Source organism: Cupressus sempervirens, chromosome 11, assembly GCF_028749045.1.
Source record: "Cupressus sempervirens isolate cs-2001-9-10 chromosome 11, ASM2874904v1, whole genome shotgun sequence".
NCBI classification, from domain to species: Eukaryota; Viridiplantae; Streptophyta; class Pinopsida; order Cupressales; family Cupressaceae; genus Cupressus; species Cupressus sempervirens.
The window spans coordinates 83195399-83339577 of NC_143128.1; the positions used below are offsets into that span (position 1 = coordinate 83195399).

Below are 144179 nucleotides of genomic sequence, written 5' to 3' on the forward strand. Positions count from 1 at the left end.
TGACTTCTTCAAGCAAGAGCTTGCGTAATTAGGCTTTGTGGTGTCTAAGGGTACCCTAAAGATGCATCAAGAGAAGGTTGTTGCAGTCCTAAATTGGTCACCACCCACTACATCAACTGAGGTAAGGATTTTTCATGGTCTTGCTCAATTCTATAGGAAGTTTATTAGAAATTTTAGTGGCATATGTGCACCTTTGCTAGATACCATAAAGGGTGGAGTCAAGTCGAAATTTAGATGAACCTTAGAAGCTCAAAAATCATTTGAGATGCTCAAGAAGCAAGTAGCTACCCAACCTATTTTGCAACTACCTAGCTTTTGAAAACTCTTCACCCTAGAATGTGATGCAAGTGGCCTAGCAGTAGGGGGAGTATTGAGTCAAGAAGGTAGACTAGTAGCCTTCTTTAGGGAAAAGCTTAATGAAGAAAAAAAAAATCTTCCTATGATCTTGAACTTTATGCCTCGGTTTAGCCCCTTAGGAAGTGGAGGCACTATCTATTGCCCAAAGATTTTTTTGTATTTACTGATAATCAAGCCCTAAGCTACATCAACACTTAAGAAAAGTTAAGTAATAGGCACTTGAAGTGGATGGAGTACTTGTAGGCATTCACTTTTACAATCAAGCACACGGAGGGGCAAATGAACAAGGTAGCAAATGCCTTGAGTAAGTAGCTATTAGCTACCCAACCTATTTTGCAACTACCTAGCTTTTAAAAACTCTTCACCCTGGAATGTGATGCAAGTGGCCTAGTAGTAGGGGGAGTATTGAGTCAAGAAGGTAGACTAGTAGCCTTCTTCAGTGAAAAGCTTAATGAAGGAAAAAAAAAATCTTCCTATGACCTTGAACTTTATGCCTTAGTTCAGCCCCTTAGGAAGTGGAGGCACTATCTATTGCCCAAGGATTTTTTTGTATTTACTCATAATTAGGCCCTAAGCTACATCAACACTTAAGAAAAGTTGAGTAATAGGCACTTAAAGTGGATGGAGTACTTGCATGCATTCACTTTTACAATCAAGCACACGAAGGGGCAAATGAACAAGGTAGCAAATGCCTTGAGCACAAGGTTATTAATTTTCCAAGAAGTTTAGCTACAAAGCCTTGAGATAGGGAGATTTAAGAGTCTCTATAAGGAGGATGAAGACCTTGGGGAGGCATAAAAGGTATATTCTAATTTTGAGAACCACTTTCATAGCAAGTATTCTGAATTTACCTTACAAAATTGGTTGCTCTTTAAGGGTAATCAGTTGTGTGTACCAAGAGAATCCATAAGAGAGAACCTAATACATGAGAAACACAATGGGAGTCTAAGTGGACACTTTGGTGTAAGCAAGACTCTAGACTTGGTCCAAAGATTTTACTATTGGCCTGAATTAGTCAGAGATGTAACCAAGTATGTGGAGCAATGCATGGTGTGTATGAAAGCTAAGGACAAGATGAGTAGTGCAGGTCTTTATCAGCCCTTACTAGTCCTAAACTAGCCATGGGAATGTGCGAGCATGGATTTCATAGTAGGATTACCTAAGACAAAATAGGTTATGAGAGTGTCTATGTAGTTGCTGACAAGTTTAGCAAGATGGGACACTTTATTCCACGCAAAACTACTAATGATGTAAGCCACATTGCATGTTTATTCTTCAAAGAGGTTGTGAGGATTCATGGCCTTCCATCAAGCATAGTTTCAGACAAGGATGTAAAATTCAAGAATCACTTTTAGAAGACCTTGTGGAGAAGACTTGGCGCAAACTTTTCATTTGGATTGGCCTACCATCCCCAAAAAAATGGTCAGATTGAAGTGGTTAACAAAGTGTTGAGTAACCTCTTAAGGTGCTTGACTAAGGAGTATGGGCAAGCATGGGATATGGTTATCTCCCAAGCAAAGTATGCATATAATGATAGCAAGAATAAGACCACATGAAGAAGTCCCTTTGAAATTGTCTATGGAATGCATCCAAGGGGTGTATGTGAGTTGAGGGATCTTGGAAGCATGGAATATAAGAGTGGGCATGTTGATGATTTTGCCCAAACAATGAAGGAAATATAAGAGCAACCGAGGAAGACCATCCAAGACAATACACACACAAAGGTTGAAAGCCAAAGTAGATGAAAGGAGAAAGGACATCCAGTTCTCCAATGGAGATTATGTCATTGTGCACTTAATGGATTGTTGTAGAAGACTTCAACAAGTTGGGCATTAACACGTACCTCTTGTCCACAAGAGTGACATAGCATTTTCTCTGTAGGTGAGTATGGTGCAGGGGCACCTAGGTGGGCTAAGTAAGACCTAGGGCTCCCTTTGGGATATTGGTGTGTAGTGGTGATAGTCACACCACTAGGTGAATAAAGGGATTCATGTAGTCCTAAGAATGTATGTAACACCTGCCAGGGAACCCAAAAGAAATTAACCTAAAGTTTCATTGAGTTTGCCAAATTTTTTTTTTTTTGAAAGATAATAATTTAACAACAACAATTATAGAATAGTGGAAGCCATTAACAGACACTCATACATCCACAACACATAAACAAAGTACATCTCTTAGGGTTTCGTGATGTTAAATCACATTTAAGGCTTATTAATAGTAAAACCAAAACCAACATATAACACATCCATATTAAAGAATAACTACAAGTACAAATTCTATTTAAACAATATACAATTACAAAATGTCACTCGGCAATAAACAAAATGCACAATTATCCACTGTACAAGTCACAAGGTATGAGAGGCTAAAATAATACACATCATAAAATAGATTACAACATCTATTACAATCCATGAATTAAAATACAATACAATAGGTATAACCATCCATCACAAAAATATGAGATCAAATAGAAAAGAGCATCTGCACAAACACATCCAGTAATGACATCCAACAGTCAAATCTCAATGGTATAAGAAAAAACACTACCACTCGACCTTGTGGAACCCAAAAAGTTCCACTCCCACTGTGTTGAGGAGATAAACTCAAGTCCCAAATAGGATAAAAAAATCAAAAGTCAAAACCAACATCTAGGTTTAAGGAATCACTTGAAAGCAAACTATCTCAAAGGGTACCAAGACACAAGTATCAACTAATCCCAGAGGCAACACAGACACATAGGAAATTTACTATACAAGTGGGCAAGTGTTATCGCATGAGCCAACTCTAAGGTTACCCAACTATCTTTTAATACTCTAGCCCCCTAGTGTCTCGATGTAGCATTAGTATCCTTATGTATAGACAAGGCATACTAAGAAGTCAACTCAAAGGTTACCATGCTAGTCTTTTAATACTCTGAACCCCCTAGTCACTCTCTATTGTAACAATATCTTATTAATTCTTTTTAAACCCATTTAATGAAATGTTATCACTTATTGAGGTAACCTACAATGGGTTACCCAGGCAGCCTCTCTAGGGCTTCGGCCTCCATTGCAAGCCACTTCCCAACATGTCATACAGATAACCTACCCTAAGCTCAACAAAAGAAAAATATCTCAAATACCTATAAACCACACATCAGTTCTTAAACAAGCAACTGGAAAGCACTCAAATATTACTGATCATAATCACATATTCCATAAATATGATCATCCTAATAGGACTAATAAAAAATCAAGTACACATAAATCAATACACATCATGACATGACATCACCAAGAACAAATCATACAAACACCTCAGTCCTATACAAATGACTAAAAATCAATCTAAATACAACTGATCAAAGACTCAAAGGTTATATCAGATAGGTCACACTATTCACCTCGATTTCACAGAAGAACATTGGAAGATAATAACAATCAATAGATCAAAACTCATAGTAGAGCATATATGACACATTACCATGGTTGAGTATAAAAGATCATGATCAAAACATCAAATCATCATAGACCAACAAGACTAAATACAAAAATCCATCATAAAGCACACAATACCAAAACAAACACTAGGGTAAAAATCACGAATTCCCATCACTTGACAAATTCAAAAAGGTGAAACTAATTCATGTATTTGTCCTATTTTCTAGGACAATTGGCTTAGGTTAGGTTTTGGACTCAAGCGTTATCTCCCCACTTACACCATTGAAATACTATGATAGGGTACTCTCACCCTAGTAATTCAGGGAAGTCGATACCTGATACCCGCAATTTGCATAAAATCCATGCATGTACAAATGCATATATTCTAAACTAAATAGGAAATGGCGAGAAGTGGTACATTGTGTAGATCTCGACTAGTAGGTGACTACGAATCGCTTCCTCAACCACATCAGAAACATCAAATATAAAGAAAACGTGCACATACACCATACACATGCAAGTATGAGCTAAGTAACCATAGACACTGCATATAATAAATTGATCTATCTAACCATCATGAGATAACTAAAATCACTACATAAACATACCTATATCATTATTGAAAGGGTAAACATAAACACATGAAATTATTAGTGTAAGTAAATATTATTTACACTTTACTTAAGTTTACTTAGGATAAATGCATTATTTTATTATTTCTTAGGTTAGACACTTAGGAGTTTGCATAATCAACTGAGTTATCATGTTGACAACACAATTGTTCACACTCTCAATTTAGCTCACGATGTCTACAACATAATTGGACATGTTACACCTTTGTAGGTTCATCCTCTTATCATTGCACTAACTCCCATGCTTAATGGGGATAATCCACTTTCTAGATGCATCATAGAGGCCTTTATATACAGGTACCTCTAGTTTACTATACAATTGAATTGAATATCATATTGTTATTCTGATCATTCTTTGTTGGTCTATTGTGCTTCTTGGTCTTGGGTGAATTTTTCCCTAAGGCAAATTCTTACATGGTATCAAAGCCATAGAGGCATCATTTCATAGCCATTAGAGACCATTCTTGCTTCACCTCTCTAAGGACACCTCAATTCAGATATGGAGAATCTGTAGCTATTGGGAGTGTCTAGAGCCAAAGCGAACCTCACCATTGCGTTGGGAGTGTCAATTCGATGAAAATTGACTATGAATTTGCCTATATTGGGCCATGGTCAAATTTGAGACAATTTTTTTTTGCAAACCGGCACCCAAAGGCCCGATTTGCAAATTTGCAAATTTGGTATGATCATTTTAGATCTCTGAATTTAATTTTTAGATCTGCATATTTTATAATTTCAGTCTCTACAATTTCTCTACATTATTTTTTGGATTTGAATTATTTTCTAGAAAATTTTGGCTATCAGGCCTGTAGAGGAGAGATCTTTTGTAGGACAAAATTGGAGCTTGCTGGTGCAAATCAGATATTAGCATCATATTCAGAAGGTCAAAAAACCCCTAAATTGACTTTTGTTTCACCAAAATCAGACATTTGAGGTGAAAATTAGAGTTATTTAATTTTTGGAGGCGTAATGACAACGATTCAGGAAAAATAATTGTAGAGGTGATTTTCAAACAATGATATCTCCCTCATATGAAATCCTTTTTTCGAGCAACTTTTTTTTTTGTTTTGGGGTAGAATGTTGTGATCTACACATTGGTGTAGGATGTTTGAGATCTTTGTTCCTAAATTTTTCTACAAATCACAAATCCCAATTTTTGCAACCTCAAAGGCTTGGTACGAGCTCATCTGGACTCCAAATCAGGTTCTTTTTTTGTTTTGTTTTTTGAAAGTGCATATTTTTTCGTCTACTTTCCAGACCTGCAATTAGATTATCGGCTTGTGTGGACAAAAATATCACTTTCAGAATTAGGTCCTTTCTTTGCATTGTATTGCTTCAAAATTGTTGTATATTGCTTAGTTCCAAATTTGAACTATAAGGGGAAGTTGTAAACTGAAATATCAGAAGTTCACTAAGTCCATTTTGACAAAGTGGCTATTGTAAACACACTAAGTATAAAGTGCCAAATCATGCATTAGGAGGGGTTGATTGATTATTTTTGCATTTTGGGGGGGTGCATACATTCATTGATTGATCTCATGGAGTCTTGTTACATATGTCAGTCTGGTATAATATCGAAGTTGACAATGAGGAACTATCACAAATGGAGTGCCTTAATCATTCATCATTTAAGAGAACATAAGGAAGTGTTTCCTTATCTATGTTCGAAGATATTTCCACCTAATCCTACTTGGAAATATCTTTCTAAACTTTTTCACTTAACATATAAAAGTACGAGTAAGGAATCTTTTGCTCCTATTAGTATGGCTAGTTTTCCTCATGACGTTTGGATGGCTCTTTGGGCAGCATATGGAGATCCACGAGTCCCTCCATTTGTAGAGGACATTTTATCTTTAGTTGCTTCAATAATGGTTCTTTCAACTCCAGATGAGATCATACATTCTGATACTCTTATTGCTACTACTGATCCAGTTCCAGCCACAAATGCTCCTGATTTAGTGCAGTAAGATTTATCATGTCTTCCTACTTTAGCTTCATGGGATGACTTCCTTCTAGACCTAGGGCTATTTGTGGAGTCTCACATTGAAGACATGGGAGACATCATCAATGACGTCAATCTTCTCTTTGTTGAGGAGACTTCTTCACTCGTTGTGAGGGCACACTCTGACCCTCAACCACTTGATTGCTCTAACATGATTGTGGATTCTTTACAGCATATGGAAAAGGACTCTTTCACTTATAAGGAGTCATATCAGTCTTTGGAGATTGTCTTATAGTTTCCTCAAACATCATATTTTCTGAGGATTCTTCCTCTCAATTAGGGAGCGTTCTCTACTACACTGTGACACCATTTCTTCCTATAGGGTAGAACTTCATTCAACTTTCATGGTGTAGCTTCTTTAGTCATCAAGGAGCTTCTTCACAGGTGTGCCTACATTATTGAGGGGAGGCAACATTGCTTCTCTTCCTCCATCTTCCTATAAGGATGTTTCATCATCTTTGGAGTTTGATTCAACTTCATACATAGACATGTTACTTTGTTTGCCACCGTATTTTGGGCATCCACCTTATTGGTTTGTGGCATCTTCATTCATCAAGGACTTGTCGACATTTGAGCAGACTTCAAAGGCAACATCCACCGCATATTACATTTGGATCCCTCTTCCATCTTCCTATCCATAGTGGGAAGTATATTTACACCTATACTTGGTGTATCTTCTTCCTAAAGGGAGAAATGTTGTTTGTCAGCATTGGATTTTCTTTTTTCTTCAGACACTTATGAGATCCTTCACTAAGGGGGGGATTTCATCATGGGATTCACTATTGTATATGCATGATGTATGTCATAATGGGGGGGTCTTGATTAATCCATTCATTTATGCATCTTTCTTTATTATACTTTTCTCTCTTTTTGGGGGAGGGTTTTTCCCATGAGGTTTTCCCTCTTTCCCTGTTTATAGAGAGATTGCATTGCATTTCATTTTATTGCATTGCATTTTTACATGGGTACCTAACATGGCTCGTAGCCAAGACCCATTATGCATTTGATCATTGCTTTTGTGAGCTTAAGTGCATTCCCCTAAGTTGCACTTAAGGGGTGGTGTTAGTGTAAAAATTTATTATTTACACTTTACTTAAGTTTACTTAGGATAAATGCATTATTTTATTATTTCTTAGGTTAGACACGTAGGAATTTGCATACTCATATGAGTTTTCATATTGACAACACTAGAGTAAGAAACTCTAATTAAGCACATGGTGTCTACAACACTGGAGTTTGCATAATCAACTGAGTTGTCATGTTGAAAACATAGTTGTTCGCACTCTCAATTTAGCACACGGTGTCTACAACATAATTGTACGTGCTACACCTTTGTAGGCTTATCCTCTCATCATCACACTAACTCCTGTGCTTAATGGAGGATAATCCACTCCTGGTGGACATGTGCTTGGTTGTAAGACTTATCATGTTGCTAACTCCTAGGCATTCTAGATGCATCATAGAGTCCTTTATATAGAGGCACCTCTAGTGTACTATATAATTGAATTGAATATCATATTGTTATTCTGATCATACTCTGTTGGTCTATTGTGCTAGTTATTGTGCTTCTTGGTCTTGGGTGAATTTTTCCCTAAGGCAAATTCTTACATGGTATCAGAGCTATACCAAATTCTTACAGAAATAACCAAATTAACTTAGTAAATCAACACACATCAACTGAATATGAAATACATTTAATCTAATACGTTAACCAAGTACCAATAATCATAAAACACAATAAAAAAATTGGCATAAGAGAATTTAACAATACAATTAGAAAAGTCAAGTAGAGTAGGCATTACAATGTGGGTGTTAGGTTTGACAGGCCCAAAATAGGTCAAAGTTGCTTCTAGTTGCTCATTAGACCAAACTAGGTGTTTTGGGGCCTAGAAGGGTAGAATGGTCAAATAGAGATTTTGAGGCCACATTTAGGTGTTTTAAGTCATATTTGGACATTATGCAAGGTTTCATGGCCTTTGGAGCAAATTTGAGGGTCTAACTCAATAAGATGTAAAAGTTGCTCAATTGTTGTCAGTGACAACATTGACAACTTTTCTTGCATTTTGTGCAACTTTGCCAAGAAGAGGAGATAAATGTCTCATGGTAAGCCTATATGAGGCCATTCTCAACCTGTTCAAGGGGTTGGAGAAGTTAGTTTTTAGATTATACAGATTGAGTAACAAGTTCTTAGTAACAGTTTAATGTTCTTGAGTGTTCCTGGCTTGTATATGGATTAGATTTGGATTTTTCTAAATTCAAAGTGTTAAAGTAGGTTATTTTGAGATTCTGTATGAACTTAGTTTGTTATTTGCATAGAGTTTTGATCCCTGAGTAAGTTATTTTGGTTTCTACTAGTTTGTTGTTTTGAATCAGGCTGTTTGCAAAATGGGGTCATAGGGCCACTTCCCACCGTAGGTTATGTACGAAATTTTGGGATTTGGAACATCACTCCATGTACATTTTGTACAGTAAAGATGGGGCCCTAGAATGCTAAGGAACTATTTTTGAAGTGATGCCCAAGGCAAGTTTGAGCAGCTTGGTTAGGGATCACAGTGTAGAGCAAGTGGATTTAGAGTGGTTGAACGTTTGTAATACTTCAACCAAAGCTTGGAATATATTAGAAGGTGTTGTGGAGTAACCCCAATCCTAGTGGCAAGTATTGGGAGAAGTCCCAAGGAAGGCAAAACTTTTTTTGTATCTGACTGTCTGCCAAACCCTTAAAACCCTTGTTTTAAGGCTATAATTGTGCTCGTATTGTACAAACCGATTGAGAAACCTAGACCCCCATAATCCTTAATATCTTTGAAAAGGGTGTTTGAATTGGTGGTTTGTTTTACCCCTTGTTAAGGATTCTTTCAAAATATTTGGGTTTTTCCTTAGTTGGATGGCTAATTACTTGTAGCCATGTTACAAGCATTTGGAGGCATTCTTGCTTGTTTGGTGGAACTCGATTAGGGTTTCCATCCTGATTTTGATTGAGGACCTTGAAGGAAGTTCAAGTACCTTCCTAGATGACCAATCATCCATTGGGGAAGTCAAATGCACATTTGGGATTGCTTGTGATGTCGGTGAGTTAGCGAGCATGTTTGCTCTACCGAATTGATGGACACTAGTTGAGTGGTTTGGGACCTCTTGAATAGAGTCCTAAGGAGTATAAGGTAAGTAGAAGCCATATTTGGTCAAGTGAATGACCTGAGGAAACCCTAAGAGAGCTTGGGGTAGAAGCAAGATTGGTTGTCACATCATTATGTTGATTGGTTGTCACATCATTATGTTTTCCTTGTCAACTAATATGATTGCTTTTAGTTTTCATATTTTTAAAACAACTATCATACTTTTTTTTCTTCAACTACTACTAGCACTACAAGAGCTAGCTCCTTATTATTAATATTAAAAAAAGACTAACATTTTAGCTATTCAAAATGAAAAAAGAAGAAGAAAGTAACAATGTCTAATTATTTTTTAAAGTGATTATTTCTTCCCCACATTACATAGAAAAGTTTATATTCTATTTCTTATTTGTTTCCTAATTTTAAGAACTAGACTCAACTTTTGTAGTTTCTAGAGGTGCATGTTTTTTTACCTCGTCTTTGTGTTATAGGTTCATTGTAGGTGTTCCCCTTAAATATTGGTCTTAATTTTTTTTAAATTCATAATTTTCATATTTTTGTAACAACTAATTATTTAAATTTATTATTAAAAATAATACTCAAACAATCAACATTATTGTGATATTCCTATCAGGATTTAATTGTGTAGTTTTTGAGTCCAATTCATTGACCCATTTTTCATTAGTAGTGATTCACATGGATCCATCTCTCATGAAAATAAATGGAACACTTAGCACTCATTGGATCTGGGTAATGGTCATAGAGGTGAAGCACCCGGACTTCTTAGGAGGTCACCCATCCTAACTTGAGCACGCTTAACTACACAACTTCCTCCATAGTTAAACCCACTCTACTTGTAATCCCATTTGCAAAACCTTTATGAAATGTTGTGCCTTATGAACAATTCATTAGAAATCCCCTTAAACTCATTAATTGATAAGTAGGAGATATTTTCCACAAGAAGTCAAATTGTGATATTGCTATCATGATTTAACTGTGTAGTTTTTGAGTCAAAACTCATTGACCCATTTTTTCACAAGTACTGACTTACACAAATCCATCTATCATGAGAATAAATGGAACACTTAGCACTCATTGGATCTAGGTGATGCTCACAGAGGTGAAGCACCGAGACTTCTCAGGAGGTGACCCATCCTAGTACTATTCTAACACAAGGGTGCTTAACTACGGAGTTTCCTCTATGGTTAAACCCACTCTGCTTGTTGCAACCCTATTTACAAAACCTTCATCAAGTGCTGCCTTATGAACCATTCATTAGAAAGTCCCAATAGCTCATCAATTGATAAGTAGGAGATATTTTTCACATTAAGTCAAATTGTGATATTGCTATTAAGATTTAACTATGTTGTTTTTGAGTCAAACTCATTAACTCATGTTTCATAAGTAGTGATTCACACAAATCCATATCTCACAAGAATAAATGAAACACTTATAAATGATGAGCTTAAGACGCTTTCTAATGAATAATTCCTAAGACAAAGACTAAATCAATTTCCGAATAAAACTAATGAATAATTCATAAGACAAAGACAAAATCAATTTCCCCGTAAAACTAATTTAAAGTCTCCGAATAGAATAATAAAAATAATTTAAAGACTACGAATAGAATAATCAGAAGAAACTTTTTTCCTAATTCTTCGTCATTGATTTTCTACGGCTTCCATTTTTCCCCACGAAACCCTCGAGGCTTCTCTGAGTCTCTGCAATGTCTCCATTATAACGTGTAATTTTCTGCGAGATCGCTGAGTCGATTCTCAGCACACAATTTGATCCCAAATTTCTTCTTTCCCACCGCGATATCGCAGGTTCGATTCTCGAAACGATGTGGCACGAAGCCAGGAGATCAGAAAGAAAAGTCCATGACATGATGGACGCCGCCCGCAGGCGCGCGCAGCGCCGCGCCGTTTTTCTTGCGAAGCGGCGAGGAGACCCGCAGCAAAGCCTCCAAATCACAGGCAGTCGCTGCCGTCTTCACCACGACGCGGCTCTCTATCAGGCCGCTCAAGATCAGCAGGGCCTGTAAGATTTCTTTATGTTAATGGATTCAATTAGTAATTTTAAAGACTTTTTTCAGCGGTGTTTCTACTCACTTCAATTGCTTTATTTATTTTTCGCTATATAGTAGTTTTCGAAGTAAGATTCTGAATATCAATTTTCTTCTATATTTTTATTTTATGATTAATCTTAATTGGGGTCTGTAATATTTTTGCACTTCAATTCTTTTAACTTTTCCTTGTTAGATTATATTTTTGGGTGTACACTTGATTTTTGAAGTTTTTACTCAACGAGTAGTTTTTTTCGTACTGTTCTTCCCGAATCTTATGCGTAGGCTTTTTAGGATCAAACGTGCTTGTTATTTAGGTTTGCAATGTTGATCTCTACTATCTTTTATTCACTTTTTTGCGTTCTAATTGCTTAGCAGTGTAGTAGACGTTAATTTTGTAATTTAAGTGTGTCAATATCCCCCAGAGTGGAAGGATATTTATGTTTTAGATTTGTAGCGTTGATTTGTGTTACAAATGGTGGGTGTCTGTGTGATTTTAACGCCCTGAGTATTTCAATCGCTCAGTGCACCTTTGTCTCTGTCTATGCCAGGATTACCCGTCTCTTTGCTCTGTTTAATCACGTTTGTTGAGAACAAGTTTGTAAGAGGGTGATGTGCAAGGAAAGTCTTCATGAGATACAGGACTAAGTTAACCAATTTCACTAACCTAACTGATCCATTTTTGGATCAGTAAATGAATTTTATGTTACTGTAACCTCTTGTAAATTGGATGACATGAAAAGACTAATTTTCCCTATTTTCTCATCAAGGAATTTATTGGCAAAAGTTATGTTTAAACAGCATATAAAAAGCTGTGACTGTTGGTTAAGATAAGGCTTCTTTGCATAATCATTTCAATATAAACTACTTTGAAAAATGTATTCAACCGAAATTAAACTTCTTATATTAAAGTCAGTAGAATTTTTCTTAAATCATCTTCCAATTTTAGTTAATACAGCATGTGAAAATTTGACATTGGGTTTAAGACTAGATCATTTCAGTTAAACAATCAGATATATTTGTCTCTATTGTTAAATTTTGAAGTTTGCACAATCTTCATTTTCTGCCTCAGACATTAATATAATGCTAGTAGATTAGGCCATGTGTCAAAACATGGCATTTTTCAAAGACAAGCATTGTTATAGATTTTTTTCTAGCACTTGATGCTAATAGGTTGACACATTGTATGTTTTGGTAGGTATTTTTTTGTGCCTTTGTTTGGCCGATGTGTACAAGGCTTATTATTATATGTCGACTGATGATTATATCTTCTTCTTGGTGGTGATTGTGACTTCTAGGATAGCTAGTTGCTTCTCTTTATTTCAATATCAATTAATAAATCTGTGTTCTTGCAGGATTCCATGGAATGGAAAACAAAACATTCTAATTGATAGGTATCTGTTGGATGAAGTTGGTTACTAAGTCTCATATATCATTTTATATCACATTATGAGAAGATGCTTTTGCTAACGTGTTAAATGCTGTATTGTAGATTTGATGGTCGAGCACTCTTAGATTTTATCCGTGAGCATGACCCCAAACTGTATCGATCTCGAGAGAAAACTGAGGAAGAAGAAGAGCTTGAGGAGTTTGTGAATTTTGAGCGTTATCGGGATTTAATTAAGCATCGACATAGAGGATGTCGGTAGTTTTTGATTCATCCACTATTTTTGTCATCATTGCCTTTTGCGCTGAACTTCTCGGTCAATGTTGTCATGTCCACACTACATTATGCATTTTTCAGTGTAAAACTATGGGTAGTAATTGGTTCATGCTGTAGCTTTTGTCAGCATGAATTTTCATCAGTGGCTTTTCTCATGCTCATGCCTCATAGTATTTCTTCCAGTCAATGATGAAGAGGGATTGGAGAGTGTTGATCAGGAGCTAGAGGCAAAAGCTGTTGCACCTCTTGCCTTAGATAGGTCAGTGCTTATTTTTTTGTTATCATCTATTGAAATAGTTTATTCAGAGAAAAAATAGAAGAATAAGACACATGTCATGTTTTTTTTCTGTTTCATCAGAATGGATCTTTAAATTTTATTTGTTGTTTTATTCAATGATTAATAAATTAAGTTTTGCATGGAAAGCAGGATAGATACAATGTATGTTAATTCCACTTGATGTTGTAAACAAATAAACTAAACAAAAATAACTTGTATCAGGACTTTGTTGAACACGTCTTTAGAAGAATGGCATAATGAAGTGTTTTCATAGGTGTTGTCCATGCCAGATTTGATGTGGAGTTCAAATCTATTTTTTATTTTGGTTGTGTTGGAATTGTGTGAAGTTGTTCCCACTTCGCTTTAAAAAAAAATACTAAATGATATCTTGCTGATTTCTCTTAGAGAAACAACCTTAATATTAAAATTGCTTCTGGATTCATTGTGTATATGTTTACATTTTGAAGGAGAAGGAAATACATGCACAGTGAATGCAAAAGCATTCTTAGTCTCATGCCAGAAACTACTTTTTTTTGTAATGCCTGTTTTATATGCAATTAATTTTCTTCGTGCATGAATCTATGGCCAATAGTAACTATGAAAAACCACAATATCAATAATTTTTCCGTTGATGTACAGATAATATTTTACAACAAGTGATTTAATTTAATTTTTTCCCATAACACATTGATGTTAAATTTTTCTGTTTAGTTGTGTACTGACAAACACAATTTTCAATTTTATTGTCAAAATTGTCATTTTCTAAATTTTCTTGTAAATCGATGTTGTACTAAACAAAGGAGATGAAAGCTCCCTCTATAGATTTATAAAAATGTTTTGAAACAAAACAATCATGAACTAAAGACAAAAATAGAAACTGCGTAATAAATTGAAGGCAAACTAAGATGACCATCAAGGAAACATTATGACATTCTTAGACCCTCCCTCAGTGGTCATCGTCTACCTACCTTGTAGAAGACTGCACATGTCTTGTGGTCCTAAATTCTTCAGAACATTTTGCTGCGGCTGAGACTCTCCTTGGATCTGCAGAATGCCAATGACCAAGAGTAACCAAGAAAACAAAGAAGGCTGCCCCTTCTTCAGAATGGTTTACAACAAGGGACAAGAGCATGTCACTGACTCTGCCTCTTAGATGAGGCTGCTACTAACTCTCCTAGAATCTGCAAAACCCTTGACTAGAAATCAGTCACAAAGTCTTTAACCTGATGTTGGATAACATAGTTCCTTCCTTGTAGATTGAGAATAACTGCCATGATTTTGAGGAAAAATCAACAAACGCTCCAAACTATAGCAAATGAGAAGGATGCCCAAAATGGACTGCAAGGTACCATGATTTGAAGTTAACGTCGGTTTTTAGGAAAACAGTAACACCCTTAAACTAGAATCCTTGACAGAAAATCCCATACGAACTTTGCGAATTATAGAAACCAAAAATGATTTTTTAGGAGAAAAATAAAACAATTTTGAGGTGAAAAATCTATCAAAACGAGAAAATAGAATCTAAGACATGGCTTAGAGAAGACAAATCTTTATTTTTTGAGGAATAATAGGAAAGCCCAATAGATAATAATTTTTTGAGGAAAAAATTAATAATTCAATAGATAATTTGTTTGAATTGTTTTTAAACCCAATAGATAATTTTTGAGGAAAAAATAATGAAAATCTATAGGAATTTTTTTAAGGGATTTTTTTTTTTTTTTAATGAAAATCTATAGGAATTTTTGTAAGGGAAAAAATTAATAAAACCCTAATTTGTTGAAGGAAATTTTTATGAAAACCCATGAAAGAACCTTCATGTGGCAAAACATGACATTTTGTGGTAAACAATGTATTTGAGCAATACGCAACTCACAAAAAACACATACAAGTAACATGTAACTTACAAAATGGACATGTAAGCAACATTCAACCCTTGATAATCAAAGATTTGTGCGCAAACTGGTAAATTGTGTGATAAGAAACGCTTGACTAGGCCTTTGAATTTCAACACTAATCTTTGAAGATGAACCAAAAACTTTTGTAAAATGCCTCAATTTTTTGTTTGGAAAAATCAGAAAACGTCTAGCAAGGTTCGACGGGATGCATCCCTTGATTGGAAACAAGTGTCCTTGTCCTCAATAATGTTTTTGAGACGGTGGGATTGCAAGAAATATCCCTTGGCTATACCGAAGTTTTCCAGAAATCCTAGAATGTCACTGAGATGTTGCAATGGTATCTAAAGTTTGTTTTGATCTACTAGTCTCTTGGATGTGTTGGAAGGAGGAAGTGATCAATGGGGTTCTAGAATCCCAAGAGATCTTATGTAAGAATTTTTGTGGAAGGCTAATGTTCTACCAAAGATAGAGGGCCGAACACCTTTGGTTTGGATAATTTAAGTTACAAGCTTTTGGATTGTTGGTCACCATGCTTGGCTTGTGGTTTGTGCTTGTTTAACCACATGACATAACAATCCTCCCTTTCCAAAATTGCTTGTCCCCAAGAAATTTCGCTGTTGGATGCACCAATATTTGTTTATTTTCCTAAGTTGCATCTCCACGAGTAAGTCCTTCTATTTCACAAGGTACTTCTTGATCACACACTTCCTGAGAGTCCTTCTCCTTGTATTAATGATAGCCTCAGGTACTAAGATCAGTTTCCTTTCCTCGTCTAGCGGTGGGGGGGGGGGGGGTAACATTGTTGATGGGATAACATTATGTCCCAGTGCTTTCTTTAGTTGTGAAACATGGAAGACATTCTGCACCTTGTTGTTTGAAGGTAGTTCCAACTCATAGGCTACCTATCCAATTCGCCTAACAACTCGATAAGTTACATAGTATCTTGGCTTAAGTTTTTTTGACCCACTACGTTTAATTGAAGATTGCTCATAGGGCTGCATTCTCATGTAAGCTAGATCGTCAACTTCAATTTGCCTTTCCAGCCTGTGCTGGTCTGCATATCACTTTTGCTGATTCTGAGCTTTTTGGATATTCTTCTTCAGTGATTTCATAATTTGACTTTGTTGCAACAAATCTGTGGCTTTGAGCACTCTACTATCAGTCAAGAGTAGGTCCAAAGTACTTGTATCCAAAGAGCCATGAAAGGAGACATTTTATGAACATATAGGATGTTGAGTTATAGCAATACTCACTCAAATGCATCCATTTCACCCACGCTTTCTGCTGTCCTGAAACATGGTTCCTCAAACAGCCTTCTAACCATTTGTTAACAATATTAATCTGACCATCTGTTTGTGGATGGTAGCTCGTGCTAGGAGTGTGTTCAGCTCCACACATCTTGGACAATTCTTGCCAAAACAAACTCATAATTTTAATGTCCTTCTCACTTACTATGTTCTATGACAGCCCATAAATTTATTTCAAGAACAAATTTGCTATTTGTACTGCTGTGTATGTAGCTGAATTTGGAAAAAAATGTGCAAATTTAGTTAATCTATTAACCACAACATAGATGCAATTCCTTCCATGGACAATGAGTAGACTTGTAATGAAATCCATAAATACTTCCCCATTTTTGATAGCGTATAGACAAGGACTGTTACAAACCAGTAGGGTATGTGTTTTCATATTTATTTTGCTGGCATATTGGACAGTCTTGTACAAATTTCTGATCGAACATTTTTAGTCCTTTCCAAGTGAACCTCTCTCTAATCGGCTTATAAGTTTTGAAAAAAAAGGGTGGCCAGCACTAGGAAAACTATACCCTTACAGAGTATGAGTTTGTTTTGCACCATATATCTGTCATCACGTGTGGTTCCTTCTAAAAGACTTGAAGCCCAAACATTTTTTGAATATTCAGCTATTATGTCCTGCCAACCAGCTGTTATTTCTACAATGGAACACAAATGTGGTCTTCTAGACAAGGCATCTGCCACTACATTCCTTTTCCCCTTGACATCAACTTTGTAAAAATCATAGGCATGCAGTTTACTTACCCATTTTTGTTGCCTTTCTCTTAAGTCTTGCTGATTCATGAAATATTTAAGACTATTATAATCAATCTTAACTGTGACCTTACCTCCCACAAGATATTGTCTAAACTTGGCTATAGCATGCATTATTGGTAGCATTTTTTTGTCGTAAACTGAATAGCTCCTTTCAACTCCTCTTAACTATCTAGTTTCATATGCGATAGGATGTTTGTTTCGTGTTAGAACTTAGGACAACACTTATCCCTTCTCTTGACACATTACATTCCAACTCAAAAGATTTAGTGATATCAGGTGTGGCCAATACAAGACTTGAGGTTACTAAGGTTTTGAACTGATCAAATCATTCTTTTTTTGCTTTTTCAAACCATGCAAAAGCTCCCTTTTTAGTTAGTTAAATCAGTCAATGGTGCAGCATCATGTAAAAACCCTTTAACAAATCTTCTACAGAACCCAAATAATCCAAAAAACCCCTTCATCTGTGATAAATTTGTTGGAGGAGGCCAATCCATGATTGCCTTAATTTTTCAAGGATCAATGCTAACTCCTTTAGAACTACTAATATGGCCAAAATACAACACCTCTGTTAAGCCAAAATCACATTTAGACTCCTTTGCAATACAAAGACTAATTCTCAAGAAAACTAAGCACTTCTTCTAAGTGTCTCAAATGCTCCTTCCATGCTTTACTATAAATCAAAATATCTTTGAAAAATATTAAAACAAACTTATGTAGCTGCTTGTTGAAAATCTGGTTCGTAGAAGATTAGAAAGTGGCTGTTGCATTAGTCAGTCCAAAGGGCATGACTAAAAACTTGTAATGCCCAAAGTGACATCTAAAGGCCGTTCTTTCCACATCCTCTTGTAACTCTAGTTTGATGGTATCCTGATCTTAAGTCTATCTATGAAAAGAAGCAAGCACCATACAACTCATCAATGCAATGAATTGGACACTTGTTCTTTATTGCTCTTTTGTTCAATGCTCTGTAATCAATATACATTCGCATTGTTCCCTCTTTTTTCTTAACCAACACTACTGAAGAAGCAAAGGTTCTCTTCTAGGCCTAATATGTCGCATTTTCTATTACGAAGTAATTGGTAAAATACTTGTTATTAACAGAGACCAAGAGGTCATTATATACAAAAGAATGGAATGATGTTTCTTTAGGAAACAATTGCAAAGAATAGAAACATTCTATTCTATCTGAAAGAAAGCTAAAAAAGCGACAGTTAACTAAATATTTACAATGGTTTACCATTAACTAATAATAGACGATTATCTATTATCGTAATACCCTCCCTTAATGGTTAATCTATCTACAACACCAATCTGTCTTCTGAATTTGACAAACTTATCAGGACCAAGAGGCTTGGTGAAAATGTCTGCAGTCTAATCTAAATCTGTGGTAGGTACATACTACAAAGCTATTGTCCTTTCTTCAACCAACTGTTGTATGGAGTAATAGTGAACATCCACATGCTTGGCTCGTTCATGGAAGAGTGGATTTCGGGCTAACTTGATAACGCCGTCGTTATCAACAAACAGAGTAGTCCATACTGTTGGTGACATTTGCATATCTCCAAGCATCCGACGAAGCCAAATAGTTTCACATCCTGTCTTAATAGTCCCTATGTATTCGGCCTTTGTAAAGGAGAGAGAAATTGCTTGATGCTTCTTATTGGTCGATGTGACTGCGCTGGATCTCAAACTAAACACATATCTAGAAGTTGACATTTTATTGTCAACACAGCCTGCCCAATCTGAATCTGTGAACCCATTGAGTCTAGGAGTAGAACTTTGAGTGTACAAAAGTCCATAATCTGAAGTGCCCTTCACATAACGAAGCACACGCTTTGCTGTCATCCAATGATCAACCTTAGGAATTGTCATAAAGCGGGAGATGTAGAGGACTGCGATGTTGATGTCAGGCCTAGTAACACAGAGGTAGATGAGGCTGCCTACTAGTTGTGTAATGTCCCATTTTTTTGGAGGAATTAATTATAAAGTTATCTATTAAAAAAAAATATATTACAAGGTAACTTTATAAATTAATTAAAAAAAAGCTTCTAGAGGTTGTTGGAAGAAGTGGAGAAAAATTAAAAAGGGAGGCCGACCTATCAAGGAAAAAAGAATAAATAGGCATTGAGGGCTCATTACCTATCATCGAGATTTATTATTGAATTTTGTTTATGTGCGTTGTGGAGCCTAGGGTTTTTGCAAATAGTCACAATTGGCCATTGAGAACGAAAACTCTCAATTGGTACACAATTTTGAGGGTGTGAGAGATCACCTGAATTATTGCAGCTGTGGGAAGGATATTTCAGTCCTTTCATTTGTGCTTAATTGCTGATTTGGAGTTTCAGTTGGAGTTGCACTTTCACCATATCATCTTCAGTAGTCAGTCTCCAGTATTTGATCAATCCAGGTTCTTCATTTCAATTTGTAGTTGCAACAAGTTCTCAATTGTATATAGCCAATTAGGGTTTCTCTGTAATGTGCTATGTCATAATGTTTTGGTGCTGAAATTTGCCATATCATTTGTAAAAACATTTGGTTTTCATTGAATGAATACATTGGCACTATTATTTCTTTTATTTCAGCAATATATTTTAGCAGTGCATTAAATTTAGGGTTTTGTTTAGTGGCCTATTGGAAAGGGTCACTACAGTGGTATCAGAGCAGTTTCCTGCAAGCCTGATAGGGTTACCCAGCCACCATTTAATTTAGTTTACAAAGGAACCAACATAACTAAGAATATGGCTGAGAGACATTCTCAAAGTCCATCCAGAAGTGTGCGAAATGATGAGACTTTACAGCAACAGGAGAGGCTTCTACAGTCAATAGAGGCAAGTACACAGGCAATGATGGTTATGATGCAACATTTGATTGGGGAAAATAGGAGGAACAATCATAATAATGACCAAGATGACAGGAGCATAGCAGGATCACAACATATGACACGATCTGGAACAGCTGACAGACCCACACGTCCTACATTCAGAGAAGAAACTCCAGCACGCACACTTGATGCTATGGTAACAGATATTGTAGATGAACTCCGACAAGCGAGGAATGAGTGGGATTCATTACCAGAATATGTACAGGATGGATGGACATTTGACAGGTACCTGAACTATAGAGCTGCTAGGTAGAAGCAAGTAGATAAACACAGTGAGTTGCAACAGGTCACCAACAAGTTGGTATTACCCACATTTGATGGCAGTGGAAAAATGATTGCTCGTGCTTGGATTCATAAGGTGGATTCTTTCCTACCTCTGAAAACTATGACAGAAATTGAAGCACTCAAGTATGCCACTTTACACTTAGATGGGGCAGTACATGATTGGTGGACACATGGCATGATCACATTGCAACACAATCAGGTAACCACTTATCAAGAGTTTGTGGATAGATTGATAGAAAAGTTTGATAAAAAAAATCCTAAAGTTTATTTCCGGGAGTTAGCCCAGTTGAGACAGTCAAGAGGCTTAGAACAATTTATCAATGACTTCCAGAAGCTTGCAGTGATGGTGCCTGACATTTCAGAAAGGAGGCTAGTCATTTTATTCACAGAGGGATTAATTGAACCACTCAAGGGGTGGGTAAAGGCCTTCGATCCTCCTACATTATAGGAAGCCACGAGGAAAGCCCGCAGTATGGAATTTGCAGCTCCATTTAATTCGGTTTTCTTCAAAGAGTTCTTCATCATTTAGAGATAACAATGGGGAATTCAGCAAGGGTAAAGAGAAGGTTAGTGACTCAAAAGACAAGCTAGCTGCACTTTGGGATAAGGAAACACTTAATGACTTGCGTAGGAAGAAGCTATGCTTCTTTTGCAAAGGTCCCTATGAGTTCGGTCATGATTGCCCTATGAAGCCTAAGGGGAAGGCTAACCGGGTGATGTGGGCTTATTATGAAGGTTCAGATTCAGACATCTCAGAGCACCATGATGAGGATCCTGATGAGGTAGAGGGTGAACAAGAGGTAGATAGTGCTGAGAAAAAAGAGGCTCCAGAGATACATTTACAGGAGGCACGTCTGTTTAGTATTCAAAGAGAGGGATCTTTCAGATTTCGGGGAGTCTTGGCAGGACAAAAGATTATTACTCTGTTGGATACAGGTGCCACGCATAATTTCATTGATGCACGATTTGTGGAGAGGCGTGGACTCATTACTAATGAGTTCGAGGGATTGAGAGTTAAGGTAGCTGATGGATATACTCTTCGTTGTGATAGGATGGTGCGAGATCCTACTTTGTGCTTGAACAACAATGAGTTTAAGGCAGACTATCATGTGGTCAACATGGGTGACATGGACATAGTACTTGGGATGCAATGGCTACATTCTTTGAAGGAGGTTACCCTGAGATTGGAGGATATGGAGATACGATTCGTGGTGGATGGTAGGACTCATGTGCTGAAGGCTATCCGTAATGGTGATGTTAGGACTATCTCATTTAGGCGGTTGGAGAGATTAGCCAGGCATAATAATATAGAGTGGGCAGCAATATGTGCCTTGATGCCTACCCAGGGGGAGCAACATAAGACTGAATATCATCCAGATATTCAAAAATTGAGAATCAAGAATGGGAAGGTATTCAGTGAGATTCCACCAGGCAGGCCACCAGACAGAGGTATTGAGCATATTATCGAGTTGGAGGAAGGTGCTAAGCCTGTCATGATCACACCATACCGGCACCCAAAACGACTCAAAGATGAGATCGAGAGGACCATCAACGAGTTGCTAGCAATGGGACACATCAGACCAAGTAAGTCACCTTTTGCATCTTCTGTTGTTTTGGTAAAAAAGAAGGATGGAACTCTATGAATGTGTATTGATTATAGGGTGTTGAATAAGAGAACTATAAAGAACAAGTATCCCATCCCACGCATCGATGAGTTGATAGACGAATTGCATGGGGCTTGTTATTTCACAAAAATTGATTTGAGATCAGGCTATCACCAGATCAGAGTTTGAGACCAAGATATTGAAAAAATTGCTTTCAGATGTCATTATGGGTATTTTGAGTTTGTAGTCATGCCTTTTGGTTTGACTAATGTACTTGCCACTTTTCAGTCCACTATGAACAAGGTCTTCCACCATCAGTTGAGGAAATTTGTGCTAGTGTTCTTTGATGATATTTTGATCTATAGTAGGACATGGCAGGAACATTTAGAGCACTTGGAGATAGTATTAAGCATTTTACAGAGTGAGTCCTTGTATGCCAAGGAGTCCAAATGTGATTTGGGGATGATAGAATTGTTGTATCTTGGACACATCATTAGTGCAGAAGGAGTGCGAATGGATCCTGAAAAGATCCGTGCTATTGTTGATTGGCCACCACTAGAGAACCTTACACAGTTAAGAGGGTTCTTTAGTCTATGTGGATTCTATCGCAGGTTTGTTAGTGGCTACTCACGACATGCAGCACCAATGACAGATTTGCTGAAGAAAGGGGCATTTGTGTGGACTCAGGAGGCGCAGGAGTGTTTTATGCGGTTCAAGGAAATAATGACTACATGCCCAGTATTAGCATTGCTTGATTTCACGAAGCCATTTGAGCTTCAATGTGATGCTTCTGGAGAGGGAGTTGGTGCTGTACTCATGCAGAACAAGAATCCTATAGCTTATGAGAGTAGGAAACTCAGAGAGGTTGAGAGATCATTCAGTATATATGATAAGGAGATGCTGGCCATCATGCATGCCTTGGCCAAATTCAAACAGTATCTTGTGGGCAGCAAATTTTGTATTAAAACTGATCATAATAGTTTGAAGCACTTTTTGGGACAGTGGGACTTGAATGATCGTCAACAGAAGTGGGTGAGTAAGTTATAGGCATATGATTTTGATATCACATATGTTAAGGGGACACTGAATATTGTTGCAGATGCTTTATCCCGTAGGCCACACCTCACTTCTATGATTCAGATATCAGAGGATTGGCGACGCTTGATTGTAGCAGAATATGCCAAAGACACGTGGGCCTCTTCTATAGTGGAGGGGACAACAATCGACACCAGATACACTCTCATAGATGATTTGATCATTTACAAGAACAGGATTTACTTAGTCCCAGGATCGAAAGTGAAGCAATTGATTTTTAGAGCATTCCATAATTCACCTATAGTAGGCCATCCTGGGTATTTTAAGACTTATAGGTTAGTACGGGAACAATTCACTTGGAAGGGACTTAAGGTTGATGTTTTGCAGTATGTGCTTGAGTGTCATGTTTGCCAGCAGAACAAACAAGAGCACGCTTATCCAGCAGGGCTCCTACAACCACTTCCTATTCCTGACAGGAAGTGGGAGTGCATCTCTATGGATTTAATTACGGGCTTGCCTAGGGCCCAGGGGCGTGATTGTATCTATGTGGTGGTGGATAGGCTGACCAAATATGCTCACTTCTTCCCTATCGCTACTACATACTCAGCAACTCAAGTGGCAGAGGTCTTCTTCAGGGAGATTTTTAGATTACACGGTTTGCCTCAGAGCATTGTGAGTGACAGGGACAGCCGCTTCATGAGTCACTTTTGGTAGGAGATATTTCGGTTGTGTGGCACTGAGTTTACACCTAGTACCAGTTATCATCCACAGACTGATGGTCAAATAGAGATGTAAACAAATGGGTGGAAGGGTATTTGAGGAATTATGTGGCAGATCAACAGCGAGCTTGGGTCAGATGGATATATCTCTGTGAGTATTGTTACAATACTACATATCATATGACTATACAAATGACACCCTTCATGACACTTTACGGTTATGAGGCACCTAGTTTCTTAGATTTGTTGTTGGGAGATAGTCGAGTACCCCGTGCAGGTGAACTATTACAGGAAAGTAAGGATATAGTTGCTACTTTCAGAGACAACATTGCTAGAGCTCAGAACCAGCAAAAAGAGTATGCAGACAAGAAGAGGATTGAGCGTAGTTTTCAGGTAAATGATATGGTTTACCTCATGTTGCAGCCATATAAGCAGTCCACTCTCAAGAAGAGTGGTACAAAGAAACTCAAGCCACGCTATTATGGACCATTCAAGATCATCAAACGAGTTGGTGAGGTGGCTTATGAGTTGGAGCTTCCCACAGATAGTCGAGTGCACAATGTGTTTCATGTATCACGCCTCAAAAAGGCGTTGGGTCAGAATGTGATGCCTTTTGCAGTATTACCTCCCTTGGATGATGAGGGGAAATTGATCTTAGTGCCAGAATTCATTCTGGATAGTAGAGAGAAGCAGCTTCGTAGGAGAGTAATCAAAGAGTATCTAGTTAAGTGGAAAGATTTACCTATTGAAGATGCTACTTGGGAGGGAGAAGTGATTTTGCATCATCCAGCATTAAGATTGCTTGAGGCCAAGCAATTTTAGGAGGGGCGGACCTGTACTGTCCCATTTTTTTGGAGGAATTAATTATAAAGTTATCTATTAAAAAATATATATATTACAAGGTAACTTTATAAATTAATTAAAAAAAAAGCTTCTAGAGGTTGTTGGAAGAAGTGGAGAAAAATTAAAAAGGGAGGCCGACCTATCAAAGAAAAAAGAATAAATAGGCATTGAGGGCTCATTGCCTATCATCGAGATTTATTATTGAATTTTGTTTATGTGCGTTGTGGAGCCTAGGTTGTTTGCAAATAGTCACACTTGGCCATTGAGAACGAAAACTTTCAATTGGTACGCAATTTTGAGGGTGTGAGAGATCACCTGAATTATTGCAGCTGTGGGAAGGATATTTCAGTCCTTTCATTTGTGCTTAATTGCTGATTTGGAGTTTCAGTTGGAGTTGCACTTTCACCATATCATCTTCAGCAGTCAGTCTCCAATATTTGATCAATCTAGGTTCTTCATTTCAATCTGTAGTTGCAACAAGTTCTCAATTGTATACAACCAATTAGGGTTTCTCTGTAATGTGCTATGTCATAATGTTTTGGTGCTGAAATTTGCCATATCATTTTTAGAAACATTTGGTTTTCATTGAATGAATACATTGACACTATTATTTCTTTTATTTCAGCAATATATTTTAGCAGTGCATTAAATTTAGGGTTTTGTTAAGTGGCCTATTGGAAAGGGTCACTACAAGTTACCTGTATGTAGTATCATCAACGGAAGGAGAATCCGATTTGGTAGGTAACTTGTGACCTTTCTCCATAGGTGTAGATGTAGGCTTGCAATTGTGCATACAGAATTTGTCTAACAACGCCTTGACATATTTGCACTGAGAGATGAATATACTAGAAGACTGTTGCCAAACCTCAACACCTAGGCAATAATGCATGAGCTCAAGGTCAGTCATATTAAAAGACTGGCATAAATTCTGTTTGATTCCTTGAATCAAAGATGCCGAATTGCCAGTGATGATCAAATCATCCACATAAATAACTAAAAGGATGATGTCACTGTCAGTAGTCTTGATGTACAAATTTGAGTCTGAAGAACTCCTCTGGAAGCCTTGATCACTGAGGTACTTATCAATTTTTATGTACCACGCCCGAGGGGCTTGCTTCAAGCCATAGAGAGCTTTTACCAATCTGAGAACTTGATGGTCTTTACCAACAATCTTGAAACTAGGAGGCTGCGTCATGTAGACCTCTTCATGGAGATCACCATTGAGGAAAGCACTCTTGACGTCCCTCTGATGGACCTTCCAGCGAAACTGTGCTGTCATGGCTAAGACTAATCTGATGGTGCTCATCTTTGCAGTAGGAGCAAAGGTCTCCTCATAATCAATGCCCTAACGTTGAGAAAAGTCCTTTGCAACTAAACGAGCTTTGTACTTATCCAAAGTACCATCCAATTTGTATGTGATTTTGTAAACCCATTTGCAGCCAATGGGTTTCTTCCCTGGTGGAAGATCAGAAAGGACCTAGGTGTTATTCTTCAGTAGGTTTTGGCATTCAGATATCATGGCATGTTCCAACTCTAGAATTCCTTTAGCCTCGGAATATGTTTGAGGTACAAACACACTGTGAATGTCGGCCATGAGAGCAAAGTTAATAGACTCTGTAGGTTTTCTCTTTTTTCGAGCAATTCTCCCATCAATGAGCTCATCATCACGAAGATCAACAAATGTCTTAGCCCACCACTTAGGTCGGAGAGGAGAATGACCAACATTAGTATCAGGAGATGCTTGGTGATTAGGTTCCTCATTAGAAGAATTTGGATCAAACTCAGGGGAAACATCTACAAATCTAGGTGATCCTATAGGAGAAGCTGGAGGTGTTTGTTCAGGGATCACTAGTTTACCTGGAGCTGCAGGAGCTACTGGAGCCCTACCATTAGGTGGACCTAATGAAAGCCTAACTTCCAAATCATGAGCCTTCATAGGCTGGTCTGCTGGATCGGGAACAAGAGAAATAGGCATGAATGGTCCTCACTTCTCATCAAAGACTACATCATGACTGTAGATGAGACGAGATATCTCAACATTGATCAGGTGGTAGGCTTTGTGAAGACTACTGTATCCAACAAGTATGAGCTTTTGACTCTTTTCATCCAACTTGGTGTGTGACGCATGAGGGATCCAAACAAAAGCAAGGGAACCAAAAACTTTCATGTGATTGATTTTGGGCTTGCGACTCGACTAGGCCTCTTGCAGGGGTTTACCTTTGACTGCTACTATGGATGACTGGTTCAAAAGATAAATTGCAGTGTTGACTGCTTCTGCCCAAAACTTCTTTAGGACATGTCTGTGTTTGAGCCATTTGAAAATACCTGGACCCAAGAACAAAAGGAGTTGCCATATGGCCGCATATATCGACATGAACAAGTTGAACTACCTGAGAAGCTTGCCATGAATCGCCACTGGTGAAAGGTGTGTTATGTTGCTTTCTAGCTTGGCATGCATCACAAACTCCAAGCTGTTGATCTCATACTGATTTGATTGCACAGATCATTTGCATGGTAAACCTATATATATAAATTGTTCTATTCTAGGCATGATCGGGGTCTCCCTTGGATTATGGTACTTAAGTTCTAACTTGACTAAGTCTTAGTTAGTTTGAATAACAAATAAAACTATTACTCCTTGAACACCGATTATTAGAATAACATGTAGGGCTGCTCTAGATAGGGTCAAGGGACATGCCCTTGGTTTCCTTATTTATATGGGGTATGGTTGTAGTTAAAGGACACACAAAGAACATAAAGTCTGCTCCTTTAAGCAAGTCTGCCCTATTCGAACACTTGCGGATGTAAAAGATTTCAGAATTATAAATATATTATTGACAACTCCTCTCTCAAGTCTGTAACAAGGAAGATCATCTTTAGCATGCATAGGAGAAGGTTTTATCTTAGATTAATCACATAGAATTTGCAGAAACTTTACATTGGTAATCCAAGAACAAGCTCATCCCGAGCAAGTTGCGAGAGATAATGCACATTTAAGTGCCCATATCGCTAATGCCAAAGTGTGCTAACAGAAGACCGCTGAGTAGCCATAGCTAAGTCCCGAGAATTACCAGAATCAGTAAGTTAGAAAAGAACATCATCCTTAAGGTCAGCTGCAACAATAGATTGAGTTGCCCTATCACTAATGATACACTGATGTGAACTCAAGGTGACATCCAACTATGGAAAATGTCGTAGCAATTGACTGACTGAGAGTAGATTTAGTTCCATACTTGGAATGTAGTACACATCGAGGAAAATGAGATTCCTTCCAGCAGACTGAATTTGAATGTTGCCTTTGCCGATAACTGTGTACTCTTCTCCACCACCAAAAATAACAGAGTTAGAATAAGGCCGGTAGACAGTAAACTAGTTTTTGCGGTGGGTGAAGTGACGAGAGGCACCTGAATCAATGTACCGGGCAGAGGACTTGACATGATTTGCAAGCCTTTGAGCCATGAAGGCGTAAAAAGGCAGATTCCGTTTGCTTAGTGTGCTCTGCACTGTTCGCTCTGGGTTGCGAACCTGATTGCTTAGATTTGTGTAGCTAAGCGTTTCTAGTATTCAACTTTCATGTGCCCAAACTTGTGGCAGTAGTTGCATTGAATGTTCTTCTTTCAGGACCCATCTGATGTTGGAGCAGAAGACTTCTGTTGAGACGATTGTTGAAACTTGCCTTTATCCTTCTGAAAGGATTTAGCAACAAAGGCTTGCAATGTGGAGGTGGAGCTGGAACTGCCACTGAATTGTTGTTTTCACAGATCTTGCTGAAGCAAAAGTGTGTAGAGATGTGAACGTCAAATCAACACTAGAAGACGTGATGTTGAGAGTCTTGATAAAATGCTTATAGGACTTTGGTAAACTTTGAAGAGTGATAACCAATTGATCACGTATTTCTTGAATCCTATTCAAGTGCGCTTGGTGCGAGGTTTGCTCATCCATGACAATAGAAAACAGAGTGTTCTTCAAAAAGAAGGCTCTGCTTTTGTCAGAAATCTCATGAAGACCTTTTAGATGTGTCCAGATCTTGACAACAGTCTTGTCGGATGGAATTAGAGAGAGCTGATCATCGGCCACGAATAACTTGAGAAGCATCACTGCCTCCCGTTTATTCAGACCCCATGTATCCTGATCAGGACCAAGAGCAGTCGGACACTTTGTAACACCTAGAACAAGTTGATTTGTATTCTGATATTCAAAAATTGCGATGATCTGCTACTTCCAAGTGCCATAATTTCGACCATTGAATTTGGAGTTGTGCTCGAGCAGAATGTTTGTCAGAGATGCCATGGCACATTTTTCAATGGAAAACATGAAAATAAGAGAAGGCACGTTTGTTGACGCAAAAAGTTAGAAGACCCAAAAAATTTAGAGAGTGACCTAGAAGAGAGCTCGAAAAACCCAGAAAGAAAATGTCATTTTCTGGATCGAGTCAAAAATTGCGATGATTTGCTGCTTCCAAGTGCCACATAATTTCGACCATTGAATTTGGAGTTGTGCTCGAGCAGAATGTTTGTCAGAGATGCCATGGCACATTTTTCAATGGAAAACATGAAAATAAGAGAAGGCACGTCCGTTGAGGCAAAAAGTCAGAAGACCCAGAAAATTTGGAGAGTGACCTAGAAGAGAGCTCAAAAAACCTAGAAGGAAAATGTCATTTTCGGGATCCGTTGGCTCGAAAATCGAGGCAACATAAAAATTTGACGACAACCCAATTGAGCTCTCGAAAAACCCACAAAGAACCTGGAATCAAAAAAATCGATGGAGCTCAAAAATTAGGGTTTTGAAGAAAACCCTAGTCGGCACCCGTTGAAGGTCAAATTTGCAGAGAATAATGGAGTTTGCAGGTCAAAACAGGTCATTTTTTAGCAGATCTTCTATGATGCAAAAATGACTCCAAATATGAAGCAAACAGCAGCCAAAAACCGTGACAAAATGCTCTGCTGAAATTCGAGCTAAGTTTCAGACCTTTAAAAAGGGACCAAACAGAATGATGCCGCTATTTCAGACGCAATTTTCAAAGAAACTTGGATGTGCAGAGAAAAACACCCAAGAAAAAAAATCTAAACTGGTATGTTGACTGTAAAACGTCCAGAAAATCATGATAGCAGAGGCGTCCAAGCTGGTCGTGATTTACTAGTTCGCGATTCGATGCCACAATTTTGCAGTCACTGAGCCAAAAAACCTAGCTGCAACCAACGTTTTAACAGAGGATTTTTTCTCAATTACGGAAACCCTATACAGGTTTTTTGAAAAAAATCCATAGAAATTATTTTGAAAAATCTGAGCAAATAATTTCGAAAGAAATTATAAATTTCTCAAAAAATTTGAAGTATTGACTTTGATACCATATTATAAAGTAATTGGTAAAATACTTACTTATTATTAATAGAGACCTAGAGGTCATTATATACAAAAGAATGGAACGATATTTCCTTAGGAAACGATCATAAAGAATAGAAACATTCTATTCTATCTGAAAGAAAACTAAAAAAGCGACAGCTAACTAAATCTAACTAAATATTTACAATAGATTACCATTAACTAATAATAGACGATTATCTATTATTGTAATATTTTCAATAGCTTTTTGATAGCCTCTTCTAGCTCATTTTTATGTTTTTTTCAATGCCTATAAGGAGTTGTTATGACTGGTATGGCCCCTTCTTGTTGTTCTATTATATGTTCAATACCTCAATCTAGTATACCATAAGGAATGTCACTAAATAGTTTTCTCTAGCAACACTTAAATCCCTGGCTGAAAACTCCTCTTTTGCTGTTCTAATTCCCTTGGTGTGATAACACACTCTGCTGCTCACTCCACTTGTTTATGCCTTATTTGTCTTTCCATTCTTTTAAAGGATACTATCTTTGGGCATCCATTTGTCATGCCTGTAAGAAAAAGTTTCTTAACATCAACCTCAAATTTTATTTCCATTGTTTGCAAATTCATCTTAAACTGAACAAGTGAACGAAGCCATTAGATGCCAAGCACTGCATTAGTATCTGCAATACTAACCACATAGAAGTCATCCTTCAATTCATATCGCCCAGCTGAATACATAGATCTGGTATCTTCCTTGTGCAAGTAATTGTATACCTTCATCAATAAAATAGATTGTTGTACCCGTTTCTATGAGTGTGACTTTTCACTTTTAAGTTTTTGCACAACACGCCTCCAACACTGAAAGAGCCTATTTTTGGCAAGCTGGTCAATTGTGCCATGAAACTCTTAATTCCCAGTTCCTTTTTTGATTCTTCTGAAGAGGAATCTTCTTCATTAGTGTCAGATTCGGTCTGCTGTTTTGAATTTTCAGAACTTGATTTGTGGGCTGTATACTCCAACTGTTTTGCTTTAGCCTTAATAGCACACTTATGAGTTGGGTCCCAAGGTTCTTTACATTGGTAACATAATTTGTTCTTCTTGAGATCATTTAATTGTTCATCATCTAATCTAGTCTGCACTTTCTTTGACTGATCTGAAGCTTTGTGTGAGTTGTTTTCCTTTTCTTTTTTGTAATGAAGATTCTTTGGATACAATTTGTTCCTTGAAGTTAAGGTTTCTATTTCCCTCACTTTTTTGATTTCATCTTGCAGAGTTGTTGGGTTTAAGGCCTTAACACAGCCCCTCAAAGGTTCCATTAAACCATCTACAAAGAGTTTCACTCTCCTTTCTGAAATATCAGTCATTGTAACTAAGAGCCTTTAAAACTGTGCAGTGAAAATTTGTATGGTTCCCCATTGTTTCAATTGAGTCAGCTCCTTGAAATCTAATTTGGGGTCTTATCAAAATGATTTATGAGCTTCTCCATGAATTTTGCATAAGATACAATTTGATCATGGCCTAAAGTAATCAGTTAATGATACCACCATTCCTGAGCACTACCTTCCAAATGTAAAGTTGCATATTTTATAGCCTCATCTTCTACCATTGGCTGGGTTTGGAAAAAAGTATCCAATTTTTGTACCCATGATCTTGCTGTGATCTTCCCCGAACTATCAAAAAAAGAAATCAGAACCTTACCGACTCTCTGCCGCAGTTCTTAATATGTCTATTCCTTTCTCTGAAAGCTTTGTAATCTGCAAAAGGGATTTCATCCTGAAAATCTACTCCCAGAGCTTGCCAATCAGCCCAAACTTGATCAGTTTTTTTCATTGTCAGCTGGTAGGTTGTTGGCATTAACAAATGTTGGTAATAATGATCTAGAGTGGTCTGTAGACACAGAGGCTCCATGCTGTTCATGTCTATTTGTAGTTGATCCCTGCCCTTGATTTCCATTGTTTTCCTTGGTTCCCAGTGTTCCCATTATTTTCATTGTTTCCTTGTCCCTGATTTCTGTTGTTTCCATTGTTTCCCCTATTACCATTCTGTTGCACTAATTGTTTTGGCATTTGAGCCACTTGTTGATGAGATTGCGTTTTCATATGCATCATTGCCTTTTGTGTTCTTGCCAACTTCCCTAGGACATTTTCAATTCCACTGATGTTTTGAACATCTTTGTCCATTGTCACTATTTGAAAATCAGACTGTCCAACCACTGGTTGCTGGATCAAATTGGGATTTGATCTATTCCTCCAAAGATAGTAATGGTTACCACTATAACAGGCTACCCTTTTTAAAAAGACAGTTTTATGTGTATTCTTTATTTAAAATGCAAAAATCAACTCACAGCTTCAGACATTCAGTAACCCCACTTTTTTCAAATATTCAAAGATTCAGTTTTAAATTAAAATTCAGCAATGTCTATAACATTTCTATAGAATAATATTCAACATGTCTATAATACCCTTTGAGAAAGAAAAAACTATCGTGACTGGGAGCACCAGAACTACCCATCAATGACAAATACCTCATCTCGCTCTCTTAAGTAGTGGCAGCACCTCCCAGCTACAACAACTGATTCTTCCACGGTCTTGGGCACCTGACGGTTGTCTTTGCTTGATAATATATCTTCAGGTCGACTCCATATCAAAGCACACTAGTAGGTTTAACAGTTGATGAAGGAGGGGATTCCGTCTCCCTTAATACTGTTCACGAGGCCTCCTGATATAGCACCCATTTTTCAGAAGACATTCGATGATTCCCAGACTTCACTGCAAAGGCTCCATCTTAGGTGAACATGATAGTTGCAATACTTCTGTACCGTCCGCATGACATTTAGATAGCTCCCAACTGGTCAGTGAGTTGTTAAAACTCTTAAAATTTCCAACGGTTCACTAACTCCCATTGGCAATTTCAGTGCATGTGCCTCTTAAATAATTGACTGACACTTATACTGAGAAGTCAAACAAACTACTCTATAAACTCTCCCTCCGAAGACTACCAGAACACAACCGTGCTTTTTGGATAAACCTCTTCTAGATTGTTCTACTTGTTTGTAACATCCAGAACCAGAACTGAAAATGTAACCTCCAGTATTCCCTGACAATTTTGTGTACGTTCAGAACTTGAACCAATCTCTCATTCTAGCTTTAACTTCTGAGTCCTCCCTGAGCATATCTTGTGACGCTGAAGGTGGACGCCTGATATGACTGGACTCTACCTTCACAGAAAATCGAGCTAATACATGTAACTTCCTTCCAATTTCTCTGCCAATTCCGCCTTTTCAGTTCTTCTGCTCTTTTTTCCCTACAACATTCATAACCGATCTGACTTCTTGCCTTCCAACTTTTTCCCTGTCATCGATTCTTCCTTATTTTAGTCCTCTCTCTCTCTCTCTCTATATATATATATATATATATATATATATACACACTTTCCCTTCTTTGACACTTCAGGCCTCCTTAATGCACGGTAAGGAAATGATTATATATTTAGTTATTTGAATTTATTAAATGTTAATTTTTTTTTTAATAAATCAAGCATAGCTTGTGGAGTTAAGCGGGGGACATTACAGTTTTGTCATGTTTGCAAGCTAAATGCTGTTATTGATTGAATAAGAATGCTTATAAATTGTAGAGATTTTCAATAACATTTTTCAAAAACTCTTATCTGGGAATGCTTTGATTAGTTCCCCTTTTTCAAAATCAGTGGTAAAATGGAGGGTCTATGTGTCAAACATAAATGCCCAGCAGAATAGAAAGGAAGATTACTTGTGTTTGGATGCATTAACTGAAGCAGGAATGCTACCATTTCAAGTTTAATGTTGTTTACAGATTTTATTATCTTAGGTTTTCCATGATACAATAATAATCAAATGTACCATGTGATTTTCAGATTCACTCTTTGACATTCAAGTATAGAGTTGAATATTTATAATGTCCACAAGGCTAGTAATAGTGCATGTGAGAGAAGACCCTAATATTTTCGCTTGGTGTAATGCCATTCAATTTGACATTGTACTTTCCCATTCTCTCAACCATCTCCTTTCTGAATAATTCTTGAAAAGAAGTTGCTGCTAAATTACTTATTTGGTGCGGATGTCTTTGTAAGCTTTATAATCCAAAATAAAATGCTTTTTTTCTTTCTAGTGTCCCAGCTGTGCAAAAGATGCATACCCTCTCCTCTTATACCTCTTTTGGCCTTTTCCATCTACTTGTTTCACACTGAGGATGATGTTAGTTGACTTCAACTGGGCGATGCTTGATCTCTAAGGGATATTGTATAAATTATGTTTATTTATGCAAACAGCAACTTAGAAGCTTATGTAAGTTTGCATATTGTTTCTTGTACTTCTTAATTACATGTTCTTGTGTACCTTATACGACTCTCCCTGAATTCCAGCAACATCTGTTGTACAGAAAGCATCCCTTTGTATCAACATACCTCTTTACAACCAATTATTATTCAAAAATAAATTTACTTCATTAGTTTTTTAAATTTATAATACCCTTTTCAATAGTCTCAACTCTCCTTTGCCTTACGATTTTCTTACCTACCAAGCCCTTTCCTTTTAACCTACACTACTATTTCTTATCCATTTTAACTTATGATCAAATCTTGAAGAGGGGAACAATATGGGCAATTATTATTCTAAGAACACTCAGGTGCATGCGTGGTCTCATGAACTGTAAGCTACCCCACACATTCACTTATGTTATCACATATGGATCCCAGTATGCTTATGGCTGCACATAAACAAATACATCTAGGGTTATACCTAGTACTCCACAACTTATGTTGGCTAGTTGGCTACTACGGATGCATGGATGTCATTTATGACAATACTCTCACAAGTTAAGGTTGCATGAAGTGAAGGTACAATTTTGGTTTTGGTTGTTGAAGAAATTGTATAAGTATGACGAAGGATAACTGTCAGCAGAGGAACAATTTTAGTCAATGAGTTTTACTGGAAGCAGATACATGGCTACAATTTTTGGAATATGGTACAATAGAGACTGTATAGGATATTTTCATGTTCGCTAGTATTAGTATAACAGTTAGAATGAGTTTTGGTTGGAAAGCATCAAGACAGTTCATTATCGTAGAGTTAAAGAGTGTGAGACAAAGAATGGATAATTTGGCCAAGGATTTGAATTGTTTTGACAACTCAAGAACTTGGCAATGTAGTGATGACATCCTAAATGTTAACCCTCACTTAGTAGATTGTGATAAAAAGTTTTGGATAAGTGTTTACGTGTTTTGCAATCAGGCCGATTGGACAGAATAAATATAAAGGGTATATAGGAAGGCATTTTTGATATGCAAATACATAATAGTTAATACTATGATTATGTTATGCAAGCTTTATGTATGATGGGCTATTGATGTTATGACGATCAGATGTAATCAGTTGATATATGGGCATGATCAGATGCAAGGAGCACACAAGGACTACAGTCAGTTTTGGTACAGTATCTATATCTCTTATACAAATTTTAAATCATTCTATGAGCAGTGAGCTCTTTTTGTAATACAACTCCCAACAGGGTTGAGGCCTCTAACAAGGTCTAGTACTCTAATAAGGACTGATGTACTAAATGTATGTCATAAGACTGACTCCTAACAAGGTCAACACTCCTTACAAAGTATTTTTTATTGGTGCATCATTTTGTGGGTACAATCCCCATTGGGGTTTTCCCTTGGCCTAGGTCTCCCTAGTTAACAAATATGTTGTTATGAGTTTCGTTGTGCTGTGTGCTTCTACTTTTCAGTTTGTTCATTTATGCAAGTTTATGGTTATATGCTGAAATCCATAATTGGGCACGAAGTGTTAGAATACTGATTCACCGCCCCTTTCAGTATTCCCTATTTCTAACATGTACACCTAAGGAAATGTCAGTATTTTAAATGAAAAAATGGGAAAAGGAAAATTCAAAAATATCTGAATTAACATCAAAAGTAACTACACTAACAACACAAAAACCAAAAGAAAGCAACAGTTACCAACCTTTCATTATCTACACACCCAAAACTCCAGTGCGATTTAAAGCAAGGGGCTGCGAGTTTGATTTATGTTGAAACATTGTGTTATTTTTATTCATACATCTCTGCAAACATTAGATAGCTGCTAGGAAGATAAAGGAGCCATTTTATATTTATATATATTTTGAACGCTATACCTTGGCTGTGCTGAACATTGGCAAGAAAAACGTGGTGAATTGAACTACTGAAACCTGAACTAACAATAGAGCATGTCATGAAGCATTATGGACATTTAGTTTCCTTTACTTTTCTCTTCATACATACTCCCTGTTTTAACTTTTACATCTACTTTCTCAGTTCTCCTTTTTGTTTTTCTCCCTGTTCTTTTTGTAGTCCTGTTCAATTTACCTCCATTTGTTTCTTTTATTCCCATATCAACTATCCATTCAGTGTCCTTGTTTTTTGAACTTCGTCTAATGTTAAGTAAAATTCACCAGACCTTATTATTTGATGACAGTTCTATTAATATTGACTCCTTCAATTTGAACTTTGCACATAATGAGAGACAAAGTGCTGGAAATTAGGCCACATAAAAGTTATTAACCAATTCATCAGCTATTTAAATTGTAAACAAGACAGCTTGGGTGCACACAATACCATTTTCCGCATTCTAACAATTGGTTGTCCTTAAGTTCTCTATTTCAAGGATCGGGTGTGCAAACATATTGTACTTGATAATCTGTGATAGACTTATATTTGGTCACAGTGAGAACTTAAAAATATTCTTGGTGTAATATACCAGTTTTGTTGGTTGTGGGCAAACTACAGTGCTGTATAGATAAGAATGTATTAAAGAAAAATAATAAATTGTCGTGCACAATTTCCAATGGATTATATGTAAAAATCTATTATAAAAGGAATAATTTAGGAATGATGATGCTGTTTTCATATTATTGAAATAATACAAATTATGAGAAAAACAAAATTAAGACAGTTGACTTTGTTAACATCCTGCTGGTTGAACTTGACTATCTGGCCTGTCAGATCATTTTGGTTGTTTTGACAATCATTTGGGAATTTTTATTGTAGAAATATATTTTCCAAGGTAGTTTCAATTGTCTTGATATAGGATTTTGTGTTATATTTGCAAAAAATGTATTCTCTTCTACTTCTTTAAAGTTATATTTCTTGCAAGTTGCCTTTTACCTTGGTGTTTTCTTGAGTATTTATTTACGAGCTTCACTATGTAGCTTTTATTAGAACATTATAATGTTTCTTTAATGGTCATCTTAGTTAGTCTTTTTATTAGGTAGTTTCTATATCCGTCTTTAGTTCACGATTGTTTCTTTTAGAAACATTGTCTTTGTAAATCTATATAAGGAGCTTTCATCTCCTTTGTTTAATACAACTCCAACAACATCGATTTATCATAAAATTGTATTAGAGCAGGTCGATGGGATTTCATAAAATTTGGCGAATTTTTTAAGGAAAATTGAAGCCTCTTCTGATTTGGATTTTTTTCCATGAATTTTCTTTTTGATTTTTAGAAATAAAAATTGTTAGAGGTATTTTATGAAAACTTTTGTGGTTCGTCTTTGAAGATTTTTGTTGGAAATGGCAAGCCTGGTTAAGGCTTTTGATTCTGTGATTTCTTAGTTGCAGCAAAAGTCACTATTTTTTTGAGGGTTGCATGTACTTGCATGTTTGTTGCATGTACTTGCCCATTGCTTGCATGCCCTTACATGTGCTGTTTTACCATGTGAAGTCTCATGTTTTCATAACTATTTCCCTTAAAAAAGTTTCTTATGAGTTTTCATAAGTTTTTCCCTTAAGTTTTTTTAATGGCTTCCTATAATTTTTCTCTTAAATTCTGTTTTTGTAATTTACAAAGTTGCGTGGGATTCCTTTTTGGGTTTGTAATTTTTTCCTCAAAAGTTATCTGTTGGGTTTTATGGTTTTCCTAAAAAAGGAAGCTTTGTGTTGTCTGGTTTTGACTGATTTTTCACCTCAAAAATCATGCTGGGTTTTGATCAAATTTTCATCTAAAAAGTTGTGTTTGGTTTCTTGATTTTCTCCTAAAAAAATGCCTTTTTTGCAGTTTGTTTTAGGACATCATGCTCATTTGCCAAGTTTGGAGGGTTTGCCAATTTGTTCTCAAAATCCCGCTAGCTGTTCTTAGTGTTTGTCTCTATCTCCAGGGAAGAGCAACTCCGTTATCCAACATCAGGTTGGATATTTTATGATGATTTCTAGTCAAACATTTTGTTGATTCTGTGAGGGTTAGTGGCAAACTCATCTTAGTGGCAGAGTCAGTGATAGGCTATTGTCTCTTCTTGCAAAGCATTCTGAAGAAGGGGGCACCCTTCTTTGTTCTTTTATGGGCGAATTTTGGCTTCTTGGTCATTAACATTTTGCAGATCCAAGGAGGGTCTCAACAGCAGCAAAATGTTTTGAAGAATTTGTGACCAAAAGATATTTGTTAGACAATGACCATCAAGGGAGGGTGTTAGAATATTATAATGTTTCTTTAATGGTCATTTTACTTAGTTTTTAGATTATTAAGTAGTTTGTATTTTAGTTCACTATTGTTTCTTCTAGAGACATTGTCTTTGTAAATCTATAGAAGGAGCTTTCATCGCCTTTGTTTTATACAATTACAACAACATCAATTTATCATAAAAGCTTATAGGAGGCTATTAATTGTTCTGTGGTCTAGTTTCGTTCAACAAAAGAACTGGCAACTAGTTGAAATTAGGGAGAAAACCAACACAAATTTAAATAAATATGAAATAAATCAGAATGCTAAGTACAATAGTCTACAGTACAAATGCCAAAAAACAAATGGTTGTGATACGATCTTGATTGCAAGAGTTTGGAAGGATAATTAATCTTGCCCATGGATGTACAACCATGTATGGGACATTGCATTGATCTTAAGAGCACAAAGACTGATCTTGTTTTGACATGAACAAGCCAATTTCTTTCGTAACATTATCCACCACTTTGAATCAGAGGAAAATCTTTTAAATGCTTGTTTGTAGCTATTAACAGCTTCACTATCTCAACATTGTGTGGTTTTCTATGGCAAAGCAAGTATATGTGAGCTATAGCATTTAGGAGATAATGCATATGGAAGGAGGTGCAATGGTGTGTTCATCTTTTTCCAGTGATGATGAATGTTTCTTTTTCACATTGGATTTTTTTTTTTTTTTGGGGTCATGCTCTTTTTGTGCTATTATCACCTTTATTTTTCTATTGTAAAGTCTGTTATCATAGATTTCCCCTAAACATGGCCAATCTGCATTGGCATACCTGATCATACTCATGACTGGCCTAGTGGAAATAAGGACATATTCCACACGAGCCCATCAACCGTCATCTAGAATCAATGGCTGAACTGATAATTTGGTGAATCAAAACATGCTTCATCGACAATGATTTTTTCCAAACCACGGAAAAATGTTTCTTCAGGGTCATTCTCTTTTTGAGCTATTTTTTTTTCTTTATTTTTTCTATTATGAAGTCCTTGCCATCATAGATTTCCCGCAAACATGATTCATCTTTATAAGCCATTCTGATAATACGCATTGGCTTGGTGAAATTCAAGACACATTCCCTTGAATTTGCACATTTGTCCATCAATCTATTTTCAGCACTTGTTTCATAAACATTCATTAAAGTCATATTTCTGTATAGTGGTAAGCTTACCTAGATCGTCTTGTGGTCAATGGAATGGAGATGATGATGTTACATGCAATTGCAGCCACAGAAGCTGCTTGTTTCTGGCAGGCTACAAATTACTGGATTGTTTTTCAATGTGTCCCGTGCCAATGTTTTTGAGGTTCCAGCCATGATGTACTTTTTAGCTCTTTTAGTTGCACTCTGTCCACCATCCTTCTGGATGCCCTTATGTTCTCTCTCTCTCTCTCCACTTGTTGCTCTATGTTTTTTTTGAAATTGTTCTTCGTGTTGTTTTTCATTACTTTTATCTATTTGAAGTTTGAACCCTTAAATCTTGTCAAAATTGATTGATTGTCCTGAAATTCTGCCCTTTTGTGCAATTCCACTTCAGTGGGCTCTTCCATTTCTCCTTTCTGTTGTATTCTTTAAAATGAACAATTTTGTTTTGTTTCATTGTGGAGCTTGGTTGGGGTTACATTGTTCTCACCAAAGAGACCCTGGTTCATTTCTTGGCAAGACGGCAACATAACCAGATGTTGACTTGAAAACTTGAATGGAGAGTGGTTTGGACAATGCTTAATGTCGTACTGCTGTGTGATATGATAGGGAAGAAAGTTTTATCTATGCAGATCTTAGACTAATTCAAAAGAAAGCATACACAACTCAAACATTCATAGACAATCAGACATTGTTGGTAAGACCGGAAATATTTTTTTCCAAAATCACATAGGATATCTTATGGATAATGTTATCATATATACATCACTGTCTAGTATTTCATTTATGTCTATAATCATGTGTGTTTCATATTCATTCACTTTTTCTAATCCATATCTCATGTGATGTATTTCACATCTATAAGTATCTTTACATGAGGTAGGGATGTGCCACTGTTTTGTGACTTGTACCAGTTATGCCATCACTTCTCTTGTTTCTGGGTGTGGAATCTTCTTGTGTAAATTATTAAATTAGTTTTCATCTCCCAATTTGGGTTTCACCTATACTCTATGTTTTTGACCTAAAGGGGGTTGCATTAGCTACCAATTTTCTTTCTACTCGATTGATCAGGTTTCCTCTTGGTCCCTATCCTGCCAGCAATAAGCCTACAATTAATACTGGTTTGAATTTTTTATTATTAGCTGAAAGTAAACAACCGGTGTATTGTTTTTCATTTGGGGTCTTGGATGTGCCAAATAATGAACATGCGTATTGTTTAATCTTTACCTTGATTTGAGTCTCTCATAAAAACGCTTAGATAACATGATTAATTGTATCTTATGAACATATGACAACATCCCAATACTATTTCTTTCCTTGATTTTAAGCGTAGAATAACTTTCTTGAAATAATGATGGGGGCATCAAAAGTAGTGAGCTTCTTTTATGCAAATAAGCATTCAGACATGGAATCATATCTATTGGTCAACTGAATTAATTTGGATACCCTTGTTGTATCACAATATAGTTTGGAATACGTACCCTTACCCTTACGCATTCATACATACCCTTAATCTTTACTTTTATTTGAGTCTATCATAAAAACTTAGATAACATGATCAGTTGTATCTAATTACGATATGACAATTACGCAGTATTTCATTCCATGATTCAAAACAAATAATAACTTTCTTGAAATAATGATGGGGACATCAACAAGTAATGAGCTCCTTTTATGCAAACAAGCATCCAAACATGTTATCATATTAAATGATCAACTAGCTTAATTTTCCCTTGTTGTATCACAATGTAGTTGGAATACATACCTTTATGCTTTCATTCTATAGCATGTCTGGGTTTAGTTTTGGTGGTTAGAGTGTTTATTTATGGGTTTGGTACAATTGCTTAAGCCATGCAAAATAATATGAAAAATACATAAAAAGTAAGTGCAATAATTGTATAATTGTAACATTCATTAAAAATTTGCAAAGTTGCTGGAAACTCCTCAATCCCTCCTTGGGCACTTGTATCCCCGTATCCAATTTGGAAACGTATTCGATACTGCCCGGATACATGTCAAATATTGTACCATGTCTGGCTAAAAAAACTTAATTTTCCAACCATGCCAAATACTATGGGATTTGATTATTAAAAATATTTGACGTAAATCTTCCCAAATTTGATTTCATAAAAATTATACTAAAGCAATATAAAAAAAATAGTTTAAACAAAACCTGCACCAAATGAGAACGACAAATAAAATGTTTTTCTATTTCAGCAACCCATTTTTTGGGTTATCTTCTAATGCAACTTTACTATGTTTACATATTGTGAAGTGTTAAATTAACTTATAAATATTTATGTATCAATATTGCTTTTGAAGTAATGAAAATCTCCTATAATAACTTTAAAACTATGTTAAATATATGTGCATGTGTTATTTATTAATTTTGTGTCCAGCCTTATCCATATTGGTGGTCTTAAAAAATGGCCGTATTCGTACCCAATACCGTATTTGTATTGGTATCTGTATCTGTATCCATGCAACTTCGAAAATTTAATATAGAAATGCATTTTTGATTATGGTAACTTGGGTAAGGGATCCAAGGCCCGATGACTGATATAAATCTATTATCATTCTAAAAACAAACACAACAAGTTAGTAACTTAGTATTGTTCTTCATGTTCTTAAATGATTCAAGTCATCAGATGCACAATGTTGATTTTATTGTAGCTCTGTTGATTTTACTGTAGCTATGGTCAGATTCCTCCAGGTCGACATAGATAACATAAAGGTCGTCATGATATAATTATTGTATTAGCAATAATTATTATATATATATTATGCAATCATAATATAATATTATTATATTATTATCATATCATATTATATACTTATAATTATACCATAATGAAATGTGGTGTCCCTTGGTTACGGGGCACCACCTACATATACATAGGAAGATTGAGTCTTCCTCTAAATTTTTTAAATGGATACGTATTCCAAAAATTTAAACATAGTAGCAGAGCAGATTGATCCAGGGAAAATTGAGTTTGGCCATTGAAAGATCTTACAATCATTGAAGATCAAACAGAAGTTTGAAGGAGCCACTACATGATAAATTAAAGTGCAGAGATAAAGTAAGATGTCAGGGGAAGAGGGAAGTCCAATTTATTTAGAGAATTATAGTTTTGTTGGCGAATGTTTTGTTACCTTGAATCCAAATATTGAAATGACTACAAGCCCAAAAACTGTAACAGAATGCTCACAATAGATAAATGGGAGACCCAATTACACCAAACCCATCTCTGAACTTTGGAGGTACAACTCCCTCATGTAAGATATGCAATGAATAGAAAATCAGTGCACTTTTAACGAAAAAGTGAAGAAAGGAAATGAACATGCATGTAAAGCAAACGAACTACATTGTTAGCGAGATAGACAATGAATCCAAATGAAACAAAGTTCATTTACATAAAGCATCCCCAGTATGAACATGTGAAATAAACCTTAAAGTGGTCACAGATGTTATTCAAAGATAACATAACACTTAACCTTGAAAAATATCTGAAAGTAATTCACAAGAAGCATAGAAATAGAGGTCCAGAGAGTGAGAACACAAAATTTCATGGGAAATAAACCCTAAAGTGCTCATAGATGTTATTCAAAGATAAAATAACACCTTACCTTGAAAAATATCTGAAAGCAATTCACAAGAAGCATAGAAATAGAGGCCCAAAGAGTGACAACACAAAATTTCGATATGCATATATAAAAAAAACCTGCAAAGAACACATGCTTTTACATTGCAGAGAAAACCCAAAATTATACTCTTCTATACCCTTCACCCCGATCATATTTACAAGAAGTATGCTTATATAACACTAACTATTCCTTTCAACGACGACGGTTACAAAAAAAACTGGAAACAATTCAGTTTCTGTTATCAAGAAAAGGAATGGCCTAGATTCCTTCTGGGTCCACTTTTGTGTTTTCTTCATCATCTTCTTCTTCTTCCATGTTCACATGCAGCAGATTGAGGAGGCCCACCATGAAGTCCAAAGTTCTTTCCTCTTCTACCCCAGCCAAGATAAAATCAAATTCAACATAGTCCTTTCGCCCTCCAACTTGAAAATGTTGCTTTCATAACGGATGTGGCTGGTTCTCAGATCTGAGGCAACGGTGAACATGCTAGAAATGATATCAGATCGTTCCATTTTGGATTCTGTAAGGCCAAGATGGAGCACAGGTTCATGTTCCTCATTATTGTACCCCTTTTGAACAAGAATTCCCATATTGTAGGAGAGAGTTTGCACCTAGCGTAACTTGGAAGATGACTGTCAGAGAACAAGGTGGCCAAAGAATGAATTTGCTTATTAGTGAGGGTGACATATGAGAAATTTAAACTTTGTACATTGCCACCTCATGAAAAAACTTTTTTTTCACCCAGCTCAAAAGGTATGTCCCATTAGGGAGATTACGCCAGGATCGCCTAATCCAATGCAAAGTAATATCATGATGATCACACTTTGAAAAACTTGTTGTCGGGTAGGTGCTTAGTTCCTAAAACTTCAAAGATTTAGTTAGAAGCTATCAATTTATGAAGGTGGGCGATTAGGCGACAATGATGCTTGGTTGCGGGCATACATTAGTGTTGAAAGCATGGTTGCAAATTGTGGGATTTATGGAACTCACAACAAGATGACATTGTAGCTTAGGAATTTGGGGAAGACAATGGCCCAACAACCTTGGACTTGAAAAATGAGAAGTTTCAAAAAAGAGGAGTACATAAACCATGGCTAATTAATATTATGGGAGCAAAATGGGGAATTATACGAGGGTTTAAGAAAGAACTTGCAGATAACAAGACCTTGCATTCTTTCCACATGAGATATTCTCTTCCTAAATTTTATATCAAACAAAATTCAAAGTGGCAAGGTAAATGGTTTCTAATGTTGGAGATTGGCATCTCTTTGAGACAATTGGAACTGTTGAAGATTCAAAATAAACTGGTAGAATCTACTTAAATGTCCAACTTCTCATTGTGGAGGAGAAATATTAAAACATCTCTCATCTTTCTCTTGAAGATTTATCACTAGAGATCTTGGGAGGCCTGTGGTTGATAGTGCATTCATTATGTGCAGGAGACCTTGTGCATAGTAGTATCAAACCATATTACACTACCTCCATATGCTGACACAACAAAACTTTCTGATTTCACAGAAGTGTGCAATGGATGTCAAGTTCTTTCCATGGCATGGGTGTTGAAACTAGAGCCCAGAAAACTATGAAATAACTAGCAATAATAAAGAGATAAAACTGAAATAAAGAACACCAGAAATATCCTGGGAAAACCCTTCGAGAATGAAGGGAAATACCCAACCCCACAACACAAAATATCTTTATTGATGATGAAATGTTCAAGTGAACAATGCTTATCGCATGATGTGAATATATAACAATAGAAGAGACTCTTCATATTTTAACCGAAGGTCTCTTGAGTTTCTCATAACTCCTATAATTAAATAAGACTCTTAGAATATTCATGGCTCAATGCATGTGAATAACACATGTCATTTACATTTATAATATTACAAATTAAACTTTAAGTGTCCTTTTCAGCTGAAGATGACAATAACGGTAATAATGTTCATATTTCCAGAGATAAAGATCTCTATCGCAGCTATTATCTTCAACACTCCCTCTTAGCTAGAGAGAGATCTTTAGCACACAAAACTGCATCCAAAATGTTAATGATAAAATCTTACAATATATTCTATAAGATTCATGAACACCTGTAACAATCACATTCATGGAATCAGTCACATTCATGGAATCACTCAGCATGGAACCCTGTAACAATTAATCACATTCATGGAATCACTCAGCATGGAACCCTGTAACAATTAATCACATTCATGGAATCACTCAACATGAAACTTGTAACAATCAATCATATTCATGGAATCACTCAACATGTAAAGATTTGCAAGACTCACAGCTAAGCCTTTGTTCACAGACTCTCTCAACGTGAACTGTCATGGAATCTCTCAACATGATATCCAACTCCCATCACGGAATCTCTCAACGTGATGACATCATGGACTCTCTCAACATGATGTTCACTATCGCATAGTGAAAGAGTTATCATAGCTGATCTTACAATTCCATTTATTTACCCAAGAATAGAAATGAACATTATAAAAACTTAGTTCTATTTAAGTCTCAAATTTTACAACTACCATAAGTATCACAAGCATATATGAGAGTGAAGGGGATTCCATAGACACTCCCTCTTAATTATGAAGCTTCCCTCTGAAGTGAAAAAATTCCCTCTAAAGCGCAACATCTCCCTCTGGAGCTATAATCCTTATCTTGTTGCATCCTGCAACCAAGAGAAATTATTATAATCAACCATCAATGCTAAATATAATCAACATCACAATAATATTAAAGTCATTATGAAGATAACAAAGAAAACCTCCCTCAAAAATCATAAGCTCCCTCTGAGACTTATATATGCAGCAGATGTACGTTCTAGTTGCTTTCATAGAACCACTACATGAAATAAACCAAGCATATTGTTCGACAACCTGAAAAGACTCCCTCTAGAGCTGAAAAGACTGCCTCTGAAAATGATCTTTTTTAAATTTTTATTTTAGTAAAGTTATGCATTAATCTCTCATCACTTCATTGCTCTTTCGTATGGAAATTTACCAAAGTTTTCAAGCAAGATATCCTCACGCAGGACACTTGACACTTTACGATATCAACTTCTTGATCTACACATCCAATTACATGCACTACATGAGCTCTTCTCGAGCCCCACATGCTATTTCCAGTTATATAATAAGAATTCAAGAAAATAAAAAACTTATCTTTGATTGCCTGAATGTATAAAATCATAATGTTGCAGTTACCTGTCATCCAACAACTTCAACCGACCTCTGTGATGTTGACTCCATGGATGTGAGTTCTACTCCTCAAAAACATCCTCTCTACGCTGGTCTGAAAGTCTTACTCAAAGACATGACGCTTGCTGAGATCAATGTAACTCTTCTCCTTATCAACATGAAGCACCATGACAGGCTTCTACCTTCCCACTTTTATGAGGCTGCTCATGCTCCGAATGTGCCGCTGCGACAGCTCCGAGAATAATATCACAGCCATGTCCACTTCCGGGTAATGAGATTCATACATCCGGCACTCTAAATTAGGTGTAGTTGCCATTGCTAGACTTCAATCCTTACAACCCTCTAAATCGCCAAAATCTGCTAACTCGCCTTCTTGAAATGGATTGAATGATGCTCTGCTCCTTTTTCAAACTCAATATTTATTTTGCCTTTCCTCTTTCCCTTACACGAATACAATCAATGTGAATAGCTGTGACGACATGAACTGACGAAGAGAAAAATATTAATAAAATATTAAATTGCCGTTAAAGAATTAGAGACCTCCTCTACTACGACCAAATGCCAGATAAATACACCGTGAGTAACAAAAAATAATTGGCACGAAGAGATAATAACAAAGAAACAGGGTGACATCCACGATAGGAGTATGGCCCGTTAAAAAATAAAAATAAAAATAAATGAACCATTACCAATCTTTAGAATTAACTCCCATGAATATCAAAACTGACGGGAATGACACATGGACATACAAGATGAATTTTGACAGAGGGGAGTGCCAGCTAAAGAAACGTATATCATAAAAATAAAGGAATACTTATCTCTGAGATGATAGCATCTAATCTGGTTGTGCCGCTAGTTTGTATGTATCGCTCCAAAAACAGGTAAAAGCAGGCTTTCGAAGAGACCAGGTCCCAAAGCTTCCAACAGAAGCTCATTTCCATTGGGCATATATTTAGCCACCAAATCCATTAAATAACCATGAATTAGACGCAGAAACAAATTTCCAAGAGCAGTTGTAGTGCAGGGCATGAATCTGTAAGTTTCATCACAGCTGCTACTCTCCAGATCTCTCACTTTCCAACTAGAGATCAGTTGGTTAACATATTTTGAAATCCCCCAGATCGATCTTAGACAAAAAAAAGAACAATTAGTTTCAAATCTACGAACACATTTCGTGGTACACGCTTCATAGATCCCATAGAATAAAATGTGATATTTTTTTTAATGAACTTTTGATGTTAAGAAAGGCCCTTGAATGAGAATAACGGTGGAATCTAATCTTGATGTTTCCAATAAATAAAACACAAATGAAACTGCCTAGACTAGGGCTCAAACACAAAAATCTGCAGACAATTATTGACTTCTGAGATACTACAAAAATTATATGACATAGATTATAATATTTGCAAATAATAGGTTCTTGCAATAAACGCTTAAGACTTGCTTTCCATTTCCAGAGATCCATACTAGTGAAGCCAACTGAATCCTTAAAATATATAAATATACTCTCAGCTACTCGGAACATTGATACTACTATATTGGTGTATAAGCTGACTCTGATACCATGTTGAAACTAGAGCCCAAAAACTATGAAATAACCAGCAATAATAAAGAGATAAAACTGAAATAAAGAACACCAGAAATACCCTGAGAAAACCCTTCGAGAATGAAGGGAAAAACTCAGCCACACAACACAAAATATCTTTATTGATAATGAAATGTTCAAGTGTACAATGCTTATCGCATGATGCTAATATATAACAATAGAAGACTCTTCATATTCTAACTGAAGGTCTCTTGAGTTTCTCATAACTCCTATAATTAAATAAGACTCTTCGAATATTCATGCCTCAATGCATGTGAATAACACATGTCATTTACATTTATAATATTACAAATTAAACTTTAAGTGTCCTTTTCAGTTGAAGATGACAATAATGGTAATAATGTTCATATTTCCAGAGAGAAAGATCTCTATCGCAGCTACTATCTTCAACAATGGGAAGAGGGGTTTTCTATTAATGCAAGCTGCAGACTTGCTCCATATTTCCAGGCGTTGCAAGCATATCATTAAACAATTAAACTCTTTATTAAGACAAGCAAAGAAGGTGGTGTTTTAATACTCTTACTCCTACATGTTAATCAAATTATGATGTATGGAAAAACCCCATAGGAGAGGAGATGCATTTCTATATCAAGATGCGAGGTTTATAATTTCTCACACTCTCTACATGTGTACTTGCTAGACACGAGCAATGCGAAGTTTAGTAGAGGTTGATGAATGGTTACACACTATCATAACTATTTGAAATATCTAGAATAGAGGAGATTCTCTCTTAAAATTCTCTATGAGTGATTGTGCCGTCAGATAGATAAAATCGACAATAGAACTGATGCACCTCACTATAGTTCCATATTTTCATTGTTCGACAAAAGTTATAAATTAAGACTCAATTCAATTAAGTGATAAGCCAATATTTGCATCAATACTTTGGGGACCGGATACATTCTAAAATTTAATATTATTCCAAAAAATAATTTGAGATGAACTATTTAACAAGTCTTTTCTATGGATGATATAAGATGGTTCCCACTTTTCGTATGTGTGGTGTAGAACAAAATTGTGGGACCAGACTATGCAAGAAAAGTTTTTGTTTAAATTTTGGGCTATAATATGAACATTGAACTAGAGAGCTCAGTTATACATGGAGGGTATAAACAAAGTTTGTACTGCTTAACATAATTAGATAGGGATAATGGGAAAAGCAGAAATTATACTTGTTAAAAGTTTTTCTTTTAAAGATTACGAGGAGTCGATCAAATAATAGTGCTGTAGATTATTAAGTTTAAATTTTGGCTTGGTCATTGTGGGTCCACCTCACATTTGTGAAATCTTATAAGGTAGGAAATAATAGTTGACCTCAGAGGCTCTGGCATGCATCGTAGAGGCAATATTGAGGATGCGTTTCTTTTTACAGGAAAGAAGATTGTAGATATTGTAGACAAGTTGGATATTTCTTACTTTGCCAATGATGTTTTTTTTTGTTTTTTTATGCGAGGAGGTATCCCTGCGACCTGGCCCAACGAGTAGCAACGTATGTTAGCAAGGGCGAGAGTGGTCCCCCTAGGTGAGTATTACGAAGGAATTGGTAAATACTTGCTTGATATTAACAGAGACCAAAAAGGTCATTATATACAAAATAATAAAACGATGTTTCCTTAGGAAACAATCGTAAAGATTAGAAACATTAGGAAACAATCGTAAAGATTAGAAACATTCTATTCTAGCTGAGAAAGCAAAAAAAGCTACAACTAACTAAAGCTAACTAGATGTTTACAATAGATTACCATTAACTAATAATAGATGATTATCTTTTATCATAATACCCTCCCTTAATGGTTAATCTATCTAGAACACCAAGCTGTCCTCTGAATTTGACAGACTTATGAGGACTAAGAGGCTTGGTGAGAATGTCTGCAGTTCGATCTATGGTAGGAACATACTGCAAATCTATGGTCCTATCTTCAACCAACTATCGTATGTAGTGACAATGCACATCCACATGCTTGGTTCATTCATGGAACACTGGATTTCTTGCTAACTTGATAATGCCTTCATGATCAACAAATAGAGTAATCGGTCTTGCTAGTGACATTTGCATATCCCCAAGCATCCGACGAAGCCACACAACTTTACATCCTGCCTTAATAGTCCCTTTGTATTCAACCTCTGTAGAGGAGAGAGAAATTGCCTGCTGCTTCTTACTATTCCATGTGATTGCACTGGATCCCAAACTGAACACATCCAGAAGTTGACTTTTTATCATCAACACAGCCTGCCCAATCTGAATTTGTGAACTCACTGAGTCTAGGAGTAGAACTTTGATAGTATAGAAGTCCATAATCTGAAGTGCCCTTCACATAACGAAGCACACGCTTTGTTGCCATCCAATGATCAGCCTTAGGAGCTGTCATAAAGCATGAGATATAGCTGACTGCGAAGCTGATGTCAGGCGTAGTAGCAGAGAGGTAGATAAGACTGCCTACTAGTGGCCTGTATGTAGTATCATCAACGGAAGGAGAATAAGACTTTGCTGATAACTTGAGACCTTTCTCCATAGGTGTAGATGTAGGCTTGCAATCTTGCATACAAAATTTGTCTAATAGCACCCTGACATATTTGGACTAAGAGATAAACATACCAGAAGACTGTTGCCAAACCTCAACACCTAGGCAGTAATGCATGAGCCCAAAGTCAATCATATCAAAAGATTGGCATAAATTCAGTTTGATTCCCTAAATCAAAGATGCCGAACTGCCAGTGATGATCATATCATCCACATAAATAACCAGGAGGATGATGTCACTGTCGGTAGTCTTGATGTATAGATTTGAGTTTGAAGAACTCCTCTTGAAGCCTTGATCACTGAGGTACTTATCAATTTTTATGTACCATGCCCGATGGGCCTGCTTCAAGCTATAGAAAGCTTTTACCAATCTAAGAACCTGATGGTCTTTACCAACAACTTTGAAACCAAGAGGCTATGTCATGTAAACCTCTTCATGGAGATCACTATTTAGGAAAGCACTCTTGTCGTCCATTTGATGGACCTTCTAGCCAAACTATGTTGCCATGGCTAGGACTAATTTGATGGTGCTCATCTTTGCAGTAGGAGCAAAGGTCTCCTCATAATCAATGCCCTATTGCTAAGAAAAGCCCTTCGCAACTAAACGAGCTTTGTACTTATCCAAAGTACCATCCGATTTGTATTTGATTTTGTAAACCCATTTGCAGCCAATGGGTTTCTTCCTTGGTGGAAGATCAGAAAGGACCCAGGGGTTGTTCTTCAGCAGGCTTTGGTATTCAGATGTCATGGCCTGTTCCCACTTTGGAATTCCTTTAGCCTCGGATGATGTTTGAGGTTCAAACACACTGAATGTTGGCCATGAGAGCAAAGTTAATAGACTCTGTAAGTTTGCTCTTTTTCCGAAAAGTTCTCCCATCAATGAGCTCATCATCATGAAGATCAGCAAGTGTTTTAGCCCACCACTTAGGCCGGAGAGGAGAACAACCAACATTAGTATCAGGAGATGCTTGGTGATCAGGGTCCTCATCAGAAGAATTGGGATCAAACTCAAGTGAAGCATCTACAAATCGAGGTGATCCTGCAAGAGAAGTTGGAGGTGTTTGTACAAGGATCATTGGTATAACTGGAGCTGCAAGAGCTACTAGAGCCTTCCCATTAGGTGGACCTAATGGAAGTCGAACTCCTAGATCATTAGCCTTCATAGGTTGGTTTGCTGGATCAGGAATAGGAGAAACAAGCATGAATGGTCTACGCTGCTCATCAAAGACTACATCACGACTTTAGATGAGACAAGATGTCTCAACATTGATCAGACGGTAGGCTTTGTGAAGACTACTGTATTCAGCAAGCATGAGTTTTTGCCTCTTGGCATCCACCTTGGTGCGTGATGCATGAGGGATTCAAACAAAAGCAAGGGAGCCAAAAACCTTTAGGTGATTGATTGTGGCCTTGCAACCTGGCCAGGCCTCTTTCGGGGTTTTACTTTTGACCGCCACTGTGGGTGACCAGTTAAATTGCAATGTTAACTGCTTTTGCCCAAAACTTCTACGGAACATGTTTGTGTTCGAGCATGGATCGAGCCATCTCAGTGATTGTTCTGTTTTGACTTTCAACTACACTGTTTTGCTGTAGTCTGTGGGGTGTGGTTAACTGGCATTCGATGCCATGAGTATCCAAGAAGCTAGAGAAAGAATTAAAACAAAATTCCCCCCCATTGTCTAATGTAAGACAATAATAGATTTCCCAGAGTCGTTTTCTACTTAGGAAATACATCTGATTTCTTTTTAAGGAAATGCACCCACATTTTTCTATTGAAATCGTCAACGAACAATAGAAAATACTTAGACCCAAGAATAGAAGGAGTGGCCATAGGGCCGTAGATATCAGCATGAACAAGCTGAAGTACTTGAGAAGCGCACCATGAATCGCCACTGGTGAAAGGTGTGCGATGTTGCTTCCTAGCGTGGTATGCATCACAAACTCCAAGCTATTGAGTTTGAATCTCTGGCAATCGAATAACAAGCCCATCTCGAGCAAGCTGTGAGAGATAATGCACATTTAAGTGCACATATCGTTGATGCCAAAGTGTACTAACATAGCTAAGTCTAGAGAATCACCATAATCAATAAGTTTGAAATGTGATATTGCTATCAGGATTTAACTGTGTGATTTTGAGTCAAATCATTGACCCATGTTTCGTGAGTAGTGATTCAACATGAATCCATCTCTCATGAGAGTAAATGGAACACTTTAGCACTTATTGGATCTAGGTGATGCTCACAGGGGTGAAGCATCAGGACTTCCCAAGAGGTCACTCATCCCAGTACTACTCTAGCCTGAGCGCGCTTAACTACGGAGTTTCCTCCATGGTTAAACCCAAAGCTTGCAACTCCATTTGCAAAACCTTCACCAAGTGTTGTGCCTTATGAACCATTCATTAGAAAGTCCCTTAAGCTCATCAATTGATAAGTAGGAGATAATTTCCACAGCAAGTCAAATTGTGATATTGCTATCAGGATTTAATTGTGTGATTGTGAGTCAAATCATTGACCCATGTTTCATGAGTAGTGATTCAACATGAATCCATCTCTCATGAGAATAAATGGAACACTTAGCACTCATTGGATTCATGTTGAATCACTACTCATGAAACATGGGTCAATGGTTTGACTCAAAATCACACAATTAAATCTTGATAGCAATATCACAATTTGACTTCTTGTGGAAATTATCTCCTACTTATCAGTTGATGAGCTTAAGGGGCTTTCTAATGAATGGTTAATAAGGCACAACACTTGGTGAAGGTTTTGCAAATGGGGTTGCAAGCTTTGGGTTTAACTATGGAGGAAACTCCGTAGTTAAGCACACTCAGGCTGGAGTAGTATTGGGATGGGTGACCTCTTGGGAAGTCCTGGTGCTTCACCCCTGTGAGCATCACCTAGATCCAATGAGTGCTAAGTGTTCCATTTATTCTCATGAGAGATGGATTCATGTTTGAAATGACCATGATCCTCAAGACCCAGTGCAACAGTAGTCACTCGATCAATGATGGTGCACTGATGCGAAGTGAAAGTGACATCCAAGTGTGGAGAATGTTCTAGCAGAGTGAATTTGAATGTTGCCTTCGTCGACAACTGTGTACTCTTCTCTGCCACCAAAAATAATAGAATCAAAATAAGGCTGGTAGTTAGTAAATCAGTCTCTGCGGTGAGTGAAATGACGAGAGGCACCTAAATCAGTGTACCATGCAGATGACTTGACATGATCTGCTAGCCTTTTAGCCATGAAGGCGTAAAAGGTAGACTCCGTCTGCTTAGTGTACTCTGCACTATTCGCTTTGGGCTGTGAACCTGATTGCTTAGATTGTGCAGCTAAGCGTTTCCGATATTCAACCTTCATGTGTCCAAACTTTTGGTAGTAGTTGCATTGAATGTTCTTTCGAGAACCATCTGATGCTGGAGCAGAAGTCTTCTGTTGATATGGCTACTAAAACTTGCCTTTATCCTTCTGAAAGGATTTAACAGCAAAGGCTTGCTTTGTTGAGGTGGAGCTGTAACCGAACTGTTGTTTCTACTGATCTTGCTGAAGCAGAAGTGTGCAGAGATCAGTGAACTTCAAATCAACACCAGAAGACGTGATGTTGAGTCTCGATAAAATGCTCATAGGACTTTGGTAAATTCCGAAGAGTGATAACCGCAATATCCTCTTCCTCCATCTTGTGATTGATGGTAAGCGACTGATCAGGTGTTTCTTGAATCCTATTTGAGTGTGCTTGGAGCAAGGTTCGCTCATCCATGACAATAGAAAACAAAGTGTTCTTCAGAAAGAAAGCTCTGCTTTTGTCAGAAGTCTCATGAAGACCTTTGAGATGTGTCCAAATTTCGGCAACTGTCTTGCCAGATGGAATCTGAGAAAGCTAATCATCAGCCATGGATAATTTGAGAAGCATCACCGCCTCTCGATTATTTAGATCCCATGTATCTCGGTTAGGACCAGGAGTAGTTGGACGCTTCGTAACACCCAAAACAAGTTGATCGGTGTTCTGATATTCAAAAGTTGCAAGTATCTACTGCTTCCAAGTGCCATAATTTTGATCATTGAATTTGGAGTTGTGCTCGAGCAGAATATTTGTTAGAGATGCCATGGTACGTTTTTCAATGAAAAAATGTGAAAATCTGTGAAGGCATGTTCTCCGAGGTAAAAAATGGAAGACCCAGAAAAATTGGAGAGCGACCTAGAAGAGAGCTCAAAAAACCCAAAAAGAATATGTTGTCGCTTTTTTGAATCCACTGGCTCGAAAATTGAGGCATAAAAATCGAGGCACCTAGACAAATTTGACGACAACCTAGTGGAGCTCTCGAAAAACCCACCAAGAATTTGAAATCAATTTTTTTTTTCGAGCTAAAAAAATATGGTTTTGAGCAAAAAACAGGTCTGCGACCATGTAGGTCAAAAACAATAGAAAAATGGCAAAATGTTGTAAAAAGATGCACGAAAATGGACAAAGCTGGTGCTGAAAGAGGCGTTAAGTTGTAGCAGTCAAGAAACGACCTCGAATGTTGCAAGAAGTTGTGATTTTTGCAAGCCCTTTTTTTTCCTACAAATGGTAGTATAGGGTATAGTTTATCATATGTTGCAGGGGTTGAAAATGCCACTAATCTGTCATGTTGAGGTTCTGAGGCAGAAGGAAAAACGTAATCTGAAGCTCGCGATTTTCAAGAGGCAAAACCGCGATTTTCACTAATAATGGAGTCCCAAACGAAAACCCTAAGACAAAATCCTTGTTCGAAAAAAAAAGGATTTTGATATGACGAAGCAAGGATGACAGAAAAATAATTTCGAAAATGGGTTTGATAATTTCAAAGAGGAAATTATGATTTTTGTTTTTTTTTTTAAGAAATAGGGTTTGATACCATATTACGAAGGAATTTGTAAATACTTGCTTGTTATTAATAGAGACCGAAAGGTCATTACAAAAGAATAAAACAATCTTTCCTTAGGAAACGATTGTAAAGAATAGAAACATTCTATTCTAGCTGAGAAAGCGAAAAAAGCTACAACTAACTAAAGCTAACTAGATATTTACAATAGATTACCATTAACTAATAATAGACAATTATCTATTATCGTAATAGTGAGATCCCCCACCCACTAGCCGTCTCACCTCTTTAACTTGGACCCGAGACCATGGGGAACTAACAACAACCTCAAGCTGATTGTGTAACCTGTGCGGGCTTGCTAGTGATTAATGTTAACCATTGTGCTGGTGGGTTCCCAATTAAATATAGGTGATTAATGATAAAATAATAAAATGGTACGATTTGATAATTGAGAAAGATGCTTTGACGAGCTTCCTTTTTTGTTGATTTTGAATGACAATATATTTGCCATGATAAATGTGTTTGAAGGTGGAATAAAGTTTTTCAAGTCCAAATATTGATCTTGTGAACCATTGGAGACCAAAAATGGCAGCTAGCATAGGGATTGACATGGAAATGATTCTAATTATGATAGTGATGTGATTGCCTACCAGAACTGAAAGCTTGACCTGATTGCTCCTACTGTGTCCCTCCCAAAATATACTAAGATTTTAAGATCTAACAAATAAAAGGAAGCAATTGTTTGACAAGATATAGTCTGGGGAAAAGAAAGTATTGTACTAGTTGTACACATGAAGTATAAATTTTAGTTCGTAATAAGGAAGAGAGGAAACTATCAAAACACAAATGGATGTCAAAAAAAAAAGAAACTTTCTATGGGGTCTGAAGTTGATATTAGTTTCAAAGGGAGTCTGATAGTTCATCAGAAGCAAAATTGAACGAGGTTGAAAATTTGGTATTTGCTTAATGAGTTATTCTTTGTGAGAAAGAAGTTTGAGGTGAAAACCTTTATTCCACCCTTTGATATGGTTCATGGTAGATATCATGACAACACCATGTTAGAGAGTCCATGGTGATTTCCTTATACCCATGATATGAATATCATTGTGAGGTGATAGTATCACAATGATAAGACACTTCTATATTGTTATCTTCATTGTGAAACGATGATCTCACATTGAAGTTTCATGTCTTATAAATTAATTTTCATTACTTATGTAGATTTCTTAAAATCCATTATGGTCGATAGTGCATGTGGTGATACTTGACGGTATGTCATAGTGGTAGATATCTTAAATCTATTATGGTGGGTAACACGTGGTGATACTTGATGATATGCACATGCAGTGATACCTAATGACATGCCATAGTGGTAGATATCTTAACTCCTTTATGGTGGATGACATATATGGTGATATCTGAAGACATGTCATAAAGGTAATTTTTAAAATCTATTATGGTGCGTAAAACGTGGTGATTCTTGATGACATGCCATAATAGTAGTTACCCTAATCCATTATAGTGGATAACACATATGGTGATATTTGATGATATGCTATAATGTTGGGTATGTCTTAATCCTTTATGGTGGATAACACACATGGTGATATTTGACGACATTCCATAAAGGTAATCCTTTAAGCTCATTATGGTGGGAAATTCTTGTAACAGTTCTCGACGACAAGCTATAATGGTAAAAATCCTGATTAACACATGTGGTGATGCTTGATGACATGCCATGGTGGTAGATATCTTAACTCCTTTCCAGTGGATGACACAAATGGTGATATCTGAAGACATGCCAGAAAGGTAATTCTTTAAATCTATTATGGTGCGTAAAATGCGGTGATTCTTGATGACATGCTATAATAGTAGTTACCCTAATCCATTATAGTGGATAACACATATGGTGATATCTGATGACATGCTATAATGGCGGGTATGTTTAAATCCTTTATGGTGGATAACACATATGGTGATATTCAACGACATGCCATAAAGGTAATCCTTTAAGCTCATTATGGTGGGAAATTCTTGTAATAGTTTTCAACAACAAGCTATAATGGTAAATATCCTAATTCTCTATGGTGGATAGCTCTCGAGGTCTTTTCCTACCCTTTTGGTGAGCTAGAGACAGGGTTCTTGGTATTGTCTCTTGATAGGGTTTGGGCTCTTTGGATGAGTTAGAGTTTTGAGGGATGAGGTCTTTTCCACCTTTGACAAACTAGGACCGGGTCTTTGATTTTGTCACTGTTGAGTTAGGGACGATGTCTTTGAGCTCTGTAGATTTGCAAGGTATTTACAAAGAGTTCACGATTTGATTGACTTGGGTATGGGTATTGTGCAATGTTCTATTAACTTGAATATTTATATAGGTTTCAATCCTTGATAAAACTATTATATCTTGAGAGATTTCTATTTCCTGCTGTGGTATCTTTTTTAAACCATGGATCAATTCTTCTCGAGTCGTGGCAGTCTACTTTATATGGTGAGCAGAACAAGGGATGCCCAAAGAGATGAGCTCCGATTTGGCCATCAGATTGAACATACAGTTGTTGCCATTTGGAAAAAATAAATGAAGACACCATTGAAATGCATCATTAATTTTAATTTAGTGCATACGACAACCAGAAGCTTGCTAGATCTTGATCAGAGACCAACTATCATTTATGAAAGAAAAGACACAGTGCTGCATGTGATGTGAAATCCATCTTTAAAATAAAATAAAAATTTAAAATATGTTTTTTAATGTTTGCTTGGGTTCACCCCAATGAACTTGGGTGTATTCAGGCAGGATCCAGGCTTTTTAAACGCCTAGACTTCCTTAGGCACATTTTAGATCCTGATCAACATGTGTACTTTATATCCTGCTACTATTCATGATTCTGTATTTGTTTCTCAATTCATGCCTTAGCATTTCTAGCTATTTAATGTGTTATTATTTTGGATCGAATTGAAGTGCAGGTCTCCTTTAATTATTGGATGTATCTCATGCTTTTCTTTTTGAAAATGGATGTAACTTACTGTGTGGGGTTTCATGAATTTTAACTTTTCTAGGAAGTTAATGCAATGGTTGTATATTGTGGTTCAGCCATCAGGTTACACCACTATTACTTGAATTTTTCTGGTTCAATTTTTTTTATGTATCTTTTTTTCCAAATTGTTTGGGGGTTATGTATGTCACAATGGAAAATGGGGACTGTTTCTGTGTAGATTCTTGTCTGTACCAGTTGTCAGGTTGTGCTCTATTTAAAGGCTTGAAGTGTGTGAGGTTTTACAAGTATGGTATTTGCTTACATTGAACAAGGTGAAATAGACAAACCTAGTTCTACGCAGGGTTTTACACTTGCTACCTTAAATGTTTGTACCTTACTTTACACTAAAATCTTGAATGTTCATACCTTCAATCTAAAAATCTTGAATGAATTCTAGAAGCCCACACTCTTACATGATGTAACTGCCAAAATCTAACTGTAAAAGTGTAAGCATAAGAAAAAAGTTTTATTAGCTTGATCTATAGAACATCCTGGGTAATCTCAATGACACTTTTAGTCGCTTCAACTAATGGGTTTACCGAAAATAACAAACATTTTCATTTTTCTAATAAGTTTGTCTTTGTTTCCCTGCCTATTTCAACTTTCAGTGTCACAAATCACTATCAAGTGTGGTGATTCCTTCTCTTCAAGCACCCTACTTCACATTTTGTAAGAAAACTTTCTGTTTTTTGAAAGCTTTACAATAGCTGAATTTAATGAATTAAAGCAGAGTTGGAGACATGCATCTCTCTTGTAGAGTTTGCCTAATTTGAATACACTTTTAGTTTATCTATCCAGTAATCTTCAATCTAATGTTTGATTTTGCACAATTGCTGCCTATAATAGATCAAAATTTTGAGTAGTGTGTTGTCCCTTGTATTACCTATAACGCAAAATAATTGGTAAAATATTTGATGTATTATCGAATGATCAAAGAGGTCATTATAAAGAATTTACAAATGTACAAGATAGAAAGTTTCTAATACGAAATCTATAAGATCTTAAAGACGATCTTATCTACAAAGAATTAAATATATCACATAATTGACCATTAAAGTAATAATATAATAATATTCTAATATTACCATCTTAATTCATATCATTGGTGGCAAAGCTTATTCACTCTTGTATTCACTGTTGAAGTAGTTAGGATGTCAAGAACTTGGTTTTAAGATGAGATCTGTCGCGTTACCATTCTAATATGTGCAAATAATCTTAGATGGGTACCAAGGAGCAAATTGTTGCTATTGGATGGCTTTAAAGTGTTGATCAATTCAACATGGGAAACACAATAAACAAAAATGATGGGTTAGCTTGAATAGTGTTGAACATGTACTTTTTTTGGAGTCAAATTGTAAGTACAAAATATGGCTTCTAAGTTGTTTCTGATTCATTGTTGTGAATAGTTGCCAATGGTGTCATTGCCAATTAAGAAATAGAAGTGAACGATATAGCTTTTTTGAGGAGCAAAGGTTTCTAGGTACAATTTCAAGCTAAGGGAAAGGCATAATGTGATTCAAAATGTTTCAAGGGAAATACATCCAAGCTTGAGGGACAAAATCAGCTGCAAACATCTTGGGTGTGCATCAAGGGTTCCAATGCCATGTTGCAAGGCAACCAATCGTTGAAGTCATAGATGGTTGCACTTTTCAATGTTAACAAGTAAATAGATCACTTATTTGGCAAATGGTAATGAAGAATTTTGTATAAGTTTTTTGAATGAAAAAGTGTGTTATTGACACTAAGTGAATAAAGACACTTGGGATGGCTTATAATGTCAAAGTGAAAACATGAAAATGTTCTTTGAAGTGATCAAGGGTGCTCGTAGGAGGTTAGATGACAAAAGTGAAAAAACTAATCGATAATTCTCTTGGAGGTCCACAAATTCACATGGAGAGAAAATCATGTTGCCTATCTTGATGGCGGACCACAAGTTCAATTATGTTGAGGGGCTAACTTGCTATTGGACGGGTAGTCTAGGGAACTCAACTTTGATGATGTGATTGAGGGGAATCTTATCCAAGGTAATGTGAAGGAAAGCACATGTAATGGTAGCTATGGCAATAGAAAGGCTGATTTATACCAGAACACATCTATCCTCTCCATGCATTACAATGCTTGATATAAAAGATTTTGAGAAACATTGAGTTGTCATGTAACATATAGGGGCCTTCATTACCACATCTGGACAAAGTGGCATTTTTAAATAGTGAAATCTTGTGGACTTCCTATGCTTTATGTAGTTTAAATTCAAGAGATATTCTGATGTCCATAGATATGAAACTCTTTTCTAGGTGCCAAGCCATAGGGAGATAATGATAGGAGGCTTGCCGTCAAGTGCTTAAGCAAGGAGGCTCTGTTATTCAAGAAGATTGGCAAGAAGGCTCAAAAAGAGTCAACCATGCATTGTGATACACATAAGAACTATGTATGTCATGACTAGTGGTCTTTTATTCTTCATTGCTACCTACAATTTCATCTGAGCAAATAGAAGTGGATCATATATCGATATGGACTCATAGCCTATTGTTCCATTGCAAAATTCTTGTCACCAAAGCATGAGGAAGGTCAATTCTACACATACTTTTGGATGAATTGGAAAGTTCTTCATGTCATTCAAGCTAGAAGTTAGAAAAATGTGATATTTGCAGAGATTGCTAGGATGTTGAATATGTATCTTCCTCACCTAATTTGTGTTAGTTGATAGTGATATTTGAGCTTTTCCTATCTAACCCTTCAACGGTAATGTGGTTTGTGATTGTGGTGCCCTGAGATGTTTGTGATTTGTTGGGACAACCTTGAATGTTTGTCTATGAGTGAAAACTTAGGAATGTCATTGTTAAAGAGCATGTTACTATATGTCGAATGTAGAGGAACTCCAACTAAGTGTCCTTGACAAATGTGAAGTATTGTTGAAAAGCAATTGCTCAAATTGGGACATTTTCCCTACTACATGACTAGATTTGAAGAACCAAAGGTTGCAATGAATGCATGTGCTCAACACCACCATCAATGATACATGAATACCAATGGATTAGACATTCTCATGATACAAAGTTGTTTTCACCTCATTGAGTGCGCCTTTGCAAATTCATGCTAAACATTCAATTGATGTCTTCTCTGGTACATAATCGCAGAACAACTCACTATACCTATGATCAATTATAGAGAATGATGAGATTAAGTGATAGATTTGGGGGCTGCTTTGAAATGCCCACTTTTTTAGAAACCCAATTGTACTTGTCATGAAGAAAAATAGAATTAATGGTGTCCTTGAACAAAATCACAATGAAGAGCCTGTTTAAGTGTTTTCTGGTGCCTTTCATTTGACCATTGCAGCTACCGGATGCAAGCAAACGATGAATGCTGTACTCTGTTCTTTCATAGAGAGTTTTGCATTAATCATTTGAGACAAAGTACATGTCACAATGATGCAAGAGCATCTTGGGTCAATGTGCAATCTTGCATCAACCAAAAAACATTTTTTGTTTTCTGTACCAGTCCATTGTTCGTGAACCAGCTGTTGATGCTTGGAGTTTTGAATGGTGCATGATCAACATCTTGTTGTGGACCTATTTTATATCCTCATCCTAAGAGCTCAAAAGCTGATGAGTCATTTGCTTCGAGTTCTGGAGCGTTCTCTTTAGTCGTTGTTTCCTGTGATTTCATCCAACGTGACATGTTATTTCTTTTGGCACGGTTTCTTATGATGAGCGCAGTTGGGAGCCGACTCCTTAATTGTGTTTAGACCTATCTTTAAGAGTGCGTGAACAATTGATGCCCATTGCTTGAGTTATGGTCTACAGCTCCAAGGCCGGACCTATATTGTAATTAAATGCTTGACTGACTGACTTGTGCTCTAGCTGACTATATAAGAACTTGGATTTGATGTAGGAAAGTAGGAGGAAGAGCATAGGATTAGTATGAGAGAAGGCAGATAGTAACAAGTCTAAAGATTGCCAGTTTCAAACTCTGATGTTGTAAATTCACTGCATGGCCGCAACTCAGAAAGCCTTACAACTGGGCATGTTGGTTGCTAGTTAACGGTATATTTTATCATCAGTAAATCTATGAATTCTACTATCTCTTTGCTGCAATTCCATGTTTGATTCTGTGTGTACTCTTGGCAAGCTGTTAGGTGATTGTTTCTAATCTCAGATTGGCCCTTTCCACTATCAGCCTTGCGTGAGGTGGTATCAGATTGGCCCTTTCCCCTATCAACAACTACTTCATAGTTCAGTTTATGATGAGGAATTCTATGCTATTGTTCAAGGTTTGAAGAAGTGGAGACATCATTTGATGCCTAAAGATTTTGTGTTGTACACTGACTATAAAGCTTTATAGTATTTGGGAAGTCAGAATAAGTTGAATTAGAGACACATGAAGTGGGTAGAGTATTTGCAGAACTTTTCCTTTGCGTTGAAACATAAGAGTGGACAGTCAAATAAAGTTGCTGATACTTTGAGCAGAAGAAGTAATTTTCTGACATAAATGAGAGTTGACGTATATGGTTTTGATGATTTGAAACATTTGTATGAAATTCATCTTGATTTTGCAGAATCTTGAAAAGCTTGCAAGAATCAATTGATAAAAGAGCAAGATAAGTGGACTGATTATTTCTCAGGAAGACATGTTGTTGAAAGGAATTTAATTGTGCATACCTAGAGGATCTATGAGGGATGACATCATGAAGGAGAAACATACTGGAGGACTTGTTGGACACTTTGGAATTGACAAAACAATAAAATTGATATTTGATTGGCATTATTAACCTCAGATTTACAGGAATGTGCAGAGGATGGTTAGAAGTTGCAGAATTTGTTAAACAACAAAGGGAGCTAGTCAGAACTTGGGATTGTATTCACCATTGCCTGTACCAAATAAGCCTTGGAAGATATCAGTATGGATTTTGTTCTTGGTTTACCTAGAACTAACAGAGGTAATGAATCAGCATATCCTGTTCTGTTGGGTGGGGAGAGCAAAGTAAATTTCACATAATTAGTTTCCTCATTTGTTGTAGAACTAGAAGAATGGATCCAATTGCTCTTAACAAATGGGTTTACCAAAATAAATATCTCCAATAAATACTTCCAATATTCTAGTGGGTCATCACCAAGTGGCAATTTTTCTATTTTCATTAAGAATCTTAATTTACAAATCTCTTTTTTGGAAACCTATATATTATTTGAATTTGAAACATATAAGTGGAGTAGAAGACATGCACATCTCTAAGAGTTTGCCCTTCTTGTCTTCCCGTCTTGTTGGAATAAAGAATGTCTTTGTTCAGCTATTCACTGATTGTTAATTCAATAATTTTTGTTCAGTTTATAGTTATAGTACATTAAGTCTCTTAACTAGTGTATTGCCTCCTGAATTACAAACCTGATACAGACTCTATAATAAACAAGTTTGCATTGGAGTTTGATTTGTTTGACTGTTGATGTAGATGGCTACTACCATAACTCTATAATTGTTGGAAACTTAATGTTTAATGTTTTTTAACTACTTGCAAATACCAATTTTACAATGTTCATGAAAGCATCTGTGCATTGTGCTTGTGTTCTGTCTTGTTCGATGCGGTCAAAGTACTTAGCTGCTATCACTAGTGACTCATGGTTTTAGATTAGATGACTAAGAAGCTTTAGCTGCAAGGATGAAGGTAGTGCCACACAGTGATGATACTGCCAGATATCAAGAGTTAGGGCAGTTAGGGCGGATTTACACGAACGGGATTGTTCTTGATTGAAATGATCTCTTATTATGCTCTCATCTCATAACAGATATTCTTTTGCATAACCAGGTCAAATTCCTCACAACAAATGTCATTAAACAAAGGCACATACTCCCAAGTTGGATTTGCTTATGAAGGAGATGGGAAAGAAGACACCCAGTTTATAGAGAGTGACGAAGAAGAGGAGGATGAAGATGACAAGGACAGCAGCACTGATGACAGTGAAGATGATGAAATTGAAGCAATTGCAAAGGACTATGGAGTGAAAAGATTCAATTGGCTTGTTTATATGGACCGGAGAGCAAAGGAAGAAGAGAAACGGCAGAAGGAGGTGGCCAAAGGTGATCCTGCCATGGTAGGGACCACGATTAATGTGTCCATATATTTTAAAGCCAGTTAATTGTTAGTGACCTATAAATATTAAATATAAACTCACTGACTATACCTCTGCAGCGGAAACTCAGTCGTAAGGAGAGAAGAAAAGCTTCTCAGCAGGAAAGAGAGAGAGAGAAAGAGGCTGCTCGCATGGCAGGGAGTCGTCTCTCTTATCATGATCCTTATAGGTACGAAACCAAATTCTAAACACATTACACATTATATAAAGGTTCATTCCTATTATTATATCAAATTGCATGTCTGGTTTTTGATTCAGTCATTTTAAATTAAATTGGTTGCTCTGATTAGACTGACACTAATGTGTTTTTATAGGGAGCCTCGGCGAAGTCCAACTTATGAAGCCTATTCTCGGTCACGGATGTATGCAGAACACCATTTTCCATTTTTTCAGAGCTATACAGTTCACACTTTTACTTGAAATATATTGTGATTGGTATATATAGTCATGATAAAAAATGATTTGGCTGACACAGATCAAGATCCAGGTCACGATCTATTTCACCATACACTAGGCGCCATGATCGAGGACGAGATGATCACTCACGAGAGTCGAGACGACGGAGCAAGGGACGTGATTCAACTTCAAAGATTGAGTACATTACAGAGTTTGGGGGCACGTCAGACACACATGATTTCAAGTTGGAAGGCGTCGCTCCACCACCATCACCTCCATCTCAAGCTGATTTACTGAACCGGTCGGAGCACTGGACCTTTAAGACCTGCAACGATAACTTGGCCTCAATTTTGCTCTGCTCCAGCTTTTTCTAAAAACTGCCCATTAACCCCTTAAGGCAGAAATTTGGATGATATTGATGTAGGTTGGGCATAGGGTTCACAATCTCATAGCAGCAGGCTCTCTTTCGAGTCACACGAGCTGAGCCCTTATGTGATATTAGATGCTTGCTTGGTTATATTGAAGATCTTTTGGGATTGATATTTCCATTATGACTTCTAAAATTGTCAAATCAATCCACCAAGTTTTGATGTATTTAGGCTTGTGCTTTCTAAAATTCTCGCTTTAATTGCAGGCCTGCATCTGGTCGTATTCTTGAGGCTCTTCATATGGATCCAGCTGTGTCTGTTGCACCTGACTGGGAAAGAAATCAGAAAGAGTCTAAAACATCAGTCAGGTACTCCAGCGGCATTATCAAGCTGTTTCACTATTTTGTGTTGGGTTTTGCATTCACATTCTATATGGAAGAATTTTGCTGTTTATTACATAGGTTTCTTGATTCGATTGTGATTGTGTATGATGCTAAACATACATACACAATCGAATCCTGATATCTAAATATAATGGATTGTGTATGATGCTAAATATAATGGATTGTGGAAATCTGATATCTCTGAATATTGTTGTTGTTCAAAATCTATGTATTTCTGATTTAGATCCGAGTTCTGGAAATTTTTAATAATGGCATCAAATAACTTTTTGCACAATTTGCTTATCTAAGTTTCTGTTTGTTATATGGTTGATTATTTGTCGGTTTATTGGAATTTCAAAAAAGACATAAAAGGGTCTGCCATGTCATTGAATGTCAAATTAGAATCTTAAATGTGTGCTTGTCTTATTGAAGTACATATTATGGTAGTGTCCTAGAGATGGTGTTACACCATAAATTCTACTGCAATAATTTGGATGAAGTCGGACCTTGGATGTCCAATATATATTTCTAATTTTGTTTGGACTTTGGAGGCAATAAAGTGTGTTTGATAATATTTCCCATCAAATTCCTGCTAGCTTGATAGAAATTCTGAGTCAAGCTGATCTTGGTTAGGTTGTTAATTGGTTACGCTATATAAAACAGTGGTTATATGCTTTTCTGTAAAGCTACTCTTTGTAAAGGCCCTTATATCAAGTGCCAAAGTTCCTCTTCATTGTGGTATTGATACAAAATCATGGAATTCCCAGTGGCCAAGTGTTTGACAAAGACCACCACCTGTGCTGGATGATGATGCTACAGTAGCCTATATGCTTTTATGTGTACTCTTTTGGTACATCAAATTTAGATTAACGAACTCTGTTGATGTTTTCTAATCGTTGTATATAATCATAATGCATATAGCAGATCAGATGAGGCATTCTTTAGTGTTTTTAAATTCAGCAACAATTAAACATAGCTTCCTCTTATTTTCATATTGATTTGATATGTTGGTATTGATGTATCCTGCAAATTTTGACTCAGTGCTTCATCAGCACTTACAAAGTTGCACAAGGCTTCAAGCACTAATGGGGCACCATCAAAGCAACAACAGAGTGAGAAAAAAGAAACTCCGCAAGAACGTCTCAAGAGGATAATGAGCAAGCAGCTGAACAAACAAAGTATGTTGTGAAAAGGGTTTAACGCATTCCAATACCTTAATATTACTGTTAATGATATGTAAAAATCTCAGGGTGTGATTAATTACAATTGCAGTTAAGAAGGATACTGTTGTTGAAATGACAAAAAAGCGTGAACAAGAGAGACAGAGGCAGGAAAAACTGGCTGAGACAAACAGAATTGCCAGGTATAAACGCCACAGTCGCAGTCACAGCCGCAGCAGCAGTTTCAGCCGAAGTTGCAGTCGCTCTCCTGTAAGGTATGAAGCAGTTGCTGTCAGAATGTCTAAACGAGTTTTGGTTGCAGAATTATGATTCAGGGAATGCTATATAAAATTCCTAGGATGTAGATATGTGAGGTGGTGGCTTTGAGATTTCCAGTCTAGATAACTGTAACAAACTACTAGAGTGGTGGCAGAAGAGCATGTCTATAAGAAGGGAAGTTTGCAAGAACCTGCCCTTTGATCTCCAAATGAAACTTTGAATTAACTTTTCTTTTTCCAAAAAATGATTGGTTTATTTAAACTTAATTAAGTCAAAAACCAATTTTACCAAAACTTCAAGGGGTTCTGTATTCTGATGTTTGATTGTTTCACTGAGCCAACTCACTTGTCTAGAGTATGCTTAATCCCTTTACATCTCTATGAGTTTATTCAAAACTTTCTAAGTGATTATGACTTGCATATTGTGATCAAGCTTGCAAGCTTTTATGGGTTACGTGATTGAAAGATTTTTACATGCTGCAGGCATCCCCGAAGCAGAAGCCGCAGCCCAAGAAGACATTATGGTCGCTCTCGGTCGCCAGGGTAGGTTTATTCTTTCTGGAAGATACTGGATATTTCATTTTATCTTGGTAAATATTTCGTGGCAAAGCACCTACCAGAATAGCTTATATCTCTTTTGGCTTTTCAGGGTTTGGAGTCGATCCAGACACTAATATTATATCATTAAATCCTTGTCATTATAAGTTGCTATCCTTTTGGTCAAAGGGATATCGTGTTGATATATTTGTAATATTTTACTCCTTTTTGAGGTAGTTCATTGTTTTTGTATTCTTTTTATCAAGGAAGAATCCTTATTGTAATTTTTTATGGAAGAAAATGAAGAATTTGTCCTTACTGAGCTTTTTAAAAGTAATATATTTGGATTATGGTTCCTGAAATATTTGCATTCGAACACCTATAAGCTCCGCAAGTGTATATAAACACCTACTTCGATTTACTCTATTTTGGTATTTTGGCATCAAAAAAGATATTGCCTTTTGAGGGGGGATAAGCCAATGGTTGTTGGATCCAATTCTTGTGATGGTATTGGCTAACTTAAAAACTGTTGGATGGGACTTTTGATACTGGAGTATAAATATGATGTGTACTCATGAAATGCCCTTTCACCTGTTATAAGCCATTGAAATGAAAGCTTTGGCAGATATTATCAGTCCTACATAAAAAAAACTGGTTTGTTGATGTGCATCACTAATAAATGGCAAACTTGTGAAATTTTGTTGCTAAACTATTCTCTCCTTGAACCTATTTGATGTGTATCACAACCGCATTTACATTTAATATTGTGTGTGACATGAACGCATTTGAAGTGAAGTCCTTTTATATTTTGGATTTAGTTTTAATTTTAATATGCAAGTTTAAATTGATTTTAATTTTTATCTATATTCTGGATGATCTTTCCCATTATTTTTTATTGACAAAATATTTGTACACGTTTGATTCAGCTATATATTTATCTATTGTCGGTTGTTAAGGAGGTATTTCCCCCACACCAAGTCAAATTGTGATATTATTATCTGGGGTCAACTGTGTAGTTTTCAAGCCAAACTTAGTTGGCTCATGTTTTATGAGGTTCACCAGAACTTATTTCTCATAAGAATGAATGAAACACTTAGTAGTCGTTGCATCTAGGCGACTGTTTGGGAAGGCCTGATGCTTCACCCTTGTGAGCATCTTAGACTTAGCACCCACTGTTGCATCTAGGCGACCGCTTGGGAAGGCCCGATGCTTCACCCTTGTGAGCATCTTAGACTTAAAGCACCCACCGTTGCATCTAGGTTATTGCTTGGGAAGGCTTTGATGCTTTACCCTTGTGAGCATCCTAGACTTAGCACCCATTGCACTAGGCAACCCCCTGTCATTCAATCTCACTGGACTCACTGTTGGTTATCTATTGCCACTCTTTTAACTTCGGTCATTCGAGCTCTTCCTATGCAATTGTTCTATTCAAGTTGCTCTGATGTATTAGCTTTGGGAATTCGATGCCCTTTGTTGTGAATTTTTTTTGGAGTGGTAATTATCTTTTGATTAATGGAATGTTCATAAGTAGCAAATTGTGTGTAGACCTAAGAATATGGGTGGCCTTGATTTACGATCTCCAATTTGCTCAAGAGAGGCTTTATGATTTGGAGTTATTTGAAATTTGGGAGGATCTCAAGCTCTTTTTTGGCTAGATTCTTGGGATGGTCGTCATTTTATCCTTTATACTTGTTCTAACATTGAATCCCTTCGGAATTTCTTTATGGTTGTTGGTTGGGACACTTGACCAATATAAGATTTCCCCATAGTTGTGGGTAGGTTGTTCGTTTTTGCTATAAATATCCTTTTGAATGGCCTCCAAGAGGATCTAAGGAAGATAGGCAGAAGTTTGCTTAAATTTTGCTCTGTTGAAGACTACTACATTAGTAATGAATGATGTTTTGGCTTGGGCAAATAGTGATTTCCAGGGAATTTTTTTGTTTCTTCACGTAATTTTGAGTTGCTGCCATAAACTTTTGGGGGCATTCGGGTTCATTCGTGGAAGCAAGTTTGTTATAGGTTCTTATGGTCCAAGCTCAATTTTTCCACGTGGTTGGTTGTCCACAATTGTTGTCTTATTGTACAGTTTATGTAAGTGTGGCTTTAAGGGTTCACAATACGTGTTTTGTGTTGTAATAGTGAAGAAAGTGTCTTTCATCTCTTTTTTCCAATACTCTTCACTAGACATATTTGACACTTTTGGTGGGATGTCACTTCTTTGGTTGAGCTTTTTGTTTGAGAACTAGACACATACAATTTTTTAGAAGATAAACAAGGTAAGAGGGTGGAGTCCTCCACATTACATTCTAAAGATCAACACAGACATGTCTTCTTGGGGAAAACCAGGTCATGATGGTATTGGTGGAGTTGTAGAGATAGTTCGAGGATTGTTTAGTTTATTGTTTCTATTTGTAGAGGCCTTCATACCCAAAACTTGACACAACTATTGCCATTTTGTTTGCTATTGCGTACACTTGTGCTCTTGGATGGAACAAGCTCATTTGCGAATTAGATTCCCAAGTTTTTATTTATCTATCGACTCGACAACATTTTGAGGATGCTTGTTGGCAATTAGTTTTGGTTGTTAATCAAATTCTTAATTGGTGTGCTTTTTTGAATAATGTTACTTTCACTTATATCCCTAGAAAGTGGAACAAGGTAGTGGTTTGTCTAGTCAGTTGGACTTTTGATCAAATGCAATATTGAAATAGCGGATAAGAGTCAATTGCCCCTAGTTTTGTCCTAATTGCTAGATTACGTAGTGGATCTTGATAAGGACCATTTGACGTTCACACGGATTATTTCTTTTGCTTGAATAGATTTCAACATGTTCTAATCTTGTAGAAATGGCATTTGTGGCTAGAAGCTCTAGATATCAATCCACATAAAATGGTAATGATTGTGATAACCCAAATCAACATAATTCAATATTTTTTCATTGATATTTTGTATTTTAAAACATAGTGGATGATGAGGAACATACTAGAGAAAAATCGTCATAGTATATAAAGTTAGGCTTTCGTACAAACTTTTCTGGTTGTGTTATTTTATGTGGGGAATAGTTGAGTTCTAACTTAGAAGATTAAAACAAAACTAGCTAGAAACAATGGTGTCGAGGGTTTAATTCCTAATTAAACCACAACAGTCTGCTCTAAAGAAGCTTAGTATATCCCGTAATTGTAAAAACAAAATTGCTACATAGAAGCTTTGGAACTACACAGAGAAAAAGAAGGGGTCACATTGTGTATACTACGCTATTTTTCACGTCATCAAGATGATATTGTAAATCATAATTATTTATGCATTAGATGTAACTTATATAAAAATCATATTGAACTTTAACATACCTAACATAAAAATCAGTCCTTGACAAGTTTTTTTTGTGGCTTTGCATTTTTCCTTATTGTGATAAAGATCTGTTTATTGACCTTGGTTGAATCTATTTCCACTTTTTGGACCAAGGTTGTATATCATTAGAAGTGTAGATTTTTTTTTTTGGAAATTAATTTGTGTTCCTCCATATTTGGAACCATATGACCATATGCGGGTCTCATTGTGGAAGAGATGTTGCTCAAATAACTTGAAGAGTCATTGTAAGGATGGATTGGCTTTTTTTGATGGGATAGACAGAGCAAGCTATATTAAAATTAGGTCAAAAAACAAACAGACATATTCATATGGCTTGAACCAAGAGTTACCAAAAAAATGTCATCTTGATTCTTGAGTCAGGGTTTGGTAGTGTGCATTGTCCTCATCATCCTTGCTCAAGAATAACTTGACTATATCTCAAATGGATTAGCCATATTGAACAAGGATTGATAAAAAAAAATCTATCAACTGATTAGGAGGTAATATTATTTAAGGTCAAACAAGGTTTGTATTATAATTAGTTTTCTTTGTTCAAGGACTTGTAGAAAAAAATATTCTTTTGGTGGAGCTTGGAATCTTTTTAGAGAGTATGATGGAAGTTTTTTTTGAGATATTTTCGATGTACAAATCAAATTTGTAGAGTATTTAGAGGTCTCTACAAACACATAGATTATAACGTAGTTAATTATACTAAATATGTCAAAATTGATAAAATGTAAACTAATCTTACAGAGTAGTTAAAGGTACAATTTTTCATAAATATGGTCTTCCACTAAAATGTTATCCACTCTTTGAAGATGTTTTACCTTCACTATAACAATGTAGATAAATCTTGGGGTCGTTGGCCTTTCCTTTGATTGCATTTTATCAAGATTGTCTAGAATTTTGGAATATACTTTGTGTGAAATGCATTCTAGCATTCTTAGAGAATTGAATATGCTACCAAAGTACTTAGCTTCTCTCTCTCTCTCTCACACACACGCGCGCGCGCGTGCGCGCACACACACACACATCAAGCTTAGAAGGGATCTCTTATTTGTTAGCTATTTGTTTTGATTATGCTTGTTCTATTCCTCAAATTTTTGGTTTGCTTTAGTGTCATGTTCCACTTACCAAGTATGAGAGTGCTTTCAAAGACCTACTTTGGAGTTCCATTACATTTTCTCATGTTGTCACCACTTTTCTTAACTCTTGTTATTATCCTTATATTTTATAACTTTGGACTTAGTTTGCTAACATCCTTGATTTATTGTGCTCTTACTTTTCAATCCCTTGTCTCTAGCAAACATTTAGAACTCCATTTCCCTTTTTGCATTCTCTTACAAAATTAATAAACAAATTTTGAATTCTTGACTTTTGTTATATTGTAGGCCATTGGAATTTTCCTTACTAACAATACTAAATGGTATTGTGTATTTGAGAACCATAGACTTCTGGGTTTTCTTTTCCCTTATCACTTTGGTATTGGGTATGTTGAATCTTCAACCAATACTTGATCATTGAGTGTTATAAATATGTTTTCATATTCATTTGAGTTTTCAATGACAAATTGCTTTATATTAAAATATTTTGCGAGGATCTTGACCTCTATTATCTTCATGTTATGTCCTCCTTGACTTATAGACCCTTTTTTTTTCCCTTTGCATTTCAACATCCTTACATCCTATTTCTTGAACTGTTGACATAGGGAATTTTGAAATATTAATGACAACATATCAAGTGAATAATCTAGACATCCATAATGTTGGCTCCTTGATCCCTCTTGCAATGCACCCTTTACCATGTAAATTCCTGTACCTCAACCATTTGAAAACCCCTCCTAATATACTTGACTTACAACATGATTAATTATCCTAAAAATGATACAATAAAGATGATCAATGAATTTGAAATGCCTGTCAACACATGTGGCCTTGATGGGATTGTTGTGTATAATTGTAGATGGTTGTTGATATACATGGGATGTGTGCCAATATATAAGTATGGAAAGATGTTGCTAGTAGGCAAGAATATTTTGTACATTTAACCATTCTCTCTTTAAGACCACTTAAAACGGATTTGGATGTGAGATTTCTATCCCTAATTTAGAATCTTAAGATGATTTAGGTGGTTATATTATCCATTTTCATCTAGTACTTTATTTAATAAATTCTAATATTTTATAGTTTGAAGATTGGAGGACATGAATCCATTGATTTTATGAAGTTTATTTCACATAAAGGCTATAATTCAAGTCATTTTTTTTGTTATTATTGTGAGTAGTGAAAAATGTCATATATTTGAATACAATTCCAGGCTAACTAATGTGAATAGTTCTATTATTTTATAAAGTGTATTATCAAATGATTTAGCTACATGTCAACATGGTGGTATAGTTCTTTGATCTTGCAAGCCTAAATGGTACAAAAAGTTAATGATAACTAGTGTAAGAGAGTCTGAATTCCAAACAAGAGCATAAAAACAATCAAAACAAACCTTTGATCTAAATGATGCAAAGAATTACAAGTTTCCTAGTTAATGGGAGATCAAGTTTTAAAGAAGAGAGCAAATAATATTCACACAAACCCTTGGTAAAAAGTAAATAATTAATGTAAATTATTAAGAAAATAAAATGATTCATTGAAAAGAAGATTCTTAGCAAGAATGTCTGGCAATATCTCATTAGCTTCTCTAATTGAATGCTTTAGAGTCTGAATGTATAATAAGGGATTATTGCTCGAGTTAATGATTCAAGGAGAATCTTCTTAGACATATGGAGTAGCTGGTTTGGGATAATCCAAAGTTACATTTTTTTATGTGGAGGGTGATGAAGTTGTCAAAAGATTAATCCATGGATCCACATTATCATGATAAGGGAGCTCACTGATCTTAATATAGAACATAAAGTGATGAGCTTTGTGTTGATATCTCTTTTATGAATTTTCACACCTTAACATCAACGAATAGCTCCAAGAACAAGAATAGACGATGATGAGAACTAGACTTGTAGGGATATTCAAAATTGGTTAGACAACTCGTATTATTGCATTTGATGGATCCAGTAAGTTTTTGATTTGTGATGGGATTAATAAACTAAATAGTTACTTTTTTTATACTTGATTTGTGAGAAAGATGATTGAATTTGCATTTTTCTTGGAAGGAACATCTCATGAATCACATGACCATGAGCCAGTAATCAAAGTTCATAGATATGTCACCACTAATGGGTTTAGTTAGGGATTATTGAAAGATTTGAGAGGGATCCTAAGATCCAATTTTGGAAATTTTGGCACAATTGAAGCACACTAACATAGTAAACAAGTGTGGCCTATTTTTAGAAGCTCAAAGGAATGGTCCTTTATGTTTGAAAAAATAATCTTTTTCCTCATCCTTTCAAAATCCTATTGAGGTCCTTTAATCCATCATTTCTTCAGGATTCCATAATGAGAGATTTAACACTTGAATCACCAATGCTACAAAATAAGTTTACATCTAACAATTTTTCATTGTGATTTGAACCATGCAACATGTCAATCTCTTAATTCTAAACTTGAGATTTCTTTGATGGGTCTTTCCCCGAGGATGGGGTTGCATGTGGTAGTGATAGGTGCCACTCAATGTTTTGCTTTTGTGTCTGTGGTGTAAAATGCTACTTTAATTCTTGGTGGATAGTAGATGACGATGATTGTTGATTCCTTAACCTCTTCTCTGCTTGGGTTGGAGGTTAGTGCTATCATTCCTAACATTGGAGGTGGAGGTTTGTTTGCCTCCAAGGATTTTAAGGATGGGTCCTCTCCCAAATTTTGTGGTGGTGGATGGAGTTAAGCATGTGCTTCAAAATATGCTATTGCTATTCCTCAAAAGATGAAAGTTTGACCTATTGCACGTGTCAAGGCCTACCTATTGCACATCTCAAAGCCTCCCTTGTAGTGGTGTGTGGCCTATATGTGGTGGGTAGTGTGGAATTCTAGAAGTGTTGTGGGTTGGTTTGTAGATTCAAAAGTATCTGTGTTTGATTTTTTGGATCTACTACAATGTATCAAGCACTGCCTGTGTTGGTACGTAAGTTCCAAATGCAACATCCTCTTAGATTTATATATATAGAGAATAGGCCATGAATAGACATTTCCCTTCATGAGACATGTCTATTAATTAATCAAATAATTAATAATAATAGCAAATTTGATCTCTCTCTCTCTCACACACACACAGATATATGTGTGTGTGTATGTGTGTGTGTGTACATAAATATACATAGATATATGTACACATATATACATATATGTATGTATATGTATGTATGCACACACACACACACACACACACACACACACACACACACACACACACACACACACACACACACACATATACATGTATGTATATATATGTAATATATGTATATATATACATACATGTATATATATATATATATATATATGTATATATATACATATATACATACATACATACATGTATGTACACACACACACACACACACACACACACACACACACACACACACACACACACACACACACACACACACACACACACACACACATATACTGTGATTCGGTATTGAGAAATTTATCAGTTTGGGGGATCACCGTCTTTCTGCCAAATCCTAGACAATATCCTCCAACCTTCTTATTGAACCAATCAATGTGCACTCGATATGGTTTTGTCTATCTAATCCTCTAGTCCATTTTTGGGATATTTCTTGCTTTGAGGTAACTGAGGCTATTTCTTGAAGGTGGATGAAGCTACAACTTCATTGGGTCACTCTACACCACTTCTAGGGGATGTGGTGCTCATGGTTGTAGAGATGCCTTGAAATTAATTGCTATATTTTGAGGGCCTTCCCTTTTGATGTTGGTGATGCTTATCTATTGGTCATATGTTGATATACTAATCTCTTGTGTCATAAAGGTCTTGCTACTTGATGGAAGGATTAAAATGACCCTTTGATTGTCCGAGCCTCTAATTGTACCTTTGATTGCTAAACTTATTTCCTTGTGGGGACCTAAATTCATCTTTCATTGTTGGTGCAATCCCTTCTAGCTACGTGGACCCTTCTTTGACTACTAATCCTGATCTTCTCTAGCCTTCAACAAGTGAAGTATTGTGCTACAAATACTCTTATCTTGTTGCTAACTTTTCTTTCCAAATTTAATGTTCACCTACTGTCTGATGGGGACCCTACTAACAACATGGATTGGATGGTTGTCTTAGTGGTGAGGAAAAAATCACTCTTATATTTATCCTTCTATTTCCCATGCATGATGTGGCTTACCACATGTGTTTCTTGTGTGTTGTAAATGGTCTTCTATCGACCATGTTGTAAACACTTCCCTTGTTCTAGCCAACACCTCTGTTAATGTGCCTTTGATTTTTCAATTCCTTTGGGGTGTGGTTGTATAAGGGTCATCTCCCTTGCTAGAGTTCTAAACTTAATAGAAAACAAGTTTACATGTAAAGCACTCAATGTTTGTCAACATTAAGAGAGTTTCTAGGAATGAGGAAATTACAGCTCTCATTTCAAAAATTGCAACCATAATTTCTTGTAGGAAAAAAATGATGACTATATTGCAAATGAAATTTAGAGAAATTTATGTTTTTTACATAAGGAATTGTTAGAACCTAGTCATTGATTCCCTAGAAAGGGCTAAGATCATTATATTGAACTAATATTTGATGAAGAATTAGATTCTAATTAAAGAGCATAGACTTAGATGAAAGTTGGGTATACAAATAGAGAAGTATTGAATCTTAAGAGCATCTAAGTATCACTCAATCAAATTTTAAGGATTGTTATTTGAAGAGTGAATCATTATGCTCATTAATATTGGGGCTATCCATAATTTTGATTGAAGAGTTTAATAATATTTTTTTGATTGATTGATCATGTCATGCATCAAAATGATTTGAAAACTAAAGCAATCATAGTATATGTATATTTCAAGTTTTGGTGGTATAGTTTGGGTGTTCAAGGGTTGCATTTTCAAGAACTTATAATTTAAGGATTTCTTTCTTCAAATAATGAATTGTTAGATGCATTACTTAGAGGGGGTTTCAAATAAGATCCCTACATGTTCTTATATCTAAAATAGTTAGGAGGACTTTTGTAAGGTACACATTTGGTTGCAACAAGTCCTTTTCTATTCAACCATGCACAAGAAATGTACTTTTCATATTGATATTGATATTATTTTGGAAAGGGATCATGTGTCATTTAGATTACCAACTACTAGTGATTTGAAACTAATTGAATAGATACATGAAAAACCATTTCTCGATTTATGTTTTGAACAAAAACATGTCAACATGTTATTTTTTGGGAAGGTGATAAGGGAACTTGCTTGCTATATTTCTCCATTGAAGCAAATGTATATTTTCTTCTTTCTTCAATGCTCTTGACTCAAATCAACAACATAGCAAGGGCGTTGACCCTTACAAACTACAACCTAGAGGTGGCAAATGTGTTCAACAACACACTAACAATAAATTTGATAGAAAGTAAAAAGTACAAAATAGAAACAAAACATTATCATATAGGCTATTATCCCACCTAAAGAGTGGGAACCCAACTCACCCACAATATGCAGAGAATTTAAGTTTAAAGAACTATTTTCTTGCACTGTCATGTTAAGATTAAAGAGACATAAATAATATTTACATGCAAAACATAACCAATGTCAAAAATAAATAATACAGAAAAAAGATAACACAAGACACAAATATTTAATGTGGTTCACCCAATCCCTGGGCTACGCCCACCAACAAAGTCCACTATTATTATTATTATCTAGTGATTACAATTTGATTACCATATGTAATTCCTTGCAACTCAATACAGCTACAAGAAGCTAGTAAATCATCATACATTATGAAATCCCTAATCCTAAGCCATTTTATACAAGATTTTTGCCACTTACAAAATTAGGGCTAGAATAAGTTGTCCAGATAGAAAAATAACTCTTAGTGCCTTTTACAATAATAAAGTCATTGGAGCTTTTAGGGGTGCTTCCCCTCAACCTCACCTTGTATTAAGATAGGGAGTGCATCTTGAGCTCTACCCCTTGACTTCATCTTGAGGGAGCTGCCCCCAAACCTCCGTAGATAAATCTAGGTGGAAACCACGCTGAATAAAGTAGGGAAAAAATAATTAACCTCTGAGTTTGATTAGGCTCCACATAACAACATGTCAAACAACTATATAGATGATGTTGTCCTTAGGATCCCCACTACAAAGGGAGAAACTAATGGAAACTATATTTGGAAAACTATCAACACAAGGGGTAGAGTGTTGAGGAAGCTATGCATTGTTAGACAAAGATTGGAGCGAAGGAGTAGTAGAAAAAGAAGGCTTTCATGATCAGAGTGCATTGCACTAATAGGAGATATAATGGCATTCACATGAACAACCCAATTTACAACAAGAACATGAACTAGATTTACAAAAGGATAGTCATCTTCATATTAGCCCATGACTTTTTTTAATAGAAAGAATCATAATTAAGAATGTGCAACATATTTCACCAAGTAGTAACCTTTATACTCTAGGAGAGAACAATCAATATAGTAGAGAAATATCAATGACATGGAAATGAGGTTCCATCATAATCTACCACTTGAGCCCATGGTCTATACCCTAACATGAGAATCAAATATCTAGGGAGAGGTGTTGATATATCACTTTCCACCAAAATATGAAAATGTGAATAGGGACCTATAGCTCCCATAATCTCATGCACCTTTATGAAACAACTAATGTCCAACAAAATATGGGCAAATTCAGAAAGACCACATCATAATGTTTAATGTTTAATGAGAAATGTGAAACAAATTTTGCTACTATGTCATGAAAGGACTTAATCCCATGAGATAAACGTGAACAAATAATATCTTGAATCCTTATGCTTCTTGGAAAAAGGCATATAAAAATGTGTCATTGCAATCCATCCTTATACAATACATATAAAAATATCTTACATGTTCATGAGGGTCACCTTTTCCATTATACTTGTCAAGTTAAGGAACTATAAAGTGTTAGAGATAAGGTATAATGAGTATAGATCTATCAAATAGATATGGGCATTTTCCTCAAATGTGCGACTCTTCTTAATTTGTCCCATTTTCATTGTCATCATGTCTTGTTGTAAGCTCTATTGATGCAAGGTAGGTAGGAGGAAGGAACCAATTCCAGTTGCCTAACACCTCACCAAGAGTACATAGAGAAGAAAACACAGATCTAGAACCAAATAACGAACTTTATTCATGAATAGATACTTTTTGATTAGACAACTCACATGATAAAATATACATGCCAAGCCGTAAGGCCTTCTTGGTTTTAGCTAGTATAAAGAATTACAACTCTAGAGCTATCTTGACAATTCCTTCATTCCTCTACTACCAGACTTCCTTTCCCAACCTAGTCCAAGTCCTTATAAAGCCAACAAGATCACAAGTCTTCCTATTAGGAAATTAATTACAAAGATAGGTCCTACCTTGGAGGAGAAAAAAAATAACCAACAAATGACCAAAAGATAATCCGTGCTCTTAAGGATATGCCCGCACATGATCAAAGAGATGTTCCTCAATTGCACAGGATGCCATGTCATCATAGGAAACTGCACTAAAAGAAACTCCATACTACACTGGATGAACCAAGCAAGAAAATAAAGCAAAGAAATAGGCACACAAATCCACCCATAAAGAATATAAGATTCTGCACACTTAGGGTAAGGATAAAGAATGGGTCCATATTAAGATTCCAACTATGTACAAGTTGAAACCACAAGCAACAATGATCACTCCATGAATAACCGAATGGTACAAAAAATAAGTTAATGTAAGATTACACATTGACCCAAGAGGCTCTTGCATCAAACACTTGGGGTAAATAAAGAACTAATGTCCACATCAAAAACCCTTGACACTCTAACCAAAATCATAAAGATCCAACTCATCTTGTGTCATCCATGAATAATCTTCAATTGGTTTATCCTTTCACTAAACAAGGTACTACATGTAGTCTTTTCCTTTGGTGCTCTTACTTACTTTGGTATCCAAAACCTTTTCAACACCTTCAGTATTCCTTGTGGGATAATCTAGGTTATCTTTTAATTCCTCATATTATTCAAAATAATCAAAGATGTCTGCAATATTGAATATTGGTGAAATATCCATGTCCTCTGGCAATTCAAAGCATTTCTACTATCAAATTTCTTCAAGATCTTACAAGGATCAAACCTCTTCTACTTCAACTTACTATAACTACCAATTGGAAATCTATTCTTCTTCAAGTGAACCATAACTTCATCTCCAAGCTCAAAAGATTAATGTCTTGTTCCTTTATCTTCCTTTTTTTAATACTCTTGATTACTAACTTCAAAATTCTTCTTCATTTCTTCATGAAATCCACAAATTCTTCTGCTTCAACACTCCTCTTCATTTTAGTACTCAAATCCCTCTACTCAGTAGCTCCCTTAGGATGCATTCTATCTAACATCTTAAAAGGTGTCTTCTTAGTACTCTTATTTATATAATTATTAAATTTAAACTCTTCTTGTGCTAGAGTCAAGTCCCAATTAGCATGCTTTTCTCCAATCAATCATCTCAACAATTTACCCAAGCTCCTATTCACAACTTTAGTTTTTCCATATGTATGTGGATGAAATGAAGAACTAAACTTAAGCTTAGTATCCAACTTCTTCGAAAGTTTCTCCCAAAAATAACTAGTAAAATTAGTACCCCTATCATAAACAATAGTTTTTGGTAACCCATTCGATATTTACCACTTCCTTAAAGAATAATTCAGCCACATGTACTACATCAGATGTCTTCTTACAAGGTATGAAATGAGCCATTTTAGAAAATTTGTCAACCGCTACCAAAATAGAATCATTACCTCTCTACGTTTTAGGTAAGCCAAGCACAAAGTCCAGACTGACATCTTTCCAAGTTTTTTTTGGAATAGAAAATGGTGAATACAAACCCAAATTCTAATTCATTTCTTTTGTTTGACAAATTTTGCAACTCTTAACAATCTTCTGAACATCTTTATATATTTGAGGTCAATAATATATTTTAGAGATCGTCTTCACTATTTTTTCAATTCCCAAATGTCTGACAAGTCCTCCACTATGCTTCTCCTTCTCCTTCATGGCGTTATCCCTCATAGATCCCCTAGGTATGCACAATTGAATTCCTTTAAATACCATGCCTTAATAAAATAATTAGTCCACTTATCTTATTTACTTATCATGTGATTCTTACAAGCCTTCCAAGGTTCTGCAAAATTAGGATCAATTTCATACAAGTGTTTCAAATCATCAAACCAAGTACCTCAACTCTCATTTCTATCGACAAATTCCTTCTTTTGCTCAAAACACCAGCTACTTTGTTTGACTCAAAAGTTTTGCAAAGATAAGATAAGATAAATTTATTAATGTCCAACAAGAGACCAACAAGGGTCTAAGGGATTGGAAACATTAAAAAGGGTAAATGCCAATAGAGGGAACACCAAATGATGTACACAAAAAGAATGTGAAAGCAAAACAACAAAACAACCAAGAAAAAGGAATAACAATAGCTAAGGACTCCTCATAGGTGAGAAGTAGTCTAGAATGAAAAGGTGGACATTAGGGCAATCAGGTACTCTGGAAGGTCGCCTTTGAGGTCTACTAGAAGTATGTTGCTGAGTGTAATCTTTGCAGGGTCTCACAGACCTAGTGTGAATTGAGATAGTGTAGAGAGGCCACTTAAATCCTCAGGCAAGAACTGTAGGACTAAAGAAAGAGGTGATGAGTTGTGTAGGGGTCGATGTCAAGCATATCTAGAGTTGTGTAGTGTGCTCACCAAGTTGCATGGTCTCCTAAAGAGAGTGCAAAGACTCTACCCACTTTACATGTCTCTAATTCAACTTATTTTGACTTCTTAAATACTATAAATATTTATGACCAGTGTACAACACAAAATCCATAGGCATCAAATAATGTCTCCATTTCTCTAAAGCGTGAACAATAACATAGAACTATTGATCATAAACCAAATACATTTTCTTAGAATCATTCAATCTCACACTAATTTTTTTTATAGGTCTCCCTCCTTGACTCAAAACAACTCCAATAACACTTCCATTAGCATCACAATCAACCTGAAAGACCTTAGTGAAATTAGGCAAAGCAAGTGTAGGTAATTTTGTCACCTTTTGTTTCAATATTTTAAAATTCCTATGTTCTCCATACATCCATTTGAAATATTTTTTTATCCCCTCTCATAGTCTCTATCATGACATTATATATTGAACTAAAATTTCTGATGAACTTCCTATATAAACTTGCCAATTCATGAAATGATCTAACTTCCTCAACAGTCCCAGGTGTAGGCCAATCAAAGATAACTCTTTCCTTTTAAGGATCCTAATGCAAGAACATCTTGGGTGTAAGAGCAATCTTGCATCACCCAAACATATTTTCTTTTCAATATTTTCTATTTTAATAAGGACTAGTAGACAGGGTGGTTACTATTTATGGGAACTTGCTATTTTTAGTAAGTTTGTCATACGAGCTCGGAATGTTCTCATTTTCTACATGAAGGTTCATTTTAGACTTATAAGCCTACCATAAAAATCTCATTGCCCCAACTTAGGTATTAGAAAAGTTATTGCAAATTTTTAGTGGAAAAATTTGTAGAAAAATCCTCAGGCTCACCGTTGGAGGCCTTAAAGTGCCTAGATGAGGTCTTAAAACTTGACGGAAGGGCACTTGCACAACTTTGAGCTTGTAGATTAGGAGCTGGCATTTTCAAAAAGTGGTTATAATAGCTAATCAGAGCCATGACACATCAGTTATGGCCTTTCAAAGTTGGGCTACCCAAAATATCTAAAATAATTGTCAAAAATGTATTTGGCTGACTCTATATGTATTGTTAGGGTCTATTGGTCCTGGGTATTAAGTTTCAATGTCTAGAACCTTCTTGGACGACATAAAATTGCCTATTTAAGAAAGGCCCAAACATTGTTTAGGACAGCTCTGGGTGGTAGTTCACAACTTAGTCTTGCAAATTACTGTAATGAAGGCGCCCATGTGGGTTAGCATATTGTACTTGTGAATTTTGTAATTTCGCATTTGCGGTGCAAATAAGAAGTCCATGTTTTGTTCTCACATTTGCTATTATTTCTTTATTTCTGTTATGGTTTATGGGATTAAGGGGAACACCCTTCATTAGATTCATATTTAAACTATCAACAAAAATCACAAAACCAAGGCACACAATTTATTGCTTCATGAATGAACATTTCTTCAAATTAATCAAAAACTTATCTTCTTTCAATCTCTGTAAACCTGTCTAATATGCTCAATGTTTCCATCCTTATTCTTACTGAATATCAAAATGTGATCAAGATACACAATCACAAACTTACCCAAGAATTTTCTTAAAACCTCATTCATTAGCCACATGAAAGTACTAGGTGCATAAGTTAAACTAAAAGGCATAAGCAACCATTCATACAAACCTTCATTTGTCTTGAAAGTAGTTTTCCATTCAACTCCTTCTCTGATTCTAATTTGATGATACCCACTTTTCAAATTAATCTCTGTAAAATATCTTGCTCCACTCAAACAATCCATTATGTCACCCATCCTAGGCAACAAAAATCTATACTTCACAGTTATCATGTTTATAGCTCTAGAATTAATACATATTCTCTATTATCCATTCTTTTTAGGTGCCAATATAATACGTACAACACAAGGTCTCAAAATTTATTTGATCAGACCTTGATCAAGTGATTCTTGCACTTCTCTATTCAATTCTTTATTTTTTAGTAGGTGTTAGCTTATGTGGTGCTTTATTAGGAAAACTAGCTCTCGGTATATAATCCATACACTGAATATTACTTCTTATAGGAGGCAAACTATCATGTACATTATTAGAAATAATACTTTGAAATTCAGTCAACTAAGATTTAATCTCAAGTGCATGCTAAAGTTCATCTTGTTTCTCAATCTTCCTAGAAGTCAAAGCAAAACAAACATTTTGTTCCTTTACATCCTTAACAAATTGATTTCTTTCAACCAAAAATTAGTGTGGTACAATGATTCTCATAAGGTTTCTTTACCAAAGGAAACAATACCTGTCTCTTCCCATTTACACAAATAGTATACTGATTGAATCTACCATCACACAAATCTTGTCTATCATACTACCAAGGCCTACCCAACAGAATATGACAACAATCCATAGGCATAATATCACATAAAACTTCATAAAATTCCTTAGTATATTCTTTCACAGTCGTATCCTTTTATCTTAAATTTTTCATTCTCCTCAATAGATTAACCCAATAATCTGCAAGAAGGAACTTATTTTCATCTTGCCAATCATTTTTCCCATGTCTTGATCTTTTCTTTTCTTCTTCTCTTCCTTTCACTCTGCAAATGATCCCACCAAAGTTAAGCACGACCCTTCAACCTGGTGACTGCTATCTTTACCTTTCTATTCTCAGGGGCACTTTCTTAGTCAAAGAGTTTATCCATTTCAGAGATCCAATCCAACATTGCATTGGTCTCAATCCTTCTATCATAAAAAGCAACTTCAACAATAGGTTTGGAGTTTTCCTAGACAAAAATCTGAGAAGCCTCTCCTCATCTTGTTCCACTTCAGGTTCAGGATTAGGGTTAGGTACCACTTTTTCATCATCACTAACATTCTCAAGATGCACACCTCTTCTTTGGAATATCTCAACAAATTCAAGTCTTACTGCAATCTGTCTCAACATATCCATAATAGTACTATCTGCATTTCTTCTAGCTCAAACCATCTCGACAATAGTTCCTGCAAGAATCATAACCGTTGCAAGTTATAGATTAGGATTTAGATCTACCATGTACAACCAATCTAATTAAGGATCTCCATGATTCCAAAATCACAAGGAAAGAAAAGCCTTTCTTTGATATCACCCGATGCAAGGTAGGATGAAGAAACTAGTTCCAGTCTCCAAGCACCTTTCCAAGAGAACACACGAAATAAAACACACAACAAAGAACCAAATTTATTCATGAATAGATACTTATTGAATAGATAACTCGTATGATAAAATATACATTCCAGGTTGTAAGACCTTCCTGGTTGTGGCCAGTACAAAGAATTAAAACTCAAGAGCTCAAAGCTCCCTATATTGATACTTCATTCCTCTACTACTAGAATTCCTTTACTAACCTATTCCAAGTCCTTATAAATCTAATAAGAGCACAAGTCGGTTTGTCAGGCAATTAATTAGAAAGATAGGTCCTTCCTTGGAGAAGAAAATAAATAACCAACAAATGAGTAGAATATAATTCATTCTCTTTAAGAATAGGTCCACACATGATCCAAGAGATGTTCCTGAATTGTGCAAGATGCCACATGATCATAGGAAATTGTGTTGAAAGAGAATTTGCACTATGCTAGATGAACCAAGCAGGAAGAGCGAGGAGAGAAAGATGCACAAAAATCCATACACAAAGAACATTAGATTCTATGCACTAAGGCTAAGGACCAACAATGAGTCCACATTAAGATGCCAACCACAAATAACTTGAAAGCACAAGCAACAACGACCACTCCACAAACAACAAACTGGTACAAAAAATGAAGTCATACTTTTGTTTGATGTAAGATTACCCATTGACCCAAGATGCTCCCACATCATCTTTATTTTGGATGCTAAGTGGGATAGGGGTAGAAGTGGGAATGACTTAAGGTTATAAGTGGGAATGGGTGGTTAAATTTTAGGGGATGTAAATGGAACCAAAAAATTGATTGGATGGATAAGTGAAATATAGGTGGAGTCAAGAGGTTGACTAAAGATAATTTAATAGGTGGAGTCAAGAGGTTGACTAAAGCTAATTTAATTATAGTAAGAATGTGTATAAAAATCCATTGGTGAATTTGTTGGTGGGTGGACACAATTTGAGAGTTGGTTTGTAATGACATACATGGATGAGAATAAAAGGTAGGATGCTACTTGGTTCAACAATTGTGATGTTTGTGGATTGGAGATAGCTTCAAATGTAGGGATAAGAGTGAGAAGGTAAATCAATACCCTTTTAAACTAGCAACTGAAAAAATTATTTACCTGATTAGTAGCACTAATCTTCTTCAAGATCTTGTAAGTTTTGAATGTTAATCCTTGTTTTTAAAATTTCTTTATGAAGGGGATTAAATATAATTAAGTGTTCAACTTGTGAAAGTGGCATGTTAATAGGATGTTCTTGGGAAGGTGTGTGTTGATATCGTCCTTAACTTGAATCCTTCTACTTCTTGTGTTCGGATCTTGTTGCTGGTGTACATTAAGTGTGATATTTTGAATGATTTGATCTTTTCTAAAATACAATCATTGGTTTAAAGATTAAAAATAGATCAAAGTTAAGTTAGATCTCAAAAATGATAAATATAAAGACAAAATGATACCATTTCAACATAAAATAGACTTGTTAGATTAAGAAAAAATGAAAATGGTCAAATTATAAATTGAAAAAAATGAGATCCAACATGCAAGAACAAATAAGATGAAAATAATTTTCCTATGTCTCAATTTGAATTTTATCCCCTCGTGGCTTCAAACAAGTAATAAGATTAAGAAATTTAGTTACATAAGACTCATTGACAAACCTACTCAAGTGAGATTATCATTTCTTGCAAATACAAGAAATGGTCAAAAAGTTCAAGTATAGGCTTTACAAGCTCAACTAAGAGTATCCTATATATAACCCAAGCGTATGTTAGGGTATATTGAGAATAATGCAATTCAATATTTAAACGCACAATTCAGATACATGAAATTAATTCTAATATTTATGCATAAAATCAAATAATAAAATCAATATCAATACAAAGATATAAGAGGTCTAATTGTTACTTGGGACTTTCTTGAATGCTTTAATATAGTTTTGGTCTGAATTTTGTGCTTAACTTTGATATCATCATATGGTATAATGAAAGATTGATGCTTCACAATGACAATGCTAACTCTTGATAATTTTAATTCTTAATGGATGCTTGATAATTTGACGATAATTTAGTTACTAAAAGACATTATATAGAAAAATGAGTGAATAATCTTACTTATATATGTTACATCACTTTTGATCAATAATAGATTTTAAATAACAAAATCAACGGTTGAAAAAAAGCAAGAGATATTTGAATCAATAATGCACATGGACTAATGTAGTGGAAGGATAAGATGCGATGTCAATTTATAGAGGAAATAAGCAAAGCATAAATTTTATTTATTTGATGTGGAAAAGTTAAATAAATTATTTGAACTTTTTGAGATTTTAAGAGGGAAGTGTTATTTAACTGCAGATGACAAAAATATAAATTTATCAAATAATAAAGTCATATAATTAATATTGCACAAAAAATGATAAATTAATTAAATATATAAAAGCTATTTAACAATTATTTAAATAATGTGCATATAAAAATAATGTGAATGATGACACTAAAAAAAACATAACTATCATTAAATATTTACAATTCTATTATCTTCATGTCTATCAATAAATACAAAATGATTTCTATACTAACACATGTACTAGATCAGAGGAAACTAATATTTATCAAAGTCTAGATTTGTTTTTTGGCAAAAGTGGGCAAGCCACCATATAAATATATAATAATAATAATATTGGATTTAAAGGCTTATTAGGGAAAGAATCTAGGAATAAAACCCTAAATCCTAGCCTATACATAAAGATTACAAAAGGGAAAAAGTTCCAAGTTCAAAGCTATAAGAACCATATAAAATCCTAATCTCGTAACGCTTTTACATTACAAAGTTCCATACATATTTTAATATATATGAAGCCTATTACATATCATTGAAACAAAATCTTCCCACATAAAGAGTAAATCCAAATGAATTTAGTCATTGTGAGAAGCCACATGTGTAATCACTACTGTCATAAGCACCATGAACTCTATACCATTGAAGCCACTATTAGATAGATTTTTTTTGCAATTGAAATCTTGAAACCCATAAACCTTTGACATACTATTGATATATTACAATCCCAAGCACAAATTATGGTAGTCATATCCATATCTAATTTTGAAGAAGCATAAGAGCTTTTGGCAAAAGTTTAGAAAATGGAACAAAGTTTGATCATATGTCCAACATCCAACTAACATCACATGTCTCTATCAAAAGATGTGTATCCAAAAAACTACTTAAAACATCGATGACAATATAAACATCATACCACAAGGATGTACACACAAAACCAACCATACCCTTGAAACCAAAATATCCTTACCTCGACAAACTAGATCAATTCTATCATGTTTGAAGCATTATTCAAATCAGTATTATTGCTGCTTGTTTCCAATGAGTCACCAACAATTATAATCCCCATATTGAAATCAAGTTGGGGTTCAATATTTAAGTCCAAGAGCATATCCTTATCTGTCTTGTGTTGTTCCCCATGAATGATTGATTTAACATTATCAAAAGCCTAGAATTCTAAGATGTCAGGCATAATCCTAACCTTCTAGTAAATTTTGACTTTGAAATCATGCCCTACCATCCAGTCCACATTCTCTAATGCAATTTTCACATACTAACAATACATATGTGGCAAATAATATTCAACAAACTAACCAACTTTTCCATCAAAGCATGAGTCCAAGACATAAGTTTATAATGGATCTCCACAAGATCATATGATTGCAACATGTTGAAATACTCATGTCAAAGATAGTATATGAAAGGTTTTGGATAATAGCTTAAGCTATCCCCAAAGTCTAAAATATTAAGTTAAAAAAAAATGCTTACAAGAAAATAATACCATTGTAAGTGTCACTAATCAAATATCACCCTATTTTACATTTATCTCTTAAAAAAAATAATAAATACATACATTGAATAAAATAATGAATACAATAAAAATGTAACTAAATTGCCATCAATTTTTCATAGCATAATAGGTTTTTCATTAAAAATATATTTTCAAACACACATTTTAAACACAATAGTATCTCCCATAAGATATGAGAAAAGCAATCACAATAATTGAACATTACATAAATATTCCTGAAAATGTGACTTTTAAAGTGGGGACATTTGGGTCGAATGGGACATGCACGCATTTAGAAAAATGTGACTTTTAAAGTGGGGACTTAATTCATTATGGTACAATACAAGGGAACAACCATATATATAGATTACATTTAAAAAAATGCATAATATCTCCTTTTGAAAGATGTGTTCCCTCATAACATACATTAAAATGGAGCTTCACATGGGATTACACGTGAACACCTTTATGGAACCCCTTCATTATCATAACACTCACATTAAAATTAATAATTCCATGACATTCTCTTGTACTTCATTTCCTTTTTCTCTTACTTTTCCAAGTGTACTTCAATTCATGAAAACTAGGGGTACTATCTTATAAATAGATTTTTTAATGGATTGGATGTAATATTTATTTAAAAGTTGAGCCTTGAGTTTTTAAACCGTTAGGAATGTTTTTACTTGTTAATATTTAAAAAAAGAAGATATTTGTTAAATTTGATTGTTTGCTAAGATTATCTATACATCCTTGAAAAATGGTGAATCCATGAGCACGATTGGAGGATGGGGAGAAAAGCCTTGTGGCAGCCTTTGTAAGCCTTTGAAGTCACCTAAGTGCAAGGCATCCTAGCAATACTCCATCATAAATAGAAGATTGTCACTACCATGCACCACTGAAATTGTTGGAAAAGCTTTTGGATTAAGCGGTTCTAAGTAGAAGATGGACACTTGGTGGTACTTTTTCACTTTGCCACTTTCACAAGATAAATATCAGTTTGTTAAGATTTTGATGTTTGATGGTTTAAACATCACACACTAAGTCTTGATTTTAGGTTAAAGGTGTTAAACAATGATTTTTAAAATTTTACTTATTTATTTATTTATTTCTTCTTCTAAAAGTGTTAAATAGTAAAAGTGACAAATAAAAATCTATATTTGATAATATCTCTTTAGTTGGTTATTTAAATTACCTATCTGATATGCCTTTGTTGGTGGTTCCTATTCTTTATATATTCATAATAAACATATGTAGGTGTTAGCTTTCAGTGGAGTGGAGTACAAGTAAGGAACCTAAGGAACCTTGTAGAAATGGTCAAAAGCTGTGAGGAAAAATTTATGCTATTTTCTCTTTGCTATCAATAGGTAGTATAGTTTCTTTCATAATTCTTTCTTGAACGATGGGTGTTTCTTATTTGCATCAACATTTTAAATCATACTTTTTGGTTCATATTATGAATAAGAGGTAAATGAGAAAAAAACACAGTCATTTTAGGAACAACTATAGAAGCACTTTATGAAAAAATGTTATATTTAATTGTTGTAACATTTTCTTTGCATTTTGTTCATAAAAAAGCTACAATCATATTCAAATTATTTATGTTGAAAGTTTGAATTGCTATAGAGAATAAATCATTATGAAAATCAATGTCCTCATTTTTTTTAAAATATATCACAAAAGGAATATCTCTTAACTTTGTCTTCTTTAGCTCTTGCTAGGTAGAAGAGATATCAACAAATATTAAGCAAATGTAAGTATTTCTTATTATCATAATCATTCTATCATTAACATTAATCTAAATACAACCTACCTTTTATTTTTTGTTGCACTCTTTTATATTGTGACCTTGCTGGTGTGGTATTCTATGTTTGATATAAAATTTAAATTTTAAAATTTGTGTTTGTGAAAATGAACAATAAGATTGTATTCCATGATGACCTTTCTTTACCTCCTCCATGCCATCAATTTTAGGTTTGTCATTGAAGTGTTTTGGGTGGGTTCTTTGTGAATGTCAAGATGCCCTTTTTCTTTGGGAATGCTAATGTTCTTTAAGTCTTTAAGACAACTACCATGCATCACAAAAGTTTTGGCAACAACTACCAAAAATGAATCCGGTTAATTATCTATATGCATCTTAAGACTTAAATTGCATGTCCTCTTGGATTGGATAAATTGAATGTCCACTTGAATTGGATTAAAATTAATTGTCCAAAGACCATATAGAATAAAATAACTATTTGCTACTCAAAATATTATCTCTACCTTTCAATATTTTACCTAAATATATCTTCCTATCGGCGTAACCAGTGCACCTTATTGTGGGTGCAATTGTTAGTAAATTTTTTTTTAATGAATTAGATGTAATATTTATTTAAATGTTGAGCCTTGATTTTTTAAACTGTTAGGAATGTTTTTACTTGCTAATATATATTTTTTCAAAAATATTTGTTACATTTGATTGTGTGTCCAATTTTGATATGATATTTTGGATTGTACTTTGGAATCTTTTATTATTAATGTATCAATATTAAAATCTTATATCAATATATCAAACTTACAATCTTATGCCTTTTGACACTCTCTCACATCAAATTTACAATCTTATGTCTTTTGACACTCTTAAATCATAAAGATAGATCTCAAAGTGCTATTTGAAATGATGACAAAAAATCGACACAATCAAATTTAAAAGCTATTCATTGAATTCAAGTGAATAACAGTAAAAAATAAATAATCTTTTTTTGGTCTTTAAGTTGTTTGAGATAAATAAATATTTTTAAAATATATGATATAGTAAAGACTTAAATGTACGATGTACTAAAATCTAATACAATACATTTCTTTCCATTAAATGCAAAGTAAATAATAATTTGGTTAAAAGATAGGTCATCATTAAGAATAGAATGATTATTAACATTAATTTATAGTTTAGTTTTTCTATTTTTTTTAATGACACACCTTTTGTTTGAAAGTTGTTTGAGATAAAAAATTTTAAAAATAAAAATATTAAAGATTTAAATGCATTATGCACTAATATTTAATAGAATAATTTTTTTTTATTAAATAAATAATTATAATAATTTTGTTAAAACATATAAGTTATCAATTATTCTTTTTTTGTGACATGTCATCCGATATCGTGTACTTGGCTAAGGGAGACTAGACCTTGTGACCTCATACTTTACCATAGAAAGCTCTCACCAATCAAACTATGCCCCTAGCCCAATTATTTTGAATTATATGACTAATTAAATTAACTTATAATTAACATTAATATCTATCATATAATTTAAGAAAAATAATTATGTGAAAATAATATACAAAGTATATAAAGACAAAATGACAATCTATATGATAATAATACTATATAACCAATAACTTAAATAATCTATAGGCATATTCAAGACTATTATCACGGAGTGTAGGAGAGGGTGAGCATTTTAGAGGTAGGTTTATCATGGTTGGTGGCGGCCTTTGGTGGCTTTTCATCAGGTAGGTGAGGTGGTAACCTTCCTTGGCATCCCCCATATTGAGCATGCGAGCCTTTGAAAAATGCACCAGGTAGGGAAAGGACCCACGAAAAGGAAGTTCCCACGGGCCATCAAAATGTTTCAAAATGGAGTGATACTAGAGTATTCATAGGTGTTATCCAAGCAAACAAAGGTGGGACTCAAAAGTGGATCCCAAAAAGGCACCCAACAAATAAATAAATGATTCCCTCGGAACCTAAGACTATTGACATAAAGGATGGAAACATCAACATTGACTCAAAGCTATGACAATAAAATGTCAGATCTTTGAGGGAGATTACCTTCTTTCTGAAATGGGGTGGTGGTTGGCCAACTTATCCAAAAATATTCTAATGGGTTAACAAGCACTAGGGTGAGTATTTCACCCTTAAACCTTTGACTACCATATTTTTCTCAGTCAAAGCTAGAGAAAAACATGAAAAAATAATGGATCTTACTCAATGGTCCATTCATGATGGGTGGGATAGGATTTTATATTAGAGTCAGGACTCCTAATTTTAACCCTAGGCAAGCCACCATTGAAGAAATCTTGATTTGGGTTAGATTGTATAGTCTTCCCCATGAATACTGGCATTAAGAGATTTCCATGCAGATTAGGAAAATGATGGGAAAGTATATTTGTGAGGACAAAGCTCTAGACCACAATGATTTTTGTCTTTATGCTCACATATGCATAGTGTGGAAACCACATCTGTCTTTACCATATGCAATTGGGATTAAAACATGTAACGCACCACCAAAGAACCCAAAAGAAATTAACCTAAAGTTTCACTAAGTTTTTCAAACATTTTATTTTATTTTAAAGATAACAATTAAACAACAATAGTTATAATATAGCGAAATCAATAACAACAAAATATAAAATAATAGCGGAAGCATTAACTCACATACATACAACCATCTTAAACATATTACATCTCCTAAGGGTCCCATGACATTGAATCACATTTAAGTTTAATTATTACTAAAACCAATATGTAACACATTGACATTAAAGAATAATTACAAGTACGAATCCTTTAAATAATATACAATTATCGCGAATGCCACCTAGCAATAACCAGAATGCACAATCATCCACTGTAGAGGTCACAGGGTATGAAAGGCTAAAAGAATATACATCATAAAAAAGATTACATCATCTCTTAAGATCCATTAAATAAAATACAATACAATAGGTATAACCATCCATCATAGTACACAACAATAGAATGAAAGGAAATGCAAAACACGACATTGAATTGACAGATCTCAATGGTAAAAGTAAAAAGCATTACCACCTGACCTCATATTAACCTGAAAAGGGTCCACTCCCACCGCCCTGAGGAGATAGTTTCAAGTCCCAAACATGATAACAATCCCAAAAGTCAAAATCAACATCTAGGTCAAGGAAAACCTGAAAGCAATCTAACTCAAGGTATAATACCCCAAAATTAGCACATTGCCATGCTAAACCAATTCTGGTCTATTTAATCAATTCTAAGTCCTATTTTACTAGGCAATTCTAGTTCTGATAATTGCTAATTGACCTAAGTGTCAAATGCATAAAATCCTTAATCTGCATTAATCACATACCCTATTTAATTCTTAAGTCTAATCAAATTGGCAAAGGTAAACCTAATAATCAATTTAATTTAATTATGAGTCCTAACACTTTGATTAAATTAAAATTACCTCTTTTCCTAAAATACACATTAAGGAATTAAATGTATTTAATTTAATGAAATATATCCTCATTTTAGTTTATTGAATTTAATTATTCAATTAATTAAGAATATCCATTTATGAGGTCATATTCTATTTTATTAAATTAAATATATTCTCCAAATCTTCTCTTCAGTTCAGAAATGGAAACTCTGAGTTGACTGAAATAAAAAAAGGAAAGAAATCGGTTAGCTCCTTATTCCACTCAAAAGCAATCAATTAACTTCCTTTTCACAAGGAAACTTTCTATTCTGACTCAAATCTTCTCCAAATCTCAACCGTCCATTTTATTAGATCTTGACCGTCGATCAAATTCTTGGATTCTAATTAAGAAGTGTTAATTCCTCATTACAAAGGTTAACATTTGATTTTGCATTGAACTTATGCTGAATTGCTGACTCAAGTATTTTCACATTCTTAAGCTTACATTTCCATATTGCTTTCATATAGATTAATATGCATACATATAGATTAATTGTTCTTCCTTTTCTAGATTGATAGTTGTATCTCATCTAGATTAATATTGCATCTCATTTAGTTATACAAAATTGTTCATTCTAGATGTCTAGTTGCCAGCTTCTCAATCTGAGAGCAATAGCATAATCATTCTAGTTAGGAGGCAACATAGTGAACTGTTGAAAATTTTAGATGAACAACCCCATGTTCATTTCATGACCCTCAGATAATGATCATGTTGAAGTGTGTGTGAAGGTAGAAGTCCACATTTCTCACATACATTTCTGTTGCCCACTGTGGGGCCGAGAAATCAAGTTTTTGGCCTCATTTGTTTCCTTTTTCTACATATTTTAATGTTCTATCACTATCATCCGTACAGTACTCTAGTTTCTCGTGTGAAAAATCTCATTCTCACTCAAAGAAACTAAGATTTTGCTCCCTGTACTGCACTTCCTCATGCAAAAAAGTGTATAATTGCACGGTTTCTCGTGCGAGCTTGTGCGGGTTTTCGCATGAAATTTGGCATCAGTAAATGTAAAGTGTAGTTTTTAGAATCAGTTTTTATCATCATGATTTAACTAATGGTTGTGTCTAAAGAATTTTCTTTTTTTTTGATTTTGATTTTCAACAGATTAACAGTGGTTTCTAAGATGCTTGTCAAAGACACCTTATTGCAAACCCTTAAAACAATACTAATAGTTTGATTGCAAGATGTTTGTCAAAGATACACATGTCAAAGAATATATTCAAACCCACTAAAACATCGTGTCTTCTTTATTGCTTTCTTACATATAGTTTAATAGGGCTTGTGAACTTCGTAGGGCTCTAGACAAAGGAATAGGGGAGTATGCTCTTTACTACTTGGAAGTGATGTCTAAGAGTAAATAAAAAACCTAGATGCCTTTAGAAGACGGTACTTGAGGGAGGCAAGAAAGTTAGTGGTTCTCCCAAGCAAAGCCTTTGATCAAGAGATAATGGTTTCCTTTTAGGGAATCAAAGTCTTGGAATAGGACAAGTTGGGATCGATAATCTAACTCAGTGATGAACATGTTCTGTGTGTTTGGGTAAAGTGATGAGGTAGAGGAGTATGCTCTTTCCCTGCGTGAGAAATAAAAAACTTGGACCCTTAGATCTGAACCACCAGTCTGAATCAATCTTTAGAAGGCCTACCAGAGTGATCCAACCTTTGGGAATGATCCAAGTGAGCACACTCCTTTCACCAGAAATTCCAAATCACTATAATAAAGAAGCTTTTTTAAGTGAAAGAATCCAAAGCCATGTTAATTCCCTCTTCTTCATTCTGATATCACATATCAAGAAGAGGCTCTGTATACTGCATTAGCCAGTGTCAACCTCAGTCTTGCTAGTCAAGCGTGTGCACTTATAGATGCTGGTGTGGGTTGCTGACCTCAACTTCATTTGTGAAGCCATTGGGAGTTAATGTGAATGGAAGCCAAGTAAAAACCTCTTAGTTAGTTGCTACCCGGTTCACCTCTGAAATGGGGCATAATCTTTGTGCAAGGAGAGGGAAGAATCTCTCCTATAGATAATCACCATAGGCATGTACCTAAATGTTGGAAGGTGGTATATACATTTGACCCCTACCACAAGGGTATTCATTTAGCATATATGTTATTAAGTCCTTAGAATACACCAAAACCATAGGTGCCCTCTAGTACGGTGACATGACTGCGTGAGATGAACGCATGCACAAAGTTGTGAGACAAAGGTTTTGCTTCCTCTACCATTTTTGGTTATAGGGATAAAGCGTGTCTTTTTTCAAATATTTAAACTTGTCCAAATCTTTCAAAAAAAAAAAGGTTAAGACTCCCCCATCCCTCTGAGTTGCTTTGTTCTCAGTTGGATTGATTGCAACTACTGCTTGCTTCCCGTGTCGAAAAAAAATTATCTACTTGAAAACCAAAATGATGTCCAAAACTTGAAAACTATGTTGATATCTACCTGAAACTTGTAAATACAATCAACCTTCTATTTAGAACTGTCAAAACCATTGAAAATCTCTTCGAGTTTAGTTAAAAATTGTCAGTCAGTCCCTTTTTTCTCGCACCCAGTTCTGCAAATTTTTGCGCAAGAAAAGTCCCTATTAGCACTTCCTCACACGATTCCTCACAATTCCTTGTGCGACTCTCTACAAATCTCATCGAGAGATTTTTCCAAACACAATATACTGATGCCAAAATTCTATCTTTTTGTCCAATTGTCAAATCCTCGTGTGACTCTATGCAAGTCCTCGTGAGAAACAATTGGTCAAAATTTGCTATTTTAAAACTTCAACCTCTTATTATGCTTTCTCGTGCAGTTCCTTGTGAATCTTGGCACGGTATCTTGTCCTAATACTGTCAAACTATTATGTTAGAGTTATCTACGCTCCAAGTCTGATCTATGTCTGCAACATTTGATCACTTCTCTACCTATAAGCAGTGTCAACCAATGAATTTTTGCTTAGCTGACAACTTGTGATCTACACATGAACTAGTCTCCACTCAGTTATCTTATTCTGTCCTTTCATGTTTTTCATACTTTGTGTCACAATAGTCATAACTCTTGGCTATTCTAGCCATTACTCAGATGAGTTGTACCTAAGTATAAAACACTCTTATCTCAATTTTTAAGGCTATGCTCTAGTGTGTTACTTGTCTAGGATTTTGCTCTTTGCCATTGTCTATGACTATGGCAACAAGGAATGGAAATGTGTTTCATCCCCAAAAACTTAGACAAGGTAGAGATATGGGTTGTAATCACAACAAAGGCTGCTTCTCAGCTTATACACAGTCTGTATCTAATACATCTAGTGAGGAGTCTTCACAATCTCCTTCACCTATTAGATGACCTCATGTTGAGAGAACATTTTCCATAAACTTACATCAAACTAGGAATCCCTTGTATCAAGAGGATCCTAAAACTAGAAAAACACATATGTCTCCAAAAACCATAGCTGAATTCTTATTTAAGAGACCTTTTCAACCAACATTCATTGAAACTTATCATATTCTTGACATGGCTGATCAATACCAAGAACATAGAGAACATAGTAGAGAAGAAGATCACCAAAGGAATGAAAGACATAAAGAACCTTTTTACCTTTTACTGATGAGAATGAGGAAAATGAAGAGATACTTCCCAAAGACATCGAAAGATGTCATAAGGATAAAAACTTCTAGAAAGTCATGGAAATCTTTCTTAACAAAGAGAAAGACAAATACTTTCTCAAAATCGCTCAAGAGGGAGACAAGCTACCTCATTTCTTTAATGTCGAAATAATCATTACACCTAAAGAGGAAACTGAAATGTCTAAGTTGCAAAAACAACTAAAGATCATGCAAGAATAGTTAGCCTAAATGATGCGTGATAAGGACAAACCAATCAAAACGTACACCCTAGACACTCTTTGTCCATTTCCTTTCGATAAGAGCATAGCCATGCCTCCTTTTCCAAGAAGAGTTGAGTTACTTAAGTATGATAAATACTTTGGAACTTTCGATCCCCAAGATCATCTGTGGGAATTTAGTACCTTATCTATGGAATTTATACATAATCAAACATATCTCATGTGTCTATTCCCATGAAGTCTAGGTGGTCAGGCCATGGAATGATTTTCACGATTTCCTATTGGTATCAAAATATTCAATGAGATTGCTAACCTATTTGTTGAAAAATGCTCCCACAACATACAATATCCAGTTAACATACAAGACTTGTGTAACATTAAACAAAAAGTTGGGGAACCTTTCCTCACATTCCTTCAGAGACAGAGACAAATTTACACCAAATATTCATGAAAGATTACTGAAATAGAAAAACTTGACATCTTCATGGATAATCTTTTACTTGAATTTGGGTATAAAGTTTGACTTCAAGGTCCACCCACCTTTGAAGACATGGTCACACAAGCTATCCAAATAGAGGAATTCATGGTCAAAAAGGGTGAAATAACCCCTCAAAAGGACACCTAACCTCTAATAAGGATTAATCCAAGTATTTGAACAAGAACTGAGAGGTGGTACATGATGGAGTTGTTGACAAAATTAATCCTAAGACTACTAAACTAGATTTCAATCTTTTAGACAATCTCAAAGAATCTAAAAAGGCTGACAAACCTCCTCCTGACAAAAAGACATTTGGAAACAAACCAAAGAACTCATCTTGGGTTACATGCCAAAAATGAGAATATACACCTCTTGGTGAACCTCTAGATGTGGTCTATAAGACCCTACTACAAAAAAAGCTCATTTCTCCATTGGATAACTCTCGTCGTTATGATCCACAACCATGACCCCCATCATGGAATGAAACTGCATTTAGCAAAAACCTCCAAAACAAAGGTCACAAAACCAACAATTGCATCAATCTGCATAATAAAGTTCAAGAATTAACTGATGATGGTGACATTGTTGTGGATGGACATAACAAGAACTCAAATCATAAGGCTTTCAAGGAACCATTCCTGTCTTATAAAAAAGAGAAAACTCAAAACAAAAACCTCATAACAAGGTGAACTATACACACTCTAATGATGATGAGGTGGTCCACATGGTTGAGCTAGTGGATTTTGAGTATTGTGACATTATCACCATCAAGGGAAGAAAAGACAACACTAAACCTAAGACACTATTTGTCTTAAGGGGTGCTACATCCAATACATTTGACAATGAACCATCAAAATCTTGTGCCAATGCTATTATGCATTCTTATGCCAAGATAGTAATCAAAGGTCCTGTACCTTCTACTCTTGAATTAGAACAACACAAAGGCAAACCTCTTCCTAGTCCATCTGGTAAAGGTACAAAAGTTACATTTTCTATGACTACTAGCTACAGTATCCTCAATCAATTACAATGAACAAATGCTCAAATCATGATCTTTGAATTGCTCAAAATCTCACTTGCTCATAGGTAGATACTCAATAAAGCCCTCACTAAGGAAAATGTACCTCAAGATCTTGATCTTGATAGGTTCCAATCTATGGTAGGTCATCTAACCTCACCTTACTATATGTCTTTCTCTTAGGAGGATGACTTTCCAATTCATTGAGTCATCTGCATAACCAATTGCTACACATTGAAGTAATGATACACTAGAAATGTGTCTGCCATGTGCTCATTGACAATGAAGCTGGTTTAAACATTATCTCTGTTGCACTGCTCAGACAATTGGGCTATTTTGAATAGTCCATTGATCATCATCACAAGATAACCATCAAGGCATATGACAAAGTTGAGTGTAAATCCTTAGGTCTTGTTGTGTTGCCTCTTTGCGTTGCTCCTATAGAAAGGGATGTCACTTGTCAAGTCCTCAACATTCCCTTAACATCCTACTAGGAAGACATCAATACATGAAATGCAAGCTATACCTTCAACCTACCATCAATGTGTTAAGTTTCCATTTCACGACTTTGAAGTCACCATCCCTACAAATACTAGTTACACTTGTAACATGCTAAAATCTATTGAGAGATTTGTACCTATTGATAAGGAATCTACAGATCATCATGATGATAAGCTAAAACAAATTGAGCAGTCACTCAAGTTGAAAGAAATTGGGATGGGTGAATATCACATAGAATGGATTCCATCTTTGACATCTCTTCCTGAGTCTCCCTGTCATTATGGGAGACCATCTGAAGCAAAGAAACCTTTTATGATGACACCTTAAACTAAATACAATGGTAAGTTTGTTAAAGCTACTGTACCTCTAGAGGAGAAAGATGAAAATAGAGCCATTGTGCATGGATATACAAAGAGGAAACTCTAGTTGACCTCACAGAACAGTCTCATGAAATTACTCCTGAAAAGTATGGTCCAGGTCTTAAACTCATGAAATGCTTTGGCTACAAGGGGAATCATTTGATTGGATGCAACAAAAATGGTCAGATTGATCCCATCAAAGTGATAACTAGAAGGTCTCGAGATACATCCTGTCTAGGCTTCAAGAAGATTTCTTTCCATCTAAAGATTAATAGGTTTATACTAGCAACTAAAAGTTCATCTGATTGTGAGTTACAGGCTAAGTCAGATGACCATGAGGATGAATTTGATGATGAGGATCCTTATCCTTATCCAATTCCTATTGATCTAGCTGAATTCTTTGCAAAACTAGATGATTTTGTAACATATGTTAGCACTGCAGATATTGATAGTGATTCTTCTAACACTACTAATTCTCCTTATATTCAACAAGAATAAGGTGAATCTAGTCATGCTTTAGTCATTGAACAACTTTGTAAAAATATAGATGATGAAGGAGAATTTTTCCCTATCATTATTGGGGAATTCTATAGTCTATCCCCATGTAGCACAAATTCTCGAGAGTATGAATTTGATTCTCTCTTAGAAGCAACTACAAACAAAGATATAGATCAAGTTAATGTTTATGAAAATCAGCTTGATGTGGGTGAATTGTCTAGGGTTAGGTCGGATGAGTCTCATCCAACTAGTGTCATCGAGTCTTTGATTAATGATGTTAGAATTCAAAGGTATTCAAACACACTTGCAGACGAAACCACTCTAAGTCTCGAATTGATAGTCCAAGCATTTGATGATTATACTGTGAATGCTATCAAACCTACCACATCTCTTTCACTCACCTATCCCGAGCTCATAGACTAGAATTCCAATGCATCTAGTGAAGTATCTACATTCCAGAATGACTATGCTCTTGCCTATTACTTAAACGCTGTCAAACTTGTAACATATTCCACCAGCGAACAAAGCATCAACATGACTGAAGCTAACATCAAATATCTTAGTCAAGCAATAAAAAAGAAAAGAAATAGAAGGTATGATGGTGAAAACCACATTGTGGTAGTATTAGAACCTAAAGTAGTAAAAATAAAAGATGTATCCAAAGGTGAAAACCTCTTTGAGGTGCCTACGGATGAGATATTTGATGCACTTCCTAGTCATTTTTTGGAAAGATCATCAGTGTTGATAGAACCAACACAACTAATCAACTTGGGAACTAAGGAACAACCTCACATGATACATCTTGCACAGTTGTTATCTCTAGAAGAAAAAAAGGAATTTATTGCCTTCTTCCAAGAGAAAAAAGATAAATTTTGCATGGACATACTCAGACATGCTAGGCTTGGATCCTAATCTCATAATGCATGATTTATATATTGAACTTGGAGTTGAACTAGTCAAACAGAAACTTAGAAAAATGCATCCTCATGTTGCATTACTTGTCAAAGCTAAACTGGAAAAGCTTCTAAAAGTTCATTTCATTTGTGTTATTGATTATGCAAAATGGATTTCCAACATTGTTCCAGTCTCCAAACATGACAAATCTATCAGAGTCTGTACATATTTTCAAGATCTAAACTTAGCATCTTTGAAGAATGATTTTGAACTCCCCAACATTGATATGATAATGGATATGACAATAGGATATGAAATGTACTCACTCATGGATGGATTTTTTGGTTATAATCATATTAAAATTACACTAGATCAGGAAAAGACTGCTTTCACTTGTGCACGGGGAACTTTCTATTGGAATGTGATGCCATTTGGTTTGAACAATGCTGGTGCCACATATCTAAGGGCAATTACTATGATCTTCCATGATATGATGCATAAGACAATGGAGGACTATGTTGATGATACATAGGTTAAGAGCACAAAATGTAATACTCACCTTCAAGATTTGGGACCCATCTTGGATCATATGGAGAAATTCAGTCTTAGACTTAACCCCAAGAAATGTGCATTTGATGTAACATCTGGGAAACTGCTTGGTTACATTGTCTCTATGTAATGTTCCAAACAGTTTTGGTAATGTTCCTGAAAGTTTTAGAGATGCTCCCGAATAGTTTCAGTAATGTTTCTAAAAGTTTTAGAGATTTCTCAAATGGTTTTAGAGATGTTCCTGAAAGGTTTCTACTTTGATACCACTATAATGTTCTATTCTAGAGTTTCCTTATGAAGTCATGTAGTATGCTTTAGGTAGTCTTGTCGTGTGCTTCAAGTAGTCTGGTTGTGTGCTCCAACTAGTATCCCTCAGTGCTTCAGGTAGTTCTCCCTTAGTGCTTTGGGTGGCCAATGCTTTAGGTTAGTACTTTAGGTTAGTGCTTTGAGTTAGTGCTTTAGGTTAGTGCTTCAAGTCAGTGTTTCAGTTAGTGCTTCAAGTCAGTGCCTCGGGTTAGTGCTTCAAGTCAGTGCTTTAGGTCAATGCTTCAGGTTAGTGCTTCGAGTGGTCAGTGGTTTAGGTTAGAGCTTTGGTTAGTGCTTCAAGTTAGTGCTTTGGGTGGCTAGGGCTTCAATCAGTGCTTCAGTTCATTGCTTCGAGTTAGTGCTTCAGTGGCCAATGCTTCAGGTAGTTCCTCTAGGTGGCGATGCACAATGGAGTGAATCCATATGGTAATATTGGAGCACAAGGGGGCCATACGACAAAGAGAAGTCAATGAGAAGCTGTACAGTGTAAGAATAAGTGACTGTATGGTAGTCTTTGGGTGACTGTATGATAGTGGATTAAAGAGCCATACAATGACAAGGGAAGCGGTGGCCATACAATGGAGGTGGAGGGGAAATTGTGTGAGATGGAAATAATGAGGCCATATGGTGGAAAGGACATTCATATGATATGGACAAACTAGAGGCCAAAAGGGAGGTACTAAAAGATGGTAGTGTGTTGAGGCCGTACACCCATACGGTGATACTGAAGGAGGTTGTATAGTGAAGTTAAGGTAATTACAGAAAGGAGGAACACAAAGAAGTTTGACAATTTTGTTCATAATGCAAAATGCAATATATTAAACACAAACACCTTGAAAGAAATCAAAGATTAGCTAGATACACACTTGCACCAATTAATAATGATATTTCACATATAGATTAAAAAATGGAGATTAGAACACACATAACCTTCAATTAGATTTTACAAAATATGGTGCTCTGATTTGCCAAATTCAAGTGAAGTATTACAGATGATAGAATAGGGTGAGATTTGAATCCCACTAAAATTGGAAATAGCTAAGTAGGGAAGGTCTTCCACTTCTAAAATGGAAAACAATAGCAAATCCAAATAGGGATTTGCAGTACAAAGAAATAGTCCAAATTTCCTACCTACCACTACCTACAAGCGATGCTTAAATACTCGTCGGGGAAAACCTTTATGAGGGTGTACAAAGATAGCCGACAAAAACACTTACTAACAAAAACTAAAATAAAAATAGGTTTGAGATATATTAAATCAATCGGAACCACAAATACAAATATTAACTTGGGCCGCATACTAATTAATTAAAGTAACTAATTAAAGGTCCTTTTATTATATTATTTAAATTCTGGGACCAATTAATTAATTAATTAAATTAAATTATTACATTAAAATTTTGGGGTATTACACTCTACAAAAGGAATTGAGGCCGATCCAGAGAAAGTTCAAGCAATCATGGACATGCCTCCACCCTGTAATATCAGTCAGATGAGGGGTTACAAGGAAAACTCCAATCCATTTGTAGATTCATCTCATAGCTGGTACATAGGTCATAACCTTTTACCAAGACTTTACATAAAGGTGTGAAATATAATTGGAGCCAAGATTACAATCATAGTCTAACACAAATAAAGAAATACCTTGCTAATCCACCGATCTTGATGCCTCCTATCTACAAGAAGCCTCTTATTTTGTACATCTTAGCAACACAGTCATCTCTTAGTATTTTGCTAGCTCAAGAAGAAAATGGTAACAAGGAAAGAGCTAGCTACTACTTGAGTTACACACAGATTTTGTATGAAATGAATTATAGTATCATTGAGAAAGCTTGCTTGGCAGTCATCTTTTCTTCCCAAAAGTTGAGACACTACATGCTCGCTTGTACTACTTGACTAGTTGCTAAAATTGATCCACTGAAATACTTACTCAACAAGGCAACTCTAACAGGCTAAGTGGGTCATGATATTAAATGAGTTTGACATTCAATATGTTGCAAGAAAGGCTATCAAAGAACAAGAAATCACTGATCAATTAGTAGAAGCGCCAATGCAGAGTCTTCTTCCACTAAAAATTGACTCCTTTGATGAATCAATTCTAATGCTAACACACCAAAATTGAGTGATGTTCTTGTTAGAATTCTTTAGAATAACTAAGAGGGGGGGGGGGGGGGGGGGGTGAATCAGTTATTCAAGGTCCAAAATGCCCTATTAATACCTTTCTAATACTTTTATACCCTTTTCATCTGTTCAAACTTAAAACACTCATATAAGCAAATTACTGTAAATCAACATGCAAAGATAAAACATTCAAGATCAACACATAACACAATGATTTACGTGGAAACCCAATTTGGGAAAAACCACCAGTAACATGCTACTTGATTCTCACTCTTCTGAAGTGATGCCCTGTTAAAAGCTTGCCCTGTTAAAGGCTTACAACACACTGTTAAATGTGACCTTGTTAGAGGATTTCACCAAACTGTTAGGAATGGGCCTGGTTAAAGGTCTTTAGAACATCCACTTGGAATGTCACCCTGTTAAAGGATTTATCTAATGGCTATTAAACCAACCTAAGTCTATGGGATTTATCTTACTGTTACAATTGCTAGAAAGTCATGATAATGGTCTTTTGATCTGACATAACTTACAACATACTTTGCAGATTCCAGATCACTCTTTCAGTTCAATCCTAATGCTTGGCTTCAATCACTTTAGTTCTGACTTGCTTGTCTCTCTCTCAAGCTTCGTCTCCTTGAGTTTTCCTATTCATTCTGCCAATGCAATCATCCTTGTGGTCGTCTATCCAATCAGAGTTCCTCAGCATTTCATGCTTTAATGCTTGACCAGGGCTCTCTCTCTCACTATCCCTTCTTTTTCACTCTCTTCCACTCTCTTTTCTATTAACTTGTGTCTTCTTATATACAAGTCTGATTTTCCTTTGCTACTCAATTCTCTCTCTCTCTAATTTTAGGGTTTCAAAAATGGATTAGGTAGGATACAATGTATCTACCCCATATCTTGTTTTCTTCACCAACTATACCTTAAAAAATGTTCTACATGGTGTTCTGTGCCACCAACTCATCATTCTTATCCTCCTTTTGATTCACAAATTTCTAGATAACAACTTTGTCAGCTTTGATTTGACGAATCTTTGATTTTCTAAATAATGTAGCAACTCGGCATTATTTAGTTACTGGTGCTCGGCACCTTTGTGTTACTTGGCATCATTGAGTTACTGGTGCTCGGCACCTCTGTGTTACTCGGCACCTATACCTGCTTGACACTTGAACTTGCTCGGCACTTGAACTTGCTCGGCTCTTGAACTTCCTCGGCACTAGAACTTGCTCGGCACTTGAACTTGCTTGGCACTTGAACTTACTTGGCACTTGAACTTGGTGTGAGCTTTAGACAAGACTTAGCTAAAACCTTAGATCTTTGATATGTTTTAGTGTGCTCATTCTTTGTATCTTTTAGTATGTCATCCAATACACTGTTTCATTAATGGCTTGACTGATCCTTATACTTCATTACAACATCATAACTTCAACCTTTCTCTAGGTGTTCTAGTTACATCTTATTGATTGCTTCCACCTTGACAATCAACTAATTGATAGTATTTGGATCACTAAAGCAATTGTCATCCCTGCAAGTAGCAAGTTTGACATCAATGACAAAAAAATGATTGAGGACATTCTTTACCAGTTCCATATATTATTCCAACAATTGTTCTTATGACCATTTCAATCATTTCCAACAATCTCCCTCTTTGGCATTGATGGCAAACCAAACTGATCACATATATCTCCCTCTTTCATATATATCTCCCTCTTACTTTGCATTGATCAATTTTTTGCATATTTCTCCCTCTTTGACAAAAATGCCAAAGATGTAGCATCTTTATTATGCAAAATATAAGCTTTGGCATCTTGTTGTCTTTCTCCCTCTGTCACCATGCTTGTGATTGATTTGGAGTTTCTGTTCCTGCTGTCATCCTTTGCATCAACCTGTTAATATTTCAATGATTTATTCCTGTTGATGCAAGGCAGCTTCCTTGTTGCCTTAAACTGCTTGAGTTAGGAGTATAACCCCCATCTTGCCTCTAAGATATTCATAGGCATCCTTAGGCAATGGTTTGGTGAAGATATCTATAGTTTGTTCCTTTGTGTGAATGTATTCCAACTTCACTTGTTTGTTTTCTACCAATTCTCTGACATAATGATACTTGATTGCAATGTGCTTGGTTTTTGCATGCATCACTGGATTTTTGGATATGTTTATAGCACTTGTATTATCACAATATAATACCATTGGTTTTGTTACTTCTTCTTTCATTCCATTCAATAGATGTGTGAGCCATACAATGTTTGTACAATTGACTGCAACTACCACATATTCTGATTTTGCAGTGGACTGGGATATACATGTTTGTTTCTTGCTAGGCCAGGTAACCAACCTTTTGCCTAAAAATAATGCACCTCCACTTGTGCTTTTTCTGTCATCAATGTTTCCTCCCCAGTCTGCATCTGTATATGTGTTGAGTTCAAATTTTCCATTCTTTTTGTAGTATAGACCAAAATCATTAGTCCCTTTGAGATATCTCATTATTCTTTTTACCACTATGAGATGATTTTCTTTAGGATTAGCAAAGAATCTAGCCACTATTCCAATTGCTAATGCTATGTCTGGTCTACTATGTACAACATATTGTAGTTTTCCAATCATGGATCTGTACATTGTTTGATTGACTTCAGCTGACTCATCATTTTTGGATAGCTTATTCCCTGTGGCCATTGGTGTGCTGATTGGTTTGGATTCCTCCAATCCAAAAGTTTTAAGAATTTCTTTGATGTAATTTGATTGGGTAATAAATATTCCATGTTTGAGTTGATGAACTTGCAATCCAACAAAAAATTTGATTTCACCAAACATAGACATTTCAAATTCATGTTTCATTTTGTCAGCAAAGTCTTTGCAAAGTACTTCCTTACCACCAAATACTATGTCATCCACAAAAATTTTAGATACAATAATGTCTTTACCTTCTTCTGCTTTGATGTACATGTTGCTGTTATCATCAATTCTTTCAAATCCAATTTGCACTAGATACTTATGAAGTCTCTCATACCATGCTCTAGGTGCTTGTTTCAAACCATAGAGTGCTTTATGTAACTTACACACCATATCCCTATTATTTTCATCAACAAATCCTTCTGGTTGTTCAATGTAGACTTCTTCTTCTAGTATACCGTTTAGGAAGGCAGATTTTACATCCATCTGATAGACTCTGAAATCTTTGTAGGCAGCATATGCAAGTAAAGTTCTTACTCCTTCCATTCTAGCAACAGGAGCGAATGTTTCTTCATAATCTATTCCTTCTTCTTGAGCATAACCCTTGCATACTAATCTGGCTTTATTTATGGTAATCTCACCATTCTCATCTAGTTTGTTTCTGAATACCCATTTGGTGCCAATCACATTCTTGTCAGTTGGTCTGGGAACCAAACTCCAGGTTTTATTTTTTTCTTATTTGATCAATTTCTTCTTCCATAGCTTTATACCAGTTGCCATCTTGTAATGCATCGTATACTGTCTTGGGTTCAGATTTGCTGATCAGACATGATTTATGTCTTAGTCTGTTCCTTGTCATTGGTCTTGCATCTTTGTCACCAATTATTTGTTCAGCAGGGTGATGTCTTTTTACATATTTGGATAATCTTGGCTCTGTCCTTGTTTCCCTGTTTGATCTTTCGGATTCAGGATCACTATGCTCTTCATTATCAGGTTGTTCTTCATCATGTATGCTGTCTTCTGAATCAGATTGTGTATTTTCTTCATTTTGTAACTCGGCTTCTGAATGCAGCTCGACATTCACTGGTTGTGAATCAGCTGAAACTGACACTTGTTGTTGACTTTAATTTTGATTGACATCATCCTCATCAGTAGTTATTCCTTCATAAGAGTATACAAAGGTTTTGTATTCTTCCATTTTCTTTGGTTCTTCAGCTTGGACTTCTGTGTGCTCATCAAAATTTACATTTGCACTTTCCACAATTTTGTTAGTGTTAACATTCAAACACTTATATGCCTTACTTCTTGTGGAGTAACCAAGAAATATACCTTCATCACTTTTTGCATCAAATTTTCCATTTCTAACATCTCTAAGGATAAAACATTTGCAACCAAATATTTTGAAATGTTTTACATTTGGTGAGTAACCATACCATAATTCAAAAGGTGTTGTATTTGTACCTTTCTTGACTTGTACTCGGTTCAATGTATGAACCGCTACACTTACAGCTTCTCTCCAGTATTTTAGAGCAACATTCTTTTCATCATTAATGTTTTGGCATAGTCAATTACAGATCTGTTTCTTCTTTTAGCAATTCCATTCTATGGGGGAGTTCTAGGAGCTGATGTCTGTCTTTTGATTCCATTGTCATTACAGAATTTCTCAAATTCATTTGATTTAAATTCACCACCTCTATTTGATCTTAGACATTTCAAGCTTTTTCCAGTTTCCTTTTCAACTCTGGCCACATACCACTTAAACATTTGAAAAGCATCAGATTTTTATTTTAAGAACATAACAGTCATCATCCTGGAATAGTCATCAAAAAATAACATTATGTATTTGTCTCCTCTATAGCTTTGTATTTCCATTGGACCACATAAGTCAGTGTGAACTAACTCAAGTATCTCTTTAGATGTATAGTTTTTTCTTTTGAAACTTGACTTTGTAATCTTTCCTAGCTGACATCGTTTACACATGATATTATCAGGCTTCTTCAATTTTGGTAGACCTCTAACTTTCTTCATTTTACTGACTTTGACCAGATTGTCAAAGTTGACATGACATAATCTTCTATGCCATAGCCATTCATCATCAAATTTTGCAAATAGACAGGAAGCATCATCAAGGTAAAACAAATTACTCTTTGTTTGATCACCTTTTCCTATTAGTTTACCATCATTGTCATAGATTTTTGCAGTTTTGTTTTCAAATTCCACTTTGCAACCTATATTGCCTAATTGTGAGACACTCAGTAAATTGTAGTTTAATCCTTCAACATAGTATGTATTGTCACATGAAATTTGGTCTGTGAGCTTAATGGAACCTTTTCCTCTGATTTGACATGGAGCATCATTACCAAATCTAACACTTTTTCCATCATACTGAGTAAAGTTAACAAACTTACTTTTGTCTCCTGTCATGTGATGTGAGCATCCACTGTCTATGATCCATCTGTCATTCTTGTTTATACATGTCACTAGTGCTGTGGCTTCTTCGTCATCAGATTGGTCCTTCATGGCTACATAAACAACTTCATCATCATTGTCATCAGAATTTTCTTCAACAATATAACACTTCTTACCTTTTTCTTTGTAATCTCTCTTGTAATCATCTCTTCTGTTCTTGTATTTGTTGCCTTCCTTAGAATCCTTTTTCTGTGGACATCTTGTAGCAATATGACCTACTTCATTGCAATTGAAACAAATGATAGGCATCTTACCTTTGAATTTTCCTTTGCCCCTGTGAAATCTTCTAGCGAGCAATGCTTCCAATTGTTCCACATCTTCCTCATCAGTGCTACTGTCACTAGATACATACTTCATTTTTCTTCCTTTCCTTGATTTCACCTGTTCGACATCTTTTACTGATAACTTGGCCTTAAAAGCAGATTCAACATTTTCAGGTTTGTAGTTGTCAAAATTAGATAACTCAAATGCAGTGAGTCTACCTATTATACCTTCAAATCTTAGATTATTTCCTGGTATACATCTTAGCTCCTGTATTGCTAATACTCTAATAGCATAGATAGGGAGTAAGGTTCTTAAGAACTTACTATTAATAGTATCTTCATCCAGTTGACCATTCAAGCATCTTATTGCACTTACCACTTCCTTTATTCTTGCACCATACTGAGCAGCATTCTCATTTTCTTCCATTTTCATGTCATCAAATTTTCCTCTGAGACTTTCTCTTTTTGCTCTTTGTACATTCTGATCTCCTCCATAGATGTCTAATAGAGCTTTCCACATTTTGAATGCAGTGTTACATCCTTTAATATCATCAAATTCAGCATAGCTGAGTGCAGAGGCAATCTCCAACATCGTCTGGTTGTGTTCTTGTTTGTTTTTCATGTCTTCGACAGTAGGAGCAACTGTTGGATCTACATGTTCAGTGACAATTGAATTTTGGGCATAATCTCCTATGGATCCAAGATGTAGCTTCATCAAACTTTTTCATGCAACAAAGTTGTCTTTGTTGAGCTTGGGAACTTCTCTCTTTGGCATTTTGATCTTTTCTGCTAGTAGTCTCTTTAAACTGAATCAACAGTCAGGCTCTGATACCAATTGTTAGAATTCTTTAGAATAACTGAGAAGGGGGGGGGGGGGGGTTGAATCAGTTATTCAAGGTCCAAAATGCCCTATTAATACCTTTCTAATACTTTTATACCCTTTTCATTTGTTCAAACTTAAAATAATCATATAAGAAAATTGCTATAAATCAACATGCAAAGATAAAACATTCAAGATCAACACATAACACAATGATTTACGTGGAAACCCAATTTGGGAAAAACCACTAGTAACATGCTACTTGATTCTCACTCTTCTGAAGTGATGCCTTGTTAAAAGCCCGCCCTGTTAAAGGCTTACAACACACTGTTAAATGTGACCTTGTTAGAGGATTTCACCAAACTGTTAGGAATGAGCCTGGTTAAAGGTCTTTAGAACATCCACTTGGAATGTCACCCTGTTAAAGGATTTATCTAATGGTTGTTAAACCAACCTAAGTCCATAGGATTTATCTTATTATTACAATTGCTAGAAAGTAATGATAATGGTCTTTTGATCTGACATAACTTACAACATACTTTGCAGATTCCAGATCACTCTTTCAGTTCAATCCTTATGCTTGGCTTCAATCACTTTAGTTTTGACTTGCTTGTCTCTCTCTCAAGCTTTATCTCCTTGAGTTTTCCTATTCATTCTGCCAATGCAATCATCCTTGTGGTCATCTATCCAATCAGAGTTCCTCAGCATTTCATGCTTTAATGCTTGACCAGGGCTCTCTCTCTCACTATCCCTTCTTTTTCACTCTCTTCCACTCTCTTTTCTATTAACTTGTGTCTTCTTATATACAAGTCTGATTTTCCTTTGCCGCTCAATTCTCCCTCTCTAATTTTAGGGTTTCAAAAATGGATTAGGTAGGATACAATGTATCTACCCCATATCTTGTTTTCTTCGCCAACTATACCTTAAAAAATGTTCTACATGGTGTTCTGTGCCACCAACTCATCATTCTTATCCTCCTTTTAATTCACAGATTTCTAGATAACAATTTTGTCAGCTTTGATCTGACGAATCTTTGATTTTCTAAATAATGCAGCAACTCAACATTATTTAGTTACTGGTGCTCGACATCTTTGTGTTACTCGGCATCATTGAGTTACTGGTGCTCGGCACCTCTGTATTACTCGGCACCTATACCTGCTCGGCACTTGAACCTGCTCGGCTCTTGAACTTGCTCGACACTTGAACTTGCTTGGCTCTTGAACTTGCTCGGCACTTGAACTTGCTCGGTACTTGAACTTGGTTTGAGATTTACACAAGACTTAGCTAAAACCTTAGATCTTTGATATGTTTCAGTGTGCTCATTCTTTGTATCTTTTAGTATGTCATCCAATACACTGTTTCATTAATGGCTTGACTAATCCTTATCCTTCATTACAACATCATAACTTCAACCTTTCTCTAGGTGTTCTAGTTACATCTTATTGATTGCTTCCACCTTGACAATCAACTAATTGATAGTATTTGGATCACTAAAGCAATTGTCATCCCTGCAAGTAGCAAGTTTGGCATCAATGACAAAACAATGATTGAGGACATTCTTTACTAGTTCCATATATTATTCCAACAATTGTTCTTATGATCATTTCAATCATTTCCAATAGTTCTTTGACGGTTCCTTTACACAATAGGGATCTGGTGTTAGGCTCTTATTCATAACACCACAGAGATATTCACTACTTAAGGTGTACAAGATTCTATTTCCTTGTACAAATAATATTGTAGAATATGAAGCCCTCATTAATGGCATGAAGATTGCAGTTGAATGGAGAGTGGATGAATTAAATATCTTTGGTGATTCATAGCTCATAATCAACCAGGTCAATGATGTGTATCAGATGAAAGATGATAAGTTGATACCTTATAAACATATGGTGGATGACCTGAAGAAATACTTTGCTCATATCACTTTTCAACAAATTCCTCGGGTAGACAACAAAGTGACTGATGCTTTAGCTACTCTTGCTTCCATGTTACAAATGCTAGAGAATGATCATCGACATGAGTTCCTGGTTGAAACGTTACTCTATCCTACCTATAATTCCCCTAAGTCTCGAATGATTTGTTATATTATAGGACATGATTCATCCCATTACCACCATATATATTCTTACTTGTGTGACCAAATTATCTCGAACAATCTAACCTGGAATGAAAAATGTCACCTTATCTGTAACGCTTTACGATATGTCATTATTGCTGATGACTTGTTTAGGAGAGGTCTCAATGGAACATTCTTTAGGTATCTAGAACCTGATGAGCCCAAATGCACATTAATCAATGTACACGGGGGAATTTGTGGATCTCACTCTAGCATCTTAAACACTAGCTCGTAAACTTATTAGAGCTGGTTACTATTGGCTAAATATGGAGCAAGGGGCAATCAAATATGCCAAGTCCTGCAAAAAATGCCAGCTCCATGGAAATCTGATTCATGCTCTAGCTAGGGAGCTAATTCCATCTATCAAACTGTGGCCATTCCAACAATGGGCCTTTGATCTTGTGGGTCGGATTTACTTGTCTTCTTCAAATGGACACAACTTCATCATTACAACTACATACTACTTCACTAAATGGGTAGAGGTAGTCCCTCTCTCTATAGAAAATGGAAAAATTATAGCTCTATTCATTATGAATTACATCATATGCAGGTATGGTGTACTTACCTCCATCATTACTGACAATGGAGGATAATTTAAAAACAAGGATCTTAAGCAGTTGTATAAAAAGCTCAAAATCATGCAACATTGGTCTTCTATTTATTACCCGCAAAGTAATGGTCAAGCAGATGCATCCAATAAGGCGATCCTTAAGATCTTTCATCACACAATTAAAAAATTTGGAAGGGACTGGCACCTTCAAATTAATCCAGCTTTATGGGCTTACAAAACTAGTACCAGAACTCCAACAGGTATAATGCCCTTTACTTTGGTATATGGTACAGATGTTGTGCTTCCAATTGAGGTTGAGATTTCTACTTTGAGAATCTTTATTAAGGGCCTCATTACTGATGATGACTATAGAATATGTTAGCTTCAAGTGATAGAATTGTTAGATGAATGACAAAAAGTGGCGTGCGATCATCTTTGAGCCTATCAACATCATATGTTTAGAAGCTACAATAAGAAAGTTAAGCTACACAACTTCCAACTAGGTGATCTTGTTCTGAGAGAAAACCCTAAGAATAAAAAACACTGAGTATAGAAAGGGAAGTTTGAACCCAATTGGCTTGGTCCATATATAGTTATGAACCCAATTGGCTTGGTCCATATATAGTTATTGTAGTGTTTGGATCTGGTGCTTACCAACTTTCTACAACCAAGGGAGAGGCGCTCAAGGAGCCCATCAAAACTCTCCATTTGAAGCGGTTCTACAGCTGATCTAATTTCACAAACTCTTCATATACACTTAAAAATCATGAAAAAATCATTATCTTGGTGAAAACCTAGCAATAGGTACTTCAGTAATACCAAAAACATTTGAAAAATAAAAAAATAAAAAAAATCAAAAAGAGAAAAATACAAAAAAATAAATAAATAAATAAAAATGCCATTGATGAAATCCTGGCATAAGAAGAGTGGTGCAGAAAAGCTTAAGTCGTAATTTATAGACCTTCCAAGATCATGCAAAGAATAAGAGAGTTTGCATATGAGTTGAAGCTGCTAGATAACAGCAAAATTCACAATGCTTTTCATGTGACATGCCTTAAGAGAGCTCCTGGAGCACATGTTAAACCTTCACAGTAGCAAAAAAAGAATCTCTTCCAAGAAGGTGAAAACTTGGTAAATAGGCACTTCTTGTTTCAAAATGCTACATCTCACAACTCATCTTCTAGCTCCTTGTATAGTTACTTTCCTGCTTTAGTTTTCGGCTTTCACTCATGCATCCATGAATTGAATCTTGTCATAACTCAAGGGAAACCCCTATAATGTCACAAGAATCTCTCTCGCACTAGTCACCAGTTGTTCTAACTGTGTCTACCTACTATTGCTAGTGTCACTTTTGAGATTCCTCTCACGAAAGATCTCTTGTGTTAGTCACCAGTTGTTCTAATTGCATCTGCCTACTGTTGCTAGTGTCACTTTTAAGATTCCTCTCATGGAAGACCTCTTGTGTTAGTCACCAGTTGTTCTAATTGTGTTTTCCTACTGTCACTTGTGTCACTTTTGAGATTCCTCTCATAGAAGATCTCTCATGTTAGTCACTAGTTGTTCTACCTGCATCTGCCTACTGATGCTAGTGTCACTTTTGAGATTTCTCTCACAAAAGATCTCTCTTGCGTTAGTCACTAGTTGTCCTAACTATGTCTATCTATTGTCGCTCATTTTCCTACTAAGGTTCTTCTTACTAAAGATTCCTCTTTGACTTCATTCACCAATTGTTCTAACTGTGTCTGTCTACTGTAGTCACCCTACTAAAGAAATTTCTTTCATATTTTTTTGAATATTGACACTTTACATCAATCATATAACACAAAAACTAAACTCAAAATGATAAACTTTTTTGAGATATGCTAAGCTTCTCTTTTTTTTTTTGCTTTTGCTTTATCATGTCTCTTTGAGCAACTCGATGATGTCTCTTTTGACTAGAGCATCGAGGACTGGGGGCATGATCTTTTCTTTTCTTTTTGTTTGTTGGTCTAGTCCCAATACTCTAAAACATCTATACAAAAGGGGTGTCCACTATAAGAGCCTCTATCTCATATTGGATGGATGTGTGTACCTCGAATCCTTTCATACAAATAAATCAGTAAGGTTGGTTCTTTTCCTTTCTTATTTCAGTGAATTCTCTATGCTACAGTAAATACTGATACTCATCCTGCTAAGTGAATGTATGGGTCATTGTGAGTATACCTAGCACACTTCTGTCTTAGGTTACAAATGCAAGGGCTTTTGTAGACATAATACTTACTGATTACTTAGCATAGGAAGGATCTCTCATGTGTCTGGTGTGTTTACATGCAAGAAACATTTTGGTCATCCTAGTGTTTTGCTTTGATGCTTATGTTAGCTTTCTACGCCAAAAGGGACAAATGTTCTGGTCATTCTGGCTTCTTGTGCCTTAAATGCTTATACTTAATCCTAACAAATCTAGAACATATGTCCTATTAATATTCTCATGATTGCAATGTCAGTAGGAATCGTACAACTTTTGGGATTTAGCTATACACTTAGCGATGATAATTTTTGAAGCTTGCTAACCAGACTTAGGGTTGCATCTAGCATAGGGTTGCATTGCATGAGCATATGGTTTGGTCATTGATTTACTTGCGTCCTTTGTGATGAGGGATTGTTGATTTCTTCAAAGTAGCATGTTTCTTCATGACCACACAAGTGTTCAGTTCTTTGGTTTGTCCTATCGATCTTCATGGGCTACTTGTCACTATCAACAAAATAGAACACTGTAGGAGATGTTATTTCATTCACATTTCGCGTTTCATACACAATTTCATAACTCATCTCGTCTACACTACATTCATACATCATATCAAATTTGCATTCATAAACATAGCACTAACATTTCTTGCACAAAAAAATATAAGAAAGAACAATGACACATGTGAAGATAGTCGAATAAAAAATCTCATATATATATATATGTGTGTGTGTGTGTGTGTGTGTGTGTGTGTGTGTGTGTGTGTGTGAAGTCAATTGTGTACATTGCTACAAAACTGCATGCTACTTGAGCACTGTCAATCTCAATATGATACAAAATGGTGCTGGCACACTAATCGATACATAGCCAGAGAGAAATAAAAAAAAGAAAGCTAACTCTCTCCTTCTCCCTCACCTCCAGCTGGTGGAGGAGGCATATTTGGTCTCGCTAGAGGCCGTGCACCTCCTGACTCTCTAGCATTCTGGGAAAATTAGGGCACCTACTTTGCTTCATCTAGCACTACTGCAACATATGTTGCATAATAGTATGCTTCTCTAGTTGACTAAAGATGAGCCTCATCTTGGTGTTGCTCCATCTTCTCTCGTAGTTCACGGATCTCTCGATCTCACTTTGATAAATGTGTATCTCGCATTGTAAGTTGTATATGCATCTCTCCAAACTATAGTTGTGTTATCCTCACTTTCTCTTGGGATCTCATCAGAGCATCCTAGGTCTATTCTAGAATATCTCTGCCCTATGGCTCCATGGTTGGCTGGTCCTACATCTTTTCATCTCCTACTACATGCTCTAGCTACTCGACTAGCTGCTCGACCTCTATTCATGGCCTCTAGGTGTCCCCTCTGATCACTCCTAGGGATCACATCTTATAGCGAGGACGTCTATGTCTAATCCCACTACCACCAATGTTTGGATCTAACCCCATATGTTAAGGAGGAATAGGAATCTATCATGTCCTTTGTCTCAGTCTCTCCTACTGTGGCTGCTGTAGTGGTGGCTGTGGTGCCTGCACTGGCTATATTGGTATATCCATCCCTACTAGGTCTGTGAATCGAGGGAAAGGATGACTTGCAAAGTGTGCCTGATAGGTTGGCATCATCTCCCCATCTACTAAAATTGGCATGTAATCCCACTATGTCGCCACTATGGTCTACACATCAATCATCAAATAGCCCTTGTCTAACTTGGCAGACCACTCCTGATCTAGATTTGTAGCAAATAACACATACAAATAATACTCCAATGAGATGTCCTATGGTCGACCATACTCTTGCTAGACATGAGTAAGAGGGAATCTCTCAATCACTTGCATAGAGAAACCAATCAAAAGTTGAGATGAAAACATATACCCCAGCTCTATAGATGCATCATCACATGCCTCCATCTCCCTCCACAGTCTCCACATCACTGCTACTAGGTCATATAGTTGACCTCTCTATTGCTCAATCTTTCCAAGAGTTATTTAGGTTACCTATCCTTGATATTTTCATATATATGGCTCCAATGCCTATCTCTCATTAGTAAAAATAGGTCTCATAATGGGTAGATGCTCCCATGCTCATACCTAAAGAACATAGACCCCATCGGCCATGTTCTTCCTCTCGTGATAAATGATCTCGTGCATCTCATGGAACATATGTGTGAGCATGCATTGACACCATTTGTGGTGCACCGGCTCATCCAACATCTACTGCAACATCCTCCCCCATCCCCACTCAAGTTCATGTTAGACTCTTTTAGGCATCAGAAAATAGCTAATGAATATACTCAATAATCTTGCCAAACTATGAGTGGGACCATAGGTATGCACTAGCTCATCCCATGTGATGGCTCTACCCATAATGAGGTCCTCCTAGAATATGGCCCTCAGTGTTTTTGTGCCTATCAGTGGCATTGTGTCGTATACCACCCGTGGCCCATGGAATGAGATCCATAGAATTTTGTAAATATCCTCTGGAGTGATAGTCATCTCTCCTTGGGCCAAATGGAAGGTGTTCATCTCTGAATGGAAATGCTCAACTAGTGCTATCAATAGGTTGTGATTCACCAACAATGTGAGAATCTGACAAAGATATGACAAACCAAGGGTGTTGATGTGTTCCATGTTGGCATCATCTAACTGTCGTATCAAGGCTTTGTAAAGTAGATAATGAAAGCTAAAAGCAACATCAGGAAAGTAACTTGCACACACGAAAACAACATGCCCATGGTCAGTCTCCCATAAGAGAAAATGACAAATGAATGTGCAAAATATCAATGAAAAATCAAATTTCCAACATTTAGTTTGCAAATTACACCAAATTTTCACATGATATTTCATCTTCTCGTGCAAGCTTGCACATTTTTGTGCAAGGAAACACATTCTCATGCGAGAAATTTCATAATACCTAGCGAACAAACAACCAAATTTCGGGTTTCTCACACGAGAGATGGGTATTTTCTGTGCAAAGAAACCCACAATACCTAGCAAGGAAGTACTAGCTTGGTACTTCCTCATGAAAGGCGACTGGAATCACATGAGGAATGCCATCTTCACACGAGGACCGACATGAAAAAATTCAAAAAACCCTAAAAACATGCCATAATTATTTGAAAAACATAGCGAGATTATCGATGACTCACCAGAGGTCCATAGTCCATCAGCTAGTTATGTCACTTGGAGTGCTTGAATCGATGTGTATGTATGGGGACCACCATCTTTCTCCTCAGAGCTCTCTTCTTCACAAAAGACAAAAGAACAAATGGATTGAAAATGACCTTGGCCTCTATATAGGTTTTGACCTAATTTTTTAAAGTGCTCCGATTGGTGTGAAATCGTCCATCTGGCTAATTTGGCTGCTCTAAATTAATTTTCAAGATCGAATTTGAAATCTGACACACTTACAAATCTCAAAATCACATTTAAAAATTTTGGGACTGACATGATCGAATGCTTGTGCAGTCTATTTTTCTGATACTTTGTGACTTGGAATCTTTTCAAATCACATTTTCTTCAAAATTTTCAAAATTTATGCAAAAAAGTCAACTCTGGTCAACTTTGGTCAAGCTTGGTCTTTTGGACCTCAAAATCACTCTAATCAACTCCAAATTGTCTTCATGCTCTTTTGATATGATCTGCATTCTTCAAAATCTTTGATCACATCTTTATCTTTGAATCTATTGCTCTACATCATTGTTCTGGTGTGTCATTTTTCGATTATTCTCCCAAAGGGGGAAAGATGATTACATCATTGTATCTTTCAAAACTAGTTTCAACTCAATCTAAATCTTATGTCCTCATCACTAAGGGAATCTCATCACTTGGGGCATCTTTGTTCCTTTTATCAGGCATCATATGTCATCTATCTTATCTTTTAATCATCTGATCAATCTTATAACAATTCTTGTTAGAGTTCGATGGACAGGTATTGGGATAGTCTAACCCTAACTCTTAAGGATCAAGCCTCATTCTCAAGATGATTCTATGACTCATGATTAGATCTTGTTATCTTTTATGGACTAGTATTTAGGTGTTCTATCTAGACTCTGAGGGATCAAGCTCCATTCTAGAGATAATTCCAAAATCTTGCTAAGGATTAAGCTTCATTCTGGAGACAATCCTAACTCTTGCTGAGAGTTAAGCCTCATTTTGGGGACAATTCTAAGCTCTTGCTTTCAATCACTATTCAATGGACAAGTATTGGGATAGTCTAACCCTAACTCCTGAAGATTAAGACTCATTTTGGGGATAATTCTATTAATTGTGATTAATATTTTCATCTTCTAATGGATAGGTATTGGGACAGTCTAACCCCGACTCCTAAGAATTGAGTCTTGTTTTGGGAAGAATTCTATGAAGTTTGACAATCTTTGTTCTATCAACTTTGGTATCTAGGTGTTCTATCTAGATTCCCTAAGTTTAAGCTTTGTTCTGGAGATAACCTTAAAAATACTATCAACTTTAGTATTTAGGTGTTCTATTTGGATCCCCTAAGGTTAAGCTTCATTCTAGAGATAACTTTAAAAAGTTTATCAATTCATCTTCACATCATCAATTTCATAACCTATCTCATTTCTTGACATATGCTTCATACTTCTAACTTATTTGAATCAAACATGATGCTTGCACATTCATTTAAAGAGGGCAAATGTAACACCCCAAAATTGGCACATTGCCATGCTAAACCAATTATGGTCTATTTAATCAGTCCTAAGTCCTATTTTACTAGGCAGTTTTGATTCTGATAATCGCTACTTGACCAAAGTGTGAAATGCAAAAAATCCTTAGTCTGCATTAATCACATACCTTATTTAATTCCTAAGTCTAATCAAATTGGAAAAGGTAAACCTATTAATCAATTTAATTTAATTATGAGTCCTAGCACTTTGATTAAATTAAAATTACCCCTTTTGCTAAAATACACATTAAGAAATTAAATGTATTTAATTTAATGAAATATATCCTCATTTTAGTTTATGGAATTTAATTATTTAATTAATTAAGAATTTCCATTTATGAGGTCATATTCTATTTTATTAAATTAAATATATTCTCCAAATCTTCTCTTTAGTTTAGAAATGGAAACTCTAAGTTGACTGAAATCAGAAAAGGAAAGAAATGAATTAGCTCCTTATTCCACTCAAAAGCAATTAGTCAACTTCCTTTTCACAAGGAAACTTTCTATTTTGACTGCATCTTCTCTAGATCTCAACCATCCGTTGTATTGGATCTTTGACAATTGATCAAATTCTTGGATTCTATTTAAGAAGCACTCAATCCCTCATTACAGAGGTTAACAATTGATTTTGCATCGAACTTATGCTGAATTGTTGACTCAAGCATTCTCACATTCTTAATCTTACATTTCCATATTGCTTTCATATAGTTAATATGCATACATATAGATGAATTGTTCTTCCTTTTCTAGATTGATATTTGTATCTCATCTAGATTAATGTTGCATCTTATTTAGCTATACAAAATGGTTCATTCTAGATGTTTGGTTGCTAGCTTCTCGATTTGAGAGCAATAGCATTATCATTCTAGTTAGGAGGCAATAGATCAAACTATTGGAAAATTTGGACGAACAACCCCATGTTCATTCTAGGATGATCCCTTAGATAATGATCATGTTGACATCTAAACCCATAGGCAACAATGACACGTAAGAAATCTACTATGCAAGTGGGCAAGTGTCATCACATGAGCCAACTCTAAGATTACCCTGGTAGCCACTATAGAATCCAAATCCCTTAGTGTCTCTATGTGGCATCAATATCCTTTCATATAGACAAGGCATACTAACAAGTCAACTCTAAGGTTACTCTGGAAGTCCATGAGGACTCTGGACCCCCTAGTGACTTTATGTGGCAACTTATCTTATTAATTTATTTTAACCCATTTAATGAAATATTATCACTTATTAAAATAACTTACAATGGGTTACCATATAGCTTCTTTAGGGCCTTGACCTCCATTGCAAGCCACTTCCCAACATGACATACAAATAACCTACCCTAAGCTCAGTTAAAGTAGTAGGTCACATACGACCATAAATCACTCATCAGTTCTTAAACAAGCAACTAGAAACATATTGAAAACATTACTGATCATAACCACTTATTTCACCAATATGATCATCTTAATAGGATTGATCCAAAGTCAAGTACACATAAACCAAATCCATGTCATAACACGACATCACCAAAAATAAATCATTTAATCACCTCAGTCCTATACAAGCAACTGGGAAGCAATCAAGGATAATTAATCAAAGACCCAAAGGTTATATTAGGAAAGTCACACCATTCACCTCAAGTTCACAGAAGAACACTGGAAAGCAATAACCACCAATAGATCAAACTCATCATAGAACACACATGACACATTACCATGGTTGGGTATGAAATATTGTATAGAAAACATCATCATGACATCACAAAACAAACTCCCAAGTCTCTGGTAAACATCCTCACTAGTCAAAGTACTAAGTCAACCCACACCCAACATTAATAAACCACACATCGCATATAATACATATAAAAGTAATTTCTCAATTCATTAGGTTTGAAAACCCTAAAGTTCAATATTTACTAAAGGTTTTCAGATTCTCATTTTCGATTTCAAGTACAAGATTTGATATTCAAAACTAGGGTTTCATTTTCCATTTCTCTAGTTGTTAGATTTGCTAAGGTTTCTAAATTCACTAGAATCCCAGACGATTCAACAATTCATATAAAGTTGTTTAAACATTGTTTCATAGCAAATTCATTATCAAAACATAGGATTCAATATACAATTAGGTTTTTAGTTTTCATTTCCAAGTATTACAGTTGATAATGTTTTTTATTTCAATTGGGGTTTTAGTTCCCATTTCTCTAAGGTTTTTGAGTTCACTAGAATTGTAGATGATTCAACAATTCGTATAAAGTTGTTTAAACATTATTTCATTGTTTAATTTGTTATGAAAACATAAGAATTTAGTAAACATACTCATTACAGTTTTCATCTTTTCAAAGTATTATAATTACTAAGGTTTATGTATCATAAAATTTCCCTAATAATATAAATTGTGTCATTTAAACTGAACCATATCACCAAATCCGAACTTTCTAAAAAAAAAATCAATTTTCCCCAACTGAATTACAATTATTAATCTACTTCATTAAAAAAATATTACATTTAAAATAGTATTAAAACATACATGCAAATAAATATATTATCATCATACAATAATACTAAATATTAATTATTAATTAAAATATTTATTAACTTATTAATAAAATAATATATTTACATTATATTATTAATAATAATAAATATTAAAACTACATAAAATAATAATTATATATTAAAATAATAATATCATTTAATATTTAAATTAAAATATACTATATTTAAAATATTTATTAATTTAAAATTTAATAAATTAAATTTAAACAAATAAAATAAAATATTTTACATAAATAAAATATCGTTTAAGGTCTGCAAACCATACAACATACTACCCGTGGCAGCCTTGGGCTGACTATGGTAGTATCAAGTCTACTTGCAGCAACCCTTTGGCCTACTCATGAAAATCTTGGTACTACACGTAGCAACTAGGATGACACCAAAAAGAAAGAAAGGGGGAGAAAGGGGGTGGGGGGTTGTGACCCCCGCTCACCCAATAAAAAAATATTATTATTTAAAAAAAAAACTTATTGCATCCAAAAACCAAACCTGCAATAAAAAAGAATTTATTTATTTTTATATGTTTTAATAATGTAATTACCAATTACTGTGGTAATTATATATATATGATAAAAATTTCAATATGAACCTGGTACGAAAAGTTAGATCAAACAATCAAAATCTAAAAAATAAAATGGTTTTCCTCTCAAAACCCACATCCCGATTTTAACAAATCCATATACGAAACCTCAAATCAACAACAGACTCTATTGAAAATGAAGAGCAATAAAGACACAAAAAAGGGTTTCATATTTCCAATTTATATACATGTAATCTCAAAATGAAGAACAATAATATTACGAACAAGGGTTTCAAATTCAATTCATATACAAAGGTTTCTCAAATGAAGAATGATAAAATCACATACAAAGGTTTCAAATCAATTCAATTTTGAAAATAGATTCACAACCATGAAGAAGACAAAGAAATCAAGAATGAGCAACTACTGCACAAACCCACAAGATCCTACCTGGATTCAATGCTAAAACCATGAATGCACAAAACATGCAAGAATTTCCTTCTCTTTCGAAAACCCTCTTTTCAGAAACTGGCTCCTCTAAACCTTTGTTCTTGCAAAATGAGCTCTAGATCTCTGATAAAGAGTTCTTCCCTAAAGTTAGGGCTTCAATTGTGCAACCATGCGAGAAGACCCGTTGATCTTTATCTCTTATTATTTTATTATATATAAATTTCATGCACAACCTTTATGTAATTTAATTAAAATATCTTAATTAAATAATTTGCTTTCTCTCTTTAATTAAATTGCAAGACACTTTTAATATAATATTTATTAATTTAACTAATAATAATATTGTTAAGAGTTTATTATTAAAATAAAACTCCTAAATAATTATCATTAGATTAGGTAAATAGAAATATGCCAAAATTAGAACTTTAATAAAATCTTTTAAATTTAATTCTTTAATTTAATTAATTCCTCAATTAATTAAATATAATTAAATATTGAATTTTCTTTATAAAATTTTCATTAAATTATCTTCTAATTTGATTTAATTATAACATAAAATCATCACAGATCCATAAAACCAAATACAACTCAATTGAAGACAAATAACATAATCAACCCCCAAGGTCAAAAATCATGAATTCATGTCACTTGATGAATTTAGATGGGTAAACTAACTCATATACTCATCCTAATTTCTAGGACACTTGGCTTAGGGTTCAGGATTCAGACTCAAGAGTTATCTCCCCACTTATACCATTGAGATACTGTGATAGGGTACGCTCATCTTAGCAATTTAGGAAAGTTGATACTCGGTACCTATAATCTACATAAATTCCACCCATGTACATACTCATATATTCTAAACTGAATAGGCAATGGCAGGAAGTGGTACATCATTTAGATCCTGACTAGCAAGTGACTACAACTCCCTTCCTAAACCACATTAGAAATGTCATACATAAAGTAAAATAGATAGGTACATCATACACATGGAAGTATGGGGTAAGTAACCATAAGAACTACACATAAATCATGTATCTAACTATCATCATGAAATAACTGAAAGTCACTAAATGACATATATGTACCATCATTGAAGCATAATCATGAATAACTGAAATAACTAAGTAACTCATCATGTAAATCCACTAAGTATAAAATAACATCTAATCCAATCCGGTAGCCAAGTACTACTAATCATAAAATATAAACATAAAAAAATGCCTAAAAGAATCTAGCAATAAAATAGGAAAGTCAACTAGGGGTAGGCATTACATCACATTTGTAGGATATTGGTGGTAGGAGATTGAGGTGGCGGAAATCATGGAGAAATGTGAACTATGTAAAAGATGGGGCTACGAAAAAGTGAAGTGCACAACTTAAGAGAAGGGAAAATAAAAAGAAGAGTGCTTAGGAGAAACACTTTTACCTAATGCTTCACAAGACCAAGGTCACAAGGAGGATATGATTCATTATCCTCCTTCAATATAACAATATAACCATTCATAAATCCACTCATTCAATATAACAATTCATCAGTAACTTAACTCATTCATCACATCACTTAGCTCTATGTTTAGTAAATGTCAAATACCAAAAACATATAATAGTAAATAGCATGAAACATGAAAATAACATTCACACAAGTATGACACCAAGATTTAATGTGGAAACCCAATTTGGGAAAAACCACCAAGTAACATGCTACCACTTTTCACTCTTCTAAAGTGAGATTGGTTAAGAGAACACATTATTAAAGTTTACGAAAAATGCCATTAGGTGTGATCCTATTAAAGGATTTAAGCACCCTATTAGGAGTGTCCTTGTTAGGGATCTTTAAAACATTCCATTAGAATGTCACTTGGATTAAAGGATTTACATGAATATGACTGTTAGATCAACCTTGATTAAAAGATTTTACTTCCACAATGTTTAGAAAGTAACAACTAGGTTGATCTAATAACATATAGCTCACTTTGCTTGTTCAAATATTCATTTATCTCATTCTTGGTTCATTGACTATAATTTATCATACTCTCCCTCTCTGATCTTCTTGGAAACCTTTCAAACAATCACTCTTCACCAATTTCTCACTTTTCCTCTGCAACTTCTGTTCTTCACTTGTTCTTCATGCATTCACTAGCCCAAAAACCAACCAACTATAAATCATCTCTTATGCCTCCTAAAACAGGAAGGTTTAATCTTTTTCCACTTAAATATAATTGTAGATCTTAGGGTTTTATCAGATTCATTGAATCTATTAGTTGTTTTGTCCTTCTACTTTCTTTCTTGAATCTTCTAGGAATTTCTCTAAGAATCCCTATCTTAGATTTATTAACAAACTCAATTCATGCATTAGATATGCTAGCTCATCAATCCTCATCTTTTACACATTTTGACCAATTCATAAATTCAACTATGTTAACCTCAAATCTTGACTCTTTCATAAACTTTTAAAATACCGACACTCGATCATCACTATGTCCTTCAGCTCGGTCATCACTAGGTAGCTCAATCTCTAGTGTTTTGTCTCACTCTTCTTACACTTTCTTGCCTGACCTTCACTGCACTCAATCACTTCTTCAATTTTCTTCATCATCTTGCTCAACCATTACCATCACTCAGCTAATACTGTTATGCTTGACTATTACTTAAGTTCCTTAATCTTCTACTCCAACTTCCATTGACCTAGAAAACTTATTCTCAACCAAGTTTGTGTTTTACTTAGCTTCTTGTCTTCTATCAATAATCTCTTCCATACTTCAGCTCATCCTTCTTCTTCACTTCATCCAATGATCAAACGTTACATTATCTTGTAAAATACCAATTGATCAAGTGTCCATTGTAATTTCATCATAATTACTCCTCTTTACTCAAAAACTTCACTAATTCACCTTGTTAACTCTTTTTTCAAATCCTCTTCATCAATTAATTGATATGACACTCTACACTATTAGCAAACGTCTTACTAGTAATGTTTGACATTAATGATAACATAAAAATTGTCCCAATTGTAGTTTCAAACATATTCAAGGATGAGTAAGGATTTCATATTTATATGTTTTCTGGAGTTTATGTTGAGTATTGGTTGAGTTATGCCTAATTTGGTGAAGATTGCTAGCATGCTAGTATATATGAAATATTAATTAAGACAGGTTGTAGAATAATAGCTATATCATATTAACGAGGTTGACATAATGCCAATGAGATTAGTTCATGATAGAAGAGATGTTCATGATAAAAGGCCTAGAGATCAATTTGGAAAGGCTGATGAGGTCAAATGTGCAATATATTTGACTAGGAGTTGACTGGGTTTAGGAAACTTGTTAATCTTCATTGTAAAATATATTAATTGTGTTGTAATGTTTGAGAAACTTAATGCAATAATTTGAATGATTCTTAAGAAGGTGTGTATGCCTTAGTGTAGTCCTATGTTATTAATTATACATTAAGGAAGCTTTAATAGGTTGGTCTAATGGGTTATTTGGAAAGGGTATAAAAGAAAGTTGTTTACTTGGTAGAAAAAACACAATGTATCAAGTATTTGATGTATATGGTTAGTTGATGCAAGCTTAAACACTTGATGACTAGAGCAGAGTAGAGATTGGCTTGGTTGATGATATTGGGATTCAATGGAACTATTTTAGCAAGTAAGATGCAATTTAATTAGTTCATCATTTTGGATATGTTATCTTGAAGTATTGATCTTCATAGTTTCTAGAGCAATTTATACAACAGGTCTAATTGTTTCCCTATTAAATTTAACAAGGCTATAATCTTCTCACAAGGGTTCAAGGTCTCCTAAAATGGATTTTTTCTCTAACAAGAACTGATATACTGAATACATTGTAATTGGTTCCTAATAGGGTCACATCCTTTCAGAAGGAACACATCTATTAGTTTACTATCTTGTGGGTGCCATCCCCACCAGGGTTTTTCCTCTGATCAAGGGTTTCCCTAGTAAAAAAATTATTATGTTAGGGTGTATGACTTTCTCTTATTGTGCATCATTTTTTAAATTATTGGATTTGGAATTAATTGGTTCAAATTTAAGCTTAATTTCTCACAAATGATTCAACCCATCAGTTGTGTCTTGACATTACTTCTTAACAATTGGTATCAAAGCATAAAATTCTCTTTGAGAAGGAAGCTTTACATCTTGACAAGATCCATGGATCTAAAGAATAATAGTTAAAAATTTGATGGAAAAAATATGACATTTGGAAGGATAAGATGCAAACACATTTGATCTACATGAGGATTGACTACTAGTTGATTATGAAGAAACAAGTTAATGCAATGAAAGAGATCAATCTACTCTGATGCACAAGTGATGAAAATAATATCTTCTAATGTACAATGATTGCAAGGGAAGCATTAATTACTGCACTTTCAAAATATGAATTCATTGTCTTAATCTTACTTATGATAGTTGGTCCAGATTAGAAATATTATATGAAAGTGATGAGCATACAAAGAAAGAAAAGTTGTAGAATTGAAAATTTAAGTTTGAGAGTGCTAAAGTGTAAGAAGATGAATCTGTTAGGTAATATATGTAGAGAATTACTGAGATTGCCACATGTATAAAAGGATCTGGAGGAACTCTACTAGAAGATGAAGTATAGGATAATATTTAGAGGTCTTTGAATCCTTCTTATGATAAAAAGGTAAATTCTTGTAAAGACATTATTCCTCTTATAAAAGATTTTAACAAAGAAACTTTGATTGAAAAATTGCAAGCTTTTGAGACTAATAGATTAAGATATTATTTTCCTAGACTTGAGAATGCTTTTATAATTAGTACACATAATCATAAAATAGTACTAATAAAGAGTGCAAGCACTAGTGGAGACTATGAAAGAGATTGGGCAGAGATTTAGGAAGAAGAAGAGAAGATTGATGAGCTTGTTCACTAATTGCAAAAATAGAACCTAGAGGTAAGAAACTTGCTTTTGTTTGTTGGCATTGCAAGGAGATTGGTCATTTTTATTATATATGTCCTAATAGAGAATCAACGACTAATAGAAAACCTTAAAAATTAAAGATTACTAAGGATTGTTTGTATGTGAGTGACATTAAATTGAATTTAAAGAAATTAATTTTCTAGAAGTGATGATAAACATGAAATTGGATTTGTTTCTATCAAGGCAAGAAAGTCTTGTTACAGAAGAAAAGGCACTTAGTTTACATGTTGAGAAAAATAAATCTTCTTGGATAATAGAAAATGGATGTTCACATCACATGACAAGTGATAGAGATTTTTTAAAAAGTTTAATAGCTATGATGGTGGTGTATTAAGAGTTGGTAATAATGCACCTTGTCCTAGTAAGGGAAAGAGATCTATTACTCTTGATGATAAGACTAACACTAAGGATGCAAACTTTATTGATGGATCAAAACATTACTTTTTGAGTGTTAGATGACTTGTTGATAATGGATATCATTTTCAATTCACTGATAAGACATGCACAATCAAGGATAAGCATGGAAAACTAATTGGAACATACATAAGAACTAGAGGTAATGTTTGTCAATTAAATCCTATTGAGATCAATTATTTAGTTGCAAACGTGGATGTCAACTGGTTATGGCATAAAATATTTTGTCACATAAATTTTGATAACATAGTGAAGATGAGTAACTCTAATGTTGTAAGAAATCTACCAAATATTGTGAAACCTTCTAATATGATGTGCAATGAATGTGTAATGGCTCAATATAAGAATATCACTTTTCCTAGCAAGATATTCACTACTTTAGAAAGCTTGGAAATTGTTCATATAGATCTCTGTGGTCCTACGAAGACTAAACATTTCTATGGTGAGAGGTATTTCATTCTTTTCATTGACGATTACAGTATAATGACGTGGGTTGCATTCTTAAGGGAAAAATCAAAGGCCTTCGAAAAATTTAAGATATTCATGGTGAGAGTTGAAAATTAATATAGTATGAGAAAAAAAAGTTTGAGATCTAACAGAGGTGGAGAATTTACTTCTAATAAATTCAATACCTTTTTTGAGGATAATGGAATTCATAGGAAAGTTACAACACCTAATATTCCACAATAGAACGAGATAGAAAAAAGAAGGAACACAACAATAAGTGAAGTAGTTGGAGTGATGTTGCTTGAAGGTAAAGTAAGACATTTTTATTAGAGAGAAGAAATTAATATTAAATTATACAATAAGAACATAGTTCAAATTGGGAAAGGAACATGTAAGACCTCTTATGAATTATAGTTTGGTCATACTCCTCTAGTAAGGTATTTTATAATTTTTGAAAGTAAATGTTGTATCAAAAGAGAAGATGATTTGGGAAAGTTTGATACTAGAAGCAATGATGGTATCTTTCTTGGTTATTCTACTATTATTAAGACATATACTTGTTATAATATAAGATTGAAGAAGATTGTTGAGTATGCAAATGCCGGGGTTGATGAAAGATTTTAGGTTTAGGAGAGAACACTTGATTATGAATTTGATGACAATTCGAATCAGGCTAGTATAGGTTAGAGACTAGTGATAAATAAAAACATAGAACAAGAATAATTCTTTGAATTGGATAATGATGTATATGTAAAAGTTGAAGAAGATCCTAGAGAAGAGAAAGAACACTAAAATATGTTGCAAGGAGTCATCCCAAAGATCAAATCATTGGTAATACTAGGAGTGGTGTGATGAGAAGAGGTAATGTAATATAATAATTTTTTCTTAATTTCACAAGTTGAACCTAAGACCATTGATGAGGCTTGTAAAGATTATTTTTGGATAAATGCAATGAAATAAAAACTTGAGCAGATAGAGAAGAATAATGCATGAGAATTGGTCCCTAAATCTAAATATAAGAATGTTGTTGGCACAAAATGGGTATTTAGAAATAAAATGAATGAACAAGGTGGAGTTATAAGGAACAAAACATGTTTAGTATGTAAATGATACTCATAATAGGAAGGTTTAGATTTTGAAGTGTAAGAATGTTTTTGGCTTATGCATCTAAAAAGAATTTAAAAAAGGTATCAGACAAATGTAAAGTCAACTTTTTTGAATGGAAAGCTTGAGGAAGAGGTATAAATTGAATAACTACATGGGTTTTCATTCACTAAAGACAAAGACATGACATGCAAATAAAAGAAAGAATTGTATAGAATAAAGCAAGCATCTAGAGCCTAGTATGCTAGATTAGATAAACATTTACTGATTTTAGGGTTTAAGAAAGGAAATGCAAATAATAATAATAATCTAAGAAGTGATTTTGATGTTGACATTATTTTTGGTGGACATGATGAAGCAAATAACAAATTTGAACTGATGAAATGAAAAATGAATTTGAGATGTCCATGATTGGTGAGATGAAATATTTTCTAGGATTGCAAACAACACAAAAGATGGCATTTTTATATTTAGAATAAGTATCTTAAAGAGCTATTGGTGAGATTTGGTATGGAGAATTGTAAACCAGTTGGATCACCTATGGTTGGATGCAAATTGTCTAACAAAGATAAATCACCTAATGCTATGCAAACACGGTACACATCTATTATTGGTTGCTTAGAATATTTGATTCATACAAGGTTGTACATTGATAATGCAATTGGGATAGTAGCAAGATTTCAAGAAAATACTAAAGAGACAAAATTAGCAACAGTAATTTTTTTTTTCAAATACTTGAAAGACACAACAAATTTTGGCTTATGGTATGAAAGCTCTAATTATTTCATATTAAATGCATATAGTAATGCTGGTTGGGATGGAAATATTAATGACATAAAGAGTACAAGTGGAGGAGCATTATTTCTTGGTGGAAGATTGGTATCTTGTTTGAGAAAGAAAAAATATTGTATTTTGCAATCCACAACAAAGGCATAATATGTTGTAGTAGCTAACAATTGTAATCAGATTATGTGGATGAAGCAAATGCTAAAGGAGATTGGTATTGTATTTTTAGAATCTACTATAATGAATATTAATAACACAAGTACAATGAGTATGTCAAATATTCCTATTTTTCATTTAAAGACTAAACATATTGGAATTAAGTATCATTTTCTATAGGAAAAGGTTGCAAAGAAAGAGCCATGATTAGAGCATGCCAGTACAAATGAACATATATCATATAGATTCCAAAAACTACTGGCTAAGGACACCTTTGAGTATATCAAAGGTAGTCTTGAGGTGATGTCCCCACCTGATGCAGAGTAAATGATGCGATATTGCACTAGTGTAGTATAATTAGAGCATTGTTCATTCATCTCAACGTGATGTTGGGTATTGCTCCTTAGGGGGAGTGGTCACAGTGAGGAAAGTTAATTGAATAACTCTATGATTTTTTGGAATAACAATATTTTTTGGAACTTGATATACATTTGTGATTGCATATTAGCTTGATCCAATGCAAGTACTTTGATGAGGATGTCAAAAGGTAAATATAAGAAGTAAGAAAGGCTATATAAGTTGAAGATTTTCAAAAAATTGTAAAGGCACTATATGTTGATGACATTTATAAAATTGTATTTAGAAGCTTATGTTTGATGGTTCTTTTTCATCATATTTTTTCATTAGTAGAAAAGGGGGATATTTTTAGGAATAAAAGTTTGGTTGGCACTTGGATATGTTGTTCATGTGTGGTATTGATGACACATTTTTCATTGATGACAACATATACTTATGAGATCATGACAAACATAGATTATGTACATCACAGGAAGATTATTGACACAAAAAAGTTGGAATATAGAAACATAAGCTATTGAATCTTAGGATTACATTCATGTACGAGTATAAATGTCATATCTATGTTCACTGGAGTTTATGTTGAGTGTTGGTTGAGTTACAATTCATTTGGTGAATATTGGTAGTAGGGAAATGTACATGAAATATTGATATAGATAGGCTATAACATATTAGCTATATCTTATTAAAGAGGTTGAAGTAATGTCAAAAAGCTTCATTTATGATAAATGACATGTTCATGACTAAAAGGCTAGTAGATCATTCTAGAAAGGTCACTGAAGTGAAATGTGCAATATGTTTTATTGGTAGTGGACTAGGTTGAGGTAATATGTTGATCTTCCTTCTAAAATGTATTAATTGTGTTGTAACATGTGAGAACCTTAATGAAATAATTGTAATTATGATTAAGAAGACATGTATGCATTAGTGTGGTCATATGTTACTAATTGTACATTGCAGAAACTTTAATATGCCAACCTTATTGGTTATTTAGAAAGCATCTCATGCAAAGTTGTTTCCTTGGCCAAAAAAAAACCATGTATCATGTATGTGATGTATATGATCAGTTGATGCCATCTTAAATGTTAGATGATTAGAGTAGAGTAGAGTATAGATTGGTTTAATGGATGATATTGAGATTCAAAGGAACTATTTTGGCAAGCCGTAGTTCAACCAGCTCACCATTTTGGATATGTTATCTTGAAGTATTGATCTTCACATCTACTGGAGCAATTTAGACAATGGGTCTAATTATTTTCCTAGTAACCTTTAACAAGGTCAGAATCTTCTAAAAAGGGTTCAAGGTCTCCTAACATGGATCTATCCTCTAATAAGGATTGTTGTACCGCATGCATTGTAATTGGGTCCTAATAGGGTCACTTACTTTTACAAGGAACATATATATTAGTACACTATCTTGTAGGTACCACCCCCACTAGGGTTTTATCTTTAATCAAGGGTTTCTTTTAGTCAATGAATTATTGTGTTATGGTGCATGAATTTCTCTTATTGTGCATCATTTTTTTAATTGTTGGATTAGGAACTAATTGGTTTGGTTCTAAGTTTAATTGGTCACAACTGATTCCCCCCCACCCCCTACCCCCACACCCACACCCACACCCACCTCTTAGTTGTATATGGACTCTACTTCTTAACATGGTCCTCTTGCATGGGGCTTGACAAAGAGTCCCCTAGAGAGTCCTCATTAGTCCCCTAGATAATAACCATATCATAAGTTGAACTCTAGTTTCCCTAATAGTATCCTCAAATGATCAACCGATGCCTCAAGAATCTTATATCTTTGATCAAAAATGTCCTTCATAGCATTCTACATATTGGATTATTTATTTACTAGTAGGGAGATCCTAAAATCCATTTTATTAAGCCCAACAACCTCCTTCTCCTTTCTAATATGGTCCTCATTATTATCAACACCCAAGGTAATCCAATCAACAACGTCTCTACCCCACAACCACAAGCTCAAGGATGTCCAATTTTCTCTCCATGAGCCTTATCTTCATATTAATGTCCTTGAACTCATGGAAATACCACTTAATTACCTTATAGAATTTCAACAACTCCATTTTTTCAAGTAAAAATAAATATCGAGGCCCTATCTACTGCTAGTATCAGTCAAGATAGGCATTGAAGGATCAATCAGCTTTTCCAAATTAACATTTCCCTTCTCCTTAACATTGGTGAAAAAGTGCATCTTCTACCTAGGAACTCTAATTTTAAGGTTGTCAGTATTCACAATTGTCCATTCATTCTTCTCCTTAACAAGCTTGTAGTTTCCACCTTAGGAATATCAACATGCTCAGGGTCAATGCCCCCAACATCTTCCATAATTGGAGGAGAAGGAGACACATCCCTACCAACATCCTCTAAGTTGTTGGCCATATCATGGCTATGCAATTTCTTATTCTTCTTCTTCTCATCAATATCCTCTTTCTCAATGTCCATGTCGACCTCCTCTTCATTATAATCTTCCTCAAATGACTCATCCCCTTTCAAGCTCTTTTTTCTCTTTACGACTTTCTTGTTACCTTTAAGCCCACTTTTCCTCTTAGATGAAGAACCCTTGGAAGGAAATTTTTTCTTGTTTCTTTTTCCATCCTCTTCCTTCATATAATAATACACACTCACCTCAACTTGTTAGAGAAGTTTTCATCATCAAAAGACTCTGAAACTTCAATATCCTCTACAAAAGTAGAATTTTCATGAATGGAGGGTCCAACCATATTGGCTATGAGGTGATCACAAATTAGAATCATTGGATCATCATGGATGATCAGGTTAGTAACCTCCTACATCCAAATAATGTTCAAATAGGTGTAGAGATAGTAGGGAATGTACACCTTTTTGTTGTGACAAAATTGATTCAAAAGCTTAAAATGGTAGGTAAAAACCCTGGATAAATGAACATCAAGTGACATATTGCATAATAGCTTGAGCATCATTCTCTATATTTTCTTAATGGAGCAGGGAGGGTAGTAATATTTATCCATTTTCACTAAAGTCAGCTTCTCATTATCATCCATGAATATAGAAAGTTTGTTATATAAAAATCTAATCCTTTATTTTTCACATTTTAACTCTATTAACTATAATTTTCTATCAACTTATCCCTTGAACCTCCTTAGATGCAAGTACGAGTCAATACACTCACTATTTATTGTTTTCACAATTTTTATATTATTGATCTTTTAAAAAAAATAATAGATTTTGCTCAAGATAGATAATTTTTTATTTGTATTATGAATAATCAAGAATTGATAATATCAGAACTAATTTGTTTAAATTTCAAATATAAATTAAATGAGACCTATGCCAAACTCTTTTCAAAAGAAATTGAGAAATAAGATCTAAATTTGTTTATTGTGAAAAAAAAAAAAAAAACAACTATTATCATTTGACAACCATAACCATTACCATTTGAGAATAATTCACAACAACCACCCAAACTTTACCCATCTACAAATTTGTTTTAATTATTTATTACTTTATAAATAATTATTAAATATATATACATATATTTTAAAATTATTTATTAATTCAATTATCACATTTATAAACTAAAATCTGTCATTTTAAATTAGTTTTAAAATGAACACTCACATTTCAATTTCAATTTAATTGATTTAAAAAACGTTGTTATTTTTAGAGTTATAATATTTAGTCATAGATATTTTAGTAATTTAAGAAGTATAATTTGTCTTTTAATTTTATTATAATAAACATAAATATATGTAATATTTTTAATAATAATAATTATATTTGTCAACAATAGATATTTATATGTTTCAAGTAGTGTATATATAAATATTATATTATAAATATTAAATATTATAGATTCTTTCCATATTTTATTTTGATAGAAATAATAAGATAATATAGTTATTCATATTTGTTCATTAAGAATATTATAATATAATAAATATGAATGATTTTCTCCAAGTTAAATTGTGATATTATCAATATAATTGAAACTTATATTTTCGATTCAAATTCGCAAAAAGTCATCTAATGACAATGAATGAAATACTTAGCACTCATTGCATCTAAGTGATGATTATATTGGTGAAGTAAAATGCACAATACTTGTTAAAGATTTTGCAAATGGGTTTGCATGCCAAGTGAACTTAAGTCTGGGAAACTCCATGGTTTGTTGTTCTTGAGTTGGACTAATCCAATGACCAACTTCTATAAACATCACCTAAATGCAATTCTATTTTCTAGTTAATAGATAAAGAAATGTAGTATGTCAAAATCTTTAAAAGAATGAATACTTATACAATCCTCATCTAAAATATTTAGAAATTTGATAAAAAATACAATTAAAAATATAATATCATCTCATCAATTAATTACAACTCTTTAATATAATTTTAAACTTTTAATTAAAAATAAATCTAATAAATAACCATCCAAAAAAATCACTTCATAAATTCCAACCTTTGAATAAAAACCATCTAATATGATTAATAGTATACACAAATTTGAACAAATATCACCTGGAAATTGAAGACCATTTTATTTGTGTTGAATCGAACTATGAATATCATGTTCATGATTAATCGTATATATAAATTTGAACAAGTAACACTTTCTTAAAGTCGAAGATTAATTTGTTTGTGTTGAATTTAACCAAAGAAAACATTCTCTATATGCTTATGCTATATACAAATTTGAACAAATAAAATCTTCTTGAAATTCATGACCAATTTATTTGTGTTAAATTAAACAAAAAGTATAAATATATTTATAAGAATAATGAAATAAGAAATATGACCATCTTCTTATAAATAGAGTCATATGTTCCGTAAAAAAACATTAAATCATTTTCTCATATGATGAATCCCTTATAAATTTATTTTACATTAAGAACGACATTTGCATCTTTAATAATTTGAATAAATAATACCTCTTTGAAGTTAGAAATCAAGTTGTTTGTCTTAAGTCATCATCTTATATATGACCAATAATATATATGATTTTGAACAAATGGCACGTTCTTAAATAGAGATCAATTTTTTTGGTATTAAATTATATAAAAGATATAAATATATTTTTAAGAACAATGAAACAAAAGATATGATTAAAAGAGGCATATGTTCCCTCAAAACCAAACACTGAATCACATTGCCTCATATGACAAATCCCTTTGAGATAATATTTTACATTGAAAACTACATAGCCATCCTTAGTAATAATAGCTCACAAGGGACCACATTTTATCATGTAAAAATTTAATGATACTCTAATGTCCCCCTTCCTCTACTTTCCCTATTTTGGAATTTGTGTAGAGTACTTTCGTGTTCCCCATCCAAAGTAGTTCACTTTGAATATTCCCCATGAAGTTGGAAGCACTACATTTCTATGAATCCCATGGTGGTGCCATTCATTAATTTTTAATATCTTGCATAGCTGAATGGAAATTTGTTAAGGGTTATGTCACTCTATTTGACTATATATTACACCACCCAGTGGTCTTGCTTAGTTGTTATTGGGAGTATATATAATTTCAATTTCTCCCAATTTGCAATAAATGGTTTCAAATTCTTCCAAGTTGCAATAAATACTCTTGCAAAACTAATTTAGATATATTTGTTTGGTCATTATAAAGATCAAACTAAAGATTGTCAAAATACTAACAATGAAATATTGATAATTAAAATTAAATAAAAATGATATAAAAAATCAATAATTTATTCTATCTTTTCATCAATTGTAGAGAGGAGTGTCAAGATGGTTAATGTTACCACCATTTTAAGTTTCTAAACATCATCTTCTTTACTAATTTCAAGATTGTGGTTTAAAAAAATGCCAATAACCATGTTTCAAACAAGGTAGAAACTGACAAAAATCTGCACTTAAATTAAGCACTATACAAAGTGTGCTTGCAAAATTAATAGAAATACAGTTAATATTTTAATTTAGTTATTGATTGAAGATATTAGTTTTCCATAGTACATTACAATTGCTTGATGTACTTTTTGGATAAATAAGAACACAATCTACCTAGAAAACACAAGCAACATTAGTTGATGATAGTAAATTTTCACAATTTATAAAATTAATCAATTTTGTTCTTAAACTATATTATGTAAGTTTTTTACATTACATTAAATACAAAAGAATGAGAAAAACATTCTAACACAATCTAATCTAGAAACAACATTGATAATCTTAGTTTACTTCCTCACTCTATAAATTTGTTGTATAAGCTTTTGTTTGCATGGACCATTTGAATCACACTCTACGATCCACCATCAAAATAACAAAAATAATAATGAAACACAATTTAAAACTTTAATGCAAGCAAATACTTACAAAATAGAATTCAGAAATTAAACAAATAGTCATTAAAACAACTATTAATCTTTCTCTGAATAGAACCTTGTCCAATAATTTATTTTTGCACGTACTCCCTAATACCACCTTACATAAGATGAAATGACATTTCCTTTTTTCCTTCTTTGTTTTTTCTCATCTTTATCAACGTAGTCTAATGGTGAAAAGTTGCTTGGACTAAATTTGCAATTCCGAATCTCATCTATGCAACAAAAACCCCATTAAAGTTGGATAATTGCAATACATTGAGAGAAGCTTGCAAAATGTGAAAATGTATATGTAAATTTAATACATAAAACCAAAAAGGATGACATTAAAAATAGAAAGCCATATGAATTTGAGAAAGACGACTAGTTAAGGCAAGATAAATTTAAAATAGGCACAACTACACAAAAATATTTTGAAATTCAATGAAGTAAATTACGATTTGATAATAGAGATGGATGTCTTTTTCAAGTCCCTTAGACTAATATATCTATCAAACCAATAAAATAATTTGTAATCAATAAATTACTTTTATATCTGATATGACATGGGCCACCATTCTACAAAGATTTTAATGCTTTCCTTCAAAAGTTTTAGGAACCACCCAAAGGTCAAGACCATAGAAAATATCAAAAGAGGAGAACACAACAATACAAAGTCAATGGAGGCCATTTTCTCCATCTTTGCCACTGGTACAAACAAGGTTTTCCTTTTTTTATAATTACTAGAGTAGAAAACCCCTTTCAAATATTCACAAGTATCATATTGATGAATATTATACCTACACAAGTATGTAAACAATCTTCACCCAATCCTTATCTGCAACAATTTGAGTTGTAACCAAAAAAACAAAAACAAACTTAAGACAAGAAACACTAAAAATAATATTATTCTCTACATATCAAATATGAAATAAGAGTTTCTATATATTCTATAATAATTTATTTTCTAAAAATAAACCATTCTAACCATTTATAAACTAAATGATAAAAAACATAATATTATCAATAATTAGGCGACACTTTTATTTAAACACAACATGCATTATTATTCTAACTCGTGTTTCTAATAGCCTACTTAATGGGAGCATATGAAGAAAGTACATCATATTGATTGAAAAAATAATTTATTCATATCTTTAGACCTTATGAATATTGCTACCTAGGTCTTTCTGCATATGATCACATTTATATGATAACATATCTTGCATTTATGTGCAGTGAAATTATCACTAGTTGACAATACTACCAAGAAGTCTAGTATTCAAAAGGACTTTGTGATCAACTACTATCATATACAAATATTTATAATATGACCATATTCTCCTCCTAATTATATCAAATTAGCAAAGGATAAGATACCATAAGGACTTAACACAAAAAACACTTTTGGAGAGTTTGACGAAGCACCTTCACCAATTCTCCTTGCTTTCCCAGGAGACACCAAACTACACTTAACAGTGAATCTTTCGATTGTCAAACATGCAAAAAAAATTTCTAACACAAGAGAATATAATCGATCTGAACTATGAATTCAATGTAAATACCTAGTGTATAGCCTGTGTTATCAAGAACTTGTTTCAAGAGCAACAAATTTTGACAAAGAAGTATGCAATCCAAATGTCCTTCCATTCCATTCCCAAAATCAATTTATATAATTTTCATGGAATCCCAAGGGTCATAAAAAAGCATTGGAATTTGAAATGAATAGTCTAAATAATATTATTATAAAATAAATCAAAATTATAAAAATGTTAAGATACTAATATAAAACTCTTTGTTTAAATTTGAGCATTGAGTTCTCATAAAGGTTCTAGAACTCATGGTAGAATTCAAAGCAAATTTTGGAGCACAACTGAAATCCTGACGATTTTCCATTCTTGATGTCAGACTCTAGCTCTAAGTTTGGAACTAGTGTCAGAATTTGAAGCTACTTTAAGAACACAACATGAATCCTCAAATTTTTCCATTCTTAACATTAGAAGTTATATCCAATTTTGGAACTAATGTTAAAATCCAAAGTGATTTGTACAACTAGTGTCAGAATTTGAATTGATTTATAGAACTAGTGTTAAAATATGATCAATCTCTGACTTGAGAGGCAAAGGGCCCCATTGCATCCACACTTTACAACCAATGAGGGAAATAAAGCTAAATCTGGTCTTTAGTGATTCACATACCCTAATGATATTATTGATTGGCTTAGACAACTTGATTAAGATGAATGTTTCACTTCTTCACAATACCTTCCATGGTTTGATAACTTTAGTGGAGCTACAAATTATACATTTAATTTTGTATTACTAATGTGTTCAGTAACATATACAACATCTAATAAAAAAGGAAACTAAGGCCTTAACAATTCTACATGTTGGGAAAATGTGTCTTAAAAGCTTGTAGTTACATATGGAAGCCATCTATCATAACCCCTTCCAGAATGGAACCCAACAATCATATATAATTAGAACATTAAATATTAAGTAAATACATAAATAATATAATGTGATACATTATTATGATTAATATACAATTAAATAATATATCATCACGTATTATTATTTATCTTGTATATTATGAATACCGTTAAGAATAAAGGTACCTAATTAAAAAAGACATCAAATAATATTGATTAAATAAAACTTCAAATGGCATGGGAGAATGACCCTTGTGATCGCAATACCATGATTAGAATATTGCTATAGAACCATTACAAGACGTCCATGATGGTAGGAGAAAGGAAAATATCCATCACGTAATCATGATAATAATTTTCTCCACATATATAATAATAATAATAATATTTAAAACATCCCTAAAATCACCCACTGAATATTTACTTAAGAGTTGAATAAATAATTAATAAAATAAAATGGGGATTGATTAAAACCACTCCACTCCCCCTGGTTAAATATTACAACCACATGAGGTAATGCTTTGGGAGCTAGTTATCATAACATTATGGGAATTTAATTGGAGGGGGGGTGGGGTCATAAATAAGGGGTATATAAGGGTAAGTGATAAATAGATGTGGGAATAAGACAAAAGGGCATCAATATAGGGTAACTGTCTTCAAAGTGTGATCCATAATGGGTAAAGGATAATAATTATCTTCTGCACTTGTTTCTAGGTTCAAGTTCTTAAAATCAACAAGGATCCTTATTTCCCCATTTTCATTTCATATAGGAACAATGTTCACCACCCACATCGAATGATGGATTGGTTATATAACTCTATCTTTTAACATTTTTCTTGCTTCCCTAAAGATAACATATGCAACCTTTGGATTATAATTTCTTAAGTTTTTCTAAATGGATCTACTCTTGGTTTTAAAGGAATGTGATGTTGAAAATTGCCTTCCCTGAATTTTTTTAAGTCATCAAAATAGTAAGAAAAGATATCTCTATAGCTCATTAAAAGTTCAACAAACTCATTCTTTTCTTCATGTATACAATACTTACCCACATTGATGAAGTTTAGGCCAAGTTCATCTCCATTATCCACCTTTTCATTAACTATTGAACTATTGACAGTTGGAGTATGATTAATTTTGACATAACTATCACGATAATCGAATAAATGTTAAATGGATACTAGACATTTCAATATATTATTCCCTTTTAATTAAATTACACCTTTATCTAAATGAATTCCCAAATTAGGCCAAAATTCTATACATTCCAATTCAGGTGCTTCAAAAAAAGTTGTCATTAAAATCTCTACATTTCCTAAGAAATTCTTAATCTAAGTATCACTTTTAAAGACCTACCAAGATTCAACGTTATTTGGGACATTAGGTCAATAAATCATCTCTATCCTGTATGTATCCTCCTTAAAATCAATGTGAGGGAGAAGGAAAGAAGTTGATACAACTAGGGAATATGCCCTAGTATATTCTGATATCTAGGAATTACCTCAATAGAGGATCCATCAAATATTTCATTTTTATCTCAAAATCATATTCTATAATGCCTTAAGCTTTCATTGCTCATAGTAAATTTTTTTCTCACTTACTTGACAATCAACTCAATATCACTTGTTACTTTGAGAACCATTATCTCTTTCTTTTTGGCTTCACCTAAACCTAATAATAAGAAATCATACTCTGCATTGTTATCAATGTTTATAAACTTTAAGCTTGAAAGAATGTGGAAACATATCATCTTTAGGAGAGACAAAAACTAAACTTTCCCCAAAAATTTCTGGTGAGAAACTGCCAACAAATTAGATGATCCAAACACATTCAAAATATATAGCTTCTGTTATTAATTCTTCCTACTCATCCCTAGAAAATTATGTAGTTTCCAAAGTCACATTCTTGCTACAATATTTGAGATCTAGGATTGTCAGATGGACAAATAGTAAATTTGGACTTTGTCTTAGGTCATACAACTAACTTTTGTTTCCTACTATAATTTTTTATTTGACCAAACCAATTTAATTTCTCCTCTTAGGTCTTTAAAAAAGGTTCTACTTTATAACATGCCATTGTACTGTCTTAGAATGGAAACACCTCATCTTGAGACATTTTAGCCCTTCTTAGTGTGGTTTTGGTCTCTTTTTCTCTTCTTCCCTTCCATTCATGCTTATTTTTCATCTCTCACTTTCCAACATGGTCTTTTAGGTGTTATTTTGTCCCTTTCTAGCCATATCTCTTGATCAAATCATTATCTTCTAGTTCTACCTGCACAACTCTCTTAACCTTTCTAAGGCCTTTTTGTCCTATCCTCTGAGACTAGGTCAACCCAAGTCAACCTAGTCCTCGATGGTTATGGGTTTTGTGCCCCAAAATTCCTCAAGTTTTCCATTTAGTTTATTTAACTCCCCCACCGGCTCAAGTTATTTTCCCAACTAAAAAATTAGTATAAAAGGAGCCTTGGGGGATTAATTTTCATATCTCACATTCTCAAGATATCTCACAAGAAAGAAAGTAATCAAGCCATTCTTCTTCAAGCAAACATCTTCAAGAATTCAAGTCTAAGCATCTCCTTCTTGCATCAAGCTTCTTCCTTCAAGCTGGTAGCAGAGTTTGGCTCTAAGGAGAAGATCCATTATTCCAATCCATTAAAGTTATTCTACTATTCATTCATGATATGTCAGATACATTTCCATACATGATGTTTTAGCTTCTTTCATTTCCTTACATTTTCTTTGAGTCAAGGATATTACACTTACATACTTGGTCACATATGAAACTCAATTGCATCTTCAAAGGTAATTGTATCTTTCATTTAATATTATTTAGATCTACTACATGCAAACATTTCCTTTATCAATTGTATTTAAATTTACGGTTAATTCCTTAACCTAGGGCTTGACCAAGGAAAGTCCTCATCCAACTCCAACCACAAAACCCTTATTTTTTGTGTTTATTTGTAGGATACTGTTCAA

General features: G+C 34.8%; 1 protein-coding gene across 3 annotated transcripts; it reads left to right on the top strand.

Moving 5' to 3' along the window:
• Window positions 1–11153: 11153 nt before the first annotated feature.
• On the top strand, window positions 11154–68308 carry LOC149528332 (CLK4-associating serine/arginine-rich protein). Of its 3 annotated transcripts, none has more exons than XR_016359207.1 (14): window positions 11154–11563; window positions 12944–12982; window positions 13081–13229; window positions 13435–13510; window positions 35583–35648; window positions 64500–64785; window positions 64884–64993; window positions 65139–65186; window positions 65300–65521; window positions 65855–65956; window positions 67024–67149; window positions 67244–67406; window positions 67893–67952; window positions 68059–68308. XR_016359207.1 is itself a non-coding variant. In XM_089811729.1 (14 exons), exons 1-14 carry the CDS (start codon window positions 11367–11369, stop codon window positions 68081–68083), a joined length of 1680 nt encoding a protein of 559 aa, XP_089667855.1. In that variant the 5' UTR covers window positions 11154–11366; the 3' UTR covers window positions 68084–68308. The 3 variants fall into 3 exon arrangements, 2 of the variants coding, with proteins under 2 accessions (XP_089667855.1, XP_089667857.1); XM_089811729.1 differs by having other exon boundaries at window positions 67013–67149; XM_089811731.1 differs by lacking the exon at window positions 35583–35648 and having other exon boundaries at window positions 67013–67149.
• Window positions 68309–144179: the final 75871 nt, after the last annotated feature.

Excerpts from the sequence above, each read along its gene's own strand:
- LOC149528332 (XM_089811729.1), top strand. The coding sequence starts at position 11,367 with ATGTGGCACGAAGCCAGGAGATCAGAAAGAAAAGTCCATGACATGATG. Across the intron at positions 11,564-12,943 it reads GCTCAAGATCAGCAGGGCCT|GATTCCATGGAATGGAAAAC; the intron begins GTAAGATTTCTT and ends GTGTTCTTGCAG. Across the intron at positions 67,150-67,243 it reads CAAGCAGCTGAACAAACAAA|TTAAGAAGGATACTGTTGTT; the intron begins GTATGTTGTGAA and ends TTACAATTGCAG.